This window comes from Drosophila navojoa, chromosome 2, assembly GCF_054131105.1.
Source record: "Drosophila navojoa isolate 15081-1374.11 chromosome 2, UAZ_NAV_1.0, whole genome shotgun sequence".
In the NCBI taxonomy this organism is placed as follows: Eukaryota; Metazoa; Arthropoda; class Insecta; order Diptera; family Drosophilidae; genus Drosophila; species Drosophila navojoa.
This window is the reverse complement of record NC_142890.1, coordinates 20,228,881-20,365,667: the sequence shown is the minus strand read 5'-3', so window position 1 is coordinate 20,365,667 and position 136,787 is coordinate 20,228,881. Positions and strand designations below refer to the sequence as shown.

At 41.0% G+C, this 136,787-nt stretch overlaps 2 protein-coding genes and 1 long non-coding RNA gene across 3 annotated transcripts; 2 read left to right on the top strand and 1 right to left on the bottom strand.

The window, feature by feature from the left end:
* The first annotated feature begins 33,238 nt into the window (after positions 1 to 33,238).
* LOC108659898 (uncharacterized) lies at positions 33,239 to 35,292 on the top strand. Its single transcript, XM_089256732.1, has 4 exons — positions 33,239 to 33,277; positions 33,509 to 34,232; positions 34,297 to 34,639; positions 34,689 to 35,292. Exons 1-4 carry the CDS (start codon positions 33,239 to 33,241, stop codon positions 35,050 to 35,052), a joined length of 1,470 nt encoding a protein of 489 aa, XP_089112858.1. The 3' UTR covers positions 35,053 to 35,292.
* Positions 35,293 to 53,195: 17,903 nt separating this feature from the next.
* Positions 53,196 to 53,616, bottom strand: LOC149092231 (uncharacterized). The gene is made up of 2 exons (XR_016196263.1): positions 53,494 to 53,616; positions 53,196 to 53,436 (listed from the first exon to the last, which is right to left on the bottom strand). It is a non-coding gene; the product is annotated as an uncharacterized LOC149092231 (long non-coding RNA).
* A 19,365-nt stretch (positions 53,617 to 72,981) lies between these two features.
* Positions 72,982 to 136,531, top strand: side-VI (sidestep VI transmembrane protein). Its single transcript, XM_018113644.3, has 16 exons — positions 72,982 to 73,351; positions 95,541 to 95,664; positions 95,728 to 95,851; positions 95,943 to 96,027; positions 97,105 to 97,215; positions 103,784 to 103,984; positions 109,693 to 109,844; positions 109,911 to 110,055; positions 113,758 to 113,888; positions 119,508 to 119,667; positions 123,036 to 123,244; positions 127,614 to 127,776; positions 131,589 to 131,810; positions 133,089 to 133,388; positions 134,176 to 134,339; positions 134,478 to 136,531. The coding sequence occupies exons 1-16, from the start codon at positions 73,243 to 73,245 to the stop codon at positions 135,321 to 135,323; spliced, it is 3,246 nt and encodes a 1,081-aa protein (XP_017969133.2). The 5' UTR covers positions 72,982 to 73,242; the 3' UTR covers positions 135,324 to 136,531.
* Positions 136,532 to 136,787: the final 256 nt, after the last annotated feature.

Below are 136,787 nucleotides of genomic sequence, written 5' to 3'. Positions count from 1 at the left end.
AGGCCGAATGGCCCAGAGAGTCGCGAGAGAGAGAGTGAGTGAGAGATGGGACATCGCCTTGGCCCGTCAGGCGCAAGCGGCTTATGAATTAATGCACAACAGATTGCCAGTCGCTTAAGGCGACACTTTGCACCTTTTTTCCAGTTGCTGTCTTGATGTTGTTGCCGGACTGCTTTTTGCGGCAGAGTCCCTTAAATATTTACCAACTGCAGGGCTAAGCGTATACAGGCAAAATGAAAAAAATAAGAATAAAAATAAAGTAAAGAAGAAAAACTACCTGCTTGCTATTTAAATTGCGTGGCCAGGCTCAAGGCAAATTTATAGCAGCTGACTGGCGATGGGACTTCCTCCTGAATGCTGCCCTCAAGGCAGCTGACGGTGATGAGGGTCGGCCCAAGAAGCATTTGAAACTGGGTACCGTTTATCTGGCTGCCGTGATCTGTGCGACTGACTTCTCGCTCGATTCCAACATTTTCATTTTCGTTTTCAATTTCAATTTTTATGCCTGTGCCAGGTAGCTTGTAAAAAGTAAATATCCTGATGGCGGCGTCCTTGCAATGTTTGTCGCTTTATTAGTTTATCACAATTTAAGCATCTCGACGAGCACTTTGCTGGCCAAGCGGATGTCAAGGCAGAAGTGAGGAAGCAGCAGCTGCTGCTGTTTTTCTGCACCTTCTTGATACTGTTCCAGCAGTGTGTCCTCTGCCCTAAGTCCTTCGTCAGAGATGTTTGTCTTACACTCTTTGTTTTCTCCTTTGACATTTTTTTTTTCTTTTGCAGCAGCTCGCATTTTCGCGTCGTCGCGCGCCGCGCGTCGCTTTCAATAAATTAATCAGCCGAAGTGCTTTAGTTTCGCGCCTGCAGAGCGCCAGGAGCAGCAGGACGAACTGCCTGGCAACTCAATCGCGATAAAGCCCCACAGGTAAATTATAGTTATTTGATTTTGTTGGGTGATTTGTTTGCCCCATCGTTTTTTAGCGCTGACATCAAATTGAATTGCATTCGCGTTAAGCTCTAAGACGGCATCTTTTTCCCTCTCCTTCTCCATCTCTCGTTCTCTCTTGTTCTGTCTCTCTCGCCAGTGGCCAACCGAAAAGTAATAGAGTCCAAAATTATGTAGCATGCATAAATTTTGGTTGCCAGGAAGCCGACGTCTCGTTTTCTGCTTCTTATCGTCACGAAAACTAAAACTTTGCATGTGTGTGTACCCGTGTGTGTGTGTGTGTGTGTGTGTATGTGTGTGTGTGTGTGTGCGTGTGGGAGAGGAAACTCCATTAGAGGCAGACACAGGAAGCAGAGCAATGAATGAAAAGTCCGAGGCGAATTGGTTAAACTCTAAACTTTTTTTTATAGCAAAGACAATTAAAGAAAAGTAGGAGCTTTGCAATGAATATAATATCTGAATTAAATGTCAATAAAATATATTTTTAAATTTTATTATTTTTAAATAATATTCGTAGATAATAATAATTTCTCAAATAATGGTATTTTATTGACGAATATATATACATATATAAATAAATATTTATTTCATTTAAATATAAACTTTATTTTTTAATTTTCCTGTCTAATAAATACTATTTTTTTTTTTAAAGAATATAAATTTATTTATTTTTTTTTGTCTGTTATAATATTAATAATTTTAAATATATTAAATTTACTTTCTAAGCCGAACTTTTAACATTGTATCAAGTATTTCGCTTGTATATAAATAAATTGTATAAATTCGTGCTGCAAGCGCATTCACATATAGGCAAGACTCTTTCAAAGAGCATGGCACAGTGTCTCTCTCTAAGACAAGGGGCTAGCAGAAGGCTCTGAGCTGGAGTGAAGACGCTTCCATGGCAGTTAAATCTGTGCATACAAGTTGGGGGGGATTGAAAGTGCATAAAGTTGAGTTTATTGTTGGCTAAAGTATATGCTTTATGCTTTATGGTGGTAATGGAGGCGTTTCTATATGCGCGCATTCCCACGCACACACACAGAGAGAAAGAAACAGGGAGTGAGAGAGGGAGGGAGAGAGACACAGACACAGACACACGCACACATGTGCGCCAATCTTTATCAGCCAGCCAAAGAAATTATGACGGAAATCTAAAAAGTTGTGCATTAAAACTTGTTTGTGGTCTGGTTGGGCTGGCTCCGACTTGGTTTTTAGATTCCGTGCGCAACTCGCAAATATGAAAAGCAACAAAGCAAAAGCAGCCGTTGCTTAAATGGGATAGCAATTATGTTGGGCCTTTGAAACTCAACTTCAGGCCTCACACACCCAAAAAATAAAGTATATATATATATATTTGAGGTTTAATATGAATATAGAATATACATATATACATTTATCAATGGGGAAATTCAAAAGTTTACACAATAAATTCTACCCGCAGGTGGCACAGTCCATCACTTTTTTGCTAACTGACTTTTCTGGCCACGAAATCGTGTGTTAAATATTTTGATAAAACTTTTAATTTCACGCTGATATGATATGTTTGATATACAATAAGACAGGAATGTCAATTAATAAAAATTTGCAGAAATATTTTATATGAATACTACATTATATAATTGTGAAATGCGTAATATTTATTTAACTCCTTAATCTGTATAAATTGACAATATTTTGGGCAAATATTTTGATAAGCCAACAAATTAAAAATAAAATAAAATTTGCAATTTTAATTATATTTTAAATAAATTTCAATAATATAGTAGCATAGTATATAACCCATTATTGACTGCAACTGGAACGAATTGTAGCACAGAAATTTTAATTGCAAGTTCTCGGTCAAGTTGTTTTATTAAAATTTGCACAGTTGAATGAAATTTCATTTAGTTTTGCCCTATGGAATTGCTTTTGTGAAATCTCTTTGAAATCTGAAGAATATTCACCGTTTATGGCACAGAGCTCCACACGTTCCCATGCACAGTTTCGTGGCGCATGACAGGATGCCGGCTGTCATTGGCCTGGCCAACAGGATTCTTATGCTCAATGGCCATAGAACGGAATGGCCAGATGACAGGTTAGGGCTCTGGGCTTAGGCTCCGCCTCGTCCTTGAGTCGGCCGCAGCCACAGAATTTAGCACAAAAATATTTTCAATTATGATCACAAAGTGAGGAACTCTAGAATTTTTCAATTAAGTTCCATGGGCGTTCAGCATGGCGCTGTCTTACCAAGCCTTGCAAAACCCGAACGGAATTTCTTTGTAAAAAAAGAGAGAGAAGGGAAATTCGAAAAAAAAAAAATAAGAAAATGCACTCGCTTTTGTGGCTGTATTTGTGGTGAAGGTAGTAAAAGTGCTAGACATAAAGGTAAAAGCATTAAAGTTATATGCGCTTAAACTAGCTATTGTTGTTGTAGTTGTTGCTGCTGCTGATGCTGTTGTGCTGTTGTTGCAGCAGTCGCTGCTGGCTGCCGGTCTTGTGCTACTTTTATGTGCCAAGGCAAAAGTTGTCGTAGTTTTAGTGGCCGTGGCCGCCCCTCAACGCCCACAACGTGTCCGCACGACATAAAAATTTGCAACAGCTGCACAGCCTGGGACTAAGACCGCAACTAGAACTGAGTCCGAGACTCAGCTCTACCTTGACAGTAGTCAGCCAAAAGGATTTTGCTTTTTGTTTTGGCTTTCAATACACTGCCCCAAATGCTTGGCTTGCTTGCCAAATTGAGCTAAATACCAACTACAGATGTTAGCTGGCATTTGGATTTACGCTCGAGCTTAGATTGTGATAGGCAGTGCCAAAAAGATTGGGATCAATGTTAGATATTCATTTAGTTAGTATAGAAATTGGAGCTGAGGTACCTAGAGTTTACAATTATCCTATATATAAATATATATAAGTATAATTACTGCATTTATATACCTAATGCTTGCCATGATTGTTCACGAGAGCATTATTTCTTTGACAAGGATAGTCAGTAAAGGAGAGAGCATTCGCTATTCGTTAGTCGAGTCGATTGCCAAGCGCTTTTTGTTTTTGCGGTTTGCCTGTGTCCAATAATTTGGTCTATCTAATGGCTGCACAAAATGCATTTTGCAACGTATCTGCAGCTTGGCAAATAGCCTTAGTCGCTTAGTTTGCTCTCTGCGCCAGTTAGCCCAAAATTCCACAGCTGCCGCCCCGCCCCCCACTGCTGGGCAGAGAGTCTGTGCATAAAATAACAATATAATGCCACGTCCCGAGTTGCAGAGAGTTCTTCCATATTTCTGGCAAAGCCAGGCGGGGGGTAGCGACTAGAAAGCGACTTATTATGCATTAGCAGATGTCAAATTTGTTTGCCAGTTTGGGCCAGTGAAAGCAAAAATACAAATATATATGACTTTATTTATTTTATTTTATTTTTTTCATGTACATCTTTATATATTTATGTACAAAGTTTAGCCGAGTTTCGGTTGCAGCCCGCTTTGATCTGGCTGCTTTGGCTCGTGTCTCGACAGATGACAGACGTCTGATATGTGTCTGATACAGTGTGGCATCAAAGTTATAAATCATTGTCCGTTTTCTATGCTTAGCTGCTTTGCATTTGGCTAATTAGTTTGCTGGCGCTTTAAAGCATATTATTCATAAGCCTTATGGAGAAGTTGACAATGCTGAATTCCAACAATCGGACTCATGGACAGGGCCAGCCGCCTACGAGAATTTCGGTATTCGGCCTTCGTCGTTCGTCCTTTGGCGGACGGGCCGGTTGCTCCAATTACGATAATTGTCGCGTTCATTTTTCATTTGACAACGTGAGACAGCTACACTTACAGCTGCAGCCTTGACAACTTGCGGACTGTGACAGTTGCGATGAAAAAGAGAAGAGAAATTATTTTATATATTAACTCAGAGAGAAGAAACCGCCCCCGCATACATACATGCAGGCCGAGTGCTGCAATAACGTTTGCAATAATTCAATAAGAGTTGGTTCATTTGTCATATTGATCATACGCCATGTGTAACGGCAACGGCAATGGCAGCGGCATTGGCAACGGAAACGGAAACAGTGGCGGGCAAGTGAAAGCTCTCAGAGCCCCCATACATTACCCCACTTCAGCTCGCATAGCCCATTATAATAAATATTTGATTATATTACATACTTTGCAAGGCTTTAAGTTGCAAGCTTCGGGAAAATTGAGCTGAATAGAGCTGCTGCCTTTACTGCCGCAGCGTTGACCCAGTTGCCCAGAAACTGAGCTCAGCTCGCAAGGTAGAGAAAAGCAAATTGAATGGCTTTGCCCTCAACTCCAGATAAGCAGCAGCAGTTCAATGCACTTTTCGTTTGCCTATATATCGAAGAGCCCGAGGGCGGTTCCGTGAGTTGTGAAAGCGCAAGTTGTGAAGATAATGTAAATACATATATCTGTGTGGAAGAAGTTTTGGTTAATTGGCTGATGAAAAGTTCATCTCTGCGCTGAAAAGGGATTGCCGATGTATATAAATATATGCTATTTGCCTTTTGGCATTATTTACAATAAATAAAATCTGTCTTTATTTTATGCTACATTGCAATGTATCTTAATAATAGATTAAATTTTATGTACTTGAATATATACATAAATACATAATACATAATTGCATTATACATAATTAAATCCCCATATCATGTATTGGCTGAGCAATGTTCTAATATTAAAATCTATTTAATGTACATGTATGCTATATATATATATTTTAAATACTCATTAATATTTTTATTTTTAATATTTATATATTTTATAAGTGGCTTTATTTATGTGCATTTATTATAAAAAAAAAAAAATAAAATTTTTTTTAAAATATTTTAAAAATTTGATTCATGTGCATTTATTATATATAAAAATAAATAAAATTTATTAAATATATTTAAAAAATTTTATTTAAGTGCATTTACTATATATAAAAATAAATTAAATTTATTAAATATATTTTAAATATTTTATTTATGTGCACTTACTATATATACAAAAATAAATGAAATTTATTAAATATATAAATATGACAAAATATTAAAAATATATAAATATATATCAAATATGTATTTTAATTTCAATTAATTTAAAAAACCAATTCATTTAGTATCCCATGCAAATGGTTTGCCCCTCGCCTCTTAACTCCTACTCAAAAATAAAAAAGTAGGGAAAAAACACGTTCATTCCATGTCAATGCATTATTAAGACAACAACCGTATGAACTCTGGCCAGCTGCTGGAGAGTTGCAGTGTTGCATGCAGCTGCCAGGTGGCTGACAGGCGAGCTGGCCAGAAGATGCAAAGTGCAACGTTTTGTGGCAAACTTAGCTCGGACTTTGTTGCATTTTGGGTGAGCTGCGGTACGTAGCGCGCGCCTAATCTCAATGCAATCACTCCCAGGAACAAGCTGCTCACCCAAAATAAAACCCTGCAGCTATAGTTGTGGTCAAAGTCGAGTTGAGTTGAGTTTAAGTGTTGAACGCTTTTAGGCTGACTTGTTGGTGTTGTTGTCAATCACTTTGCAATTTGCAAAATGCACTTGTGGCACCACCACAAAAATGTTAAAGTAGTAGAGCAGCCGGCAATTGCCCAACACTGCCTATTCATACGATGAATGAGCAGTTGCAACTTCATTGCAGGCAGCCCGGCCTGTTTCAGAAGCTGTCGCCGAGCAACTACTACGAGGCATACTTCATTTCACTATCACTTGAGCGCTGACAAGAGACGAGTGTCGAGCTGTCGTGTCGTGTTGCATGCCACTCGAAGTGTGGGCTGTTGCTGTTGCTTTTTCCAGCAATTGTCACCGGTCGACTGGGAGTGGCTGCCAAAGTCTAGACAAGCTCCAGCTCGGCTTCAGCCAGACACCTTTGTATCAGTCAAGTGGTTTTGGCTCGACGGAAGTGCTGTCAAAGCAAGCGCAGATCCCAGATTAGTTAAAGGCCCCATGTGTGTTTATATGGCCAAGTGTGGGGCTCGAAAAAATTAATGTGTCGACAGCACGCCCCAACTAGCTCCAGTCCCGACTATTACGCTGCCATAGCTGTACGCTCTGCCATGTGCTAGAAGTGAACAACAATTCATTTGGGGCGTTGGCGTGTAGTTTAAAGTTTGACGCGTTGCCTGACACTTAGACAGCAACAACTCATCAACGTCATGAGCAGGGGTGAAAAAAGCGCTGCAAAAACTGAAATAAAGTGAAAACTGTGAAACAATATTAGTCGTTACACAGTTGGGAGACGGCATCCATTCGGATGGGTTATTCCTGCATCCACACACACGCACACTCCCCCACACATGTCTGTGCATGAGAGTGTGCGAAATGCCTGTCAGTTACAGCTAGCGAGAACAACAATAGCGACACTCTCAAGTGGCATGCAAACATTGAGCGAGTGAAAAAACATGAAAAACTAGAAACAGCTGGCGACTTTTAGGCCCACAAAAAGGGTTCAACAAGTCAGGCGTCTCGGCTTATTAGTGTGGCTTTGCGCTGATCTGGGCCTATTGCTGCTAGTGACAAGGGGCTGGGCACATTCTTGTTAATGAATTGAACGGCCCACGCAATAAGAGAGACAGGAGCGAGTAAATGCTAAGCGCGCCTACGCGTTACTTAACATAATTAATAGTCATTGAATAACTGCGCTAATTCGACATGGATGATTTAATTCAAAATCTTTTGATTAGCTGTTGTCTTGACTAAGAAGGGGTTAGCAGGTGAATAAGAGCGAGAGAGAGAGAGAGAGGTAGAGCATAAATAGCTTTACAGACATAAATAGCTGTACATATATATATGTATATTTAGCACAGCCGTTGCCCTTGTTGCTGCCCAAACCTAAGAAGCTGTCTGGGAACTTATCAAATATATATGATATGCTCAGGCATTAGCCAAAAGGAAAAATAACAAGCAATTCTTGGCATTTTTTGAAACACCCCGCAAATAATTATTGTCAGTGGAGGTCCTGTCAGGGTGCGCAAGGACTGTTGACATTTGCGTCTCTGCTGGATTGTCAGCTTATTTGACTTGGGCTTGGGGAGTCGCCGGCTTGCATGTGGATGGGTGGGCTGGGCCGGTCGGCCCGCGTCGCTTAGCCTGCAATTTGAGCTGTGCCTTTTGACATCTACTGGGAGTTGTCTCAGTTCTTGTGCCTGCAATGGAGACACCAATTTCTTCTTTTTTTTTTGTTTTCTCTTGGTTGTTGTTGTTGTTGTCGTTGTAGTCTTTGCTTGTGCGCTGTCATTAAGTTTTATTTAATTCTGACTCTTGTTTGACTGTTTTTCTTAGCTGCGTTGGTAGTTCCTTTTTATTGTTGCGACAGTTTTTGCTAACAAATTGCTTAGCGCCAAGTGTCATGTAATTACGCTCATATACGAACACACACACACACATACACTCGCAGCAGCAGCAGCAGCGCACACACATGAGGTGAATAGTCAGTCAGTAGGGTGGGAGGCGTGGTACAACATGTTGTTATTAGATTGCTGCTAGCAAGTCGCCTGGGAAAGTTGCTTTTAATTTTCTTTGGCTCTGGCTGTTGCTTGTGCAATTGTTGCTTGTCATGTTGCCGGCTGCCGCAGTTGCTGTATCCGTTTTGTGGCCCATAAATTAATGCCATAATAATAGTTGGCCATTTCACTGTTGGCTAATGATGCTGAACTTGACTCCAGCTGTGCCCCGCCGCCAGCTGCTAATTATGCGTAGATTTCTGCTTTGACCTCAATGGGGAATCGGGCTAATGATAGTTCAATACAATACAAGCCGCACAGCAAGTGCCGGGCTCTTCGACTGCCCAGTTCATTTCATTAAAGTATTCTGCTTTTTGTTGATACTGAAAACCTTTTGAAACTATATTAAAGATATATTGTGAGTGTGTGTGTGTGTTATTATACGGTCTATTATATTTGAAATGATTTGCATTGTAGTTGCAAGAGCTTAACATATTAATCGAAGGTCGTGTATACTGTATAATAACAGTTAGATATTATTTTCGGCATTTTTCAATAAAAAATATATTTGTTAAAGTGTACATTTTTTTTTTTTTTTTTTTTTTTTTTTTTGTATTAAATTTAAAAAAAAATAATCATTAGCATTTTAAGCTCAATATGTTTACTTATATATATCTCTTATCAAGTGTTTATATATAGTATAATTGACAATCACTACTCACTTTTGTTATGCAGATTAGAAAAACAACACAAATACTAAATATTTATTCTTTTACAGCACAAAATTGTATATTTCTTTATTCAAATATATTTAAAAAGTTACATATATATTTATTTGTCAGACATAACATTTAATACAAAATTAAAACTAACTTATTAGAGCCTTCGACTAATTCATATGTAGATTTATATCGTACACGCTGTATGTCAATTTAACCAGATGTTAAAATTGAGAGTCAACGAGCACTTGTAATACTAAACGACAACTTTCTGCTTAAATGCCAACGCCCACCGCCAAATGCCGCATTAAAATGTCGCGCGGCTGGTCTGAATAGTGCAAGGGTCAAGGGGTATGGGACAGGAAGCGGCAAGCAGGGACGTGAGGCAGGTTGGCGATAGTCTAAACTGTTTGCGCGTCCCTGGCCACATAATTAGAGCTTTGCCGTTGCCGTGGCGCCATTTTAAAATTGGCGCATAAAATGTCAATTTGATGTCATTGGATCAACTTAAATGCGCTGCCCAGAATGACGATGGCTGCTGCTCTGCTGCTGGGGGACCCTTGCTCACGCCCGTGCCAGTGTCCGTGTGTCCGTGTGTCCTGGCTGGCAATTTACAATGCCCCGAAATGATTTCCCGGCCTCTGTTGCTGTTGCGGTTGTTGCACTTGCGGGTTAATTTTGGCATCACGTTACGCGATGACCTCACAACTTTTCCATATGGGGGCAGCGGCTCGGCCCGCCTGTGAGTGTCTGTGACTCTGTGATGTGTTGGTGCTTCATTTTGGAAAGCTGCCCTATGTTGTGGCCGTCTGTTGACATTCATGTTGTCGCTGTGCAGCGACTGCTGCTCTGTCATGTGCTGGGCGTGGTCGGTTGGCTACCTGTGCGAATACGTGTTTATGTTGTGCCTGTCGCAGCAGCAACACATCAGCAATGACAACAACAATGACAACAACAACAGCAACATCAACTGCTGCCGGCCTCGTCAGCAGATTAGTTTGCTTAAATTGATGGCAACTTAGCGCTAATAACAAGGACGCGATGTGTCGCTTGTTTCGCCTATGCTGGCTAAAATGTTTGCTCTGCATACCTTGAGGTGCCACCGAATGGACCGAATGGTGGGTCAGCGTCCACACACCACTTCAAAGTGCAAGCGATTGAGTGGCTCGCCATGCGCTCTGTGGCTTAATTAAACGATATGGCCAGTGCATGTATCAATGTTTTTTCTTGCTGAGCTCTGCGTCCTACTGCTTCCTCTATAAACTTTGTATATTTCCCACGTGTACTCTGTGCCACGCCCACCACACACACACACACACTCATCCATGCATAATTTACCATTCTTATGGCGTTTTTGGCATAACTTTTGCTTACTTTAAATAAATCAACGTTGGCCATGTGAGCGCCAGTGCACAGCGCGGCTTTGAATAACTTTTTTGATATATGAACAGCACTCCAGCGACAGAGTTTTTGGGGGGCATTACAACCTGGCAGCAGCAGCAATAGCAGCACCTGTAGGGAGTCTCGTAAAGTATGCAACAGTTAATAAAAAATGGATATCAAGATACACACACACACACACACACACACACATGCATACACAGCTGGACTAGGGGGGAATAGCTCTTGAAGCAGTTTTGTTTCAAAAAAAAATGCAAAGAAAAAGAAATTGATTGTTTCAGAATTGATTAAAGCGAGTAAATTCTGTTCTGACAAGTCTTTGCACCAAATAGTTTCAAGCTCTCTGCAATTTCGTATGCTAGACAAACGATGCTCAGCTATTATGTAGAATAAATGGCAGCAGATCTACATTATGTATACGCCATGTCAAATACTTGAGTTGTTACTTGGAATGGAATTCATTGATTGTTTAGATGTTAATGTATGAGAATTAATGTGAGTAAAGTCAATATCTTATTATAACCTTAAATTTCACAATTTCCATTTAATATTCACATTTATTTCTTAAATATTTTATTTATTAAAAATAATATGCCTTATTTATTAATCACTTTTTTTAAAATATTTTTTATTAAATTATTTTAATAAGTGTAGAGCCGGTACAACAACGAAAATAGGACCATAACATTAAATATATCTGAAACTTACATTTTTTAATACTAAAGTATAATCCAAGACTTTGAGTTATATCCTAGCGTCAATTTGCTAATGAGTAACTGATATTACTTAATATTAATCACTCAACTAATTAAATGTTAAAGCTGTTTTCTATTTTAAGCCCGCTTGCTTAAAGATCAAAGGGACGCGAATTTTAAAGACTCACTGCAGATTAAGCGAATCCTTTTGCTTCGCACTTATTAAGTCGCTGGCGTGACACGGGCAGCTTAATTAATTTGTGTAAAATTTATAGAAAATTGTAAAGGCTGAGTGATATTATTCATTGGGCAGTTTCTCTTGCTCATCAGAAATTTACAGCTTGTGCAATTTTGTTCGTCCAAAAATAAGCCCAGTGCGCCCGATAACTACGGCTATTTATAAAATGTAATTTTCGTATAGCCAGCCAAGATTTTGGCACCGACCCAAAACGTGGCCGATGGCCGTGCCACTACTTATCAGGACTCATCGGCCTTGTGATGGGTAACAGCATCGGTTGTGTGCCCTGCTTGCCATCATGCTTAATAGAAGCCCTATGTTTTACTCCGCCATCCCGCCCGGCCGCCTCCATGGCTCTCGGCGAGTGTCTGCCCTTTGTGTCCGCCTGGGGTGGGTAACTTTTCATTTGTGTCTCGGGCTCACAGGTTGACACTCGGTGTCAAATGATGTGTCAAAATGTGCACAATTTACCGAATGCTCGGACTCAGCTCGTATACAATGCACAGTTAGGGCCCGACTCGGACCAGGACCCGACCTCGAGCACGGCTCTGGTGTTAAATGTGTGCGGGATTAATAGCCGCCACACGCTGTCGAGCGGGTCGATGGGTGGTACCCAGAAGAAGTGTGGCACGTGGCAGCCTTATTCTTAAGCAAGTGGGTCGACTGGCAATACAAAAGACGAGCTAATGTGTTACCCTTTAGATATAATACAGAATTAATTTAGTCTAAATAATATATATTTTATTTAATTTAAATAATATATATTATAGTGAGAAAAACAAAAACAACAGTAACAGTAACAGTAACAGTAACAGTAACAGTAACAGTAACAGTAACAGTAACAGTAACAGTAACAGTAACAGTAACAGTAACAGTAACAGTAACAGTAACAGTAACAGTAACAGTAACAGTAACAGTAACAGTAACAGTAACAGTAACAGTAACAGTAACAGTAACAGTAACAGTAACAGTAACAGTAACAGTAACAGTAACAGTAACAGTAACAGTAACAGTAACAGTAACAGTAACAGTAACAGTAACAGTAACAGTAACAGTAACAGTAACAGTAACAGTAACAGTAACAGTAACAGTAACAGTAACAGTAACAGTAACAGTAACAGTAACAGTAACAGTAACAGTAACAGTAACAGTAACAGTAACAGTAACAGTAACAGTAACAGTAACAGTAACAGTAACAGTAACAGTAACAGTAACAGTAACAGTAACAGTAACAGTAACAGTAACAGTAACAGTAACAGTAACAGTAACAGTAACAGTAACAGTAACAGTAACAGTAACAGTAACAGTAACAGTAACAGTAACAGTAACAGTAACAGTAACAGTAACAGTAACAGTAACAGTAACAGTAACAGTAACAGTAACAGTAACAGTAACAGTAACAGTAACAGTAACAGTAACAGTAACAGTAACAGTAACAGTAACAGTAACAGTAACAGTAACAGTAACAGTAACAGTAACAGTAACAGTAACAGTAACAGTAACAGTAACAGTAACAGTAACAGTAACAGTAACAGTAACAGTAACAGTAACAGTAACAGTAACAGTAACAGTAACAGTAACAGTAACAGTAACAGGAACAGTAACAGTAACAGTAACAGTAACAGTAACAGTAACAGTAACAGTAACAGTTACAGTAACAGTAAGTAACAGCCAGGGGCAGCACTTTTCAACCGAAAAGTCTCATATGGTCTGATGCCATCATGACACCCCAAAAGGTCATAAATGTTTTGTTAGCTGTAATGGGGCATAATTTCAGGGTGAGAGCATTTCGCACGGCACGTGTAATTGCCCCCAGCACCTATGCTTGTGTGCCCCACTCTGGGTACATCTCTATTAGCATATTTCGCTCTCTGCTTTTGACTGACAGAAGTATGTTTTATAAATTATGCTCAGCTATTTGGGGAAAATTAAAAAGCACACGGCACATGGCACATTTTTAAATGCATGCACGTGCATGTTGTCGACACCTTTCAGTCGTCGGCCTGCACTCTTTGGCAACCCCTTGCCAGACATTCATCTGCTTGTGCTGCTTCTGCTGCTGCTGCTGCTGCTGCTTTGTAACCGGCGTCAATTTTTCACATAAAGTTTGGCAAACGCTTGACTTGCATATAAATGACTTGGCCGTATTTGTAAGCTGCTTTTGGGGGAGCTGATGAAGCCTGGGAACTCTAGTGCTTTAGGGAGCAGCATTCGAGTTGTCAACTCTTTCAACGTGTTTTACATTTAAAGCGGCAGAAAGAAAAATGCGAAGGTAGAGCTAAAAAAAAAAAAAATAATTTCCTCTTTGCGTAACGTGTATGTGCGTGTGTATGTATGCGCCTGTGTGCTGTAAGCGTATGTCAGGCAGCTGTTTTTGTTGTTCTGAGAAGCGCATAGGGAGGCGCACGATGAGGCCTTGATACGCTGCTTTTCCTAGTATTCCGGTTATATGGTTTCTAGGACGGTATGCGTTTGCAATGAGAGATGCCGCAGCGAAAGAGAAACTCAGTTAAGCTTTTCCCAAAAACTCTAAAAAAAGCCTTGGTTCTTTATCTTTAAGGTATATAATTATTTTTGGAAACGAATTTATTTTATTTTGGTTCAGTTGAATGTCATAGAACTAAGAGCTCAACGCACATTTTTGTTTTTACTGTAGGGCAGCGCAAAGTGCGCTAAAAGCGGCGTCTAAAGTGAATAATATTTTCGCGACGTGCTGCCATTTGCAACTAAAATAAATAGATAAATAAACATGTATTTACGTCTGCTCTTCCGGTACATTTTTCATAAATATCAAGGGTAAGAGGTGGGTGGGAATTTGTGTAAGTGAGGCTGACTCACACATCGCTAGGCATGAGATATCTGGTATTTGTTAGCGATCAAGTGGGACGTGCACTTAGAAGAAAATTGGCATATGTATGGCTCATGCTCTATATATGTATAAATGTGCAGCTTTCTATGCAAAAATATGTTTTTAAAATTTATTAGATTACATTTACGCACATTACGCATACGTCACGTCGTACGCAGCACAGATATCAAGCAAATGCGTGGGAGTACTGGAGGACGCTAGTTGCAAGTAGGACAGAACTTAATCAAACAAAAAATTTCATTAAATGCAATGAATAAACGCTTTCGCTTCTTTTTCCCAAACGCCATTTTCTTTGATAGACAAATTTTCGTTCAGACCGTGCGTGTGTGGGGGGCGAGGGGGCCGAGGGGCGTGGCTGCTGTGAGAGCGGCATCTGCCTGTGTCAGCATTATCAGGCTGATCAAAAGGCAGCCTCGCATTTGTCATCCATCAAAGTTAAATCACACTTTTTATTATTTCTGCCACTCGATGGCATCAAATATGCCAATCGACCAACAACAACAAATCCGCAGATGAAACCCCAAAGCGCCTAAATACGCGTAAAAATTGTTTGTGGCGCTCATGCTTGGATATAAAATATGTTCAATTTCTGCTTGTGTGACTGTGCCTGCCTCTCTCTGTATTTGTGTGTGAGTGTGTGGGTGTGTGTGTGTGTGAGTGTGACTGCGTCTGACAGAGCTGCAAATTATCAATAAATAAATAAAATTACGCGCACTTTGGCTTAGTGTTTGGATTTCATTTTGATGTCTGGCATATGATTGCTTTTAATTTGTGATATACTTTTCTTCTTTTTAAGGAGCCAACAAAATAGATGGGTCGATGGGTTGGTAGACTTACGATTGTGGGTGTGCAGAAATATGTTGAAAAATATTTGATATATTCATATTTTTGTTTATTAAGAGAGCAGAGTTTACGGCTCAGTGAAGCGCAACTTGCATGGAAGCAAATCGAAATTGCAATCATTTCTGATTGAGCTCTCCTGATGATGCTCGGCTGGTGCCAACTATTGTTGTGCACCCATGCGGGGGTCAACATACTTCAAGCTAATATTGAATCCTTCTTTGCTTTTTACATCTGTAAATTATGGTAACGTAAAAGTCTAATTAATTACTTCTAGCAATTGACTTCTATGCCTAATTCCATCAATGGCCAGCCCTGTGCTAAAGGAATTAGTTAATTCAAAGTGAAACTCTCTCGGCGATATGAATTTATGAAATCAGTTATTAATTTACGAAAGTGGTTTGCTCAGTAGTAAACGAATTAATTACGCTCGAAATCCCCCGATAATTATGCCTGGGAAATTGCATTTGGACAGGATGAACTATCATTAGGCCATAATTGATGGCTGTGTGCTTGGCCTTGGCTAAGTCGCGTTGTCCACCGCTGGCTGCATTCAATAGCCTGACATTCATTATGCTCGGCATTGTTTACTGGCCGAACTCAAGGCAAGCATATTAATTGCTCATAAACAAAACGATGGCGCCGCTGTCAGAGCTCTTCAGATGGCTTGTTTATTATTCAATGGCATTTGCCGCTAAGCAATTACGCGTTGTTGTGCGCTATAAACACCTAAAGGCTTAGAGTACAAAATCAAATCACACACACATGCACACACACATGCACACACACATGCACACACACATGCACACACACGTAGTCAATCGAACTGAATTTAGCTGAGCTGAGCTGTCAGCAACTTTCAGCTTTGTGTGAAACTTTGTTTTGCTTTTTTATGTTCCTCGTGTCTCTCTCTAGCGGGCATGTGTATCTGTATCTCTGTGTGTGTGTGTGTGTGTGTGTGTGTGTGTGTGTGTGTGTGTGTGTGTGCGGGCTACTGTGATTCCTGACTTTTTTCCTTGCCTTTTCAATTCCTTGGTGGCGCCGACTCTTTTAGCAGCGTTATCAAAATTTATTGAGCGCTGTCATGAAGCTGTCAAAGTCGATATCAAAAACATTTGATTCTTGACTTTATTTTGGCAGCCAGCAGCAACAAGCGCCCATCCCTAGCCGCAGCGCAGCGCAGCACCGCCCAACCCCCCTCTCCCCCAATTCCAAGTCGGTGCGGGCCTAGGGCATTTGCAATCCACGCACATTATAACCACGACACGTATGTGATTTTTGTTTTTGCCCAAAAGCGAAAAGAAAGAAATAATCATAATAAAAAAGCACATAAAAAAAGTCGTGAGCGCGGCAGCTAAAAATTTTCATGCGCTCCCAAAGCGCTCGCAGATTGATAAATTAATGATTGCCAAGTCGAGGACAAAGTCGTCAAAAGGCGAAACAGCGAAGCGTGTAAAGCTTCAAAGGTGCCGTTGAGCGCTGCAATGTGCGCGGGGAAGTTGGGCGGGGCCCGCAAGTCCGCCCACACCTACGATTCAACCAGTTTATGGGAAATCAATTTATGGGAACAGGTTGCCTAAAACAATCTCTCAAGAATTTCGCCAAGTTTTCATATGGAAATTTCAATTATTTGCGCTGGTGTTAGCGAAAATTCGCATGTGACTGAGATGAGTCGAAAAAGAAAAAGGAGAAACGGGAAAAAAGGAGTGAAAATGTAGGAATATTTAATTTGTTGCAAAATACAAATATTATCTTCAAAGATTTCACTTTATTCTCCGAAAAATATTAAACTCTATCGAAGTTAAAAGTTCTAAAAATAGATTTTTAGATTAATTAATCTTCCCTGAATCGTTAGTCATGTATATTTAATTTTTGTATACATATATATATATATATTTTTTGTGTTTTTAAGCAACTTTTCGAAATGGTAGAGAAATAACTTTTGAGAATTTCTGTGGCACACATGATTTGCAGCTATTGTAAGCTCCTGGGCGCATATGAATTTCCAAGCAGCGCCCCCTAATGAATATTAATGACTGAATTGGCCAAGAGACTGACTGCTTGGCATACCTGTGCCTACATGCTAAAGCGCCAAAGCCACTTGTCTTATCAGCTGTGCAGACTTGTGAGTCGGACTATTAACGAAACAAATACAAATACAGGGGGCGCAGGAAACGACAGCATAATAGGCCCGAGGCTAGCTGCGGCCAGTCTGGCTAGCCGAGGGCTTTTGCCCACTCGAATCAGTGAACATGGCGGATTAATGTCATTTATCACGCGCGTGCGGCGGTCGTCTTCGAAATGTGCAAAATAAATAAAGGACTCCATGCACCAGCCCCTTGTGGGTGGGCGGTTACATACAAAGCCAGCGCCACCACCACCGCAATCGCCTCCGCCCCCTCATCCGCAGTGCGCATGGCATGCTCAACTTTAATGCGGAGATTAGGGCACAGTTGTTGCTGCGGTCTGTACACAAAAGGATAATGACAAATAATCAAGGATAAACGCTTTTGATTGATCTTTAATGGCAGTTGTTATTCGTGGTCGTTTGACAGCACGACCAATTGTAAATGTAAATCATATTAACTTCAATGTACCATATAAAATTGTTTCCCCCCAGCCGTCAGCCGTCAGCCGCCAGCCGGAGGATTGGTTAGCCGGATACATGCATAGACACATTTATATATAAATAATCACGTATATAGGCATGTATGTATGTATGTCTGTACATCTCAGCGTTAAGCCTACACACACGCATCTGCTGGCACAGCTCTTCCCAATTGTGCTGCGTAGCGGCAAATGCTTTTAAATATATCAAACACAGGCAGCAAATAAATAACAAGACTGATGAAGTTAAATAGCATCAACAGCGACAAGCAGTTGCTCTAGCGCAAAGATATATATCATAGATTTGTAAAATAAATATACTTAAAATATATTTTAGTTTAGTTTCATTTGCATTAAATCTTTTTCTCTTTGCAGTCAATCTTTATTGATCATTCTAATAATACTCAGAAATTCCTGAAATGTGCAACGCTTGCTCGCCTCACGCGAATCGCATGGCATAGCAGATATGCCCAATTGTATTTGCAGCACATCAGCTCACATTGGCCAAAAGTTCGTCCAATTCCTTTGTAACGTGTATGCCGTTTGATAAAATAGTATTAGTACAGAAATTCATGGAACTGGCAGATGGAGGACGAATGCCGCTGGGGGACTGGAGCAGCAGGCTGCGAGGCAGTCAAAGGCAAGGAATGGCAGCGAAATAAAGCAATTAAGCGGCTTACAAATGTCGGCAACTGACAATGAGATGAGAGAACGTCACAGCATCGGCCCCCAAATAAGCCTGACAAGCAAAAAGAAATTAAGAAAGCGGCAGCAAATTAATTTACATGTGCGATTCATCAATCAAGAGCGGCATGAACGGGCTGGGGGGGACGGACGCATTACCAAATGGAGTCCAGCATAGAGTCCAGTCTCAAAGCGAAGCGATTCAAGACTGAAGATGCGCAGCCGTTCAACGTCAGCAAAAGTCATAAATAGCCACGTGTGTGTGTGTGTGGGTGTAGCAGGCCGTGTGTTGATTGATGATAAATACTCGATGCCCTTACAATGGCTACTTAAGATAAAGCGTTTAAATGCGCCGCATATGAAATGATGCAACATGAAAAGTGAGAAGGATCTGCTCATATCCATAGCAACCCTCGGTGCCCAGCCGAGCGACCGACCGACCGCCCGTCTGCCTAAGGGTTTCATTTCGCTTCTTTTTTTTATTGTGCTCTAGTTTATTATTATGTAACGCCCGGTCAAAGTCTACGGACAATCATTATAAATGACCCTTGGCGCGGATTGTTGCCTTTGGCTAGTTGCGTCGCCCTCGTTGTCCTTGTCGGCTTTGCTGCATTGTCTGCCAGCGATAACATTTATGCTATTACATAAATATATAAATAAATCAGTATTAGTGGAGACCCACATGGTTGCTACGTATTTAACTGTTTAATATTTCATTTAGGTGTGACTCATAAAAAATGCCCATGAGCCCAGTCTGATGTTGGGCCAAAGGCCCTCAAAGGGTTTTTATAAATGCAAAGTTCTTGAACTGCGTAGCAACGCCAAAGCAAAGGCCGTAGAGGAATTCTTTATTTTTTGTTATATTTGGAATTGGGAATTAATGAAATAAATGGCTGGTAGTTCGAAGTCTCTTTTGAAAATTGTTAAAAATTTTGAGAGCCTACCTGAGTATTAAGTATTTCTTCAATTCATTTCTTAAATGTATTTCTTCAATGTATTCGAAGTATTTCATACAAAGATTTTGTGTAAGTATTTCTTCAAAATATTTCCTCTAAGTAATTTGTCTAAGTTTTTGCTCTAAAATTCCTTCAAGTTATTAATGCTTAGCTGAGCGATCACACACTCCAATTCACTTCACTTCTTTTCACTTCACTTCACTTTAGTTCACTGCACGAGTGACCCCCACCAGGCCTGGGCGACTGAATAAATGCTGTAGCTGCTGCTCTTATATAGGGGCACTCTCACTCAAACACTAGGTCACGACGAGAGGTAGACATCGTTTCTGACGATCTCTAAATGACAAATGGGAACAGCCTCTGCTGCGCCAAGCAGTCCAACTTCGTTGGCTTCGTAGTGTCGATCTTTTAGTAGCCAATGGGAACGCTCTCTGCTGCTGCATCTTCTACTTAAATTTAAATGTGACATGAATACTTCTGCATATATATAGAAAACTTTAATGATGTCTTCTTCGTCCTTTGCTTTTGTTGGGCAGACAGAAAGAGAGAGGGACGATTGTATTCTAGCATATTCTACGAATCATAATTGTTATTGAATTGTGTTTTTGCATTGTCTTTGAATTGTCCTCGAATTGTATTTGTATTTTCAGCAACTGCTTTAGTATTTTGTCTGGTGTGTGGCGTTATTTCATGTTCACTTCTACTTACCTCAAGCAGAGCAATAACGCCGCTGTCTGATCCGATTTAAGCCAAGTTAGAGCTACCCGCACAATTCAATTCTTGGACGTTTCGCTTTGCACCTTTTTGTATGCATTGTATTCTCATATATACATAATTCTTGCTGACAATTGTCTTAATAAGGTCTGCAGCAAAGGAATGAGGTTTACTCCACACATATATTGTTAATCCGTATAATGCGTCTGGTTGCAAATAATTGGTGATGGAACTCTCTGGGGAGTCTGCGAGGCAGCTACACGCACGGCAGTTGCACCTTTCAAGCTTAGTTGGTCACGAAGTCGGGGAGGCAAGGCGGCCAGGAGTCGACCTCCGCGTTGGCCCAGCCAAAGGTCACAGACATTTCAAGCATTTCATTGTCGTTTAATTCTGTTGTTGTTTACAAGGCTCTCCAGTGCTGTTGCTGGCCAGGACTCACGTGCAGGCGAGTGCAAGTCAGCTCGGTCGGGGCTGGCACTCGGGCGCAGCGAGGGTCGCATCAGATCCTGTTAGGCTGCGTCGCTGCTCGCCAGACGATGCCTTTTGACGTCGCTTTGTCAACGCCTGTTGGCGCATTTCACTCACATTCGGGGTGACATTCACAGTCGCACACACACTCAGTCAATCGCATTCACATTCACATTCGCATTCATGATTTCTATTCACATGACTCTCACATTTGTGCCAATAGGCCCCGCTGCTATTCACAGTGCGCAAATTAAAAATGGCCCCCGCTCGTGACCTGGCAACGTTGCTGTCCCGTTTCTCGAATTTGCATAACATTGCCGGGCTCCCACGTGCTCCATTCATAAATTAAAATGGGAAATTTCTGTAGTTTCCTTTGTGCTAGGAGGGAACAGCGGGCCAGCAGCCCTAGGGCTGGCGGCTACCAATAATAGCTGTGCCTGATGCTAAATACCTAACTACCAGTGTGCATGTGTGTGCGTGTGTGTGTGTGTGTGTGTGGGTGGGTGTAGCAGGCGAGGAGTACAACAAGTTAATTATGGATGCATGCAGGTTGTAGTCGCGGGACCGTGTTGCCATAAATTCTGTGGGCTTCTGCGGGGGCCCCGACGACATTTAATGAGTGTGCAAATATTGCCTGCACCTGTATGCACCTCGGTGTATGTGTGTGCGCTTACACTTTGAAGTTTTGCAGGTAAATGCTGGGCAACTATTTGCGTATGAAACTTTCCTCAGCTTGTTGTTGAAGTTGTCAATTAAATTCAGTTCCAGCTCGCACGCGAACGAACTTGGCCCAGCACCGTTCATCAATGAGCAGAACTCTCAAGTGCAGAGCTCTAAGCACCTTGCATTTGCTCTGATTTTGTGGAATATTGTTTTAAATAGGCTCAAACATTTTGGCATCAATGGCTCTTTAAATGAACTTTTATTGTGCTGCGCATTGATTGTTGATTGAATATCTTCGGCAGACTTTTTTAACATAACAAATATTGGTCTGTGTGCATAGACTTATGGCCATTGACATCGAGTCTTTGCTTGCTTTAACTTGTTGCATAGCAACTGATTGCTGCAGTTACATGAGGAAGCATTTAGCATGTAGCTCCTCAAGTGATGCTGCATCCATTTAATTTAGTATTATTTTGCAAGTTTCTATATTCGACATGGAAATGCAGCTCCATCGAGAGCCAATTAGACTCTGAGGCCAGACAGTTTTTGTGTGATTTGATGCGAAAGTTCTGAGTGGCAGGCGGATGTTGCCGGCCAGAGCTTGACTGGCTGCTATGAGAGTATATTGCTTCTAAATCAAATTAAAATATGATGCACTTGCATACCACGAGAGCTGTAGCTGAGGCATGGACAAGCGTGGGCGAAGTTGTTCCCAGCTGCAGAAGAAATTAGCGTAAATTACAAGAAAATCAGGCACACGGCAAAAACGCATTCAAACACAAGCAAACAACAAGGCAGAGCAGCTGTGGTGTGGTGCATTCATTGTGCCCCGCCCGCATGTTGCATGTAGTTACAGCTACGGCGCTGAGTGGTACAAAAAACTTGTGAGTGTTTGTCATATGCCAACACTTTGAGCGCAGCAAAGTATGCTATGCTTTTTGCAGCCCTCTTTGTTGTGTGAGTGAGCGCATGTGTGTGTGTGTGTGTGTGTGAGAGACTAATTTGCGCATAATTAAATATAAATTGTATACGGCGACTGTTTGTTTTTGCCGACTCGTGCGCTGCACTTGCCGGCAACAAGCAATGGGCGTAAATATATTAAACAAATTGCAGGGCGATTCGCGTTACGTATACGCCATGCATGCCGCGATTGTAGTCGCTGCTGTTGTTGAGCTTTGGCAACTGACACAGCGTCGACAACTTGTCGAGAGGGTGCAACAAAAAAGAGAAAATTAGAGAAAAAGAGAGAGAGAGATTGAGAGAGGGAGTAGAAGAGAGAGAGGAGGAGCAAGCCAAGAGCAATTGCAACTGTTTTGGCAACAGCACAAAGAAAAAGTAATTATTTACGCTCTTCAGCAGACGACGATGGCGGCGGCGACAACAACTTCCGCTCTTGTTGTTCTAGCTGCTGTTGCTGTTGCTGCTGCTGCTGCTTCTGCTGCTGTTGTTGTCGTTGTCAGCGTTGGCGTCGCGTCAACAGCAATTTATTTGAGTGTGAAAAAGATGAATTAATTTTACAGCATTGTGCAGCACAATTAAAAATTATTTGCTCTGCTCAGCTCGTCCGAGCACTCGTCCAGACCATAGCTTAATTGCTGTAAAGTTGTTGTGGCTTAGCGAGGTCCTTGTATCACAGAATTGCCTATGCTGCTGTCGTTGTTGTTGCTGTTGTTGTTGCTGCTGTTGCTGCTGGTGCTGGTGCTGCTGCTGCTGCTGTTGCCCTGCAGCAATTTATGTTTGCCAACTGGCCCAAGGGCCGCTTTTAGACTTCACTTGGAGGCATGGTTTTCGGTTTTTTCATCTTTTCCTCATCTGCTTCGTTTTTTCTTTCTCATTGTCGACCGGCTGCTGCCGCTGCTGTTGCTGTTGTTGTTGTTGTTGCTATCCCTTCGCCTTCTATTGTTGGCTTTTGTTTGTGGTTGATGATGAGAAAAGTTTTTGCCTGCTGGCAGCTGAAGTGTTGGCGACGTTGACGTTGACGTCGACGCCGGCATGTTTTATGCATTTTCTTATGACTTTACTTTTGGCGGAGATTTGTGCGTTTGCCCTTTCCCCATAAGCCCCACTCGCCACGCCCTCTGGCCAGCCGGGCGGCAGAAGAGCGTGTGAATTATTATGTACATTTGAAATGTGTGCAGCACGCCAAAAAAATAACAGCAGCAACAACAACAGCAACAGTATCTAAAACAATAACAACAGTAACGAGAACAACTAAAAGCAATGCCGTAAATTTGTTTTGCTGCCAAGCGAACGGAGAAGGGTGGGGCGCGCGCTGGCGTGTCTAGGGACAGACGAGCGGGGGCGGGTATGGCGGTGCGTTAGGCAAAGTGAATCCCCAAATAAAAACTATGACCTGTTCTGTTCGCCATGTTGTAAACTTTTCTCAACTTTTTTGTTGGTAGGCGGTTGCCCGGACATTTGTCATTCTGGACCAGCAGAGGCAGAGGCAGCGCCAGTCAAGCCGGCACATAACTTAATTAAAGTAAATGTGTCCGGGGACATAAGAAGTTGTAATTAGTTGGGCGGCACCGGAATGTATATTATAAACTCGAGTTTCACATTGCAAAAGGCGACGCCGCTTTGATTCCAATTGAATTGAGGGCGTAATATCGCATAACCTTAATTAATGAAAAGCTGGCTGAAATTCATCAAAGCAGAATATGAGTGGAATGTAATTGATAAACACTCAAAGCAATTCAATTTGACTGGAGTTTGGATTATTGAAATGCAGGCGATATTTGTAGACCTCAAGGATGTTTGAGAATTAGTGCTTATATACTCTCCTGGTGTCATCTTGCTAGCCTCAGCTCAACTCGCGAATACCAAATATATCACATTGTCATGTCTATGGCCCAAAATGGAGCTGCGCAAGCAGAAACCGGCTAAATGTGTACTTGGCTAGTTAATTGTTGGTCGACTTGGTTATTGGTTCATTAACTACATTGTCGCCATTTCCTTAATAACTTATGCATTATGTCTGCAGCTCGCTGGAGATGGGGCGAGGAGCGAGGGAGCGGCTTTATAAGAAGCGCTGCACACTTCCGTCCAGGCAGGACCCGGCCTCGGTCTGTTGGCCTGTGCTGAGTCGTCAGGTCATCACATAATTGTTTCTGTCGTTGGCTGGCTATTGTTTGTCAGTTTATAGATGAAATTTTGTAGCAGGAGCCACTAAAGTTCGCAAGTCGAGCTGCAAATTTCAGCGGAACGAGGCGCCCACACAATGTCCTGCAGCTGCTCAGTGCTCGTTTCCTGGAGGAGGCGGCTTCAGTGTGATGAGAGGTAAAGTTATTTATTTCATTTCATAGCGCGTCATATTTTTATTTCATTTTTTTTTTTTTTGGTTTTTTGTTTTTTGTTTGGTTCAAGTTTTATTTCTTGATTTCTTTTGATCGTTTCTTTCTGCTCCTGCTACTGTTTGCTTGTTGCGCTCAAGTTGACTTCCTTTGCACTTTGGAAACAAGTTTTGAAAAACAGGATTTAACAACGGAAAATTACATTTAGCAGCAGGACTTGCTGCGACAGCAACAGCGAGGCGAAGCGAAGAGCGAAGCACGAAGTACGGGGGACAGACGCCGGCCGTCAGGATGGTCTAAGAAAACATGAATAAATCAAATGCGCTAACTTTGCTGGCCTCAAACAAAGGAAAACTAAATGCGGGTATAAACGCCTAGTTGCAGTGGGACCAGACTCAACCACTGCTGAAGTGAGTGAGTGAGCGAGAGAGAGGGAGAGAGCGAATAAAAAGGGTGGTAACTTCAGTACGCTTCCGTTTCCGGTTAGCGTTGATTGAGCTCTTTAATAATGCATTTCAGCAGCGTGCAAAAAAGTTAATTGAAGGGCAAGAAAATGAGTTGGACTTTGACAAGGCGACACCCTCACACACACGCACACACACAGCAGTACAAGAAATCTGGCAAGCACAATGAGAGATTGTTGCGCCTGCATAGTTCTGAAAACTACTTAAAATTAATGAATGGACCGTGACACATTAAAAACGCTTTGCTGACAACATAAAAACAAAGCGCGGCCAAGGCAAAAACCCGTTAAGCATGTGTGTAAGAGCTTTAATTGTGTGTGTGCGTGTTTGTGCGCGTGGGGACTCGTATTGAGCGCATTAAAAATTAGAGCATTGTAAAACATGAAAATGTTATCATTATAAAGTAGACAAAGGGCGCAACGACGCATTGACTAGAGCCGAGGGAGCCAAAGGGCTGACAGCGCCTGGCTGCTGCCTATTTTTTCGCTTGCCGGGGCCTGTCATGAATTAGCAGAAATTCCGTCAGACAATTCACTCCGTCGCACAATGAAGTTGTTAGCATGTGCGTGTGCGCCGCATAAATGCTCTGAATATTATTTTTATATATATTAAGCTGCAGACACATGGCGCATACAAATTGTGTATACGACGTGTGTACGCACACCGAGACACGCAAAAAAGTGTCAAGTCATTAAGTTTATATTATTCATAATATTTATTTATATATGCCATATACATAGTTAAAGTACAAATAAGCATAACCCACATGAATGCCGTTGCACAGCCACATGCTCAAATTTCACTGCACCACTCTCGGCCGAAGCTGCCAAAGGGCCAGTGGAAAATGTGCTGCGAGCGAATGAAGGGCGTAAAAGTGAGTAAGGGACAACAACAGCAACAACAACAAGTTAAAGCTGATTAATGATGTATTTAAAAAAAAAAAAAGTGATTTATGATATCCTCTTGACAGTTATGTTTGAGTCGAGTTAAAAACAGAATTTAGCTATTGCGATATATTTATTAATAAAAAAAAAGTAAAATTAATTTGATATATTTTAGTAACATCATCAAAAGATATAGATATAAATGCCATTTCCAAGCTGCATATATATTTTCTGTATTATTTCACATAAATTCGAAACATTCAACTTCGAACGTGACTTTCACATGCTGCAGCCAATTGGCTAGCGGGTCGCACGACCACATTCACATCATGTGCGTCGCTGTTTGTGGAGAGCAGCACGTCAAGCTAAACGTTATTTCACACGCCTCTTGTTTTAAAGCAGCCCAGCCCTCACTACCCAATGCGAGCACTTACTCTGCTGCCCCGCCCCCTGCGCCCGTTCAGCGCCTGTCTAGTGAGAGGCGCTCGCTTTGGCTTTGGCAGCTGCTTGGCACTGGCTGCTGCCGCTGTGTTAAGCAAAACAAATGAGTTAAAGGGTTTTTACTTGCTCTGTGCTGGCAGCTAACTGGTTACGCCCCCCTGCGACCCTCCCCTCCCATCGCCTTGCTGGGTCCACAACCAAGTTATTGTGCATGGTCTGGTGGGCAAGTGCTGTGTGGCATCGCCGTCAACCGACATTCCCCTCGCACCCCACGCACATCTAGCAATCCTTAGCCTTTGGCTTCGGTAACGGCAGCTCGCATAATGTGTGCCTCAACATAATGTGCACATTAGTGTTCACACATTTATAGATGTGTGTCTATGTGTGTGTGTGTGTGTGTGTGAGTGAGCGAGTTGCATGTTTATGGGCGTCTCCTTGTGAGCGTAGAGCAAGCAGCAGCAGCCGCAGCAGAGCCGAATGAAAAAAAATCACATACAATATATGTGGCAGGGAATCATGGCACATGTGCAACAGCAATGACAGCAGCAACAGCAACAACAACAACAACAACAACAACAACAACAACAGCAGCAACAGCATCCGCCGCATTTGTGAGCTAATGACATTATAAACATGAAAACTCCATTAATATTTTTTGCTGATTATGATGTTACTATTTGTTGTTGTTGTTGTAGCTGTTGCTACTTTTTATGATGTTGCTGTTACAGTGCTTCGGTTGCTGCGGTTGCTTCTCGTTCGTTTTTCTTTTCAGAGCAACGCATATGAATAGGCCAGCAGTTAGAGCCAAGCGACGAATGTCGTTTCTCTCGCTTTAGCTTACCTTTTAGGGTTTCATAATTTATTTCATTTATTTGCACGCACAGCACGCGAATTCTGGCAGCGACCTGGCGGGCTTTGACTACGATTTCAACTCCTTGGACGCCTTGCGAGCATGTCCTGGCCGCCAGCCTGCCAAGCTCTAAAAGTATTTTGATGCTTGACAATTTTTTCAAATTAAAAGAAAACAAGTAAGAAAGCTCTAGTCGAGACAGCTCGACTACGAGATCCCCTGAACCCTACAAGCAACTGATATTTCAATAATAATTAGCAAACACACACGCACACACACACACACGCATACAAACAAACACACACACACACACGCATACAAACAAACACACGCACACACACACACACACACACACACACACACACGCACACACACACACACACACACGCAGGCGATTGCGCTTAGGTTGCACTGCTGTGTTGGCGATATTATGAGAATTTATTTGTTGAATAATTTAATTTCTAGAAGTACGATCGTTTTGAAACTTTCAGAACGTAATCATAATGTTAAAATGTATGTGTATACCGAATCACAAGTCTCTAGTATTTGATATACGACTTTTACAAAGATGAGGGTGAGGGGGTGGATTTAGGGGTGGGGGGTAAATTTTAACAAAAACCGAAATTGTATAAAATACATCTTTATATACATTTTAAATTTGGAGACTCTAGCTTGAAAGATATATATATATATATATATATATATATATATATATATATATATATATATATATATATATAATTTTTTAAGTGATCTTCGATAAGGTTTTTTATCGATAAAAAAGTATCGGAATGAGTTATCGTTTTTTAGTGATAAACTCGATGTGCGCGTGATATATACGGACATTTTAAAAAAAAGTTGAAGTCTCTAGCTCTTATATCTTCTGAAATCGACGCGTTCATACATACGGACGGACGGACGGACGGACGGACAGACAGACGGACAGGGCCAAATCGACTCAGCTTGTCGTCCTGATCAAGAATATATATACTTTGTGGGGTCTGCCACGCCTCCTTCTGCCTGTTACATACTTTTAACAAAACCATTATACCCTGATTTCCCATTTTCAATGGGTTCAGGGTATAAAAACCCTAGCAAGTACTCTTTTCTTCTTCATGCTCTTTCTCAAGACACGTCGTGGGCGGCTTAACTCATTTTCGCCTGAATTTGTGTTTAATTTTGTTACGCCTAGGTTCAGTTCTTAAGAGTTAAGTGTGGTGCCGAACAGTGCTCCACATATGCGCTGAAACGAACGCTGAAAAATTTCAACTGGAGATTTAGAAATTAGATTTAAAATATGTTTTTTGTATGGTTACTTTTTGTTGATAATGAAAATTATTTTTGTTAGTTTACTGAGAACATTTTGTGTTCATGGACATCAGCTGAAACGGAAGACGAATTGATGTATTTATTTATTAAACTATAAGAAAGGCAAAGAGCTGGGTTTTTAAATGATTTTTTACAGTAGATTGACAAAAGAGTTTCTTAATTTAAGGGAAATTTTTATGTGTTTATTGAAGGAAAGAAAATGAATAGAAGAGCAAAAAGAAAACATTTGAATTCGATTGAAGAGTGATAAATAATATATTATATTAACTTGAATTCATAAGGAATTCCATATTAATGATAATAATTAGTACAGTGCATCAATTTGGAGCAACACAATAAAAAAAATGTGTTCTCTGAAAAATAATAAAGAATTATTAAAAATAATTTAAAAAAAAAAAAATTGTTTTTGCATTTAATTTCATTTTTTATAAATTTTTTCTTTAGCTTATACAAAAAATGTGAGTGATTATAGTTAATATTAATTCAAAATAAAAATTTATTTTAAGCTCTAAAAATTTATTTTAAGCTCTAAATATTTAAGGAAATTTTCTACATATATTGTGTGCTCAATTGAACCACCTATCAGATTTTAACACTATGATATAACATAACTATGGGTTATTTAATAACTGTAAGTTATTTAAAAAGAAACCATCGACTGAGTACATTAAATATTTCATCGAAAATGCACCGTTAGATGTAATAGCAGCTATGAGCCTTGCCACATTTGGAAGCAGGGAAGACAACCAGCCGTAGGGGGCTGGCACCTAAATTGCGTGAACTGGCAACTCCCACTGGGCTGATGTTTCGAGCCGGGTGCGTGGATTGCAACACGGATTGGTCGCCGAATTTTGCGGGTTTCGCTCCGGGCTGAAATCTCTGGCTAATAGCTTTGTGCAGTGCTAAGCGAGGGGAGCGCGGGGAAAGCGTGCAACGTGCAGCCTATTGATGTTTGAGCTGAAGCCGTCCGTCGTCTCTTGCTTTTGAAATCAATGAGTATTTAGGCACAGAGCTCTGGCTATGGCTATGGCTATGGCAATGGCAATGCCATGAACGTTTCATTGGCGTTTTCATTACATTTTCATTGCATTTCCGCAGATTTGCACACACAAAGCGACAGGGCAGCTGTGGGCGGCGAAGCCGGGTAAACTTCAAATGCACAGGCAATAAGTTGCACTCCATTACGCGGTTTTTAATATAAAAAGTAAGACTGAACAGAAGCAGTGAGAAAGGGAGAGAGCGGGTAAGAGGGAGGATGCTGTTGGAGCTTTGCTCAGGGTTTTACTGCATTTCCTTAAGGAAAAGGGCAATTTACTGTTTTGAAAAGTCGGCAGCTGCTATTGTTGTTGCCCTGTGCGTTTTCGATAATAGCAATTGAGTGTTGCATTCGCTTTGATTTGCTTTGCTTTTGGCTTGCTCGCGTTTCGCATTTGCCATTTTCTCTACGTGTGTGTGTGTGTGCGTGCTTTTTTCGTTATTGTATTGCTCCTGTTGCAAAGCTTTTGTTTGCATTGCTCTGCTTGGCTTGGCTCGACTTGGCTTGTGGCTGTTAGCGGCTTATGCGGCTTGCCCTTGCCCACGCCTCGCCTCGCCTTGCCACGCCACGCATCGCATCGCATTGCATCGCCTAGCTTTCTATGGCAATGTTTGAGAAATGTTATAGAGGCTTGGGGATTTGCGGTTTGTGTTATTGCCGTTGCCACCGAATGCGATTGCCGCCCGCCTCCTGCCGCTTGCCGCCTGCCTGCCGATATGTTGAGTGCTGCGCAGCTTTTGTCAATTTACTTGAGCTAAAGCCACATTAAGTATACGCACTGCTGCCGCACCACAAAATTCACAAAATTCACGAATTTCATCTGCAACAAATTGGGGCTTTTCGTCGAACACATGGAAACTGTTTTAGCAGCTTTGATTTGATTTTAATTCATTTGCCAAAAATACAAACGAAAGCAGTTTAACTGGAATAGCTGAGAACAAAGTTAAAATAAAAGTATAGTATGATGATGTAATGCTTAGGAGAATATTCACTCAAGTTGATGGCTAAAATTTAGGATTTTATCTAAATTAGTTATTGTGTCTTGTTATTGACTTGGTCAACTGACGCTGCAGTGGTCACATATTTCTTAATAAGCATACGCCCTGTTGGCTCAGTGCACATTAAGCATATAGTTGCCACAATGCATTGGCACTTTCATTGGCATTGGCATCGGCGCTGACAGCGACTGCTAAATACCACTTTTCACGCTCAGTGCCAGTCCTCATGCCTGACAGCTGTTGCCTTTGGCGACGCTGCACCGCAGACACGCCCATAATAACTAAGACGCATTGCGTCAGCCACAAGCATTAATGCAGTTTGAGCTGTGGTGTGCTGGCTATGCGCTGCAGTCGATGTGACCATTACTGCTGCCGTTGCATTTGCGAGTGCGGTCAGGGCGTGCCAGCTGCAGCAGTCGGTGCAATAATTGTTATCGCTGCACCAAGCTGAAGTTATGTCTTGGCTTTGCTTTTTATATGTTGCCAGCTCTGCTCGAAAATGCAGCACAATTTGTATTGGCATTGGCTTTCACGCTTCTTATGCGTGCATGCGTGTGTGTGAGTGTGTGTGCGTGTGTGTGCTGGGAGTTAAGCATGCGAGTGCAGCATTGATGTGGCACCTATTGAAAATCGCTTTTCTGAGCCATATGCGAGTCGCATGATAAATCAGCGCAGAGCTGCAGAGCATTGAAAACGTGTAAGTCTTGCGAATATCGGATTAGATAAATTGAAAATTCCCAAATGCATAAAACAAGAGATTACTGAGTTGTGGTAGTAGCATATAAATGAATTGTTTATTTGTATATATAGTATTTTGATGGCGTTATTCATTGAAAGTTCAATACCAATTTGTGAATTTGCTCCACGAATCTGCTAACTTGTTGCCCTTGGGGCGACGAGCAGCGCAGCTTAGATGGCTACAGCTCACTCATTTCTCATCCCAGTGCAGCATAAATCTCAGCAGCTCTCACTTACCTTGATTTTATATAAATTATATTAGCCACATGTTCCAGGAGCACCTTTAACATTATTTTAATATGAAAAGACAAAGTAGTGGGCGTGCTGCTATCATCTTTGGCTACATCGACTAACAGTATTTGTTGAAATTAGCAACTCTGCAGTGTGAGTATTCAAATGTTTATGGCACAATTCACAAGTATCTGTATACTAATTACCCCCAGCCGGGTATTTGTTGTGCGAACTTGAACTTGTCAGTTAATTGAGCAGCAATTAGCTTTTGCTTTGAGCTCACATAACGGCCTGCATTTGAAATATGAAACACTGCCACAAATGGCTTTTATGTGCTTTGTGTGGAGGCGGCCGCAGTGGCCAGATATCGCCCACTAAAATGCTGAGGCATGAAAACGGAATCTAAATCAAAAGGAGCTCCATAAAGAGGCCAAGTGAGCGAGTCATCTGCACCTACAACAACGTCCTGCAGCAGGTCAATTGAGCCTGGCTGTTCCACTTTCTTTGCCCGCCCCCCCAGCTCGAGTCGAGCGCAGCGGGTCGCCTTTTTTTCTCTCTTTATATATATATACATATATATATGTATGTGTGTGTGTGTGTGTGTATAGCAGGACTAAATGCTGGACAACACAATTCATTGTGTGGCATGTCCCGCTGGTAGCGGCTGCCAGCCTTTGCACAATATCATGCACAACCATCAGCACCCCAGCACCACCCCCAGCAACGAATATTTTTTATTTTTGGTCATAGTATTTTGTATATGTGTGTGTGTGCGCATGTGAATCTGTATGCTCCGCTTTCTTTTTTTTTTTTTTTGGCCGCCTTTCTGGCTTTGGCCATTTTTGATCGGCTGTAGTAGCTGCTTGAGCTGCGGTTCGCTTTGGTTTGCAGCTATTTTGGTTTTATTGCGCGCTTTTTGTTGTTATTTTTGAAGTTTTATTTTTCGCCTTTTTTATATATATGTATATACATACATATATATATTTACACAGCTTATCTTTGACCACACGTATGTTGGCAGAGCAAAATTGTTTTTGAAATTGAAAAATTGCAATACAAGCTGAGCTCGGGGGTCAGCCATAGAGTCGCTGTAATACAAAATAATGCTAGGACTACCCTGACCAGTGTAGCCCCCTGCCGCCTCCCACTCCATCTCCCTCTCCCTCTCTCTCTCACTCACCATCTCTCACACGCCCACTCTTTTCTCTCAGTCAGTGCAGCGGCATATTTCTTTTTAGTTTCTCTTCTTTTGTTTTTTTGTTTTTTTCATGCCTTGCGCTCGGTTTTTTCGTGGCGGCGTTTGCTTTTATTTTCTTTGTTTAGCATTTTCATTTTTCTGGAAGCGAGCGCTTATTTTTATTTTTATTTTTATTTTTTCATGATAGAGTATGGCATGCTACATATATTTATATACATACATATACGTACATGTATATGTGTGTGTGTGCAGTTTGTCGGCCATATAGAGGGCTGTACGGAGAATGCTTTGTGCGCTGCGCTGGCGCTTTCAAGGATCCGCTGCAGGTGCTTAAAAAGCTGCTTGCCTTTCTTGACTGCAAGTTATGCACATATTTAAATGAAGTGTACTAAAATATATACATACACATGCATACACACAGACACTCATAGATACGTATACAAACGTCGGAAAATATACATTCGGATAAGCCAGGAGCATAAATAAATAATGGCTACATAGCTACAAGCGCAACACTGAAGTGCTATTAGCCGTTTAGTGGAAATAAGCACCCATTATGCTCATAAACTTCACATTGCGGTCATCATTGTGGCAGGTGAGCGCATAAGAAAAAAGTTGCACTATTAAGTTCACATCTTGTTCCCGGAAGGCCAAGCTATTAAAAATGCTGATGAAGAACTGGATTTATTTATGGAAATACTTTGATGACTGACATTTAAGATTTCAGTTCCACTCAAGCTGTCATACTACGAAAAAATAATATCAAATTCGGTAATGAAAAATATCAAAATAGAATCAATTTGTGCAGAATGGGCAAGTTGCATAGCCAAAGTATTTTATAGAAGTGGCATTACTAAATAATATTTACTATTTAGATTCTCAATCCGAAGTCAGCCCAAGCTCTGGCTCCGAGCGAGTTCTGCGCTCACGTGTGAGGCTCGAACAGCAGGAAACTTCAGGAAGTATTGCAGTAGCAGAAGCATCTGTCCTGCTGATCTATCTGGACCTCGGTCAGCCAATAGCCATTGTACGCAGTGAGCCAGCAGCAGCTGAGGCAGTCGATGCTGATGTTGAGCTGAAGCGGCGCCTGGACTGTTTTCTGGGACGCTGCCCAGCACGGCGTACGCTCTATAATCCTAGCGGCACATTTGAGGACATACCAGAGAGTGAGCATGTACCTGAGGAGTCAGTGAGGCCAGAGCCAGCGAAATGGGAGCGGCTACAATTGCCTCGCATGGAGGCACTCAAGTCATTCCCTTTACTCAGGCAGAAGCTATTTGTGGAGAATGTGCAGCGCCTCAATGCGGCGTCCTTTGAGCAGCAAACGCCGCGGCAGCTCAAGGAGCCCATCGACCTGACCCACCTGCCCGACGAGAAGCAACGCACCCACAACTGCCGCGAGCACAAGGCGCTGGTACAGCAAATCCAAGAGCAGGAGCTAGACTACAAGGCGCTGGTACAGCGAATCCAGGAGCAGGAGAGCTGCACAGCAGAGCTGCTGGAGCAGGAGCAGCACTTGCTCTGCTATGACTTTCTCAGCTCCCTGAGCCGTGAGTATGAACATAAATGAACTCATTCATCCCTCATTCATTCGAGCTGAGCTCGTTTCTGCAGCGGACACGCCCCTTGTCATGTGCCACCCCCTTGCGCTCGGCTATCGCCAGCAGAGCTTCGACGACTGCAAGGCAGAGCTGGCCAAGTCGCTGTTCGGGCTGGTCAACCACGTGGTCTTCTACTGTGGCCTGCGCCAGTGCATCGACTGGCTGCCGCCCAGAAAGCTGCATGGCAGCTGTGCCCTGAGCCTTGGAAGCGATCTGCAGCGCCAAGCACGAGTCCAGCTCCCCTCGCACATACGGAAAGCCGGAGAGCTGATCGAGCTGCTGCTGCACGAGATGTGCCATGCAGCCGCCTTCGTCTACAATGGGGAGATGGCGCACGGCCTCAACACGCGCAAGTGGTAGGTGGACTCCGATTATGTTATTAGCTGGTATTTGCATTATCTATAGTCGCCATTCGTTCAGGGCCTATCGCGCCAAGTCCTTGCTGCCGCAGCTGCCGCTCGTCGCCGACTGCGCTGCCAGCTGCAGGTACACCTGCCGCCTGTGCCGGCGCAGCGCCTGTGGCGACATTCGTTTCCGGGGCAAGCAGCAGCTCCTCTTGCGCTGCTTTCACTGCCAGTTCGAGCTGATCGTTGACGAATGCAGCGGGGACAGCGCGCACGAGCCGAGGCCTGCGGCTCAGTCTGACACGTCCTATATGATCTACATACGCGCTCGCTACGCGCAGTGTGACCAGAGCGGACACAGCTCCAAAATGCGGGCACTCAATGCACAGTATTCCCGCACGCAGATGGGTTCAAAAAATACTTGAGTCACATAGAGCTAAACGAAGCAAATCAGTTTCCTCAAACAACATTTTCATATCTCCATTGACGAAATTCAACGAAATGGATTTCGAATGCCAATTGCAAGTATCTCACATATTTGTTTGGTTTTGGTTTATTACAGCCGCATTTGCAGTAAATTATTTCTGGCCAAATGTCAAACATTTTCTATTCAAATATAATTGCCTATTAGAAGTTCAGCATGAAAATATAAAAAAAAAAAACAACGGAAAATCAATTTGGATTGGATTTGGCATGCTTTTGTAATGCCAAATGATTTAAGGCCGGTTTAATCGTATCACGTACACACACACACGCACACAGATGCATATATGCAGATGATGTGCATATTAACCCTATCAAATATATACCAGAAATGTGAAACCACATGCATTTTGGCTTTAGTGTAAACATGAAAATGCAGAGCACAATTTTTTGGGAAATCAATTCAGCTAACGAACACTAACACTGACAATTTGTTGATGGCTTTTCGGGTATGTCGACTACAGCTGCAAATGAATTTCCAATGTTATGTCAACGATGCGAGTTCAAATGCTGCTCTCATTGTGTGTGTGTGTGTCAGTGTGTGTGTATTTGTTTAAATTAAAAATAATTTTAATTACGGCTGCGCATGCTAATTGCAAATTGCAACATTCGCGGCAAGCAACATGCATGTTATATGCATGCAGCATGCAGTGCTCGGTGTCCATAATTATGCAATGATTATTCGATACGCACATCCGGTCGGCCGGGTTTGGGGGCCGACCAGATTTCGCATTATATCCTAAGCTCCGGTATTTTAGCAAATTGCTACACTATGCACTTTTTCAATGAGTGTGTGTGTGCGAGTGTGAGTGTGTGTGTGTGTGTGTGTGTGCGAGTGTGTGTGTGTGTGATAACCAGCAACGTGTCAAAGGCGACAAAGCATAACGAAATTAATTGTGCGCATTAAAAGGGATTGCGCAAACATTAAAAGGGATTGCCTATAAAAAAATCTAAAAATAAAATCATAGGAGAGTAAAAAAGTAATTCGAACAGCCACAACCGACTAACCAAATGCGATAATCAGCATTTCAATTTTACACTAGTTTTAAGCCGCCTTTTTGTATTTGTAGTCTCGCTGCGAATTTACAATATTATGCTACATGCAATGGATTAGACCTGTCCACAGCCTTGTAATCGATAATTTATTTAAATACATTGAAATGATACTTTAAATTAATAATTTACTTAGTTTTTCAATTGAATTAAAAAAAAAAAAAAACAAATACATTACTATATTGGAGCTTAAAAGTTTGGATATTATATATTCCATGCGTTAATACCAAATAATTTGAGCTACTGACAAGATATTAGCTAATAATAATTTTGATAATTATTATTAAATTATTTGTGGAGCTTAACAGGGCTAAGGGCTCGATCATGATAATCCCCTATGAATTTAGTGAACCAAATTATTATGTTGAAATTATTCTTTTTTTTTATGGTTTGCCAAGTGTCTCGCAAAGAATGCCTTCATGGCTTTTAAGTTCTTTGTCCAAACAGATAAGTTTTTTTATTTGTTAAGCTTAATTGTTACTTTCTAATGCAATTTTTTATTCTAGCCTCAAATTGATATAGGTATGTATTTATATATAGTATATAAATTTATTGAATATCAATTCGATTTTTGATTGTTTAGTCAGCTTGTTCTTCACTTTCTACTAAACTTGTTCCATTTATGCTTCTGTTTCAACTTAGCTCCAAATATTGCACTACAAAATTTGCAATAAGACATATATATATATATATATATATATATATATATATATATATATATATATTCATGACACAATTCTATATACTGCTCAGCGTCTCAATTGTCTGTGTATTGTGAACTTATTGCAAAGGAGAATATACATATTTACAGGCGTCCAGCTCACGTCGGTTTTGTATTGAAAATCGAGCGATTGTAAGCGGATATGCAGCTTGTCACTGCTGAGCACTGAGCACTGCTGAGGGCGTCTATATGAATGCGGCGGCTGCTGTTGGCCGTGTTGGTTGTGTGCAACAGATGCGGCTATTTATTTGCACAAGTGTGGGGCGATGCGCCACGACCGTTGCGTATCACGGCCATTGAGGAGGATAAGAGTGCCAACTATAAATGTGAATGGCAGTTGAAACAATAAAAACGTCGACATTGCAAGACAGCGGCCTGTGGCGCATTCTGCGCTGTTCGCTCCTCGAGAGAGAGAGAGAGAGAGAGAGAGAGAGAGAGAGAGAGAGAGCCTTCTTCTACTCGCATTGGGGCGTGGCCACCAATTAACGCATTGCGCTGGCTGCATAATGTGCAAACGTCTCAGTGTGTCTCCGAGTGTGGATATTAACTGCATTGCTGTGTGCATGCCACTGCATTTGACTGTGTGTATGGGCGTGTGTGTGTGTGGGCGTGTGCGCTTGTGTGTAGATGCCACGCATTGTCTGTTTTCACAAGAGAATGCAATTTAAATTGCATTAAAATTGATTGAATTCATGGAACGCAGCTACCACGCATCCTACCAGTCTCTCTATGTGTATGTGAATGAGTGTGGGTGTATATATATATGTGTGTGTCTGTGTGCTGCTTGGGTTCCCATTCGTGGCGCATGTTTGTTTTGTGCACCGTTAAGTGGGCAACTGATTTTAAAAGGTTGTATATACACAAACATCTTTGACGGGTCACAGCACAGAAGCGTTGCCAATGAAATGCCAAAGGATTTAATTATAATTAAGTAAACGCTGGCTTTTCTTAGAAAAACTGTTGAATGGCTTATTAGCGCATGCTTGAAAGTTTAAGTGACTATTAAGTGAATTGCACTTGCTTTAAAACTTTTAAATTTTACACAGAATATTAAATAAAGTTAAAGAATATTAATTATAAGTTATAAAAACATCGCATGAATGAGGCTGCGGCTGAACGAGCTGTTGGGTCGTGCGTAAAAACAACAGTAATAATAAAAACACCACAAAAACAATATTTCTTACAATTATGCATGCACACATATGTATATACAGAGAAATACAAAGATTATATATGCAAGAGCTTGTGTAATGCGACACCTTTGCGATTTTTTAAGTTTTTGATTCGGTTTTATCATCTAGCCTATTTAAATAAAGGCAGTATGGAATAAGACCGAAGCTATGTATATCTGAGCTAAGTCTATTTATTGTAAATATTCTGTATATTGTGAGTGCAGCTACGCATATCTCTAGTCTAGAAGATAACTTACGACCATCCCAAACTCCAAAGCAATCGGACTATACGAAAATCAATCTTGCAGTTGTGTTCCAATTCCACTCTGAGAGCGGCCATTGCAATGGGCGTAAACTCAGAGATACGAGAAGCGATGAGCTGTGCAGTATATATCGCCGTAACTCCCCTTCGGAGTGTGGAGCACAGTCCTGTAGTTCATTTAATAAAGGTAAGCTGAACTTGCTGTCTGTAGATGAGTGTTTGTGTTTTTTTTGCAGCTTTATTCGCTAATTAAATGATTATGTTGCATCGTGTGCAATTATAACTAACAATATTTTTATTTCTAATTATTTCTAATTGTATTTATTCTCCAGTAAGGGCAAAGTAAGAAATCAATAGCTTATTTATTTGATTTTATTCAAGCAATCGGGTTATGTTTAAATTTATTTTAATAAAACAAGAAAACATCTTATTTAATAATTAATTTTAAGCCAAGTAAGCTTATTTACAAATATTTATTTTATTTTATTTTTCGATTTACATTTACTCACATTATTTAATGTACATCTATCTGGTATATAGTAAATTGATATAAATTATAATAAAAATTAAATCTAGATCATCATATTCCGCATATTTCTCTTGAAAAAATTAAAATGTTTCTCGTAAATAAAAAAAATTAATAAAGAGACGACAATCGATGGCCGCTAGCTGATGGCGGAGCGCCGCAAAGTTTACATTTAAAGTTAAGCAAACACATTCAGAGCAACATAAAAAGCATGTTTAAATATTTATTTACTTTACATATATTATGCTCACACTTAAATATGTACATTAATTTCAGCGCTGACAAAAAAAAATCAATTGCCATAAATATTAAGGGAGCTCGCATAAATTTGCTGCTTTAAGTCTTTCAGCCATATTAATACTTTTTTTTTTTTTTTTGGCTAGCCAACTCAACAAAGGCTGCAATTAATTTGCAAGCCTTTCGCTGGATTACAGGTTGGTTAAAATGAGTAGGCAGAGGCGTGGCAGGCAGGGGCGTTTGCGATTGGGTGTCAGCCATTGAGCCAATAAGCATATGGCATTTATTTGCAGCTATTTGTTGCGGGTTTTTGATTTTGCTGTTGCTGTTGTTGCTGGTGTTGCTGTTGCTGTTGTTGCTGCTGCAGCACACGACAATTAATGCGCATTAATGAATTATTAATTTGTATGTGGGATTGCAGCGGCGCCCGAAAGTATGCAATTAAATTCTATTTGTTAATTTATGGTTGTCGCCAAATATGCATTGATTATGCAAATGGAATTGGGGCCGCGTTGCTTGTCGCGTGCGGCCCTGGTCTTAATCAGGCCTTATCGCACAATCGCACTTGCCCACTCACACGCAGACACGATTGTTTTAAGCCTTTGGATAACCTGTTAATAGTCAATTCTATCTATAGATATATACAGCTTCTATAAATACATACATATATGTTGCACTCGAGCTGAATTTCATCTGCCTCAATGGCCAAAGTGACGTCGCATTTAATTCATTATAATTAGAGTTAATCTCGCGCTTAATTACATTTGATTGGCTCTGCTGCCTTTGTTGCTGCATCAGTTGCACTTCGACAGCAGCGAGCTAATGAGGCCTAATGAATAAATAGCCAGTTGATTGTGTGACAATGCGATAACGGCTAGAAAACATGACAACACTTAATCAATCAATTGGACAATATAGTGAACTATTATTAACTCGACTCAATATAGAATCAAGAATAAAGCCTCTTACTCTTTGATTCTTTGTTTGGGACTTGAGATGAATGTTGAGATGAAAGACGAATTCTTTACATACTTTTGCTAGCATTAAATATTCATAAAATCTTTTCATTTTTTGTTTGCTTCAAATAATACTGACAAAACTCACAAAGCTGTTAATTTTCAAAACATTTTCCTTTTTTTATTTTTGCAGGAAATAAATAAATATAAAGTTAACATTTATTGATAAGCTGACATTTTATTTCGCTTTTAGATGAGCATCTACAAGTTTTTTACATTAATTCCTCTTTTACTGCTTTGCTCTTTATTATTTTATATGCTGACGAAAGTTGATTTCCATCTACAAATAAATCGTAATAAAATGTGTGCAGTGAATACCTTATGGAATTATTTTCGATTTCAATTTTCTGGCCTGGAAATGAAAAGCAGACTTATAATCTGTATGAAGGCGTATAGAGGAATGCTTTTGCAGTCGAGTGCATAATATTGGGGCTCAAGGTTGAACTCGCCTGAGCATTGACCAGCTGGCAGTTAGACCATTAGCTTTTAACGCTATTTCGTAATCTTTTCGCAAATAGAAGTAAGCAGAAGTTGGAAAGTTTTGCAGCTTGTATCGCCGGTGGGTGGCTGTAAGCCGACACTCTAAAGTGCAACATCGATAACTTTTGGCCTGAGTTTTTCGTAGCTGCTTCCTTTGTCGTCAACGTGGCGACCATAAAACTCCACCAGCTGTACTGGCCAACTAAAAAGTTGCTCGGTGCTAAAACATTTGTAGGTGTAGCCGGCGTGTCCAATGCTTCTTCCGATTCTCTTTCCTCTGTAAATGCTCCTGCTGCTGCTGCTGCTCCTGCTGCTGCTGTTGCTGTTTACGGCTAAGTTACATGTGGTCGTATGTATGTACGTATCTCTTATTCACATGGCCACATTGAAATTGTAAATTCGTTGTTGCTGCTATTCGAGGCAAAACGAAAAACGAGCAGAAAAATCAACAAACATAAGGCAGGGTGCGAATGTGCTCTTCATGTTGTTGTTTTTCTTGTTTTGCGTGTGTTTTGTTGGCCGTCGCCGTTGCTTCTGCTGCTGCTGCTGCTGCTGCTGCTTCTGCTTCTTGTTTTCATTGTTAGCTCAACAAAACTGTTACTTGTTTTTTCAGGCATCCATTTTGCTTACTTTAGTCTGAGCATATACCTCCACACACACACACACACACACAAACACACACGCAAAGACTCATTCAAACACATCTAGCTATAAGGTAAGAAAGAAGAGGCAAAGAATAACACAGCATGACAGTGCCTTCAACTATCTCTCTCTCTCCGTCTCTCTTTATCGCTCGCGAGTCGCTGACTCGCTCTGTAAAATATATGCCATTTGTATTTGTTTATACAAATTTAATGAATATACATTCCATTACATATAGATGGCTCTATATTTGTGCCCACGTCTGTGCGGGACTACGATTACGAGTTCGAGTGCACGAAGTGAGCAAGATGCGAATGCCTCGCAGTGAAGAGTCACATTTTATGGTAGTTAACTCGAGAGATGAATATTTTCAAGCTATCAGAGCACATGAAACCATCATAGTATTTGCGATATTTATGCAGACACAAGCATTTACATTTATTATCTCATAATATGCTAGTGCACTCAAAGAGAGTTTATACATTTTTTTGTATGCGAATAATGCGTTGCATAAGTATTTCATTTTATTTTTCCTAATCTCATCTCAATTGTATATTTATTATATATGTAATTCAAGCATATAATTTGTATATATAAATTATATCTATACTTTGTATTTATCTTTAGTTGATCATTTCTATTTCTATCGTTTCAACTGCTTCATTTGTGATTAACTTTCATGATCTCTTTATCTCTTTCTTATTTTACCATACATTTATTTCCACAAATTTCGAGTTATTTTACATTAATGCTTTCATACTGTCTTTCGCAATATTTATTGCTTTTACAATTTTCCTGTCTGCTCTCGTCTCTTCTCTCGTTTCTAGCTAAACATTTTCAGAATTTGTTGTAGGGTTTTCAGGTTATCGTTGTTAATTTGACTATTCATAATTAATTTGCTCTGAATATACGGTTTAGTTTTGAAGAGCATAACTAATTTAAGAGCTTACAAAACATTTAATTATGATTTTATTAAGCAAACAAATATTATAGCATAAATAGTTTACTGCTAAATGGCCTCGGAAAGCAGTTTTGGTTAGTCGCAAAAATGTGCCAGAGCGAAGGAATTTTTTGTTAATTTTCCAAACACGTTTTGTGGCAAGGGAAAAAGACCCGGAAAAAAAGAAACTGTTGCAAGCAAAAACAAATAGAAAGTCGTGGCAGTCGTGCAAAAAAATGGAAAAAAAAGAATGTGTAGTAACTAAGAGTGTAGTTTGTTTATGTTAAATGCGCGACGCAGCTCACTCTGTGTGGGTGTTGCAAAAGTTTCGCCTAGCTTAACGCGTGTCCTTGTGGCGCATGGAGTTGTTGTTGTTTTCGTTTTGTTGCAGTTTTTGTTACTTTAAACAAAGACCGCAAGCGAGGCGAGCGAGTTGACTGACAGCCAACTGCCAACTGCCAACTGTGTGCTGTGCGCACTGTGGTGCAACTCGCGCGTTGCAAGCCACCATTTACCAGTTACCAGTTACCACTTGCCGCTTGCCGCTTGCCACTCGCGCGCAGAGAGCTGAAACTTTGCGTTTTGCTTAAGTGACGACGTGCGACAAGGGGCAAGCCTTGTCAACTATATTCGATTTTTATTTTCTTTTAGTTTTGCCAGGACTTTTAATATCTAAGCAAGCCAGCCAACGTACAGTGGTTGCAACACCAACAAGCTGAATAGCATCGACTGCGCCTCTTTAAAAGTTTCTCAAGCTGATGCCCCATTAAGCCGCCGCTTAGGCTGCCATTGGCTAAAGGTTGCAGCGTTTTATATGGAGAAATCAAGAAAATCAGGTTTCTGTCTAATACGAATGCTGCTTCTTTTTTAATATTCCATTTTCATAACCTCTCTCTTTTCGTTTTTCCTTCCTTTGTCTAACTCCTTCCAGCTCTCAGCCTCTCTATCTATGTCTTCATTACTTCCACTTTATTTCTGTTTTTGTCTGTTTTCTGTATAAAGAAATCTTTACTACGATTATCTTACCCTTTCACACTATCTTATCCCTTCTCTCTTGACATCTGTTTGTCTCCCTCTACTCATTCAACTTCTTAATATCGGCTCAGATCTATACATTTCTGTCTAGTTTACTGTCTTACATGCTCTCTTTTTACCCCTTGTGCTATCTATTTAATATCGCATTTCATGATTTGAATAATTAAAATGAGCAAAGTGAAAACAAGTTTTCAGTTCTGCAAGCGACTTAATATTAATTAAATTAAATGAAAACTTAAAGTTTCGAGCGCAAATACCGAACATGTAATATAATTTTCATATTAAAAGCTGATTGCTTACACCTCCAAGAACAAGTATCACAACAGAAGCAAAGGATATGCTTCCGCTGTGCTGACCAAGCGTGTATCCTTTCACTGGACGAACTCTTCTCTGTATGTGTGTGTGTGTGTTTTTGTTGTTGAAGTTGGTTATTTGCTGAGTTGTACATAAATAACTTTCAATAGATGCTTAATAATTAAATTATAACTTTCTAATAGAGCTTCAGTTGAGGTCCTCGGAGTCCTCGCCCGTAAAACTATGCAGAGGTATTTTTGTGGGCGGTTGGGCGGCTGTGCATGGGCGTGGTTCGACCAATGTCTTGGCCAGTTTGATGTGTTGCGGTGGTCATTTGTAGTGTGATTTATTAGTAAAATGGTTATTCGAAAGGGACCGTATCTACCTGTAATATGTAATGCCAGATCCATTAGCACTTCAACACTGGGTTCAAGGCACTTTCGAGCTGTTTTAAAGCCGATTGTTACAAGGATAGCTGCCTGCTTTAATTGAGTGTTTGATTTAATTACGAATCATTTGCCGTTGCCTCATTAAGCATTGATTACGCAACCAGAGTAATTAGCTGACAGGCACTCATACACCCACACGCCTACACATATACGTGCACTTGTGTAATTGCACACTCTTCTCCGATAATGCTGCATAAGTGCGTATAATTATGTGATTGTAAGTTTGATGCTCAACTATAGGCATCAATGAGATAAGGTATGTGCGACTGCAAGTTACCTTGTAGCTATTTACAATCAGTGGCAGTCAGGGGCAACATAAGGTTTGTCAGATGAGAGTTAATTCTTTTTCAATATTAAATTTTCTAACTAGAATGTGAAGACCTGAAGGCATGATTTATAAGGGATTAGTTGTCAGTTCTTACTCAAATTGGAATAGAGATTAGCTTAACCTTTACAACATGATATAAAGCTTACTTTCATGAATATGTTTAGCAAACAACTTTACAGTTCAACCATAAACGGCATGAGAAGATATTTAATCAGGCTTCATTCTGACATAATATTTTCCATGCCCCTACTAATTAATGTTTAACTCAGTATACTCCTGTAGCTGGGTATCAAAAACTGCGTATTTAAATGCAGCGTTTGAGCTGAGTCAACTTTTAATGACAACATGTTTAACAGCGCTTAGCCGTTAGCTTTCGCAGCTATTCAGCCCGGCAGCCAGGCAGTCAGTCAGTTAACCAGACAGTACGTCAGTCAGTCAGTCAGTCAGTCAGTCACGCTGTCACGCTGTCATGCTGTCATGTTGTCATTCTGTCAGTGATTCTGTTTATCACTCTGTGTATGCGTCAGCCGCTGGCCACAAAAACCGCCGCCTCATGATTTAAATTTAATGTAACTTTTGCTTTGCAGCCAAACTGTCGTAACAGCAACAATAACAGCAACAACAAAAGCAAGAGCTAACGTAAAAGCTATAAAGTCATGTGCAACAGCGGCGCCACATCCGGCGGTACTGGATCAGTGCTGAGGACTTTTGCCAGCTATTTGGTCACTGCACTTAGTGCACTTCCTTTGCTCACACCAGCAGCAGGAGTAGCAGCAGCAGCAGCAGCAGCAGGAGTAGCACGAGTAACGACAATAACAACAACAACTCATCGCATTGCTGGTGTTTCGAAAGGGCATTGGGTGCGTATGTGTGGAAGGTGAGTCTGGTTTTTTGCCTCCCCCGCAGCTGCGGGCTTCACTTTGTGCTCGGGCTGATGAAATGCCATGCTTAGCGGTTGAGCACTGAGATTTTCCAACAGATGAAGCCCCTGGACTCATCAGTCGCTACACACACACACACACACACACGCATAGAACCCAACTGTGTGTATGTGTGTGTGGAATTTCGGTTAGTTATATATACTCCATTTTCAATGCATTTTTCGACGAATACTTTGGCAAGTTTTAGCTGCAAATTGTTGATTTTTATTTATTTTTTATTTTTTATTTTTTTTGGTTCGGTTGCTATTAATTTGAAGTGACCTCTTCAATGATAGTGCCTGCAGGCTGAGTGTGTAAAGGTTAAAGGCCAACCAAACACAAACAAACGCAATCACTTCACACACTCACTCAATATGCCCACGCAGCTGAGCTTTGTTTGAGTGGTATAAGAGTTAAACCGTTACGCACTGCTCCGGCATACTTGTTCAAAATGAATGCGATCCACAAAACAATGTTCCACAGAGACGCTGCGGCGCATGCGTGAGTTCGAAAAGGAGAGCCGAGAGAGCTCGGCTCGGCCTCTCTGTGTTCGGCTTGCCTCTTGTAATGCGTTACACGCACCCAGTGCCGTAATGGGGGCCAATCGTAAATACATAGTACGATAGTTTTTCAGTTTATGCCCTTTTTGATGCATATTTCGAAAAAGCATAAAGACAATTTCATTAATGAATGAGAGGCTTAGCACAATGCGAATGGGAGCAGCTAAACACAATGAAAAGAGCAGATAGCGAGATGAGATGAGAGACGAGACTTAGGAGAATCTCTAAAAACAAGTTTATTTTTGATGCATTATTCAAATAATAATAATGATAATAATACTATAATTGTTGCCGTGGCTTGTTTTATTTTACTTTTATATTTTGTTTGTATTTTTTGTATATCTTAATATACCGTATATAACGCCACTGTAGGCGCCGTTCTTGGGAAAGGTCGTGTTATTGGGTGCACGCAATGTTAAGGGCCCGCTTCGATGTCACTTTTGGTGCAGCATACAATATAATTTTCGACTTGTGGACGAACAAGTTGCAGCTGACGAGTGATTTGTGCCTCTCTTCGCGAAAAAGTTAGAGAGTGTCAGATTAGCGCGTCTCAATCGTGTGCGTGGCCATAGATTCCACAAGACTGCATGGTGGATGTTGTTTAAGATGTAGTATAAGAAGTAATTTTGAATTGAGGTAGGTTTCAGTTTCAGTTTCTTAAGTCGAATAGTTCACAATGTTAAATGTAAGAAATAAAAATGGGGAAAATTGTTAAAAAATTCTCTATATATTTCCATTATATGAAAATAGAAAAATTTAGTTGATGGCATTCATTTCTTAAAGTAAATAGATTCCTTTTTATGCATTTTCTTTTGCTCATCAGTCAATGCTGTCAAAATTACTACAGCTGAAGCTTACGATCCACAAACAGCGCTCGCTGCCCACACGATTTAGAGAATACTGGTTAAAGCGCTTCGGGTCGCAGTATTTAAAGCTTTGACAATTCGCAGCGCAGAGCGTGGCACAGTTACAAGTCGTACTCCATGCCCATGCCCGCTCCAAGCCGAGGCCGTCCCACACACCCGCACACACTCGCACACGCTCGCTCTCTCCCACTCAACGATGCGATTCGCAGCTTCGTTACGCCGCTTCGTGCTTTTCGAACTGGCGCGAGCGAGCCGAAAGCCAAGACGAAAGCGAGTCGAAGCGAGCGCCGTCTGGCAGCGCCATAGCCAGTGCCAGAGCCAAAGACAAAGCCGCAGCCGCGCGTCGTCCGTTCGAATTGCACGAATGGCAATGAATGAAAGTCGCTTTAGTACTGAAAAGGTCGTGGATTCGTGTAGTTGTCGTATGCGCTGCGCTGCGCTCAGTTCGGTCGTGCCGTGTTCTAACGCTCACCAAATCACACACAGAGATTCCCGTGTTCACAAGTGAACGTCGCGTCATTTTACCGTTACGGCGTTTTAAGCGTTCAATGCGGTGCTCTGGCATCCAAAGGCCGAGAACTCACTGAATCGAATGGGTGAAATCAGTGTTGCAAAATCATTAATAACGATTGTGATTAATTGTTGCACGTGTGCGTAACCGAGTCTGTGAGAGTGCTTGAGTGGCCATCTCTGTGACGGTGTGGTGACGCTGTGGTACGGCGTGTTGACGGTGTGGCAAGTGCACATGCTAAAGCTAAACATTTATTTTCTTACACTTTTTCTCGGTGTTGTTATGCAAATTGCGTCCGTCGCTCGCCTCCGGCAACAACAACAATAACTGCCTCTGTACGTGAGTGTGCGTGTGTGTGTGTGTGTGTACGGTATTCGTGTGTACGTGTGTGCCCGTGTGTGTGTGTGTGTGTGAGGCACACCCACAACGCATAAATCAAAATACACATTATTGAGTCATAAATAAAGTTCGCATCGCTCGCGCTTCGCTACTTTAAATAAAGCCGAGGGCAACAAACGCCACGCCGCCCACTCCGCCAGCTCCTGCTGGCAGCCGCCAAATACTTTGCCATATTTTTTGCTCAATTGTTTGCTATTGATCCTTGTTGGCTCGTCGCTTCCGTTGCCCCCGCTCGGCAGACATTTGCCTCGTTTGCTACGCCTGCCCAATTGATGATGCGTGCGTCTCGTTTGTTGCATAAAACTTGCTCAATGCTTACACGCCCTCAAAAGCAGCAGCAGCAACAACAGCAGCAGCAGCAACTGCAAAAACAACAACAACAATCGCAGCCACATCGACAGCAGCATCAAGCATAAAAGCAACAACAATAACAACAACAACAACAACAACTGCGAGTAGCACAAGAGTCCCTCGGGCTGGTTTTATTACAAAGGCCGTAAAAAGCGCCCAAAAAAGAGAAGAAGAGGAAGAACCCAAACAAAAAGTAAGCGAAGTAACGCCACTGAAAAGGATATAACGCGGCGTCCAATGTAAGTGCATGCACAGAGCATACAATATACATGTTATGTATATACACACACATATATGTATGTATGTGCGTATATTTATTATTTATAATATATTCATAGTATATTTGATCCTGTTTACATATTCCAAATTATACTGTCCGTGGAATATCGCTAAAAAGAATGTAGCACACACACTAAGACGATGCCTAAGGACAAAAATACTGAAGCGAAAAGTTGACTAGAAGAGATTAGCTGCAAATTGAGTGTTGGAAAGTGCTCCCTATGAGGGGAGTGCTGGAAAATGCGTTAATTCCGTTGTTAAACACTTTTTTGTCAGCGTGTTTTCGATTTATTTCGCGATTAGTTCTTGAGATTATGGAAACCTTTTTCAACAGACTTTAAATGAAGGATTTTACTCATAGTAGTTGTTTTTTCATGTTGGGTGATTTCTTATAGCCGCGATAAATAATTAATTTCAAAGAATTTCTTTATTTTCGCTTTTAGATATATGATATTTGAATGAATTATGTTTATTTTATTTTATATATCATACAGAAATTTGCGTAAAATGAAAAAATAGATTCCAGATTTTAGGACTGCTTTTTTGCTAAACATGAACATACGGAATTCAATTTGAAAGATATGCAATATTTATATTATGTTTTTGCATTGAGTGCAAGTTTTCAATGCAATATATACAATAAAAACCTAACAAATATATTGCAATTCCTTCAAGAATATATTATAAAATTTCCTTATGTATTTAAATTTAAATTTCGAACACGAAATGAAAATTGTCTTTTGTACTCAATGCACCAAGCTTCACTTCATCTTAAAATTGACTACGCAGTGAAGCACACCAGAGTCTATTTCCGATAGGGCTTTTGCATTTGCTGGCATGATTTTAATCATCTTTGTGATTGCGCATACTTGGCGTATGCGCTATTTGTGCGGGTTTCTGTGTCAGTCTGTCACTGCATCGAATTGAGTCGACGCGTGCAAATTTGTGGCAGCTATTTTTTTCTGCTCTTATTTTTGTTTTCTTTCTTTTTTTTTTTTTTTTAATGCGTGAGTCGTGAGCTGTGAGCCCGTGAGTCGCCGGCGTCTGGATGAAAAAGTAAGCCATGAAAATCATATTAAAATGCTGTCTGTGCAGTGCCCCAGTTTTTTATGGCTGCTGCATGAAAGTTTTGCTCTGACTGTGGCTGTGGCGCTCCATATATTGTTGCTATTTCACTTTTGCTGAGCACACACGCACACACACAAACCCACTCACACACACGCGAGGACACAGCGACAGACACACTGGGTGTGTGTTTGCATTGCTGCAGGCGCTTGCCAAATGCGCTTTGTGTTGGCGCTATTGTCAACATGCTGGGCATTTTTTTTCCTCTTTTTTTTTGCATTTTTTCGGCTCCGTCAGCGCAACGTGGCTTGGCAGGAGGCCAGCTTCAGTGGCAGCGTCAGTAAAAGGATGTGCAGGACAAGCGCTGCGTCGTCGTCTCTGATTTTGTTGCTTAAATTATTAAAATACCGCTGAAACTTGCACATAAATCACATAACTGGCCAACGGGACGACCTGGCGTATGCGCAACTTTAATGCAAAGCTGCGCCCGAATTCCGGGCATGGGTGCTTGGGGGCCGAAACTTTGTGCCAAAGCGGGCCCATAACTTGAGAGCAAGTTTAATGCAGCATGTAAATATTGTCGTGGCACACGAAAACTTTCACTTTGCTTTCCTTTTGTTGACAAGCCTCGAGAACGGGGACGAGCCCCGGCCAAGGAGGCAAGGAGACACTGGGGCGCTAGAGTCTAGGAAGAGCAAGGGCATGGTAGATTTATGTGCGTGGGGATATGTTGACACGTGTGCTGACCGAAACTGAAAAGTTTTACAATTAATTTGAATAGCTGATGAGCCATGCGAGCGTTCGCCTCTAAAATCAATAGCCAAACAAAACAGTTGATGAATATCCCGCTCAGACCAACTTGGCACTTGACTGCCTGCTTAGCTGCCAAACTTACCCGGCCATAAACAGCTCGCTGAGCCGCGCACTTGCGAACGCTTCAAAAGTCAATTGTTTCCCCTGACTATCACGTTACAGCCAGCGCCAGCTCACAAACAGCAAAGGCAAGCCAAGGTGGAAAGCAACTGAAAACTCTGACTGCTAAAATACCCTAGAGCAATACGAGGCAAAGGGTAGAGGCGGAAACGAAACTTGTCGAGTTTTGATTAATTAATAAAGAAAAATATTTGTTCTACAAAGTACTGCATTGAATAGGTATTCATTATCATATATTTGTGTGTGTTGCCCGATAATAAATATTATTGTAAGGGGTTGATTAGATTATTACATTTTTGTTATTTATTTTCATATTTTGTTTACAATGTATTACAATATACGTATATATTCTTTTCATTAATATCGTTGTTGTAGAACTGTTCAAAAACTATTTACAAATTTAATTATACCCATATGAGCTTCATCAGCTATATAGATGACTGCAGGTATACTTGCTGATATCAGCTTGAATAACTCTATTTGTAATGTACACTAGTTACACCCTCCTTTAGTCATCGCGTGTGCACAGGGTATTAAAAAAAACAAACAAAAAAGCAACGCAATGTCGGAAAATACAGTAAAAGCAACAGCGAAATCGAAAAAAAAGAAAGAAAAAAGCAAAGCGGCTACAGAAATCAAAGTGGTAGATATAAGCAAATAATCCATCAAGTGGCATTAGCTTGAAACAATAAATTTCACACAGTTGCCGAGCGCTCAGCTTGCATGTGGGCGTGGCGATTGGCTTACTCAATTGGTATAAGCCCGAGCTGCTGTTCAACCTCAACCAGGACAGCACTTGAAGTGCTTTCCTAATCAGGTTTCAAATGCCTAAGCACACACACACACACACATATGTATATACACACACATGTATACGATTCTTGACTTGTGATTGCGCTTGAACAGTTAAGTAGCAGGTGCGGCGAGCAGGTGCTTCGGGTAGTGCTTTCGTCGGATTGGTAATCAAAGCTGCTTGGGGCTTAAAATCTGCACTTTGATTGTAGTTTCGCTTATAATGCGAGCAACTCATTGTTATTGGCTTCCCCGGCGACATTTCTCACTGCTGCGTACCGTTCTTTCCTTTGTCTAGACATCGACCGTGTTCTTAATGTTTAACAAAAAAAAAAGAAAAATTATATTTATTTTCTTCTTTTGTAGTCAACTCAAGTTTCCGTTTAATACAAGTATTCATTGATTTGTCTGCTTTGCAAAAGTTCATGAAGTAAAGAAAAAAGTTCTGATTGCCTTTAATGCAGTTGAGATTGTATAGAAATGCGTAATAAATTCTTTACTTTGAAATGTTCTTATTCAGCTACATATTTGTTTTATTTCCTACAGCAAAAGTGAATAATGTACAAATATTCATAAAGCTGTTGAATTTTTGATAAATATTGTAAATATCTTTTTATTTTTGTCTGCAAAATTGGTAGGCATCAGCTATGTGCCATGTGCCATTTAGCATCAGCTATGTGAACTTATCTCAATTATTTGATACAAATATTGCAGCTTGCCACCTAAAAATGAACAGCAAGATAATTGGCATTATTTTTTGGGCCTTACGCAATTTAATTTTTATTTACTATGAATAACTTTCTCGATAATTTTTCATTTATCGTAATTAACTTTTGAATATTTATTAGAATATGGAATATATCCAGAGATATCCCAGAGAGCTTCCACAAATTGCTTCAATGATTTTATTTGCATCGAAATCTTTTCATTTCACAATAAATAAATAGTTTCTATATTATCATTATCGTACACGGAACTAAATGAAAATAATTTAATAACGAAAATGTAGACTGAAATTATTTTTACCCTTTTTACATAGTCATTTGGTAATAAATTGTTTCTCTAACTTTTCAACTAAAAAAAAGGGGCATTTGCCAATTTCTGTTTATTGGCCTTTTAAACCTATCAGGGCGGGCAGTACTCGACCCGAGTTGCTGGTGTTGCTGTCATTTTCGGAATGGTTGTACTCATTTCACACACAGACACACCCACACTCAAATGGGTCGCTTGAATTGTTGTGATTGGATTTCATATGGATTAGGAGGAATAGCTTGTCATTGCCTTAAATTGGGAATGCGAGAAGCAAGCCTTGCTCCCGGCTGCTCGATGGCCGTTCGAATTCTTCTTTCACTCGCCAATCGAGAATCAACAGCATTGCGAAGCCTTGGAAATTAACTCGGCTCGCCAGTAGCCCGCAAAAAAGTCTGTGATACTCTTAATGTTGACCCAGGCGCAGCGAAGGAGAATAGGAGGAACAACAGGAGCAACAGGAAAATGAAAATAAGTAGAAATAATACGAATGAGAAAGCGCAAAACACCGACGGCACCAGTTAACAACAGCCAGCCGTGGGAGTGCAGATGCCAGCTGCAAGTCTAAACTGTGAACTCATTCAGATACTCGACCCAAATCAGCGCCCAACAAACAACAGCAGCAGCAGCAGCCGCTGCAGAAAAATTCCAAGAAATGCAACAGCAGAAAAACATAGCTCAACCAGCAGCTCTCTCTATCTCTCTCTCTCTCTCTCTCTCTCTCTCTCTCACATCTTATTCTCTCTCGCCCACACTCTTAACCAACTTTCAGTCCAAGTTTGCTAACCAACTTTGCTGGTCAGCCGCATTCAAATATACATATATACGTTGGTACCTGGTATAATGGGTATATATGTTGAATTAGTAAGGAAAAGGCCTGTGAAGGAGTTATAGAAAATATAAAAATAAAAGTATTACGTTCAAGGGAAAGCAAGGCAACAGAAGACATTTAGTTTGAGAACTTTTTAATGCCACGAAATAGTGAAAGCTTTGCAATAAGATTTAAGGATTATAAAGCAGATAAAATTAAATTGCTGAAGCACTTGCTGAATGCTTTACAATGCATTAATTATATAATTAAATGCCAAAATTTATTTAATTAAATTATTTGTGGCATTTCCATTATTGCTTATTGGCATCTGAAAGCGTAGATATATTTATATATATATATATATATATATATATATATATATATATAAATTAGCTTTATTTCAGATATATAACATATTTATGGCACTGCCAACTGCATATATAGTTGCAATACAGGGTATTCGCTTAGCTAGCACTTTTTTTCAAGCTACAAAATCTTCGGCACGCTTTAGTGACTTTTCCTTTTTGCGGTCTGTTTCCCTGCTCGCTTTCAGCGTGCTTCTTCTTCGGCTGCTGCTGGCCGCTGCTTTCTGCATTTACCGCTGGCATTGTGGGCGCATAATAGCCTGAAATTAAATCAGCTAGCGCGTGGGCAACTTAAAATAATAGCCATTGCTTATGTTTAAGTAGGAAAAACCAAGTGAAATATGTACATTGCTCGTATAAACGAAACAGCTGCTCCTGCTCCTGCTGCTGATACTGGGAGTCCTGCTGCAGTGGCAACTGCAACTCCAGTTCTTTATAATTCTTATTTTGTTCTTTTGTTTGCTGTTTTTATTCACCCGACCCGCTGCATTTTTTATGAGCATGAAACTGACTTATTCCCTGTTGGCCCTTCCCCTGGTCTGCAGCTCTATCAGTCCGAGATCTTGGCTCAATATTCCCTCGTAGCTTGAGCTGCCCATAATTTGTATCCGTTCTTCCTCCTCACCCTCTTCTCCGTGTAATTCGATGTATGCTCGCATGTAAACGATATTCTTTTCAACTGGCTGCCAGTTGTCTGACACCTGCTGTCATATACTAATAATAACAATTAACAAATCGAACAGCAATGCGTGTGTGTGTGTGTGTGAGTGTGTAAAATTCTGTCCCTGAATCTGAGCTCATGTTACTATTGATTAATGGCTTTGGCTGTTCCTGGAATCGCTACTTAATCTAATTGTTTGTATGCCTTTACAGTTGACATGGCGTGTGTTTGATTATCCTGCGATGAAACACACACACACAAAGAGCAGATGATGTATATGGGATTAGCATGCATGAAAAATTCGCTGGCTCCTGCCTTGGATATATTATTTATTAATTTGTTAATGAATCGTACTATTGTACTGTGTCAAGACATTGGCAGTTTTTATGGAGATATATGTGAAATACTTGGGATATTTGGAATTCAGTAAACTCTACTTAATTTATAGATTACTTAGCTACACTCTGTATCAATATCCAAGTCAAAAGTATTTGGTCTCAAGTAAATTAACTGATTATCATTCTAATTTAAGCAAAGCTAACCGTGGTGCTTTTTGTAAATATTATTAGTCGAATTATAAATTCCAAAATATCTTTATCTCCATATTTAAACACGACAAGCATGGCCGAGGGTAAACAAATTAAATCAATTGAATTTATGAACAAAATCCTTTCCTTAAATTGTAATTAAATTAAACGTTTGCAGCTAATTTGATATGGATCGATAAGAAGAAGATATAAATAAGATAATTATACGGCTTCAATGAGAAGCATATTATTAGTAAAAACTTCGAGCACAACCGTCTGTCCACTGGGTCAAGCCTGTTTCATTTCACATTCACATTCACATAAGTTTATGCTTTACAAACCGTTTGAAATATTGATTGATTTTGTGAAAATGCAATCGAGTGCCGCGAGGGCAAATGCTCCACTTATATGTTGAACGAACAAATAATAACAAATGCGAGTCAATTATCTAAAAGGCAAAGCCGAAATGCCATGAAAATTAATTTGACATCTTTGACATTTTGGCCAAACACAAATATCAAAATCAAAGGCATAACAACAACAACAACAGCCAATAGGACATAGTCCGATGAGTTGACAAAGTAACAGTGTTTGCTAGAATCTATATATATGTATATGTATATATATACTTGCATGTGTGTGTGTGGCACATGAAGCAAACCAAGCAAACATTTGGCTGCTGAGTAAATATTGGATGTGTATACACTACAATATGTAGACGGGGCATGTTTCGGGAAGTGGCGTGACAGTCGCTTAACTCTTTAATCAGCATTGCTTTATATACTTGCGCCGATTCTGCCTTTCAGTTATTCACTTTCAAGGCGAACGTGCATATATATTTTGTTGTTTCTTTTTCGTTTGAGATTCTTTTTTTTGGTTTTTTTTTTTTTTTTTTTTTGGCATAATTTGCGCAACAGTCACGCAAACTTGTGCGTCTTAAGTGTGTTTGGTTATATGTTAGTTTATGTGTGTGTGTGTGTATGTGTGTGTGTGAGTGTTGCTGTGTGTTTGTTTGTCACGCATAAAACGCTGACAGCAAGGCAAACAGATGGCTATTAAAAGCAAACACACGTAAAAAACTAAAACCGTCGAGTCGAGCCTAAAAGTATGCAGCAGCAAAGTCGTGCAAGGACGCAGGACGCACACATTCACACGCACACACACACACACACACACACACACACATGGGCCAGCAGTCGGGCATGTGTGCGGAAAATAAAAAGAAAAGGATTTACGCAAGGCAAACAGCAGAAGCCACAAATGATAATCAGCATTGCATAAGGTTCATCGCGACGACGATAATGACGATGATGATGATGACGTATACAAAGCGAGTAAAGAAAGAAGAGCTCATAATGAGCTTTCGACTGCCGCACAGTAAATACTCTTCAAGCGAGATTACGAGAGTTTAACGATTAGATTCAGCTATGTTGGATTTTGTACATCATTACATTTCGATAATTAATCGATATCTATCGAGGAATTCCTAACTATTTCTTAATTATGTTTTATTGTCTTTTTATCTATGACTTGTCGTGATTCATGTGGCATATATACTACCCGCTGTTAGAGTATATTCCTGACAGTAACAGATATTTCCTGTCTGCGCTTTAAGATTTCCTAGACACACACGCACACGCACGCAAGCACGCCACACATACACACACACGCATGCTGAAATTGAAATCGCGCGTTGCATGTCAGCGACCCTGTGCCACGCCCCCAGCTTGGGCTATGCTTATGTGACGAGCATACAAAAAGTTTGCGCCTCATATGAAAATGATGCCAACACACGCAGCATAGGTGTGCGTGTGCGTGTGTCTGTGTGTGTGTGTGTGTGTGTGAGCCATCATTTTGGCCTGCTGCTGCCTTTTGATATTCCTTTTTAGATTTTTTTGCGCAATTTAGCGCGCCATCAAATTGAAATAGAATTTGACTGTGGCTCGCTTGCCTGTGGCAAATGTTATATATACTTTCATATATAGTATGCATATGTGTATGTGTGTGTGCTTATGTGCAAACTAAATTATTTGCCCAGCCATTTGGCTGCCTTACCTCTCAGACAGTAGCTTAACTATTATATAAAAAATAATTTCAAACTTTTATTTTTTTTTGCAGCATACTTTGACTTTTTAGCTCATTTTTAGTTTTTGTGGCTGGCTTTCATTCAAGCCATAATTAACAGCTAAAATATTGTCTAGACAGGCAAAAATTTGCAGTTTGTAATTTATGACACGAGCACTTAAAATTTCAAAGCGAACTTTGCATAAAAACGGAGTGTTGAACCCTTTTTTTTCTGATGAGTGGATGCCTAGCTAAAAGCAGATTAGGCACATAAATTAGGTCTGGGCTTAATATATGGATATATATATATAAATATATTGAGGTAAATAATAGTTCGGTTGCTCGGGCAACTTTTGATATGGCACATAAATAAAGTAATTTGCGCTGTAATACCAATGAATAGCATACCGAACTATACATATTATATATAGATAGGTGTGTGTATAAGGCCAAACTCAAGGAACGAAAAAGTTGGCTAAACTTTTCTTGGTACTGGCGAAAAATCGAAGCGTAATCAAAGCGCTCAAATGCAAACAAATGCCTAACTAAATAAGTGCGTGGGCCTGTGTGCTATATAGTTTCCCCTGTGAGTGTGTGTGTGTGTGTGTGTGTGTGTAGAGGGGGCGTGTGCGGCGTAACCGGAAACGACAACCAGTTACGTGACTTTTATATTTTGAACGCATTTTTGCCAAGTCTTTGATAGGATTTGCATGAAGTGCGATGGCAGTGGAGAGTGGCCAGAGTGCGAGCGAGAGACAGAGAATGGGCGGAAGGAGACAAAGAGAGAGATGAAAAGGTGCGGCTCGGCTACTGCTGTGCTGCAGCCGAAGGTCAAGATTACGTCGTCTGCAACGCATGCAGAGACACGGCCGTTGTCGTTAGGGTATCCAATTATTCGACTAATTAAAAAAATGGCCCTGAACAGCAACTCAATTAGGCCAAATTGGCGTGTCATTAATGTCAATTGGCAGCGGTGTGGGGGTGGAAGTGGGTGAAGGGCGCTCAGTGCGCACAGTGTGGCAAATGACAATGAATAGGCGAATTGCGAATGGCAAACAAGAAAATTAGCGCATGACTTTCACGCGTAAAATTGAAAATCATTGCAGCAACACCTGCCACTTCAAGCAAGTGGCTCAAGCACACACACACACACAGGCACACACAGACTCGTACACTCATACAAAGGCATTACGTGATTTTCGTTTATGATTTCTGCTTACAGCTTAAGCACTTCCGTTTCCGCCACAATGAACGCAGCAAGCTGCCGCCATTTTGACTGCATAACGCACACACACACACAGACAGAGTATCGCACACGCACACAGACAGACTTATACACTTACACAGTGAGCGTTGCCCTTGTCTTTGCCATAAAAATGAATATTTATGCTTCACATTTAGGCGACATAAACATGCTGATATATAAGTATTATATATGCATGGCCATGATCTGTAGATGTGTGTGTGTGTGTGTGAGTGTATGTATTATACAGTTGGCTTGCATCAAATCGCATCGATTATTGTATACGTGGCATGCGAAGCCAAATGCTTTAGTATGCAGCATCTCAGGGGCCTCAGCACGTGGCGCTGCGTCATTTGTCATGGCCAACAGCAGCTGCCTGTGGAGGGTGGGCTGATTTATCATATTTACTCTAGATATATTCAGCAATGGAGTATAGAGAAATAGAGAGAGAGAGAGCGATAGAGAAAGAGAGAGGGAGATACATAGTCAGATGTAGGTTGAAGCCCAGGTGCACGAGTTCAGCTTCGTAACGCAATTTGTTGCTTAGCTGTCGAGGAGCGTTTCATGACAGCACTAGCAATAAGGGCCAACAGCAGGACAACGCAGCCAGCTGGACAGTCGAGGGCGACTGCAAGCACTTGAGAGTGTGCACGTGTGTGTGTGTGTGGGTTACAGCTGACTGAGTGCACTCGTGTGTGCGTGTGCTCGTCTGTGTGAGTGCTAACTCTCATTTAAGTGCTTTGCATAATATTGAAAAGTTGTAAAAACATACGTAAAGTAAAGCTCAAGCTTATGCAGCTCATCATATCATTTTATCTTTGAAGTGAAAGACAACATAAAAGTACGTCAATGCCCGTGACAGACTTTAAGCTATTCCATCTATATTAATAACTATATGAAAGGGAATAAGAGAAGAAAACCCTCGTATTACTCAATATAGAATCTCTTAAATTTGTTCAATTCAAAGGTTCATTGTTGCGATAATTAAAGAGTGTTATTTTTAAGCCGATTGAAAAGTGAAATCAGAATTTACTTTTTAATATACAAAGCTGGAATTAAATCCGTATTAATTATAGCGTTCATTTGCAGCTGGGGAGCTTTTCCCGTTAAGGCCGCACATTTAATTGAAAATCCTTTTTGAATTTGGACTGCTTCTCATCTCTCATGTTTAGCTCAAAAGCTTTTAACTCGGACTTGCACGAATAATCAGCACTAATCACTACCCAGACACGTTCACATTCACATTCACACTCACATTCACACTCACATTCACAGAGCGAGCTGATTTCATATGCCACATGATAATGTGGCTGTCAGTTGAGAATCTAGATTTGCTAATGGAATGCAATTTGAAAATTGATTTAAAATCTCAGCTGAAACTATAAATTAAATCAACTCTCTCTCACACACACACACACAGAAAAAGAGACGCACACATTGATTGATGCATTAACATTAATAAAAATCAGCAAACAAATCGCATAAATTATTTATGAAAGATATTAGGTTGCCTCGGGGCTGTCGCTGCTCCTGCTCCTGCTCCTGCTGCTGCTCCTGCTCCTGCCGTCGCCACCTAATTTTCAAACGAAAAGCGCACATCAAACGCTTAATTGCGCACACAAAATGGCGTCGAGCACATGGAACCATTTCCTGCAATGCCAATGCCCACAGCTATTTAAACAAGCTGCACAACCAGGAAAGAAATTCCACATTGAGGCACAGCGAAGCGTGCTAAGCCCTTTAAAACTGGCTCCATAATTGTAAGGATTATAAATGTATTCAAAGTGATTTCAAACAGTATAGTAAATTGTGTTGATTATATTAAATTAAATATTGAAAAAATATATACAAATTTAATTTTTAATTTTGACTTGATTTAAAATCTTCTATACATAATTTGTTTTTTATTTATAATTTTATATTCTTATCAACATTTAAATTTTTTTACTTACATCTATATGTCTATTAAAATTATATTTGGACAATGGACAGCTACATAAATACCTTGCCGAAGCTGTAGAGTATAGCAAAATCAGTTATGGCATAAATCAATATAGAAGAAGCAAAAAAAAAAAATATATGACTGTAGAAAAAAAAAGAAACATAAACATAAATAAGTGTGTATAATCAATGGATGGAAGGGAGAATAAGCTCCAATGCTGCGCTACAGTTGATTGCTTTATGTGTGTGCGTATGAAATAATATAGACGATTAAGCGCTACTCGAGGCACATGCGACACACACGCACACCCACACGCCCCCACACACACACACACACGCACGCTGATGGAATTGGCAGTGAATGGCAATGTGTTTGCATATTGAGTGCTTGAGACGATTTGTGGCCTTTAATGTGCCAGCGTGGCGCTACATAAGTAAACGGTAAATGTAACTGTAATGCTGATGTATATGTACGTTTTGCGTGTGTCAAATTGAGAGTGTGTGCGTGTGTGTGTGTGTGTGTGTAATTTGATCGTCAGGCACGCTAATATGGCACGAGCTATGCGAATCCCGCATACTGAGCCAGGCGTCCTCGACTCGCCGCTGCTTATTTATTTATTTGCTGCTAAGAGTTGCCTGTGTGTGTGTGTGTGTTGAGTGTGGGTGTGTTGAGGTACGCTTTAATCGAATCAATAATTCAATTTGCGGCATAATTTTCGACGCTGATTTTGATTGATTTACATTCATTGCAGTTGGGGCGCGGCACAGGCGGCATAGGCGGCACAGGCGGCGTATGCGCAATGCGCCAAAACGGCATCCAAAGTATCGTGTGGCACTTTTTGTTGTCGTCTTGAATCGTTTTCTAAAGCGGCCCTCAACAAAAAAGCAAATTTGTTTGCCTAATGTGATCGATGTCTTTGTGGTTGTTGTGGCACAGCAGCACAAAAAGTAAAATACAAAATACAAAAAAATAAAACAGAATAGAGAAGAAAATGTAGGCAATGCTTTTTGTACGTACGATTCGGGCGCTTGTTAGCCTGAGTCGCTGGCAGCAGCTACATCAAAGCACATTAGTTTGTATGGGCGCACAAATTGGTTAGGCAGGCACTTTACACACCAGCAACTCACACACACACACACACACACAGATATACACACACTCTCACACATACACCTGCATGCATATCAGCATCTAAATCTGCCGTGTGCTCCATTTTTCGTTTGGCAAAAACAAAAGCTGACGAATATAACAGCGCTAAAGTGGGCTAACGTTGAGTGCAAAAGCCCCGCCCCTCGTCGCCTGTCGCCGCGAGCCATTGATGGAGTGTAGGGCAGGGGGTGTGGGGGCAGATAGCGCCTGATATGTTACGCTGGTTTTGATGGCGGCACTTTTTGCCTATGCCCAATAAAGGCTGAAGTCCATGTCACTCCGGGCCAGGCAGCCTTTGCTGGTGCTCGGCGTGTCGCGACTCCTATCATGTGCCGCATTCAACCGGCGGCCATTTTGTTAGCTTTGACATATGACAAAAGCAACAATTTGCACCGTTTCGCCACCCACCTGGGACTGGGCCGAGTGCTAAGCTCATTTGGCTTAGGCACTTGCAGCACTTGCTTAATTACAAATACCGGGAATATCTAAGACCGTTGGCTCAAAGTTGCCAACGCAACGAGACGATGTGCCATGTTGCTGCCACGTTCCCAATCTCAGGCAAAATTATTGAAATTTTATGGTTAAAAGTTTGGAGCTACGCCTCTCATAATTGCAAAATCAATGAAATGAAACGCGAAACAAATTTGCTATGCACTAATTACAGAAAGTTATCTGAACAGCTGCTAATTATTATCCAAGTCTAAATATAGATTTAGCTGTAATCGAGTCTGATGGCAGCTACACGAAATTTGTAGTTCAATCGAACATCGCTCTGAAGAGCCTTTCAATCAGTCAAGAGTCGATGCTGCTAAACCAAACGATTTAATATCTCTGACAACAAAAGCGACAAACAAACTGAGAGCTTGCTGCTGCTTGACAAATAAAAATCGATTTTGTTTTGTCGCTGGCAGCAGTCGGATGAGCGAGGGAGATAGAGAGAGAGAGTGAGGGAGTGAGGGTGAGAGGCGGGCACAAATAAAATAAAGGACACGTAACATGGAGCGAGACAGATTGAAAGACAAAGCTAATAAAAAAAGGCAGCGATAGCACAAGATGCCAGCAACAGCAGAGGCAGACAGCCAGTTCCTACTCCTGCCACTCCTGCTCCTGCTCCTGGTCCTGCAGCTGCTGCGGGTTGTTGTAGTGGAGACAACATTCAATGTTTCCATGCTATTTGATGTTGTGTTAAAGCTTTACCAGGCTCCCATTTGCCAGACAGCAAATACATACACAAATAGACACAGCCACAGCCGCAGCCGCAGCCACAGAGCTAGAGCTAGAGCCATATCCACTTGAGCAGCTGCAAAGTGGCAAAGGTCATGGAATTTATTTATTAGCGATTGCAGATAAAACTGCGCACAAATGTGTTAGCTAATTGACAGTGACCATTGAGTGCTGCACCGTGGGGTAAAAAATGAATATAATTCAGATTTATTTTTAGGCAGCGAATAGAAATGATCAAAGCACTTTGATTTTCAATTTATGTTATATTTGCAATCTTTTTATCTTTATTAAATAAAATAATATATATAATATATAAAATATTAAATATTAAATATAAAATATGAAATATAAAATATGAAATATAATATATGAAATATAAAATATAAAATATAAAATGTAAAATATAAAATATAAAATATAAAATATAAAATATAAAATATAAAATATAAAATATAAAATATAAAATATAAAATATAAAATATAAAATATAAAATATAAAATATAAAATATAAAATATAAAATATAAAATATAAAATATAAAATATAAAATATAAAATATAGAATATGAATAGTAGTTTTATATTTTATGTATTGCAGCAAAATGCTAAAATTATTTCACTTAAAGTGGGCTGAAAATTATATTAGTTTTCTGTAATTTATCATTATACTTTTTTTTTTATATATTAAAAATAAAAAATATCAACTAAATTAATAAAAATAAATTAATGCTTAACTTCGTAATGTTTTCTTCGTACAAATGTATTTTTTAATAAAAAAATCTCGGCAATCGCTTTAGGTTGAACTTTTGTGTTTAAGGCACAGTGCTGCCCGGTCCATGTCCTGCAATTTAGACCACTTAGCCGATCAATAAATGTCAAAGGTTAGTCAGTCTGACAATTCAGACAGTTCATTATCCGCTGGGGTCATGTCTATAGATCCACTGCATCGAGATAAATGAACAATTTGTGAAAGTCGCAATGGCCCGCATAGCTCATGAGCTCCTGAGTCTCGCTAGCATTTACATATCGATTCTGTTTACATGCAGACAGCGCTAGAGTGATTACAGAGAGCGCCATGCCTCGGTGACACCTCACTTACTAAACGTAATTAATGACAAAGTCAATTTTGTGTTCGATTTGCTGTTCGCCATTGCAAATAGTAGCAAGCATATCCATTATCCCACAAAGCTTGGGGCTACTCTAATGGCGACTGCATTGGCAATTGCACAACTATATCGGAGTGTGAATTTTGCGTCTCACAAGGCGTAACCTCTGACAGCTGGGAGTCAGCTGGCCAGCTTTGCAAGCAAGCCTTGAGAACAATCATCAAAGTGTAGCGACACATTGAGACTTGACAAACGGTATGCAGATGGGCAGCATAAAGGGTGCAGGAATGGGTGTTGGGGGTGGGTGCTGCAGAATGTGAGCCTAAAAGCGCGTGCCTAGTTTCAAAGGCTTTGTGAAGGCGCCATAGCCATGGCGAGGCTGCCTGTCAACGCGCACCAACAATGCTGGCAGGATGCCGTGTGTGCGTGGGTGTGGCCAGGGCTGAGACAGCCTCGCTGGCGATTATAAATCAAAGCCAAGCACGGGCGTTTGCAGCTATTTTGCCTATGCGAAATTAGTTGCGTAAATCCCAACACGAGAACGCACTTGACTCAACCGTCTAAACGTGCAGCAGCCGCAGCGACAAATTAGCCAAAAACCAGAAGCTAAAAGTAAAAAGTTGTATCTAGCCAAAAGAAAGAGATAGAAAACGAGTGTGTGAGAGAGAGAGAGAGCGCAGTGAGAAATGAAAATGAAAGGAGCTTAAACGACAGGCGGCTGCTCAACTATGCGCTTAACACGAGGCGTATGTGTAATAAAGCAGCACTAACACATGTTAGAGCTCCACTGCGCATACACATACACACACACACACACACATGTGCGCACACACACACACACTCGGGCGCACGTAGACATATGTGTCGGCTTGCCATTTGGGAAATTAAAGCGTGTGGGGTAAAAAGTGCCAGGCTTCATGTTAATTTTCATTAAAATTATATTAACTTGTAACGTGGCTGCTTCTGCTGCCTTAGCACATTGCACACAGGACGCAGGGCGCAGGGCGCAGGACACAGGGCAGAGCATACAGCGCAGAGCACACAGCACAGAGGACGCTGCTTGGCTCAGGCTGGCGACAAATTTTTTAGTGCCCTTGCAAGTTTCTCATGTGTGTCTGTGTGTGTGTATGTGTGTGTGTGCGCAAATCCTGCGGGACACTTAAAATATTTAAATGCGCAAAATAATAAATTAGCAATTTTCCAAACTAAACGACAAACACAAAAAGTTCGCCATTGCCCCAAATGTTTGGAGTAAGCCATATCACATGTCCTTTGCGGTCCTGGATTGTGGCCTGCTTGCCCCATGCTCGCTCCGGTCATGTCCTTGCCCAAAGCTGTCTGACACATTACATGACAGCCCAGGATCTAGGTCATCTGCACAATTATTCCCCAGGTAATTAGTAAATAATAAAGTCATTAGTTTAATAATGAAACTGAGCTCGCTTGACTTATGTATATTTAAATAAGATTAAAGAAACAGCGGCGAGTGAGTTAGGGCGTACCTCGGCACTTTGGGAATTGATAAAAGGAACTGAAGTAATTCCAGGACAAAATTTATGAGTATAAACAGATTTTGAAAATAGCTCAATAGCTCAGATCCTGTCTAACTCATTCGCTTTGCCATATTAAGTGCCATATATATTATAAATGAATGGCTATAGACTGGCGACTGTCCTGTAAATAAACTTGGTTGTTTTTTATACCCTGAACCCATTGAAAATGGGAAATCAGGGTATAATGGTTTTGTTAAAATGTATGTAACAGGCAGAAGGAGGCGTGGCAGACCCCACAAAGTATATATATTCTTGATCAGGGCGACGAGCTGAGTCGATTTAGCCCTGTCCGTCTGTCTGTCCGTCCGTCCGTCCGTCCGTCCGTCCGTCCGTCCGTCCGTCTGTCCGTATGTTTGAACGCGTCGATTTCAGAAGATACAAGAGCTAGAGACTTCAACTTTTTTTTAAAATGTCCGTATATATCACGCGGATATCGAGTTTATCACTAAAAAACGATAACTCATTCCGATACTTTTTTATCGATAAAAAACCTTATCGAAGATCAGTTTAAAAATTATATCTCCTACATCTTTCAAGCTAGAGTCTCCAAATTTAAAATGTATATTAAGACGCATGTCATACAATTTCGGTTTTTGTTAAAATTTACCCCCCACCCCCAAATCCACCCCCTCATCCTAATCTTTGTAAAAGTCGTATATCAAATACTAGAGACTTGTGCTTCGGTATACACATACATTTAAACAATATGAATACGTTCTGAAAGTTTCATTACGATCGTACGTCTAGAAATTAAATTATTCAACAAATAAGTTCTCCTAATATTGCCAACACTGCAGCGCAACCCAAGCGCAATCGCCTGTATATGTGAGTGTGTGTGTGTGCGTGTATTTGTTTGCATGAGTGCGTGTGTGGGTGCTAATTATTATTGAAATATCAGTTGCTTGTAGGGTTCAGGGGATCTCGTAGTCGAGCAGTCTCGACTAGAGCTTTCTTACTTGTTTTATAGTGAACTCTTTGCTCACATTTCGGCAAAATATTGTCAGCCATAAATGTATACAACTGTTGGGAGCTCAGCTCAGCGCATCTGTCATGGTTGTTACGGTCTAAGGCACAGAGCGAGCGCAAAACTGTATAGGCGGGCAGCCCGGAGCAGGAGTTGGCCAGCATGGCTTTAATAATGTCCTAGGTGTTTGTTTGATGGCAATGACTAACGTGCGCTTTATGAGTCCTTCGCTGGCAATGGCCATTTATTATGTTGGCATATAAACAATATTTTATTTAACATCATTGTCAGCCTGCCGCTGCATGTGGCTCTGAGTGTGTTTGTTCGCATTGTAGAAGACTATAAAAATTGTCAGCTTCGCTGCTCTGGGCCACTGTGCGGACCCTGAGACTCTCTGTGCTGTGAATTATTTCACGCTTTGCTTTTTTATAAAACACTTTTATGTTTATGTCTTCATATAACCCAAGCATTTTGAGTGTCGCTGCACACACTCGCTCTCTCTGTCACACACACACACACACACGCAGACGCATAGCTGCCTTACACACACTGATGCGCACCGCAGCTTCCGTTTCCGTTGCGACATTCGGCATTGTTTCTGGTTTGCGCCTTGACTTTGCTCTTGCTCTCTTTCGTGCTCGTGCTTGTGCTCCTGCTCCTGCTCATGCTGTTTGGCTGGCTTTTCGTGGCGGCTGCTACTTGCGCTGTAAACATAAATTTGATGCGGCCAGCACATGAAGCATTTTGTGGCAGCCACTGCGTGACAATAAAGCGCATCATAATAATAACCGGGACACACAAACCTATCAAAATCAATGGGCGCGTCAGCCTGGCTAGAAGAGCAAAACGCTTAAGTGAACGGCAGCCCAGACGTTCTGCTGCTCTACGCAGATACATATATAGTGATATATAGTAGAGTGCAGCTAGAGTGTGGGAGTGTGCGAGAAGTGTGTATCAACTGACTAAAGGGCAGATGGCAGCACATAAAAACGCGCGTCAGTTAATTAAAACAAAACATTTTCAATTATAAGCGGGTGGGTGCAACACACAGGCACTCACACCCACACATACACACAGAGATTTTAACAAAACAAGCGGCGTTCACGTTTCAGTGCGCAAGTTTTGCTTGTTATTGAAAAATGAAAAAATTGTAGCATACTTATGTGGGCCCCGACAACGACGAGAGCAACAGCTGCTGTTTGCATAGGTATGCGAATGGCTGTGTGTGTGAGTGTATGTGGGTGTGTGTGGCTGTGCGTGCATGCAATGGCAAGAGTTATTGTCATTGCAGCTGTTGCTCCTGCTGATGTTATTGTTTTTATTGCAATTGTTTTCACAGCACGATGTCAACAGGCAACAGACAACAGCCCCATGAATATATTTAAATAAAACTTAATGCGTTCGCTAACAAACTTAAAGCGCACTTAAGGTGCGCAAGCTAAAGTACGTAAATTGAATAGCATATAATCGAAAGAGATAGAGTGAACATCTTCAGTTGTGTAGAATTTTTAGTTAGACATTAAATTAAATCTCAAAATCAAGCAAATATATGTATAGATTTAAAGCTTCTCTCATTGCTGCTAATAATTGCTTCAGCTGTGATACAAGTCAATTAGTGGGAATTTCGCTCGCTCTGTGAGCAAACAATTATAATTACTTGGCCCATTCAGCTGGCCCCACATATTTTCAATTTATATTCCGAACACATAATCGATTTACAAATGAAGTTAGCTGGCCTGACGTTTGCACCGGAATACATACGATTTTCAAGCAAAACAAGATGGAGCACAATACGGTTTCAGTTTGCATGGGCAGCTAGCTCTAGCTGTAGCTGTAACTGTGGCTGTAACAATCAATCAATCAGTGAAAACAATCAACATGATTAGCTCGTGTTCATTTTAATTAGTTGCACACACACACACACACACACACACACCCGCACCCGCACGATGGCATGTGTGAAAAAGTTGTTAGCACGTTGTCCGCATGCCGCATTCAATTGTTTTCTTTTTGGTCATGTGTGCTGCTTAGATTAATGGCTCCAGTCAGCCACAATGCTAAACCACATCCATGTGCCTGACGCTTATCGACCCGAATTGTCGGCTGCCTGCATACATGTATACATTTAAATATGTGTATGTGTATTCTAGTTTAACTTTGTCATAGACGCATAATTTTTAACGTACGCTCTTGGCTTAATCACAGAAAAGCCATCGAATAATCCCCAAAGAGCCCACAAGTTGCGCTCAGTTGCATATTACAAAAATAAAAAGACATAAATAGCGTCTAAGTGCGCCATAGATAAACTCTGAGACACAGACAGTCCCCAATACAAACAAGCCAACCAACTACTCCCCGTGTCTCTCTGTCTCACTCTCTCCCACTCGCTCGTTGCCTGCACTGCTTGTCTGTGTCTGTGTGTGTGTGTGGAAGACGCAGACAAATTATGGACAAATTACGTCGACCTGGAAATGAGCAACGGCCATGTCGCGACCGTGGAGCGCCCGCTTCATTATATGCGCCGCAATAGATGCGCCCTTATTGTCGCACACCTTCCGCCCCTAGCACCGCCCGCACCCTGCAGCAACCAGCTCACCCGGCGCTTCCCTTAGCACCGCTTTGTTGGTGTGCCTTCGTCGACTGTTTGGCTTTGGCTTTGGCTTTGGCCTGGCTATATTTAAACCCTAGGATGTCAGCGCCAGGACTTTGCTCAGTCGGCTGGTTAGTTCTACTTTTTTCTCCAGCTCATATGTGCATTGTGTGTGTGCGTGTGCGTGCGGGTGTGGGGTTGCGTATGCCTGTGTGTGTGTGTGTGTTGCGGTCGCCTTTTTTGCCGCAACCATTTCCGTTCGTTTGTCGCCATTTTTATTAAACGAGTCTTTGCTGCTGTCAAGTTGTTGATTCCATTGCGTTTCCGTACTTCTTTTTTTCCGCTGCTCAATAGCGGCGCCCACGCCCACGCCGCCCCATTCACTGTTACCATTTTAATTTAACAACATGACAAATATTTAGGTCGCTGCCACGCCACGCCCCCCGGCACTGCGCTTAATATTAAAAATGCAATTTAACATACATTTCTTCAGTGCAGCCAGTACACTGGAAAAAAAAAGGAGAACAAAGTTTCTGTAAAATTTCGAACGCAACGATTTTTTGGTATTTTCGCGCATATTCAGGACTTTTTTTTGAGCTGCGTCCGGGCACATTTTATATTATTTAGTGAAATTCACTTGAGCGTACAGCCAAAATGGGCAGGCGGGGGCGTGGCCGGCCGGCAGGCCGAGCAGCTCGCGGCAACGGATAAGCCTTGTCGGCCTTTTGCCGGAAATTGAGGCAGCAGCAGCGCGAAAAGCGGGAAAAGCGAGAAAAGCGAGAGGGGGGGAAATTATTTCAGCTGCAGCAGCTGCAGGTGCAACATTTGCAGCTGAGTTCTCGGATTTTTTTCTTCATCATCATTTTCGTTGGCTCCATTTCGGACAAACTGCTCAAGTTGAGGCCATGGCACGAGGGCGTTGTAAATATAAAACATGAAATATTCACGAGACAGGCTTTTAAAATATTGCTTAAAATTGTATGCTGCCGGCCATGGGCAGACCAGGGCCAGACCAGTGCAGAAAAGAAGCAGGAGAAGGCACTGAATGCTGAGAATAAGGCCATACGGGCTGAATTTAATTGAAGTAGCCCATCCGCTGGGCAGACACACACACACACACACGCATACATTTATGCACACTCCTGGAGCAGTCCTAACGAAGAAATTATTGGCCAGTGCATCAATCTTCATTAAGCCTTGCGTATAGTTTTTGATGCATTTATCAAATTAAATGCAAACTCTGTGGAAATTGGTTTAATTCGCTTTCAGATATCTCAGCATTATTTTAAATATAGCACTTCAATGAAAACTATATTTGTCAGCCGAACAGAAGACGTTGCCTCAGCTCGAGTGCTCGGAGTGAGCTGCCAAAAAATGCAAATATTGCATGCGAATGTGGAGAAAAGTAGCAAAGTGAAATGCGAAATGCGAAGAGGAAAACCTCAACAAGTCAACATAACGAGCACGAAAAACCAATGACAAATCGCAGTATTTGTCAGTTTGAGAAGCATGTCAAGCGACTAAATTACCGTTGTATTCCCGTTGCTCTACACACACACACACATACTTTATCTCGCTCTCTCTCTCTCTTTCTGTCTGGCTCCTGTGTATTGATTTCGTTATTTTTCAAAAAAGTTTCCTTGCTGCTTCTATGCTCCACATAGTGGCTTTTCGCATTGCCATGTCGCCAACTTTGCTTTGCTATAAAACTCAACCGCAATTCATTTGAATTCAATTGTAACAACAAAGTGTGTACGAGTGTGTGTGTGTGTATTGCACTTCCGGCATTGCTGCTGGCACACACAAAAAGCCATAGCAGCTGTGTCAACTGTCGGCGCTCCAGCTAAAGGTCTTGCATTATGCATTTAGCTAGCAAAATTTAATGTGATTTAAGCATTCCGAGTGCCAGGACTGAGCCGCACATCGAGGGGCACAGCACGAGATGCCCGCATATCAGAGCCAAAATGCTCGAGGGGTCATGAGCTAAGTTTATTGTGCACATTTAAATGAAATTGCTGCGCTCAATTTATGCGCTAAGCGCCGCAAGGCATTCACACACACACACACACACAGCCATTCACAGAGACACTCACAGCTATACACTGGCAAAAAAAAACGTTGCAGCAGGTTACACATACCACTGCACCGCTGCTCATTCATTTCAATTCGTCGCTTATTCTATTCTATATTTTTTTCTTCTTTTATTTGCTTTGCTTTTTTGTTAGGCGCAATAGTTTTATGAATATCGTTTTGCCTTTTCAGTTTCAGTTGTTATTATCTGTGGTGTTGTTTTTGCTGTTGTTGCCTTTGCCAGTCTGTTTGGCTTCAATGTGCGCATATTGTTGGCATAATTGAATGCTTTTTGCCACAGCCAAGTTGGCCACGTTTTTCGCTCGTTCGCTGTTTGCGCCTGCCTGTGCTAAAGTCTAATGTGATTTTTGTTGACTCTTTAGCAGGCGAGGGGCTAGCGGGCAAACGAGTTCCATTCAGCTAATATGAATAAATGACAAAGAGCCAATACTTGATGTTAAATTAGTTTTGGTTTTATAATAAATAAATAAATATATAATTCTGGGACAAATATAATCAGTTATGATTGTTCTTCATAATACTTCTGTATTAATATAGGTAATAAATAAATAAAAATTAAATTAAAATTAATTAAAGCAAATATTGTATTATATTTTATTTTATTTATATATTATTATTATTATTATTAATATTATAATAATAATAATAATTATTATTATTATTATTATTATTATTATTATTATTATAATTATTATTATTATTATTGCTATTATTATTATTATTATTATTATTATTATTATTATTATTATTATTATTATTATTATTATTATTATTATTATTTTTATTATTATTTTTGATATTTATTTATTAATTTATTTTTTTCGACTAGCCTAATTTGAGAGAATATTTATGCTTATGTAATAAGTATGATATATTAAGTATTAAATAAATTTTATTAACATTCAAATGCCGCTTAAAGAGTGAAAATAAACACAACTTAATTAGCTCCTTGCTGAGAATTGAAAAGCAGCTGCTGCAGCGCGACAGTGCTCGAGCTTATCTTTTTAATCATTATATTTTGTGGCTTTGGCTGAACTTTTGCCCTCGAGGCTCTTGCTAGTTGCAAATAAGTAGCGCTAGTTTGACACTAGTTAGCAACTAACAACTACTTAGCCGCAAGTTCGCAGCTCCTCGCAATCTCTCTCAATAAACACTTGCACAGCTCTTAATAACCCAATGCAAACTTAGTCAAGGAAGCCCAACTTGGCTAATGGGAAAAATAGGTGAATGTGTGTGTGTGTGTGCGTGTGATGCTTGATGCCAGCTGAATGTTGGGGATGTGAACTTGGGGCTGCGACGTGGCAGTCACCGGAATGTCATGCAAGTTTATCAGCTTGTTCGAGCTGCGTGTTAAACAAAAAACGTGGCGAAACTTTCAAGTCAAAGTTTTCATGACTCCTTTGTCAATTACCTGTAGTTGGCAAGTCGAGCCTGTCAGCCGAAGAGGCCCCGTGTAAACATTGAGAGAGAGAGAGTGAGAGAGAGAGAGAGCTGGATATACAGACTTGTATATGAGAGAGCGAGCGAGACAGTGCAATGGAACACATGAGCATGTGCCTGAGTACCTGAGCACAATTTGAACCTATTGACATTTCGATTGCGTATAACTGGGATAACTTCATCTGGCATGTTTACATGGCACGTGCGACCACACAGCCCGGCCCACGCGTCCTTCCCAATTAATGCGCTGTGCGAAAAGTTTCCTTTCCAGTTTTTTTTTTTTTTCTCTTTTTCTGACCTATTCATTTGTTTTGGGCTAGACCAGGCTGGCATATAATTTACGAGCCTTGTGTGTGATGGCCGGACGGGGCTAATCTATCATTATTGATTGGCATCCAGCTCTCCCGCTCGACGTTCCCCGGCGTTACGTAATGGCTGGCGAATGCTTGTGCATTTATTAATAGCGGAATTCCCGAATGAGTTTTTCTGACATTTCTATGCTAACCACATGAAACAATTTTATTCTAATTGCAGTTGTGGATTGTTGTACAATATTTGCGGGCACTGTGGCGCACATGATACGCATGCCGGCATATTATACGTACGGACTTCAAATATAATTTCAAGCTTCAAAGATCGACGGACAGATACTGAGAGACAGCGAGAGAGAGAGTGAGAGCGAGAGAGAGAGAGAGAGCTCAAAATGTGCAACACGTGCGCGTTTTAATTTTAAATATTTATAAACGCACTCTCACACACATACACACACCAGGCTTGACTCTGCCAGTGTGTATGTGTGTGGATGTAGGCGTGGCAGGAGGCGTGCCACTAAAGTTGCTTCGTCGCCTCGTCAAATTCTATTAAAAATTCATCTTAACGGTTATGTGTTTTGACAAAAACACAGCAACAGTAGCAGCAGCACCAACAACAACAACAACAATCAAATTAACAACAACAACAACAACAGCAGTGGGAGCAAAAGGCAAACAGAGTATAAAGAACAAACAACAACATCAGCTGAAAAAGGACGACTGTTTGTAAATATTTAAATGAATTTATGTGCAGCGCAAAAGTTTTTAATTAAGTGAAAAAATTAAAGCAACAACAAAAAGGATTGAAGCACAAGAAAAAATATATAAATATACCAAAAAATACACATACATATACATATATATAGGCATACATATGTATATGTGAATAAAAACATCACACAGCCAACAATAACAACGAGCTGGGAAAGTGTCACAAACACCCACACACACACACACACACACACGCTTAAAGCCAGCAAATCATTTGTGTGTGTGTGTTCTTGTGCATGTGTGAGCGTGCCTGTGTGTGTGTGCATATTTGAAATTATGTTTGCATAAAGCGAAGCAAATTTATTTGCATTTTTTATGCCCATGTAGCCGCTCTCCACCTGTACAGCACCACATACCACTCACACACACACACACAGAGAGAGAGAATTTACGTGTTACATTTACATTTGCCACTTGGCACAGTGAGTGAAGAACAAAAGCGGAAGAGCAACCGACACAAAATGGAGTCCAGCCCAATGAAATGCACACCGCTCATCTTGTGCCTCATCATTGGCATCCTGCATCTCCAGGGAATCGAGGCGCACGAGCACAGCGACGGCTACAGACCAGGTGAGCAAACGTGTTGGTTATGATGCCTTAAATATATATTATAATATGATGAATGAAGATATTAACTGGATCTATTCATATATGATATATGATATAGTAGGTGAATCCAATGAATAGATTATTAATCCAGTAAGCTCTGCCACTATACAAGTACATCAGACAAGGCTGCAGCATATATTGCAGGGCATCTGCTGATCAGTTATGCCCCATTCGTTTCAGTCAGACCACATTTTAATTAAAATTATTTATTCAAACTGTTCTACTTTTGATTGTTTTTAAATATTTGTGTGCACTATTTGTGTGCACAATAATTTATTGATTTTTACAATAATAATTTAAGCTTAGCTCTCACGCTGCTGGAATTGATGTGTGAGCATGTTATCTGACAGTTTCGACTGACAGTAAAAGCCGTAAGCATTTAGCATATTAAGCTTAAGTATCGTGCAGGAAGATAAAATTTTAATTGCTCATTTCAAACTTTGTTTTGGGGCTTTATTGTTGCCTGACGGCGGCGGGGCTTGCCAAGCTGTTGGAGCAGCAGAGTTCGGAATTGCATAAGTAGGCGTCATGCGTTTAAAAGACCGTAAAAAGCAAACTTTTTAAATTATCACGAAATAAAACACAAATCTGACATCAGAATTTTGAATTTTTTGAAAGGCTTACGGGAGTTGAGGGTTTCCATGGAACTACAGCTGGAGTGGGCAACAAAAATTACCAATTTGAGACTAGATTTGCCAAGTTTTTGTACAAAGATTACAATTTTATTTATTCTTTAATTGGTCTTAATATGATTGTTTGATAAAACATATATCCTGCTCTGATATGTGTACACACCACTCATAGTTATTTTCGTTGCAATTATTTGAATATCTTTTCTTTTCATTTAAATTTCATGAGCGATTCCTCAGAAAAAAACGCGTTGAAAAAAATGTGCATTATTTATATATGAATAAAATACGAAAATATTTAAATATATTCGCTTATATGTATATGCATATATTTATTATTAAAATGCGCGAAATTATTGTTGGCTTTTGTTAAACGCAGCATTTAACTGCGTTTTGCAGCGTAGTGAAACAGAACGCAGTTTTTATGGCCAGTGTTGCAAAGCGGGCTATAATTTCACTCCATATACATAAATGCGTGAGTGTTTGTGTGTGTGTGATTGAACAAAAGCTATGCTGAACGAAAATGTTAAATTAATATACATATATAAATATATATGTATATGTATGTGTGTATATATAAAATTATTCAATTTATACAGCTTCATTATGAACTTTTTCCATAGCCAAGCGGCGGCATGTGCGGCCGGCTTGTTTATGGCTCTTGTTGTTATTGTTTAATTTAATTTAATTTGTTATTTTTATTTATAAAGGTAAGGTTATGCCTGTTGTTTCATAGTCGCAAATGCAAACCGTCACCTGCGTCACCTGGCTCATTGAGCGCCCACTGCGACGGGCCGGCCCACGTCTGGCTCCCTCCCTGCGGTGGCTACTTTGCCAGCGTTGCATAAATTCTCATTTTTATGTGTCTGCTGTTGGACTTTACATTAGCTTCTGCTATGGCCCGTTGTTGTTGCTGCTGATTATCCCCAGAGTGCTATATAAAAATTTGTGCGCTCGCATTTTGCTGTTGATCTCTTATTTTCGTTGCATGTATAAATTTATTGCGCTGTTCACATTGTCGGGCGCCCGGGGAGTTTATAAAATGAAATGAAGTAAAGTAAAATTGAGTTAAGCAAATAATTTTATAGAGACCGCATGCATAAATAAACCGTATTCGGAACTGGGCTTTAAGCCCAGCTAGCTCTGCTTTAAGCATTTGTGTGCATTTGACAGTTCTTCGGAGGGAAACGCTTTAATTTCATTACACAATGCCCGTCGCTGGAGCGCTTACATAATAATTAGTAAAATAAATTTCACCTAAACACACAGAAGCGAAGCGAGGCGGAGCGCAGCCTCCAGCAGGAGGGGGAAACAGAGAGCTTAGGGGGGACAATGGCAAAGAGTAAACACAAGCAATGCTGTAACCAGGTAACCAACGTCGAGGGCTTCGCTGGGCAAAAAAGGTGCAGCAAATGGCCACGTCAAACGCACGTTCGGGCTTCAGTTAGAGTTTGGTGGAAGTCCTCAGCGCTTGCAAATTATTTTCCATCATTTTTCACGCAAAAAGCGCACAAATTTTTCCGTTTGAGGATACCGGAACTGGCACGGCGGGAACGCCGCGAGAGCAAGACGTAAATGTCGACAGAGACAGAGGGACGGAGAGACAGAGGGACAGAGGGACAGAGCGCTCTCTTGTCAACAGGCCACGTTCGTGCTCGTTTCCTTGTCGGTGTCGGTATCAGTGTTCACATTGCTGGCAGGAGGCAGGAGGCAGACGGCAAGCAGCCGCCAGCTGGCCAGGACAGCAGCAGCTTCGCAGGAGTGCCAGCGCCAAGGAGACAGGCTCTAAATGAAATCTAATTAAAGCACTAAACGTGCAGCCGACAATGCAGTTGAAATTGCAATATCTTGCAAATGCAAAGCGTTTCCCTGGAAACTGAAGATACTCCACACATACTTTTGTCTTTTTAAAGACTTTGTTAAAGCCAAAGCTAAACTAAATAAGCAATGCTACTATCGATTGTTGTGAACGGCACTGGAACTGGGCATCCTTGCTCCTACTGGCATAAGCTATTTTGGGAACTTGTTTGGGAGCAGCCAGAGAAAGTTTGAAAATAGATGTGGCACAATGTGGTTATTGCGACAGGGATATAAATAACATCGTCCAATGTTTGCCGAACAATCAGAAATAAAACGATTTCAAGTTGTTTCCCTCATTTACAGACAGTCATGAGCTGAAGAGTGTTCTACACTGAGTGTGTGGCTACATGCAGTGACCACATCAATAGCAAATGCTTCAGAGCTTAATAAAACAAATCCAAGCACACAAAAGAGAGCACAGCGGATATCTGCAGCTGGGAATAGAGATAGATGGAGAGAAAGAGAGAGACAGAGAGAGAGCTATGGATAAATAGAGACTACCTGGGGCAGCTGGCATAACATGCGATTTCTAATTCAATTTCGGTGACAGCACATAAATAAAAGAAACATTTGGAGTTGAAGCAGCAGCAGGAGCAGCAGCAGGAGCAGCAGCAGGAGCAGCCAAAAGCAGAGCAAACGAACCAAAAACTGTAAAAGCAATTCCTTGACAAAATAAAAGGCGCACAAATGTCACATTTCCCAGGCCAAATAGAACCACAACTGTAGAGCTGAATTCCGTACAGCGAAGAGGGGCGGGCGGTGGAACAGGCAGAGCATTGCGACGAATCGTTTACCAATTTTCTGACTGCTGCAAATCAAACAAAAAACCAGAAACGAATTGAAAATACAAGAAAGCAAGAAACAGAATCAGCAGCAGCAGCAGCAGCAGAAGCAGCCGAAAAACTTTTTAAATTAACTAAAAACACACACACACACACAGGCATATACAGTGTGAGCAAAAGAGAGTGGAAGACATATATACACAGTGAGAGAGAGAGAGAGCGCGACACGTTGTCGCTGGTGTTGGCATTTGGTTTGAGTATTTTAGAGGAAAGTGGAAAACTTTTAGTGGCATGTTTACAAAATAAACTTCAACTTGCAAAACGACCAACACAGAACGAAAGCGAACAGACAGAAAACTTAAATAAAAATGAACACGAAGCGAACAAGAAGAGAATGAAGAAGAAGATGATTATATTCAGGCCTCGTTGCCCATGTAGTCGAGTCAGTTCGCATTATTATTGTATATGACATAACGACTATGACGGCCATCAGCTGACACATATTTCCATTGCAAGGTAAGACACACACATATACACATACACCGACTAGCTTACCTCGACGTTTCCCAAAAAAAAGAAAGTTTTTTTTTTGGCAACTTTTCGTTTTGTTTGTTGTCATTGTGGGCCAAAAAGTATTTTTTTTGTTTTGTTGCGCTGTCGCTGCTGCTTTTTGTGCTGACAGTTGGCAAACAAAGCATAATTTTTAATCTGAATCTGGCCACGCAAACATTGTTACATATGCCATACACGCACACACACACACAGAGCGAGACACCCCATGCACCCACACATAAATAAGCAAGCATACAGTGAGTGGCACACCTGCGCCTAGCTTTTAGCCTGATTGTTGATAGCCAGCAAGAGGAAAAAAAAATTATGTTCGCCTGGCATTGGACTCGATGCGCCAAAACATTTTTGCAGCTCTCTGCAAATTGCGCATACGCAGCGTGTGGCACCTGCACGCGTCGCGCCTTTCATCCGCCTGAGCTAGGCACTTTGCCATTTGCATTTTTTCGCTTTTCCGTTTTTCCTGTTTTGGCCAACTGAAACGTGACAATATCATCAAGTGTTGTTTGTTGATTTTGCATTTCGTAGTTTCCGCGGCACCCGCACGTATTTCAACAGCCTGATACTTGTCACACATCATCAGACATGGGCCATAAATCCAGCTGAGCCCAACAATTGCCATTACTTACTCTCCCGGGCGTGACTATTTATGGCGTTTAGTGTTGCTAAAGAATATCAAAATAAATCTTGCATGATTTAAGAGAGCCTAAATGTGCTTTAAATATGTAGTGCAATTATTATGTGTCTAGGAATATAGAGTGAGGGCGATAAGGAAGTATAGAGTCAAGAATAGAAATTAGATCTGTGGTGCTATATTTCAGCTTTGTAAAATACATGGGATATATCCATATTATATCAGTAAACAATAGCTAACTGTATTTAAGATTTGATAATGAATTTTAAGTTCTAAAACATTTTTCATGATGCTCATAGAACTGACTTAAATCTATTCACAGATTAAATATTTATTCCTCAGTGTTTACTGAAGAGCATAAGTTATTAACAATTTGCATATGCATAAGATATAAGAAACCTACACTTTCAATAGATATTTTCTTCTCATGGCAATCCTTTAGAAGATATCATATTCAAAACCATTTCAACATAAAAAATAGTACAAAGATTTAAAAAACAATATGGATCCGTTGCATATGGGCAGCTTTATGGGGTTGCCACATAGTTCCGTCGAATACGAACAGCCCTAACCTACATCTCTTTCTTACAATCCAATCATTCAATGTGAAATTCAGTTAATAATTCAGCCAGTGCAATGCACTCCAAGCGAAAAACTTTTACTAAGGAATATTCCGACATTGGGGATTTCAATTGAAATGAGCCTTCAAATTCGCTGCTCAACTCTGACAGTTAAGGGCCGTGGGGCAGTCGTCAAACTGACAGTTATGGGGTTGCGCTCGCTCGCATCGAGCCGGCCTGTGGGTATATTAATATGTAGTTTGTGTTTGCTCGGGGCGAGCGGGCATTGTTTTTGTTTAACTGACATTTAATGACCACATACATCATGCTATTTGCGGTGCGGCAGCATTTAAAATTCAAGTTCATCGTATGATGGGGGCTGCATATTTAAATTGACAACAGCTGCTGCTGACAGCCAGCCAGACACAGAGGGGCCCAAGCCCTGCAGAGCAGAGCAGAAAACAGCAGCGCCCCAAAAGCGAACCCCGGCTAGACATTAGAAAGCATTCAGGCGCATATCCGATATATATATCCGGCTGTGTGGCATTAATCAGACAACAACGTGCTGGATAGACGTTGTCAAAGCTTTTGGTATTTGCAAATTTCTTAACACGAAATTAGTCGCAATAAACAAGGCTAACAAACAAGCTCTGTGTGGCAGGTGGCAGCTAGCAGGAGGCAGCTAGCAGGAGGCAGCTGGCGTCTAATCGAAAGCAAATAAAATGCATTGCATACCTGCATGCCATAAACTGTCACTTGCATTGTGTGGCAGACCCAGAGCCGGTAGACGGTATGCGGCATGCGGCATGCAATCCAGACGACACGCCTCCAGACCTACGCCCAATCAACCAATGTCTACCCGTCCGTCTGTCTGTCTGCATGTCTGCTTGTTGTCTGCCTTACCCTGACAAGCTATAGCTCAGTGTGTTTGACTATCTGTATCTGTGTATGTAAGTGTGTCGGTGTGTGTGGCATGCCAAGCCCTCGTTTTGTATGCACCATCGCCTACCAATGCCAGCTGCAGCCGGGCGAGAAGCCGGGGCACGGCTATTAGCCAGCGTCGCTGTATGTTTTACCATAATTTGCCAGCAGTTGCATTTGCAGTCGCTGTTGGAGGCAACTGACACTGGCATGCGCCATCGTTTGTCGTCTCTTATCGAACGGCATACAGCTGAGTGTGGTTTGCATGTCACACTCGACTGCAGCCCCCACTGTGGGCCCCCTCCCGCTGTCTGCGGCAATTATAAATGCAGAACTCGGTGTCCCCGAGCTGCATATAGAAATTAAAATTGTTTACCCAAGACATTAATGTGCCACCTATTTACACGTACATATTGTTAAATGCGCCTTCAAATATTGTAGTTACAGCGAATTGCTTTTAGGCGACAACAGCCGCACTTTTCATGTAATTGTCAGCGAGCAGACAGCGAATAGTATGGATTGCAAAATACGACTGGGAATAAGGGCAGCAGAAATAAATTGCTTTTACTTTCATTTCTTTCCATTTTTACGGCCAAACAACTCACGAAGTGTGATTGCAATCAGCTTTTAAGTGAAAGCTGCTTTGACATGGATTTCAAATATTTTCAAAAATAAAATGGGAGGTTTATACACTGCAAGCCACGAGAGAAGAGTTGCGGAAAATAATAAATAAATATATATATATGTATATGTAAAGATATAATACTCTTTCGATCAGCACTTGAATTGTGGACGAACAGCTATGCCCATTCCTTGATATCTTCTATAAATCAGAATCTGATGGTCTTCAAAGTTTAGGGAGAGACGAACTAAATGTAAATTGTCTCCAGACAGCTTATGATATATATTATCCAGTGATAAAGCAACATAAAACGAGATCATGAAATATTGGTCTATGGTCAAAAAACCCAATTATTGACCATAAAGTCTAATTATCAAGTTAAAATCTTCAAATTTCACATATATATTTGGTAAATTATTATAGAATTTAGGTTTTATTTTTATATATTTTGGGTTTTACCATAGAGACATTTTATAAAATATATTAAACTAATATCGATTTATAATCCCTTTATAATAATATTAAAATTTTATAATATATTAAAGACAGGAAATATATATTGTAATACATTATATTATTTTATTTCATATTATATTATATATTTATATTATTTTCAAATATTATAGACTCAAAGGATTCTCGCAAATATTGAAAAGATATATGATTACCTGTTTTGAAATTTTCGCGTTTATTGCCAACTTTCGTTGCACACAGACCGTGTTACAGGTCGACCGAGTGGATTGCCCTCGAGTTGCCATGTGCACACATGGTGCTATATAAAGAGGAAACGAATACAATGGAAGTTGGGTGCAAAACAAGCGCACAAAACGAAAAAAAAGAAGAAGAAAATCTAAAGAACGCCAACAAAAATAATTGAAAAGGTTTCATTGTGCGCACATTTCCACGTGTGCTGCTGTTTGGCTAGGGTCGGGTTCTGCAGCAGTTTCATTTACTCTACACACAGACACACACATGCACAGCTATAACACATAAATAACAAGGATCAGGCGCTAATCCAATGGCAGCGCCAAAGAGCACTGTCAAAGGGGTACGCGTTGTCATAGCCAGCTTTCGGTGTCAGCGAATGTGGTGCTTTAAATGCTTTGATTTCATTTTTCATTTCAGCTAAGAGACACACCCATATACACACATATTCATGTATGTATATAACAACAATTGTCAGTTGTGTATGCCAGCCAAATGAGATGTTGCCAGCTGGATTGGCTGCTGGCTCTTTGCTCAATTCAATCACGAGCTACTTACAGACAAAACCATTACTCGACTTTGCTTGGGTAATGAATCTGGGTATGTGTGTGTGACTGTGTGTGTGTGTGTTGCATACCTTTTTTTTGGGGGTTCGAGTGACAGCTTAGCAATGCGTGCACGCTTCAGCTCACCTCTGGACCCTTTTGCCATCGCGTATTTGGTGTTGCGGTAGAAATAAGCAGGATTAAGCGAGCTTAAGACCAACTCTATGAGATTTTCATACGCAACGAGATATGAGTGCATTGCAGAGAGGAGCAGAGCTCAGAGGCAAAGTCAACATGGGGAATCATGGCCACATGTCATTGTCCTGGCTGAGGCATGTGGCATACTGCATAACGCATACGCCATGTGGCATATAAAAAGTCGCCATTAAAGCCAAGTAAACGAATAAAATTCGTTTATATATTTATAAATTGAAGGGGTTCTCTTGAAGGTGCCAAAAAGCAATCTCGAAAATTGGCTAACAAAGAGTTCACATGCAACGCCTTGGCTGGGCATTGCTTGGCTTACGAGGAGATTAACTGAGTTCTGAATCAAAATAAATTATTCCTAAGAAACTGTCTGCACATATAATCGACATTTGAAATAAATTGTAATTTCTATACGAAAATAAAACATTCCAAAGAATTATGGCAGCAAGATGTAGATATAATATATTTATATATGTGTATATATTTATTTATATACATTGCTATATATATTTATAGATATTTCATTGATCTTGAGGAAAATAAGAGCAACGTTAGGCTCGGCTTGCTTTGCTGCTTTGCCAGACAACGCATCTAGTTGCTCCATAAATAGGTATTTAGCTATTCAGTCGTGCTGCCCGGGCTGCTCCGGCACGTTTGGCACCCACAATGGATTCTCAGATTTGGCGTTGGCTGCTTAGCGGCGCTAATGCGTGCGGTGGCCTGCGGTGGTCGTGCGGCGCTGGCAAACAGCAGCAGCGGGCACAAATTGCCGTTACGCGCTTCAGTTGAGCAGCTTAAAGCTTAAGTCAACATAACCAGGATGGGCCGAGCACAAATTCCTTGAAGCCTTTGTGCAAAGCCCAAACGAACAGAAATACGAAAAAAAAGAGCGAAGAAAATAAACGAAAAAGTTGTGTACATTTTTTTCGTACTTGGACTTGTCGGCATCTTGAGTATTTTTCAGCTGCCTCTTAAAGGTGCTTTTTAGGTGTGCGTTTATGCGTGTGTATGTGTGCGTTTATACGTTTTTATGTGTGTGTGTGTGTGTGTGTGTGCATGCCTACGAAAATTGCTTTCTGCCGCAATTGCTGCTGCTTTATTTTATTTATTTACTTTCCACACATACACACACACACCCACATACAGATACTTAGGCACTGCGAAGCTTTAAGTGTGGGCGGCTTTTGGGTGGGCGCAAGGTGAGCTTTGCTTTTGTTGTGGCGGGCTGCTGCCCGTTTGCTGATTGAATTTTCCAAGCGAATAATTTTTAAATTGTGCCTTGGTCAAAAGATAATTCAATTTTAGTTTACAATTTCTATTACCCAGCAGCAGCTGAGCCGTCGCCACAGGTAACAATATATTATAAATACATATGAATACAAACTTTTCTTTTTTGCGGTGGCTAACTGACTGAAGAGTCTATTTATGCGCATATTTATACCGCAGGCTGCTCAATTATCAGTCTGATTTATGAGCTCAAAATGAATGCCAATTGTTGCGCCGAAAGTTGGCCAACTGTCTGCCTGGCCTTGGGCGGCAGCATATTGAAGTGCTGCAAGGATTTTCAGCTATACAGCGTAAGCTTTTTAAATATACCTCCTGTATATCCATGAACATTATCTTTCCTATACCTGACTCTGGCTGGCTGGAGTCCCAGCTGACTCAGCTTGCAGCATTTGCAGTTACATAATCTGGCACTGCAGCAACATGCCCTTATCAATGACAATCGTTAAATGTCATGTTCAATGCTTGAAAGCAGACCCAGAGACACAAAATACCACAATTTGTATGCATTATGCTTGCCTGAAGATAGAGCCCGAGGCAATACCAGCAGCAGCAGCAGCAGCAGGAGCAGCAGGACAGATACTCTGGCAGTTGCGAGCGTCAGCCAAGAGCTGCAAACTAAGCCAAAAATGCCACAAAACATTTACCATATATCATGCATTTTTACGTACACTTTTAGCCACTTTCGGAGCGTGTATCTGGGTGTGGATCTGCTGCTGCTGCTGGGGCAACTGCTTGACTGCCATTCTGGGCGCTGTCCTTGCTCAATGCTTCTGTTGTTGCAACTTTTATGCGAAACTCGTAATTTACACATGTACTTGGCGCCACGACAGCACCACCAGCAGCAGCACCACCACCAGCAGCAGCATCTAGAGCTGAGCAGCAACAACAACTGTTTTATCTCGCTAAAGCTGTGTGAGCTGGGCTTGGCCCTGAACTCGGTCTGTCTGCTTGGCCACGCGGCGTATGCGTAATATGCACCTTCATGCAGCAGTCCTTCATGCAGCAGTCCTCCAGTTGCCGTTGTCCGCTTTCTGGCTCGAATATCATTCATGCGTTTACCTATTGCCGGCTGCTTTAACAACAGATTTAAGCATAATCGATTTCTTCGACAGCCTCAACAGCAGCTTCCTCCGACTCTCAGACGCTTTTATTCGCTATCCCAAGCAACTTTTCGTTTTAATATGTCTGTGTGCTTGTGTGCGTATATATGTGTGTGTTAAGTTGTATGCTTGTATTAGTTAAGCTGTTTATAGTCTTGCGATTGCTGTTGCTGCTGCTGTTGCTGTTCCTGCTGCTGTGCTGTATTCTCCAAACAATTTACTTCTAAATTGATGAAATAAATTTTCCAACACACTTATTTCTGTGTACTACATTGGTTTGTGTGTGCGTGTGTCTCTGTGTTTTTCGTGGAAAAATTCTCATTCTCTCTGCTATGCCTCAATTTAATTTTTTTAAGGCTGGTTCCTCCTCAGCTGCGCTTTTTTGCTTGACGATTATTATTATTATTTTTATTTTTTGTTGTTGAGGCACTTATCCCAGTCGAATCATTGAGCAGCTATTTTTTCTAGTCTCAATTGTATTTCCAGCTAAGTGACAGCTTTAATTGATGGTCAAGCGAAAACGCGGAACTGTTTGAATTTATAGTTAGTCAACAGAATTTTCTGCCCAGAAATATTTTTAGAGTTTTAAGAAAGTCCTTCAAGTGCTTAAGCTGAAGAGCAAAAACAACCTTATATGTATGTATATATGATTAAGTGTATATATAAATATTAACTACCATAGCACTTATCGTTCTACTATATTTAATATACATGGAAATTCCGAGGAAGTAGTTTAAGATTTTTTTATCATAATTTATATATATTTTTGGCCCAGCTCAGCTCAGCTTTTCTTTACTTTAATATTATCAGACAAGCGCCTGTTGATTTGTACGAGTTTTGTTCTTTAAAACATCAAATTAAAATCACTTGTGCTGTGGCTTTACCCACTGCAGCTGTTGCATCACGATGCGCTGCTCTGCTGGCAACAAATGGCACTTGAGAATTTTGAATGGCTGTCAGTGTATGTGTATGTATGCAGTGCACTGCCATATTATATAGATATAAATTGGCCTTGGTACACTTCATTAGCATGATGGCAACAGTTTCGAGCGCTTCAGCCACTTCAGCTTTGTTCATTGCCATTGCGGCTGCATCCTTGGCTGCTTGCAGTTTTTGTAGTGCTTGTAAATTACACTCGAGTGACATAAGTCGTCGTCATCATCATCATCAGCATCATCATCATCGTCGTCATCATCAGGTAACGGCAAGTGCCTTACCTCTGCAAATTGTTGGCTAGGAATATAAGGTCGTCTTATTCTCTCGCATTTCCGTCGCATCTTCAGTTTATGGCACGATATTTTTTGCAGCTTCCTTGCTCCTGACGACTCGCGGCATTCATCTTGACCAGATGCTGGCTGTCTGCTCTGGCTCCGTCAGGCTCTCAGACTGTGCATCTGCAGACATGTGCATTTGACCTGTACTAAATACCTCGACATGTGCATAGTCTGGCATTCACCCTACCCTTCTATGTATGTATGTGTGTATGTCCATTCCGACATTATCTGCAGAATTTTTAATGATTTCTCTCGCAGTTGGCCTGGACGTCTTTTGTTGTCAGCTTCTTCTTTGGTGGCAAACATTTTTCTTGTCCTACACTTTAAGCTGGCCATTATTAAAATACGAGCTGATAACAATTTAGCCGCAAGCTGAAAGTCAAACACAGGACAGCTCACACACACACACACACACAAGTATACGCCCGCACATACAGATTTACTTATATGCTGGCATTTGCTTAGCTTTTGCCTGTCTGGTCGTGTCCTTTTGGTGCGTTGAACTTGTCCTCTTTCTATGCATAAGTTTTCGGGTCTACATTTGCCGCGTTGGCAAATTTCAACTGCCTTTGGATATCTGTCTGAGTGCCTTTTGCAAGGTCAGCAAAAAAAGCCCTCGTTTCAGTTCATTGTCCCCCCTTTCTCCTTCCTTTTCCTCCTTGATTTTGTGCTCTTTTGGGAAGCATTTAAATTGGTTTTTGGACAGCCGCAGAACGTGATTAAGTCAATAACTAAACCAATTCGGGCAATTTCTTATATACAAATATTTATGCATGTACATATGAAATCGAATTCCTTATTGACCGTATAACAGCCATAAACAAAACGCAAAATTGTCAATTAAAATGCTAGGATGACGGAGAGTCACGAGCTGCCAATGCCGCACTGCGTATGCGAAATCGCAGTCGGTTTTTTTTTCTGTATTTGTATTAATTTTTAATCAACTTGCGGCACGGCACAAAGTTTTATGCGTGGCATGACCACAACAAAGTGTTAGACAGGTTAATTGATACGTACTCACCGCGAACAAACTCCTAACCGCGCGAACAACCCTCGGCTGACCCCTCATACATATGCATGCATGTGTGTGTGCCAGGCGAACCTTTTGAAATATTAATGAAATCAATTTCGGGGCTAGAGCTAGAAGCTGCCACAGATTGCCGGAGGGCATTGCCACCGAATGTGTGAGAATATTCGTGAGTGGGTGAGAGTGTGGCCGAGTGTGGGTGAGTGTGGGTGAGTGTGTGAGTGCGATTACATCAAAATACGATATGGCCATGGTTACGGCAGTCTCTATGGCTTAACTTGGGCAGCGGTCATACGTCGATCAATGATTATGGCAGACCCAAAGGGTATACGGCATTTAAGTTCCATATGCTATTGAGTTTCATATTTGAGCAAGACACGCAATAGAAGTGATGTTGAACAAGTTGCTTATCGTATTACAGAATCCGCTCTTAATAAATATTATTTCAGACAAACAAACCAAAAAGTTACTTAGATTGAGCCATGCATGCAAAACATATATATTTATATATATGTAGATATATATATTTATATGCCAAGGTTGCAGAGAAAATGTTTTGAACTGAAAAGCTTTAAAATAAAGCACAACAGTTCAACAGAAATGCTATCTTCTATCTTCTCGATTCACTTTTGCTAATTCCGAACTAAAAGAAGATTATTTTCTTTCCATAAGAAAGATATTAAAGAAAGTCGATGTGCTCCACAGCTGCAGAGCATGAAGTTCAAAATCAAAAGAACATTTTAGCTTCACATATACAAATACATATACATACATATATGTATATATGTATATTAAGCTGCTTTAGTTGCGAGCGTATAATAAACTATATGCTTTAAGTATGGCCTGGTCCATTGTTAACCTTGGCTCCGGCTCCTTCTCGGTCTGTGTGCGCAGCCAGGGCACAGCTGTTGCCTGTCAGATTTGTGCTACTTTTGTGTGCTGTCACCTGACTGCTGCAGGCAGCCTTATGTGCAGCTAAGAGGCTATTGGGGCTGTCTGCGTGAATGGGTGTGACATAGATTCGCAGAGGCTGACCGAAGTTCAAGCACCTTAAAGAGGTGCGATTTATTGCGAAAAGTCACACAGATGATTGCCCCGAAAATTTCATTTAAAAATAGTCATCAGCTGTTCCCAAATTGGCCTCGGTAGAGTAGAGCGGGAAGAGGCAGAAGGAGTGGGAGTTGAGCCAGAGAGAATGTGCGGCTAGCGAGGACCTTGATGAAAGCCTTTCACATTGAAATTGAAAAGGGGCTGCCGGTTGTGGTAAAGTGGCCACCAACACAGCTGCTGCCACCGCAAGCCCTGCCCCTGCCTTAGCCTGTGCTGCTGATACTGTTGCTGCTGCTGCTGCTGCTTCTGCTGCTGCTGTGGCTAAGCGCAAAATTAAGCAAATTAAAAGCCGCACACAGAGCGCCAGCTGCATAAATCATGGGTGTGTGTGTGTGTGTGTGTGTGTGCTCTATCTGACCTACGCATGTGCAAGTGTTAGTAAGCCCCTTAACAATATATGAGCAAAGCCTTTCTGTGTGTGTGTTGGTGTGCAAGAACCACAGCCCAGGGTCACCTATGGCTCACATAACGGAGCGCACACAAAAAAATGCCATTGAAAAATGTTCGCTTTGTTGGCCATTTTCAGATTTTTATCAAGCCTCTCAACTCGTGTTCGTCCCCGTCCACGAAATTCCGCTCAAAATCAGCGCTTAAAAGCCGTTGACGTGCAACGTTTTTCTTCTTCTTCTTTTATTTTTTGTGTGTGCGGTTTTATTTTTGTTTTGAAAGCAGCCAGAAGGCTGCCAAAAACATTTAAATTAAAATTCAGCGCAACATAAAATCGTGCACAAGAACAACAACAAATGGGAAAAGTGCCGCTGATAGCTAAACGAAGCTTAAATGCTCTTAAGCATGAGATGAATAACTAAGATTGATTACATAATGAGAGGCGGGAGAGAATGAGAGTGGGAGAGAGAGAGGGAGAGACTGACAGCAGCATAGCTCGTATATATTAATATTCTTTTTTACACCAGATTATTGAAAAAAAAAAATATGTTTGTATTTTGAATATATTTTAAATTCATTAGGATCTATATACTATATACTTTATCTTCAATTGAAACTCTTTCAATCAGTCAAAAGAGCCAAGCCGCATTGATTTATGGCCAGCGTTACAAGCAGCTTAAAGTCAGAGGCTTGACCCGCTGCCCGAATAGGGTATATTAAAATGTTACACAAAGTGAGTAGAGAATTTCGACTGGCCTCGGATGTGGCAGCAGGAGCAGCAGCAGCAGGAGCAACAGCAGCATTAACTGTTATTGTCGCGCGTGGGCGTGGGCGGGCGGGCAGGAGTGAGGCAGTGGGGCATTTGGCCATCGGTTGTGGGTTTTAGGCCCAAAATATGCGCAAAGTGTAAGCCGTTTAGCGCTCTTTGATGGCCTGCCAGCTGCAGTTGAAAATTTATAGCACGCTCTTAGGCTGGCTGTTTAGCGGGCGCTGGCAATAGCCAACAATTGGGCAATTTCAAAAGGCAGCCGCCTAACAAATGACAGTTTAAAGTGCGTGACACAAACAAACGAACGAACACACGCACACATACACACGCACACACACCAACACACGCACAAGTCTCCTGTTGATAGTCACGCTGGCTGCAGGCAAAGCACTTTGGGTGCATGTTTAATGGCATTTGTTGCTAATCAATGAATAATTTATGGGCCAAGGCTTTGCTGCCTTCTGGCAGTAAGCCAACAACAACAACAACAGCAACAATCGATACGCACACCAGTGCAACCCTGGCGTACTCTGGCTGCGTGCTGTGCGCTGTGTAAAATCATGTTTTAAACTATTTGCCAGGACTTTTGAATATTTGTTGTTGTAGTTGTTGTTGTTGTTGTTGCTGCTGTTGTGGTTTACTAGTGTTGCATTGCCCAATGCTGTTCGTGTTAGTGTTTGGCGCCAGCTAACACATTCCCATCGCTTGTTTCCGCTAATGCCTCCAGGCTATTGTTTCTGTTGTTTTTGTTGCTGTTGCGTTTGTTGTGTCGCATTTAATATGCAATTTTTAATAGCGCAATTATAATTTGCATGTTGTAATAGTTTTTTTTTTTTCTCTCTATTTTTCCATAGCATAGCATAGCACTTTAAAGCATTTACATAAGCGTCAGGGCATTTGAAGTGCACCAGATTTTGAATGGAAGAGGTCGATGTCGATAGGCATGCAAGGCTGGCAGAGCACCTGGATTGATGTTGATATTACTTAATATGCATTAGCAATATTAACATTTATTACTTTGCCATAAATCAAATAAATATATATATATACATTTTTATTTAATAATAATGGGACACACAAAGAGGTTTTTTATAAGTTCATATGTTAAACAAAAAAAATATATTGGTTTGCTATTAAATGCGAATAATCACAATAAAAAATATTTTATATAATTTTCCAATAAAATTTAATTTTTTCTCTGATTTACCTATTTTAATTACACTTTTTACACATATAACAGAATTTTCATGTATGCCCAATATTTAATTACAAGTTCAACTTTTCGATATTTGCCTAACGTGTATCTATATATCTATGTGTATTTTCCTGCCCATGGAAGAGCTCTGGGTTTTTTAATTCGTCTCATTTCGTTTAATATTTGATGAGGCGATAAAAAATGCAAATGGCTTTCCGCTGTGTGTGTGACATTTTGCTAAAGGCACTCGATTTCGATTTGAATAATGTAAACGGATTCGATCGATCCCCAACTATGCCGAGTGCCACAAATTTCGAGGGCTTGGCCACAAATCGTATTTGGCCATAAGCGATGACATTGCCAATTGGCAATTGGCAGGGCCCGAAAAGTGTCACTTGTGGTGCGCATAAAAATTTTCCGCCAATTAATCGTGATAAGGGCTTTTCAGCAATCGCAATAAACACGGCAATAATCATAACTAACACAAAAGACAACAACTGCCTGGCCAACTGCAAAGCGCAAATAATTCGGCCAAGTCGAAAACAAAAAAGTTTTACTGGCATTTTCATGGCGGAGTTGGGCGGAGAGTAGAGAACATATTCACACACATATAGGGCATTTAACCGTTAGATAAATGTTGACGAGGTCAATGGGCGTAAAGCGGAAGTTATGGTCGGGAATCAGTCGGGGCCCAGCGACACGTACAAATAAAGTAGAAGCCAGAGGCAAGTTTTGGGCCATTAGCCGAGCTCAAAGGGGAGCCTGAAGGATAAGGAGAGCCACAGATACAGAAAGACAAAGCGCGCAAGAGACAGAGAGAGAGAGAGAGAGAGAGAGAGAGAGAGAGAGAGTTTGGTACACGGACATTACGTGCCCAGCCAATAATCTCTGTCAACATCAATTTGGTTGGGGCCTGAGCAACAGAAACTAATTAAATGGTGTCCCATAAATTGCACATTAAACCAAATTTATTGCATGCCCGAAATCGAAATTATTGCCAAAGTCGCGAGACGTTTAATAAACTTGGCCAACAATTTGGCCCGCAAGTTGGCAAACGTGTCGCGATCGTAGCATACTTTACAGCGCAACCAAATTGTGATTTATACGCTGGCTTATCAGCCAAGAGTCGGAGTTGGCGCTGCCAGCCTTAAAGTCAACATATTGCCAAATAAAAAATAAAAAATACAAAAAAAAAAAGAAAAGTAAAAGCTAACGAAAAAGAAAACCAAATGCGGGCTAGTTAGCAAGCTTTTCACTTTGCTTGCTTTCGTCTTGCTTCACCTTTTTGCTTTGATTTGTTGAAGTTTTCTTTTCGTCATTTGGCATTAGCACAGCTCTTGTTAACTCAACAACAATTTGTGCTAACGATGTCCGTAAGCTACGAAAAAAAAAAAGAGAAGAACAAATGCCACGGAACATGGCACGTGGCCGCAGTGATCCGTAACTGTGTGTGGTCGGTCGATAGTGGCTAAGCCCTTGGATTGGCCACGTGTCATGCCTGCGCGATTGATTTTTGCTTCAGCTCGGCTTGTTTTCCCTTTGTGTTTTATTGCTGGCATTAGTTTAATGATTTGAGTTGTTCCCTGCCTCTTCTCCCTCTGCTCTTTCTTGCAATCATAACTGGTTTGTTGTGCTGCATTCAAGCTGACTTTTAGTTAGAGACACTTTGCTTAGCTCCTAAAGCGAAACGCTTGACGTTATCATTGGAGTGCAGACCTTCGTTGCTGCTGCTGCATATATCCCTACTGGAATTCTGCAACTGTCAATTGCTGGGAGCTGACAGACTGCCCTGACTGCCGGCACTTGCGACAGTCCGATAGTGTAGCTGCAAAAGTTCGACTGCCGCAGCAGCAGCAATCGCAGCAGAATAAAACAATGGCTGCGTTATCGTCTTAAAGCACAACAAGCAATTGCAGTCCTGCCTTGAAGTGTCTCTTGTTTTTATCAATAAAGTTGCTCTCTGAACAACTGAAATTACTTGCAGCCATTTAAAGTCAGAGTAATTGAGCAATCAAAAAACATTTTATTTTATTACGTCTTAAACTTTAATTTATTTTAAGCGATTGCTTGGCTTTAAATCTAGCTTTTATTATTTATTTATTATTTTGTCTTTGCTGCAGACGTGCGCCCGCTTGCTCTCTCTGGCAACCTTAAAGCATTTGGACTTTTGGCAAAGCCAACTTATCACGCATTCGTCCAGTTATCCAATGTCTGCTGCTCGTTTGGCCTGTATTTATTTCTCTTTCTCGTTCTTTTTTTTTCTCTCCGTGCTCAGCAGCCGAGCACAACTCGATGCAGGCCAATGCGGTTTTCATGCTGCCATGTGGCAAATGCGACACAAACTGGCTGCAAGCTGCTGCTGGCTTGCGTGCGACACCCGATAGACCAGAGACATGGCAGCCGTGCTCGTTATTCTCGTTTTTCTCCTCTTTTGCCTGGCAGAGTCCTGCTCGCGTTGCTGCTGCTCTAAAAACATTGTCACGTGGTTTTTGTATTTAGTTGCATCGTCCATTCAGCGGGGACCCCAGGCTGTGTGTGTGTCTGTGTGTGTGTGTGTGTGAGTGAGAGGCTGCCATGGCCAGATTGCTTACCTGGCTGCCAGTCGCTGCTGTCGCCGTACGCGGGCGAAGCTCTTGCCTTCACCTTGCCTTGGCTGCAGCATTGCAGAGTGGGCGGAGCGTCTCGCCCCTTGCAGCGCCCCTCGCCGAGCCAATGCAATAAATTCAACTCTACGTTTCGTGTTTCGCATTGTCAGACGGAGCCATTGTGCTACAACTTTATTTTGCTTGTATTTGTATGCGTGTTGGCAATCGCTGCTGTTGTTGTTGTTGTTGTTGATGTCCCTGATATTCCTGCTGCTGTTGCTGTTGCTGTTGCTGTTGCCTTTGTTGTTAGGGAAATTGAAATAAATGTGTGTGTAAATGCGTCAAAATGAAGTTCTGAAAATGTTCTTGCCAGTGACAAGTGTCAATTAGAAAATGTTCAATTACATTAAAGCAGACAACAACTGCCACAACAACAATGACAACAAGAACAGTGCCCAGCTATAATAACAAACTACAACGGCAGCAACTCCAACAATAGGCAGATCAAGTGGTTCTTTGGAGCGGGCAGCCACTACTTGAAGCCATTGTCATTGGAATTTTCATTGTTGTTTCTCGCACAGCATGAAGATAAAGCACAGCAAACAGAGACAGAGACAGAGACAGTAAGAGAGAGAGAGAGAGGGCGACTGATGGAGGTACAGATACAAAGCACAACATGACCAAGTTGCCAGATAAATGTAATTAGTCGCACTTAGAGTTGGCTCGAGCTCAGCTGGGGCCTGGGGAATATCGGAGAGTTGGCATGAAGTCCTGTGACGTGTAATTAGCATGGACTATTAACTAACAAAATTAAAAAAGACCTTACTAACTTACAGTGAAGAAAACAAAACGGAGAACTTGTCGAAAATGCGGAAATTAAACGAAAGAAGGAAAGCTCTTGTGGAAGAATACACTGATTACAAAAACTAAGCAAAGTAAATTATAAACTTTGTTAATTGACGTGAGCGCCTATTGGAATAATGTGTAAGCTCTTGCAGCGATTTATATGTGTGGAAAGAGAGCAGAGTTATTCGTACGGCTATCTCTCTTTTCTTTCAGCATTCATTCGTTTTCATGAAGCATTAGCTTGACCCCGTTAAGCCCACGATCGTGGCTGTAAAATATTACAAAGTAAATATAGAAGCGATATTTGGAGAGTGCATTTGGAACAGCGGCGATGGGAGTTTCTATTTGAAACATTGATGTGCCCTAGCTGCCCTTGTTCGCGCTCTATCTCTATATTTCCCTCTGTTCCATTCTATTATGAAAATACTTGAAAGACCGATATTTAGACAGTTCATTTAGAATAGCGGCAATGTGAGTTTGCATTTGAAACGCTGTGCTCTTTAGTCTGTGTTCTCGCTAACCTCGCTTACACACACACACTTAAATATACTTTGGCTCCCTCTCACTCCTTCTACGCTCTTTGTAGCTGATTAGTTTTCTGAATAGAAAGCCCGCTGTGAAATATAAAGTGAAAGCAAGTAATTGTGAGACAACTCAAGTTGCTGACGAACTTTTTGGAAGTATTCATTATAGCTATAAGTATAAATATATATCATATATATATATACATCAATATATATAAATACATAACTTTTATATATATACATATATATTAAGATATGGCAATTCTTCAATTTTAATTGGTTTTTTGGCAGCATTTAGTTATTTGGCATTATTAATATTATCTTGTCAAACCATAATCAGTTCTTTAAGCCGCCCAAACAGCGCTCTTGATGAAATACATTTCTTTTTTGTTGCGGCTAACATGGCGTATGCTTAATATGTCGTCGCTCAATATGCCGCATGCTTAATAAACGTTCAGCTAATTAATTAAGTTAAATATTAATTAATAAATTTTGTTGTCTGCTTGCCGAGGTGAAACCAACAACAGCAGCAACAACAGCAGCAACAACAGCAGCAACAACAGCAACTGCCTTAAAGCTGACACGGTCCGCTTACCGTTGCAAGTCATGCAATTAAGCAAATGATAAATCTATCATTATGTAGCCAATATGTGAGTGTGTGTGTGTGTGTTGGTGTGGGGTCGAGTGAAGGGGCAAATGTAATTGTTGCGTGTGGTCAGTGGGCCACAAGTTGTTTGCTGTTGTCGTTCGCAGTGCGCTCGTCTGGCGTCCGGCGTCCGCGTCAAGTGTTTGTCCAGCTCCGTTCAACATGACGAATGCGCGATAATTCCATTTGCGCTCCCCGCGCTCTATTGTGCTGTCGTGTTGGCAACAGGACTGCAGCATATTTGCTGGTATTTATAATCTGCTCATTATTTGTATTTAAATAGGCACCCACCCGCCCGCCGTCACGCTCCCCGAATGCCACAACAATTCTATCTAATGCACATCTGTTATGTGTTTGGCCATCGTAGCTGTTGTTGCCCTTGTTGTTGTTGTGCCTCGCTGCCTGGCTGTGTGGCTGGCTAACAACAAATTGAAGGGAAATGATTCCATTTCATGCTAGATTAAACATGTGTCCACATAATTTATCGATTATTTATCATGTGGTCGCCCGTTTGTTTGTCGACAAACTGACGCACCGCCTGCCGGGCCCGGCCGAAAGTACTATAAGTGTGTGCGAGGGCCTGTGTCTCGGTGTGGGCGTGCGCGTGGGCGTGGGCCTAGGCCTTTGCCATGATATTGCGCACACAAGTGCAAAATTAGAAACAAAAGCTCAGCCCAAGGCGCTCTCTGGCCATTCGCTTCATGCGATTCCCAGCGCAGTTGCCTCGCACTCACTCGTAGCAAACATTTCGCAGTTCGCAGTTCGCAGTTCGCTGTGGCTAGCATTTTTTTTCTACGCTCTACGCACTGCATTTTTAACGTGCACACATACACTAACACACTGCAAAAAAAAAACTACACAGCAAATGGCAGCCATTTTGTAATCCGCATGCGGCTGGCTGGGTAATCACCTCATCCTCGTCCAGCTTCCCTCACGTGCAGCGGCTTTTGGCCGGGCTTTTGCGGCACATTGGCGCATTATGTGGCCGGCTCTATGGATGTTGTGATTTTGTTTCCCTTTTTTGTTTTTCCCATTTTCCGTCTTTATTATTTTGCGCTGGTCAGTCGATCGATATTTTAAAGCTTAGCCAAATGGCGTGGCTGTGCTAAGCGCATAAAACTATTCCAGCGAGAGCACCACAATTGCCAGCTTTGGCTGCTCCAAACGCATTATGGCACAGCCAGAGCCGCAGCTGTCATGGTTTTATCTAATTTGCCAAAAATGGCTGCGCATTGACGGAACTGTGGCTTCCCATTGATTGTTTCATCTATGGCTTTATATATAAGTATAGATAAATTGATAAAAATAAATTGAAATATTTATAAAATTGATATCTACTCTAACTGTGAATGCCTTCTCTTTCCACAGATGGTGACATTCTGCGCGTTCTGGTCAACAACTCGGCGCAAATCAAGTGCGATGTCAGCTCCAACTTGCCGGACGACAAGGTGCTGCTCGTCGTTTGGTACAAGAACAATTTGCCCATCTACAGGTAGGTTCACCTAAGCACCGTCTTGATGTAGAGCTGCGCTCGTACAACTATTGCACTCCACAGCTATGACACCCGGGGCGCCCACGCGGGCACGCCCTCGCACTGGAGAGATGAGGAGGTACTCGAGGATCGCGCCGTCTTTCGCACGCACAAGGAGCCCGCGGAACTGATTATAAGTCCGGTCAAGGTAAGCATTAGCCCAAAACTGAAAGAGCCCAAAGGGTCAGCTGTACGGCATTCCCTAATTGAATTCCCCATTGTGCCGCACCACTCGACAGGAAAAGGATGCGGGCAACTTTCGCTGTCGCGTGGACTTCAAGCTGTCGCAAACCAGGAACAGCAACGTCAACTTGGAAGTCGTGGGTGCGTATTCAATGAATTGATTGGGGTTAAGAAAAGATTATATAATTGATATACATACATAAAATGTATAAGCATATTAATATATATGCAAATATTCAAATATATATATATATATATATATATATATATATATATTTGAATTTTTTCTTTTGCTTCAAGTTTGTTATTGTTTTATGATTATAATTTTGTGCTTGTTGTGAATTTATAATTAATTATTTTGCACAACTTATGAATTATATTCAATTTAATATTGATTTTTAGAAATAATTATTTTTATTATAAATAATTAAAATAAATGGGTATACTTAGACACAAGTCAGACTTCATTTTAATTATATATTATTTCTGTAAATAAAATGGAATTCTTAAAATCCATACAGCTTATATATTTCAATTAATTTAAATATATATTATTAATTTTAAATAGAAAAATTTTAATAAAATCGCTACAAAATTAATTATTTCTTTGGCAAAGAGAAAATTCTGTTTTTATTGTAACTAAAATATTAATAAATCTAATGAAATTCCAAAAATAGCAACCTGATTGAAAATCCACATATATTTTATATAATTTTCTAAAATAAATAACTTTACAGTGACGCGTGAAAATGTGCTAAAAATGGAATGTAGAAAAATGGCAAATTTAAATTCTGTCAATTTGATTTATCATATTTAATTTATGCAAATTATTTGTGTGTTGGCACGTCAAGATGCACATACAAAAAATGTAATTAACAATTATTAGCCTTTTCTTTTGCATTGCTGCGGACTGCACACATAAATTAGCTGAAATGATTTTTCGGTTAGCCGCAAAGCAAACAATTTAATATGCAAATCTACATGCGTGTGTAAACATGGCATATTCAGTGCGTATGCGCATATATGCATGCATGTTCATATGTAAATATTTACTGCAGCTGAATTCCCTTTGATGTTGCGCCATGCACAAATTGTATGTGATTTGTGGCTGGCGAATGCTTTCAATATGTCAATTTGGGTCTTTGGCTTAGCCGGAATTGATTGGGCAAATGGATGTGCCGCACAACTAATTGGTCGACTCTCATTCCCTATTTATAGTGCCCCCGCATCAGCCGAACATTTACAATGAGCGTCGCATGCGCATCGATTCCCGAGCAGGACCCTACGAGGAGGGCGGCAGCCTGGAGGTAACCTGCGTTGTCTATGGCGGTAAGTACCCGAGCTTTTTTGGCATTCAGATCCACGTAGAACCTGGCCCGGGGCAGATGCTATGGATTGCAAGAAGCAATTAAAGTTTACAAGCTTCGTTAAAACATAAATTTTCGTGCACGAAACTTATCAGAAATTAAAATCGCGCTTAAGAAATGAAAAACAATTCGCAGAAGGTGGGGCCGGCTGTCCTGGCCGGTGGGCCAGACAATGGGCCGTCGCATAAACAACAAATAATAAATAAGGTAAACAGCATTGTAATTGTTGAGAGAGAACGCCACAAAAGTCAACGAACATAAAAACTCAATTGAAAGCGAACGGCGAATGGAAATGAGGAAGGGAACCGCCACAGTCAATTTCTCAAATATATATATATATATATATACGTATACAACAAGCACAAAAGGATTAAAAATTATCGACTAGACACACAGCTAGCGAGAGAGAGCGAGAGCGAGCGAGAGGGTGAGCTAGAGACAGTGTGAGCGAGGCAGGAGGAGAGGCAAACAAAGTCAAAAGAAAGAAAAAGCTGCTTTTCAGCATAGCCAAACAATTGTTAAGTACACACAAAAAAAGAGGAAGAAGAGGAGGAGGAGGAGGAGGAGGAGGAGCAGGAAGAGGAGGAGGCGGCAGTCAACTGGCATTTTCCAGCATTGAAAGCATAAGCGACAGGCTGACAACTGCTACTACAAACAATCACACACTCACACGCACACACACACACATACATATGTGCCATACAACACTTAAGTCAATTGTTGATAACGCAAACCAACAGAAAAATAAAAAAAGGAAAGAAAGAAAATAAGGCGAAAATGCCAATAGTGAAAAAAGAAAACTCGACACTGGGCATTGTGGGCCTTGTGTTTCAAGCCGGGGCCAAATAACAATGGGCAACACTCGCAATAAGTATGTCACACTCAACACTAACAACAGCAGCAACAGCAGCAACAACAACAACAACAATGACGAGAGCAAGAACAACAGCAATCGCGTGCTTTATCGCTGCGGACTGCGAACCACGAACTGGCGAAACTCTCTGGGCAAAACGGAAGCGAAACCACTTTGAATGGTTTGACATGTCAACGTTGACATAAAATAAATCACTAGCAAGAAAACTGCACTCCAGACTACCAACTGCCAACTTCCAGCTGGCAGCCGGGCCTAGCCGAACGGGTTGGCCCAAAACCCCATTTTAGCCACACACAAAAAATTGGGCACTCTAACTGTTCTGAGTGTGTGTGTGTGTGCCAATTAAGCGGAGCCAAGAAATTGTTGCTAAACGCACCACCATATAAAAGTACAAATGTGAATATATATCTATATATGCACACACATATATATACATATATAAGCTGGAAGAGCTTAGAGTGGGCGGCTGGCTGGTGGGAGGGGTAGGTTGCCTGATTAAAAGTTCTTTGAAAGTTGGCAGGAGCAGCACTTGGTCAGGCCTGTTGACAGCCGAGCGAAAGCGTTTTTGAAAGTGAATAAGAAATGAACGGCAAATGGAACATTGTAAATATTAATGAATAGAAATTTTAGCTTTTTTTTTAATGGAATATGAGAAATAATTAGTTGTGATTAATAAAATATAAGAAAGCTAATTTATAATAGAGCTCAGTGTGAGTGTGAGTGTGAGAGGGGGACAAATAAATGTCACTCAACTCAAATTAAATGATTGCAGTCAATGGAATTTTTAATGCATAAATAAAGAGCTTTGCTCTTGTAGAGTAAAATATAGTACTTATTGTACTCTTATTAAAGGTATATTCAGATGATAACTCAATGCTATCTAGCTGCATGCTGACCCCACCCATTGCTAATAGTCCGATCAGATTCACATTAGACCAAAAACTGCCGTGAATTCCAGCTATGTGTCAATTTGAAAATCTATGCAATTAAACGCTGAACAGAAGCCGGATATAAATTACGGGCAATGTGCTCAGCCGGCAATCAGGAAGGACAGCACAAAGAGAACAAATTCGAAGTCTACGCTCGACATGCAAAGTCCATTACAAAAATTGCAATTGTGTGGAAAAGTTAGAGTAAAAAAGAAGAAATAATAATAATATAAAGGGGAAGAGACAGAGAAAGAGAGAGAGAGAGGGAGAAAGAAAGAGCGGCGGCACTTAAAGAAGTGCAATCAGCAGAAGTAAGTCAAAGCGAAGCAGTGGGTCGATGGGGCTGGCAATGAGCGCGCGCCTATGCCAAGTAATTTGGACTCTTTGGGTGGCTTGAGGGTGTGCGAATCGAGTAAGTGGCACTAAATTTTATTGCACTCAGTGCTGGGGCGGGATGGGGCCATCGAATAGAGCTCTGGAGCAGACCCGGCGCTGCCAACAGTTGCAAATGAGTGCGACACGCCAACGGGCTGCAAATGCTGCGGCAGAAATAAAGTTATAAAGCCGCACAGTCTGTGGGGGTTGTAAAAATTGCGCTCCTTAAACGCCCCACACCCACGCCCACGCCCACACCCACACCCACACCCACTCCACAACAGGCATTAGGGATCATAGAGCATACATCCGCGGCTGCTATGGGGGCCCAGCTGCTAATGCATAATATTTCGCGTTGCCTACTTTTTGGCACGTCATGAATTTAACACACGGCGCCTTTTGCCGTTGCCACACACACACACACAATGTCAGCGTGTGTGTGTGGCAAACGGAAGTGCAGGCGTTTTCCGCTTTTGCCAAAGTGCGCCGCTGACATAGTAAAAATATTCTTTTCTTCTTTGTTGTTATGTTGGCCACACTCCTCCTCCTCCACCTCCTCTTCCTTCTCCTGCTGCTGCTGCTGCTGCTGCAGCTGCTGCTGGCACTATTTGCAGGTGTTGTTACTGTGGCCAGGCTGTTGGCTACAAAATTGTGTGCATTTCTATTAAATTTTTCTTCTATTTCTCCATATTTTGTGCACGGAAATGTAACAATACGGCGAACCTGGCAAGAAATTGTTTACCACAGAGCAAAGGGAACTGTTCAAAAGAGAGTGTGAGAGAGTAAGAGAGAGAGAGAGAGAGAGAGAGAGAGAGTGAGACTAAAAGAGTTCGCTGTGAAATGCATGCCACAAATTTTTGCAACTGTTTTGCATAATATTTTATACATTTTGCACTTATTGTGCCGGACTCTATTTTGTGGCTCTAACCGCACGTCAGTTGCATTACTTGAAGTGGGCGTGGCACTGTTTTAGTGGGCAAATTTATATACCTCTTCTATAAAAGTCTATAAATTGACTGTTGCAATGGATCATCTGAATTCATATTTAGTACTCGAAAGTGAAATGAAGACGAAGATTCTCAATTTAAGCTTCTTGGGGCATCATTTGCATACTCCAGCAGCCTGTCAACGTAGTACTTTAAGGAGATCAGCTCTGCTTTCAGCTTTTCTGATAGTTCGCTAGTCTCAGTTAGCGGGAAATTCGCATTTAAATTCAGGCGCGCACAGCCAGCAAAGTTTTCGACCCCATGCAGATGTCTGTTATTGTTCCAACTAAATGCGGTAACACTCACTGAACAACGGGAGTGAAACTTGCCACAGCCACGCCCCTTTTTTTGACCAACTCTGTTGAACAAATGACAACTTAGCAATTCAAGAAGAGATTGAGTGCGAGTTGCTTCCTGTTTTTGTTTGCTGTTCGGCTGGCAGCTCTTAAAGCGGGAGCAGGAGTCTTTAAATTTATTTTACAGCTTCCTCAATGGCCGTTGGCTGGGCGCAAAAAGCCAAATGCCAAGCAGCAGACACACAAAACACAAATACAAACACACACACACACACACACAGACAGGCAGACTGAAAGAACTGAAAGTGGAGAAAAGACAACAGCATAAAAAGTATTTATGTGGCAGTGCACTTTTGTTACTATCAGCAGCAGCAGCAGGAGCAGGAGCAGGAGAAGGAGCAGTAGCAGGAGAAGGAGCAGCAGCAGGAGCAGCAGTTGTTTCTGTTGTAGTTTCACTCGCTCTTCCATCTGTGGGACATTCACACACACGACTGTTTCGTGCCTTCTGCTGCTTGTATCACCCGCACAGCAGATGCAAAAGATGCAAAGATATGCAAAGCTAAACAAGCAAATATTTCAGAATTGCATAACTAACACAAGTCCACACATGCACGCACACAGCAGATCTCTGCATGACTCTCCCTTTTTTTCTCGCTTCCCCCCCTACCTTCCCACTCTCATGACCCCCGCACCGGCAAATAGCACAATGAGCAGACGGCTGCATTAGCGGCTGTGCCTTGCGCACAAAAGTATGCAACGACTTTAAGTTCGCATGAGCAAATACAAAAAATATATAAAATGCGAGAAAAAAAACAAATAAAACTGGCGCCCATTTGAATAGTGGCGCTCATTAGGGCCGTAAGGCGGGGGCGGCTCGGCAATGGAGTTTGCACTGGGCGTGACAAAGCAATGTTAAAATGTCGCTGCTGGCACAAAAACCCGCTTTAGCTTGCTCTAAAAATACCGCTGCACTTGCATGAAAAATATATACTTATATACATATGTATGAAAAAATGAAACAGAAATTAAGGCAAGAATAATGAAAATACATGACTTTAAGATACGCTGTAAATATTAAAAATATAATTGAGGAAGAATGGGAATAGTAAATGCTGCTTAGATAAACATAAAAGAATCTCTATATAATATTCCATATACAATCATAGTGTAGCTGAGTATGCTCTCAATGGAAATCGGTCTACTTATAGGGTATGTGTGCAAGAAACGTAAAGCTGCAAACATTCCACACATGAGTGTGTGTGTGTGTGTGTGTGTGTTCATTGCAATGCAAGTCAGCTTTTCTGCCAGCCAGAAAAGGCACATATAGAGCACATATTTGCAGACCCACACACACACACATGTGCATGGGTGTATGTGTGCTTGTGTGTGCTGGCACCTTGTGTTGATGCTAGACAAGCTGCAAACAGCTGGCACGACTTTAAAATGAAAGCGCAAGTTGAGCCAAGCGATAAACACGACAAATGCTGCCCATAAAAGACAATGGCCAAGGGGTTGAGCTGTGGGCGGAGCAAAACAAACGTCTGGACGCTAATTAAATTTGTCCTCCTCGCCGAGCGGCTCTCAAGTAAAAGCGAATGCGAGGCAAATTAGTTGAATTTATGTGCGAACTGCACGCACATTGCCCCAGTCAGGAGAGCAGCACGTGGCCGGCCTGCAGCACTCACAGCAATTGCTTTGAGCTAGCAAAAAAAAAAGAGAGAGAGGGAGAGAAAAACTGCATTGCTAAATCAAATTTGGTCGTATGCCATTTTTGTTTTGTTTTATTGCTTTCTCTCTATACTATATCTCTCTCACTCACCCTCGTTCAGTCTCCCTTTTCTATGTATCGAGTGCTCTTTTTCTTTGTTGCTGTTTCTGGGAGGCTAATAAATCACAGGCGACCATTAAGCCGCATACTACATATGCGCTAATCTACTAACACACACACATGCGCAGACAAATGCTGCGACCTCAAAACACACACACACACACACAGACACCCACACCCATGTATGGCTGTGTGTGCATTGAGCGCTATTTGTTTGAGTGTGTGAAATATTTTCATAAACAACATAAAACTCGACCAAATGGCAGTTATTAATCAAAGTAATGTGCGTTTATTTGTGTGTGTGTGTGTGTGTGGGAGTGTCTCTGTGTGCGTTGGGTATTTTTCATAGGTATCAAGTGCAGTTAGTTTTGCTCAATTTGCAGGTGGATTTAATGGCACTTGGCAGCACAGGACAACAACAAAACACTTTGCTCGTAATATTTGTGTAGACTAAATAAGTATACTCGAATCATATATAAAATATAATGATGGCCCCCACAGCCTAGCCTAATATATGATCTAAACACTGCAAAATAATGTTAAGCAAAAAGAAAACAATGGAATCTCATAATAATGAAGCATGGAAATCCCTCTAGAGTGAATAAATTCATCAAAATTCTGGCTTAGCTAATTATGGATTTATTACCACACACAACAAGTGCTCAGTGGGGCTCTTTGGTGGTTTCACTAACAAATTCCTGACTCGCTTACCTTTTGTATATTACAGTGTAGAGTTCCTTTGTAGATATGCCTTGACCGTGGCCATTAAATTAATGTGCGCTCATATACGCACACAAAAGCTAATTTCAGTGCTTGATTAAGTTGAAGTCGTTAAGAGCGCCCAAGTGCCACACGCTGCGTATGAGTAATGTGAGTTGATTCAAGTGCCACGACAGCGACAATGTTGATGGCGTCTAGCCTGCCAGCCAGCTAGCTAGCTAGCGAAGCACTCTACTAAATCAGAGACACTAATCAATGAGTAATTACAGCCAAACCTGTAAACAGAAATTCCAGCAATGATCATTCATATTTTATGCTGGGCTTAAGATTATTTTTCGTTTTTTTTTTTAAAATCAATGCATATGCTTTCATCTTTACATTATACAGTTCAAGCAAAAGTGCTTTAGCCCTGAATTAATCATATTTGTCAGGCCGTTGCCCACCTTAAGTATGGCACATCCACCCAATGTTCCGACCATTTGAAACTTTTCTCATTCGCATTCGCTTTGGCTACCCCCACAGGCTCGCCGCCGCCGACTGTCACCTGGCTGATGAATGGACAGCTGCAGAATAGCGTCGTCGATTACACATACGACGGCACCATCAACAGCAAATTGGTGGTGCGGAACTTGTCACGCATCCACCAGCATGCGGTCTACACGTGCCAGGCGAGCAATTTCCACAAGAAGCATGTGGCCACCAATATAACGATTGAGCTCTATTGTAAGTACTGTCCAGCTATCCATGACATTACATTATGTTTATATTATATACAAATTATATACATATGTATATAGCTATACCAATTCGGCCTGGTTGCCGTTGTTGACTTCGTGTTGGGTCACTTAAATTGAAAAATTTTAAATTGAGTTTCAAGTGTTTGCAGACGTCAGCAACAACAACAACAACAACGCGAGTAAATGTACGAAATATGGTGCTAAAAACGGTTGGCCAAACAGTTTATTTATTTATTTTTCTTCTTTTTTTTTTGGGCCAACCTGCAGCACGGTTTTAAGCGTTGCGATAAAACTTTTAACAAATAGCTGTGCAGATAAAACCCATTCACGGCCAACGCAAAAAAAAAAAAGAAAATGGCAGTAGTCGAATGGCACAAAAAATATAATAGATAATAAAATGGCTTATGTAAATATTACAAATAAAAACCAACAGCAACAGCAACAACAACAACAACAACAAATTCTATTTTGAACGTCTGTTCGATTGTCCTGAACTGTGGCACCCACATATTGTATGTAGCTGCAGCTGTTTTTAGTTTGGACATATTTGCTGCATTTAACACACGCGGAGAGAGAGGGAGAGAGAAAGAGAGAGAGATGGACACGCAGAGGCATGCATAAATTTGTTTTATCCAAATGCATTTCCAAACGGATTTATTATTTCGTGAGCATTTTTTTTTTTTTTTTTTAATTGCCCTTTCGCACGACACTGAATTGCATAGTAAATTTAAAAATTGTTTTAAATTGCTGCCAATTTGTGTGCGTGTGCGTGTGTGAAAGGGAAAAGTTCTGCGCTTGATCCTGTAAGCCTTATTAGTATTTACTCTCTTTGATGCAATCAGAGCCGTGTAAAATGCTGATGTCGAATTTGCTTTTATGCAATTTGCAAATGCGATTTTCCATTTTCTTACAACCGAACTTTGTGTGTGTGCGTGTGTGTTTGCATTTTCCCACTGGATTCAGTTTTACAGAGAGCAATTCGATTTTCCCCTTTTTTAAGTCTACATTTTTAAATAATATTTATTTTTAATTAAGCTAATGGAAACTAAAAGCGAGAATTATTGCAAGTGCTGATCGGCTCTATATGTTGGTTACTTGCTTCAAGAAATTTTCTCAAGAATTTACACAAATCGATTCTGTTTAGTTTTACTGATTTCCAATAATTCTAAGAAAAGAAAACCTTAGTGAAATTATCTCTAAAATAAAAGCCAAGCATGTTTTTAACTAAATGCAGGTTAAACATATTCATTTCAAGACAATATCAGACCGGAGTCTCTTCGTAATTCGTATTCACCCCCTCGCAGCTTTATTGCGCTTGTGCAACTTTCAGTGCTTGGCATTATTTAGTCATTAACTTGGCTAACAGCCAACAAATGGCGTTTCTATATTTTTGAATAGCTCGCTATTAATAATACTTTCATGTAAAGTGCCAAATAAATAAAGAAACTTTTGCCAAACAATACCCAAAGCCCGGGCACAGCTCCTGTTGCATTGCGCCAGCCCCCAACTCCGACCGTTGCCGTTGCCGTTGCCATTGCCAAATATTATGCCCCAGGCATTGCGCTAACAGCTAAAGATTGCCCATTGAATTTTATGGCACTTCGGAGTCGCGCTCACTCTACTCTATCGCTGTCTCTCTCACTCTGTCGCTGTCTGTCCCACTCTGTGGAGCGGCCAGAAAAGCAATTGCTGTCAATTTTTACTTAGGCCTGGGCTAATAAAAGTAAAAATGTTTTGCGACAACAGATGGTGATGCGCATATTTGATATTATTGTGCCGTACACACACACACACACACACACACACTCACATGCACGTGTACGTGCGACAAGAGTGTCGCACTTAGACAGCATAAAATTTAACACGTCAATAATAAAAGCGCTGAAATTATTGGCCAAATGCGTTCGAGAATGTGGACAACAACAACAACAACGACTGAAATGTCATTGGCTACCCGAATCGTGTTAATTAATATGGCAGACAAGTAGCCATATAAGAAGCATTGATATCAACGTCCCTACACTGCCAAGCATATTAGTTTTATGGCCCAGCACTTGACCTTGGCTAACTGGCTTTGGCTAGAAGGGAAAAGTGTGTGTGCCTTGGCTTGTTGCGTGGCCACGGAAATTCGTGAGGCTCTTGGCTCTTAGCGTTTGGCTGTGTGCGTGTCGCAGGCAGGCAAAAAGTTTTGAATAATAAGTATGACCTTAATTAGGTAATTTTATGGCCACTAACAATTAGATTACTAATGTCACGACTCTCGCACGCGCATCAGGCACCAAACATCAGCGGCATATCCAGCTCATTAGCGCACATGTTAAGTAGTTCACATTTAAAATAGAAAAACCTCTAAGTAGCAGCCACTGATGAACTGTAAATTGCCTTGTTTATAGTTTGAATTGATAAATGAGTTGAAATATTTCTAGATTTCATTTTATAGTAATTTCGGTCGATTTCAAGATGCCACTGAAGTTGCGAAGAGGGAATGAGGCTTGGCAGGGCCTATAGGATATATAGAGAGCTGCATGAATGCCCAAAACAATAATTAATAATTAAAAATGCCCCATAATTAATTTATTGGAATTATCAAGTCGCGAAATTCGTTAGAGCTAATCCGATAACCATTTGAGTGAAAGATTGCGCTTCTATATGACTCGGAGGCGGAAAGTTCAATCGAGCAAAAAAGAGTCGAAGGAGTGGGAGTGCGAGTGCGAGCTAATGAGTTGAGTAAATGAGTTGCTGAGGTCGCATACAAGCACAAAAATGTTGTAGAATATATATATTTAAGTAGCAAGGGGCCTTTAAGTGTGGGCTCTCGCCGTTTTCATCAAACAATTTTCATGGGCAGGGCAGACATTTGTACGATTTCTGTACACTCTTCACTCAGAAGCGAAGAGATGGATATCATAAGAGTGAGATTGAGAGAGAGAGAGAGAGAAAGAGAGAGAGAGAAAGAAAGAGAGTGAGAGAGAGTGAGAGAGCATAGCAACTGAAAAAGTGATCATTCCGTTTGAGTGCCGCTCACAGCGCACTGATTCTGCCGTGTCTTAGTTTCACTGCTAGGGCAACAAGCTACCGAGCCGAGAAAACACGAAATAGTAATACGAAGTAGTTTATGCATGCATAAGCTCGACGGACTCAACGCCTTTACTCTCTGGCAACTTTTGGGTAAAGCCTCATTAGTTATCTCTCTCAACTCAAACTCACTCAAGACGCTTTTTCATAACGAATGGACCCTATGCATATCATGCCATAGATTTCTCATCAGATTCGTTAATCTCGCTGCGAGCTAGTTATATAGGTCTGTCCATCCGTCTGTCCCTCCATCTGTCCGTCTGTTAGAGTTGAGCACGTATTCTCGATAGAGTTCGCTCGACGTTTAGCAACTATTCTATTCATTTAATTTGTTGACAATTTGAACAATTTAAATGTCTAATTATTAAAAAAAGGCTCGTTTGCATAATTAATCAAGCTCAGCCAGTGGAGATGCCTCTCGTTGCCTGTTTAATTAAACATTTTAATGGTTGTCCAATGCAAATGTACATAATTAATTTAATTACAATCAAGTGTTACAGAAAATTAAAGGCAGAAAAAAAATACTATGAACCACACAAACACACACACACGCATGCACATACTCTGGGGTCCAACCACATAGGTACACGTGTTGTTTCAATAAAAACATAATAATAAGAATATAACCAATACACACACACACACACACACACACACACATATCAATGCGGTCGCATTCAACATTTTTTATTTCATTTGATATTTTTATTGCATTTTGGCTTAACTGAAATGTCATGCCTTTAAATTAATGCATAAAATACGCGGCCAACCGCTGTAAATGGAAAAACAACAGCAATTCCAATAAAAAAAAACTATATATTGGTTTGTTCGCATGAAAATGCATAGTTTATATGGCATATAATGCAAATAGAAAACTGAAAGCGATTCGTTTGGTTGGCCACAGATTAAATACGCTTACGCGCGATAGTAGGTTAAGAAAAAAAAAAAAAATCATAAATGAAGTCTGTGCGAGTTATTTATACCTGATTTTAAATACGACTGAGCGAAAGGATAATATTTTGGGAATGAAAATCGAACTGCTATTGATTGTGATATGGCGAACTATGTGATATGTCAACTCATGTTTCATTCAATAAATATTTACGTAATTAATTTCGTAAAGCATCGCATCAGACGCAACATTCTTATGCGAATTGCTCCCTTTCCATGGAAACCAATATGAAATACCTGCGAAAAGGGTATTAAATATTCTCGGTAAATAGTAATATTTATTTAAATTACGCTCAGAATTTCACAATTTCGTTATATATAATTTAAATTGCATTTGCTAAAGCATTTAACAAGAAAAAAAAAAGAGTAAATAAACTTGTTTTCTAGGTAATATTATGGTAACAATGTGCAAACGCGATAATGAACCTGGCCGCATTACGTGACCATGTTTACATTCTTTTCATGAACGATTTTAGCAAATATGTCTATACACACACACACACACAATTGAAGTTTAAGTGCGCTTTTTAATTTAGCATGTAAACATTTTTCAACCGCAATAAATACAAACAACATTTCACATTTTGCATCAAACAAGCAAATGATCGAAATGTAAATAATTAATATATTATATAATATATATATGCATGCTTATAGATAAACAAATATTATTTGATTTGAGTTTTAAATAATGCTGACAGATAAATTATGAAACGCCATTTGATAGTAGTGCAAAATTAATTAAATTTATTTCCATAAAATTGCAGTTACCAAATCATTGTTTGACTTTTCCCTTCGATTGGCGCAATTGATTGAGTTGCTTTGATAGAGCAATTCAGGCATACTAGACCACAGCCACAAATCAAATAAAAATTTCTTTGATTTGACATTTATACCATCTATTTTTTCACCTGATCACGACAGTCAATTATCATGTCTATTACCCAGCCGAAAGCAACAAAATACTGAAGTTTATTCAAAAAGCTTTTTGAAGCTTGTCCTTGCTGTATAATCAGTAGAAATTGAGTCTGACTTCTGCCTAATCATCGGAATCTATTTGGGACTGTGACTCTTTGATATAAATATAGGCCAGTATCTATTATTATTAGTTTGCAGTCATTCCCAACAATGAGAGAGTATTACTTATCAGTAAATCAAGGCATATAGCATTTATATATAATTTAGTTATATATATGTATATTGCATTTATATACAGGGAAAGAAAGGAAACGTGGCTGTGCTATAAAATACTTATACTTTTATATTCCACAATTATTGAAGCGTATGTATGTGCATACCTTGACATACATATATACATACATATATGTTTATTTGCTATTGTTACGCGTGTGATAGTGTTTCTGTTGTTGTTGTTGTTGTAGTTGTATACGAGTATACAGTTGTTGAATAAGCGTTGGAATCGTAATTCACCGCAATTAATTTTAATTGCGTTGCTTGTCGATTTTCATTGCGTTTTCGATTTTTCACACACAATTTGAATAAATAAACATAAATGGCAAAAAGGGAAAAGCGAAAAGAATTAAAATATGCACACATGTATATAAAAACTGCTTAAACGCCATTTAAACACATAAATTAACTATAAATATTAATGGATGCAAATACACACACACACACACACACGTATATACATTTGTGTATTTGCAGTGCGTCCACTTCTGGTAGAAATCAGCTTCAACAATCAGCCCATGTCAGCTGACCGTAAATACGAGATTGAGTGCCAGGCAATCGGATCAAGGCCGCCGGCAAAAATTACCTGGTGGATGGGCAATTTGGAGATGCACGGCCACAGCCAGAAGGTGAGTTACACCAAGTGACCCACATAAAATGTTTTCAAATTGTAACCCGCTGCGACCCCTCTAAAGGTCACCGAGGATGGCAATGCCAGCACCTCCATTCTCTCCATCACCCCAACGCGGGAGGACCACGGCAAAGCGTTGTCATGTCGCGCCACCAACGAGCTGGTGCGCAACGGCATACGAGAGACGGCCATGAAACTGAATGTCTTCTGTGAGTACTCCCAGAATTTGAGATAAATAATCAAAGCGAATATTCGATGTCAACATCATTCATATATATATTGAGTATTAGTATTATTTTATTCATTTTTTTTTTTTTTTTATAATACCCCATATAACTCTTATATGCATATATATGCATATCAACTTCAATAAATATTTATTAATAATTATTATTATTTTATTCATTTGATTTTCATAAATAATTTTTAATATTCAGCCCTAGATAACTCTTCAAAGACTACCTTAACAGTATTTTTCTGCCCCTGCCCTCAGCTTGAGCCTGTTATCAGTGCAGCTAATCAGCTTGTCAAATGGTGAACAGTCGATGCAAATGTTTCGGCTGTCTGACCCACTTCGAGTCACATATTATTCAATTCAAACAAATGGGATAGACCGGCCCCAGTTCAGCGCAATGTCAATAAAGCTTGAGGTCTGCCGCAGAGGCGGGCTCGGGCACGGGCACAGCTATCCCTGTCAAATAATTACACGCATGTTGAACACGCGCTTTATTTTATGGCCGTAAGTGGCACGTAAACTAGCCGAGGTGGGGCTTCGGGTGGCAGCACAGTCGGCAGGCGGCGGTGTCATAAAGTGTGCCGAGCGCTTATCACCCGTGTCCTCGGAATCAATACTGATTTGCATATAAATTTCATAGACATGAGGTTATTTCCATTCGGCTTTCTCGCGTTTTATTTTTTCTTTGTCTCTCGCGGCTTTCAGCCCGAATGTCAAGCGCTTGTTTTATGGGCCAAGTCAACAATATGCGCTCAAAGTTTGTTAATAAAATTTCTATGTCAAGATATTAAAAAGGCAACTTGTGCCCTACCAGCTGGCTCTATACGAGTGCTCTTCGCATAGTGTCAGCTCAAAGACTTTGACCCAGGCAGGAGCCCACACACATACATATATGTACATAAAGTATATGTAAGAGCACTTTCCTTTATGTTTCAATAGTCTCGAGAATTTCGCCAACGTTGTCGCTGTCGTTGTCGTTAGGCAAACAGTTGCCACGTCTATTATCTAAGAGTTTTTGCGCATCGTTCCCCATTGCCAGGGAAACTTTACTCCTTTCAGCAGCAGCAGCAGCAGCAGCAGCCGAAGGAGCAGCAGTAGCTGAAGGAGCAGCCTTTGCTGCCGCAGGAGCATTTCACGATGTCTGCGTGGGCGCCGTGAAGCAGACTCTCAATTTTACGCGCGTCGCTTGCTGATATAAAAAATTAGATAACAATTTCAATTTCCATGCTCATTTACATGTTTATAGCGTGCTTAAAATATTTTGGAAGCTCTTCTCTCTCTCTCTCTCTTCCTTTTCGCTTCTGCATCCTGTGATTTCCTCTCGCTTGCAAAGATTTTTGTGTCTTCTTTAAGCGCGCCGCTTGTTTGCACCGAGGGGTAAATTGAAAAGTTCCCCTGCACTTCGCTGCAAATGAGCAGCCAATAATTGTGCCATTATTCCACCTAATATGAGAATTGTCATAAAACGAAGTTATCTCAAATTTTATGAAATCTCTGCGCTGTACCTTGACCTAAATATACAGAGAAATACAGAAAAGTACAAGCAAACCGAAATGCCAGCGAGTAGCTGAGCAAAAGATTTAATTTTCCGCACAATCAACTTGAATTAAAAATGAAAATTAAATGAAACGGAAACCACTAAAAATTAAAGTCATATCCGCAATAAAAATAATGACGCAGCAGCTACCCGAAAAAGAAGAAAAAAAAAAAATGAGTAAGCTGGCGAAATATGGACAATGTCCATGCCAGAACTAAGTATGCTCAAGCAGTGGGAAGTTCCGCCAAAGCTGACTGTAAACATGTGCTGACAGGGTGAAAATTGTGAAAGCTCTGCCAGGGCCAGGGTGGGTATTGATGCTATAAATAAACCATCCATTCGAGCTTACAGCTGAGGAGGAACTTTTGAAGAGCCAAATATATTTATCAATTTGATTTTTGGCTGCATTGCCAAATCGATTGGCATATCAATGAGGGACTACTACTCGGAGCAGATGATATTGTAGTATAGGCCTTAAAAAAGATTTTCTAAGAATACAACAATTCTAATGGAAATCAGGGAACTATGTATATTCAAGCAGCCCAAGCAGAAGTTCCACATGGATTCCGGCTTATAGGATTTATTTAATTGAATACCCAGAACTAATGTTTTCCAGCCAAAGTTGAGTGTTGTCTTATGCTTGAATAAAACGATTATTCACTTAGCAACTGGAGTGGTTTAATTTAGTATTTCAGTACTTTTGTCTGTCATAATACATAACACTCACCGCCAAAAGTTTGCAGCTAGTGCAGATGCACACTATTTTCAAAAACTATACACACTGCACATCTGCCATTCGCAATTAATTTAGCTCTAAGCCAATTTTTCTCAGTTTCAGTCGGTCGGGCCGGGACAGAAGTACTTTTAAGTTAATGTAATTTATATGGCCAGTGTCGGGAGAAGAAGAGAACGGAGAAGGAGAAGCAGGAGCCAGTGGAATCAATTTAAGGGCTGCTAACGAGCAGTTGTTCAACTTTTTACGCAACAGACAATGACAGGCCTCACACACTAGAAGCAGCAGGAGCAGCAGCACGAGCAGTACGAGCAGCAAGACTAGCCGAAGGAGTCGGAGGCGGCAGCACATTGCGAATGTCTGCTACAAACTGTGGCAGCGGCATTCAAAAGTCGTTAGGTTAAGCTGCAGTTACGGGTTTCGGGTTTCGGGTTTGCTTTGCTTTTGTGCTGCTGCAGTTGGACTGTGAGCCATAAAATGCATTAGCCAAGTAAAGTTGGCCAGTTTGGGCTGCTGCTGCCACTGCTGCCACTGACCAGCTTGGCCAGTGACAGTTATTACCACTTAAGCCCATCTAACCGCAACAGTGTGGCCAGCTAGCCGGCCAACCAGCCAGCCAGCCAGCCCCCTAAGCCAGTGCTCGAAGCGAGTACTGTGCTGCCCTATTCGGACGGCCATTCGCTACAAACTGGGCTTAAAGTCAACGTTAATGAACTTGTTGAGCAGCAGGCAAAAAGGTCTTTAAATTATGCAAACAACTTTTGCCTTTGTCTCTGGCCCATTCTCTCTGTCTCTGTCTCAGCCTTTGTCACTGTTTTTGCTCAAATTCTTTAGCTGGCTGTCATTCGCTGGGCTTAGGCGAGCGATTTTCATTTTCATTAACAAGTCTTTCCAAAGAGCGAAATCGGCTTAAAGAAACTTGTTTATAAAACGTGGCAAAAGAAAACAGTAAGCACAACCCAAGACCAAACTACAACAACAATGCGCCAAATAATAAGAAACCATTGCCAAGAGGAAAGGTAATGGCGCTGGGCGGGTGGCAAGGGGGCGGGGCGGTGTGCACGTACTCCTACGAAGCGACACTAATCACAGATAAGCGCAGATTAACCCCATTTCCCTTTTTTGTTGACCGTTTCTGAGTGTTTCTTTTGCGCATTTCTTTCTCCTCTTTCCTTTGTTTATTTGCCCATATATTTTTTTGACTGTGCTAAACTTGGCTCAAAGTAAAACAACAGCAAATTGCAGTTGATAGGCTCTGCCTAGACCAAGACTAAGACTACACACCCACACACACACAGACATTGACTCACACACATAAGCAACATGCAAATGTGGCCATAAATATGTGTATATATGCATTAGAATCAGCTGGTCATGTTCTCTTTTTTTTTCTCGCTCTGTTGCAGTTATACCCACCTTGCAGCTGGACCTGGGCTCGAACCTAAATCCGGAGGATATCGAGGAAGGCGATGATGTTTATTTCGAGTGTAAAGTGCATGCAAATCCCGCCGCTTATAAAGTTGTCTGGAAGCATAATGTAAGTAGCAAAAACACTTTTCAAATCCAAAGATTTATCAAGACTTATCGACTGAAACAGAGAAGAAAAGATAGAGAGTGTATGTGTGTATGAGAAAGAAAGAAAGAGAGAGAAAGACAGAGTGAGGCAAACGAGTATCTTTAGAGAGCACGAGGAGCTACTATTTGTAAATGCAGCTCATTGAAATATATATGTATATACGTATGCATGTATATGACTATATTTATATATATTTAAATCAAGAGCTATTCAGCCGCATTATGTACGCGTGACCTTCTCTAAGCACTCATTATCTGTACATGCAGAAGTGTGCAACTCGTTTGGAGCAGCACAAAATATGGCCTAAGTAGATTGACCTTCAAGTGCTCTTCAAATAGCTCAAGACAATTGTGGATACGGAAGCGAGGCTTGTACTTCCGGCAATTCCCCTGGCATTGGCGTGCAATCAATGTGTGCGTGCGTGTGTGTGTGTGTGTGGGTGTATTTGTATAGCCTGTAATAGGCAAACCGCCAGTGAATTATAATAAAACCAAAATGAAGTGGTCATTTTTACTGAATTATTGGCCAATTATTTTAAGGCAATCGAGTCAAGCGGCCCCCTCGAGTGCGGCTCAAGTCCCACTTCAGTGGGGCCCCCCAAATGTGCAAACTTTGCGTTGCAAATCATTTGTTTATTAGTTTTACAAGTAGTAAACAAAAACTTGAGCTGGCTGGCATAAGCAAAAACAATAGATAGTGAACAAGTTCAGAGGAGCAGCTCGAACAACAAGCGAATAAATAATATTCAATGTGCTCGAGCCGCAGCCAGTGAATCAAGTGTATGAATAATATGAATGCTAATTGAATTCATTAGTTGGCGCAGCAGCAGCAACAGCAGTCAAAGACCAACATGGCTGAGCACAGGGCAAACAACATCGAAGGCAACAACGACAATCAGGCATAACTTTGGCAAATGCTCATAATAAATAAACAAGAACACGGCCAGAAACTTTTCACAAAGGCAGCCAACACAAATGTGCCATGAACTTAAAGTTCGGCTATCGAAAAGAGACGGCAGATGAATAATGAAACGAGATGGCAGAGCAGAGTACGACAATGCCACAAACAGCAGAGTTGTCAGAGCACAAATCGAAAAATGCCAAATAGAAGTACATACATATATATATAGATATATACATATATATACATATTCCTTTATGGCTGTCAATCAATTTGTAGACAAATTACAATGCTAAATACAAATGGACGTTACGTGTTATATGCGCATACTAAGCGAAACGAATGTTGAAGAACAGTTACTGTGGTGACACACTGTATTTATAGAGCCAAGTTTGATTAAACTAAAACAAATTAATGGCTAATGCATCACCTGGATGACAATTCGCAGCTAAACTTACAGTTACTTATAGACAAAATCTAGCCAAGTTTGCATATATTCATAATTGGATATTTCGAGTGCTGCCACAACATAAATTGCATTCTTATTAGTTGTCACCATAACAAAAGGCTTACAAGCAATAAGTGCGAGACAGACAGATGGCTGGATGGATGGTGTGTGAGCGAGCGATTTACACGCACATGCAAATTGCAGCTCATGTCGCTGTTGACAGGGCTAACAAGAGGACTAAACAGTTAGTTAGTTGCTTGCCAGCCAATTGACTTGCTCAACGTCATAACAATAAAAGCTGAGTGCGAAGCAAAAAGCGCTAACGGAAATGAAATGGAAATGGGGGAGAGAGAAGGACCACAAAACAGAGGGAAACAGACACAGAGCGATAGCAATGGGGAAGCAGTGGCTAAATACAATTGGCTATGTATTCAGTTTCTTTATGTGCTGTCTGAATTGTGTCGAGCTCACATGGCGTATGCGTAATTAGTCCGGGCCAAGCCTTACGCTCAGTGCGTACTTACAGCAGGCAAAAGGAGAAGCAACGACAAGGGCTAAGCGAAAGTCAAATGCAAGTCAAGTGCAAAGCAGTCCATTGTCAAATTGGAAACAGCAATTTGTGGGCAATTTCAATTGGAATTAAATTAAATAAACTTGTGTGTGTGTGTGTGTGTGTGTGGCAACTTTTGTTTTCGCAGACGGACAGCCGTCAGACTTGGCTCAATAATGAACTAGATTGATTATGGCATTGTGTATCTCGTTTCGCATTCAATGCAATTTACTTAATCAAAAGCTGAGTCTTCACTCGTCAAGCGCAAGTGGTTTTGGCCACGTTACGGCTTCAAGTCCACGCACGTAATATATGGAGATATATATTTATAGCTGTAATACGTGCGTGTGTGTATGTGTGTGTGTTTGTGTAAACAATGACAGAGGACAACTGTGTTAAATTGTTGTTGGCGTCGCTTTGTCTTTGTCAGTTATTATTCAATTATGCATGCCAACAATTAACGACGAGCTGGCAAATTAAATTAACAATTAGTTTTATTAAACTTGAAGCAAAACTTTTACCTCTTTGAGTGTGCGTGTGCGTGTGCGTGAGCGTGTGTGTCGATGTGTAAGTGTTTGTGTGTGTGTGTGTGTGTGGTAAACTTTTGCATGCTCATTAAGAAGCTGGCAACAACTTTGATGGAAGACGTTGCCAGCGCAACCGACCAGCAATCGTTGTGCAGAGGGTAAAAACGCAAAGACCGATTTCTGCATGCTTCTGGCAGCAAAAGTTATTTAACACATGCGCATGTATGAAAGCGTCTCTTTGTATATATATATATGTGTGTGTGTGTGTGAGTGCACTTATTTGTCTTAATGGAAGTGCTGAAATAGCAAACATAAACGGAAAATTTGATTAGAACTGAAACGAGCAATAACACAAAGCAATTTTAGCTACAATTTATTAAAGTCTGAATGAGAATTGCTTTTGTGATACGGCATAGACAGAAGAAGAGATCAAATATAAATATTTGTAATATTAATAATAATATTAATGCAAAGTAATAAACACACAATTTGATTGAGGAAGAAGCTAAATGCATTTATATTCTAGTTTTCTATATTTTTAAAAATAGTTACATATTATATATATACAAAGTTAATCGACTTTCGATAACCAGAAAAATAAATAGACTTGAACGGGAATCATTTCCATGGAATATAGCTCTCGCTCTAGCTTAACTAAGCATTCGATTCCAAGAAAACAGTTTTAAAGTGCAAAGCGGCTTTCAAGTTGCTCAGATTATTCTGTCAGATGTGTAGGAAACTCAATTTGCCGTGCTCAAAGGCGAATTGATAGTCAATGCGTATGTCGGAAAGTTTTTGGTGACTTTTGAATGGCACGAAATGAGGCATAAATCTAGTTAAAATACCAAGAAATGTGTAGTTGATGCGAGGGCAAGGAAAATGTTGTTCAACTCGTAGAGGGCAGCCCAATCAGACTGTCCATTAAGCAAATGGTCAACACTAATTGGGTATTTATTGTAGCCGTAGCCGTCGAAGCAGTGGGTCTGGTGGCGGGGGCGTGGCGCCAGGCAAACACAAACATGTCAAGGCGCTTGTCTCTGCAGACAGACAAATAAAATGGCAGCGCATAAAATGCGCCATTAGCACTGTGGGGGGGTCTGGCGAGGGGCGGGCGGTAGGCAGCTGGCAAAAGGGTTGTGCGAACGGCAGCAAGCTGAGCAGAACGGAAAAGCCAGTGCGGAAAAGCTGCTGCGGATGTGCCTTCAACTATTGAAATAATCCTCAACTGAGACGGAACGCAGTGGAACCCACCTTATTTATTTTTTTATTTGTTTACTTATTCACTTTTACTTTAGTTGTGTGTGTGTGTGTGCGTATTTTTTCTATTGCTCCTTGTTTGCTGTTTGTGTGACAACCTTGAACTTTATTTACTTTTGTGTGCCTGGCGACATTTTTATTTGTTTTATGACAAGAGCAACAACAGCGGTCGCTGATAAGGGCGCTGGCAAGCGGCAGCCAACATCTTGGGGGTTATTTAAGTGAGGCCCGCGGGAGCAGTGCGAATAGGGGTCAAGCGAAGTGCGAGTGGGAGTGGGAGTGGGAGTGGGAGTGGTCGTGGCCTCAGCGGGCTTTAAGGCTGTGTGCTCGCTGCTCGCTGTGTGCGCCAGGAGTTTAAAGTGCGCGCTATATACATAAATATTAAGCATACGCCGTGTTGGCCTTAGAGAATAGATAAGATCAAGCAACAAAATATCGATATATATGGAATATGTGTCTGTATGTTTATATATTTGTGCAAACATTCTGTTGTTGACCGACGGGCCGAACTATCTGGCTGATCCACAATGGTGGATTGTGGCTCCACTGCCAATGCCACACACACACACACATACACTAACACAGTGGAATCAAAGCTGTGGCCCAGTTCTCGGCAAAGCAGGCAGCACTATTATTAAAGTGTTGCCACATTGCATTGTTTGTCCGCGTTTATTGTATACTATTTGCACATATTCTCAACTGTATTTGCGCCACATTCTACTTATGCATACACATACCTATGTCTATGTGTGTGTGTGTGTGTGTGTGTGCTAAGGTCATGCTGGCTTTGTTCGCCTTGCCGTTTGTTGTTTTGCCATTTCGACTTTTGTCGACAATTTATACACACATTTTTATTTATTTCACTGTTGTTGCTGCTTTTGTTGCCATTGTTCGTGGTTTGGTTGTTCTTGTTCTTGTTGTTGTTGCTGTTGTTGTTGTGCAAGCCAAAGTGCGAATTTGTTTTGCTGCTAAATGGCACAAGGCTCTGGGGAAATGCGTCAAAATCTTGTCGAGTGCCAGCGCATTGGGAGCGCCAAACCTCCAGCTACGATAGGCGTGGCCAGCCCACAGCTGCCAGCGTGTGTTGAGTCTATACTTATAACGCGAACGTGCTGCTCGTACAGGTCAAGTGACTGTGTGTGTATGTGTGTGTGTGTGTGTGTGTGGGTGAAATTTAAGTAAATATTGGTCGATTTTGAGCTCTTTGCTAATGCCAAACACGTTTCACACACTCACGCCCAGTGCTCTAATGAAGCGCCTCGCGTATGACTGCGCGTTTATGAGCGACCAAATTTTTAGAGGGTTAGCCTCTATAATAAATGAATGCTCCACTGACCTTCCGCCCGAGAGGCAAGCTCGCCTGGAATAGCAATGCCATTACATTTAAATTGGCGAGATTCGAAAGGCATTGATAATTTATATGGCACTGCTTGATAAATCGATTTCAAATTTATCGCAACACAATAAAAATGAAATTAGAAACTGTGATTTATAAGAAATGCGAACTTTTCGTATAATATTGTAATACACTTTAAAGGCAGATCTTAGAAATAAAATGAATGATATAATGAAATTCAATATTCAGTAATTTATTTTATTTAATATATTTTATTTTAATAGTGTTTAATTGGCTTCGCTTGAGAGTTTGCATTGATCGAAGGACTGGGAGCAAAGCTTATAAATGCTCCGCAATGAATTGCGTATGCGGCGTATACGTAATTGCATTAATTGATGCAGCTTTTCTTGCTTGATAATCGTCTCAATGCCATTGCGAGTGCTTTAGGTATAGAATGAAAGAAAAGAAAGTTCTGATAAGTAGAAGTATGACCTAAATAGTTAAGGCACTTAACTTGATGATGACTTACGACTAATGATCATTTGGTATTTGTAATTCGCAGAATCAAATCATCCAGCATAATCAGCGGGCCGGCGTCATTGTGAGCAGCGGAGATCTGGCGCTGCAGGGCGTGACCCGTCACCAGGCTGGGAACTACACGTGCACCGCCTCCAATGTGGAAGGAGACGGCGACTCGAACATAGTCGAGCTGAAAGTGATGTGTAAGTAGAAGGACTCAACAGACTTGCTCGACTTTAAGCTATGCTAGTGCGAGGGGTGGGGCCGCGCATTGTGCTCCAACTGCGTTTCATTTATTTAGGATTTCGTTGAATTGATTGCGAGTATATAAAACGTTGTTCTTGCTCTCGACAATCGCATGTCAAGTTTTATGGGGCACGTGTTGAGTTTTATTTAGCACTTTACAAAGGGGGGAGAAAAGAAAACATACATTGCGATGAGAGGAAAACCATGCCGAAAGTTATAGCGCTGTGCAACGCTGCGTATGCGCAACATTTTAAGCGTGGCCCACATTTGACATGTGTGCGCGTCGATTTGCATGGCTCCCGCGACATTGTTATTGTGGCTGTGCTCATAAAAAACACACTGAATGGCTGCGCGGGGCTATCATTCTTTCAGCACATGGCTAAACGTACGGCTTGAGCCATTAACAAACATTCGCAGCTCTTAAATGCGAGCTGGCTATTAAATCGAATCCCGTTTGGCTGCTGCTGCTGCGGGTGGTGCTGGTGGTGCTGATGGTGCTGGTGGTGCTGATGCTGTGCCCACAGCATTGATAGAGTTCCGTCGCAGCAGCAGCGGGTGCTGCACTATTTAGGCTTTCGCCAAGAACCTTTGACACACAAAAAGGCAGCATTATTGAGTAGTCGAGTGCCTGGATGGCTGAGCGTGTTAGCGAGTAGGCGGGCGGGTGGTGAACCCTGTGCCCATGCGGAGCTGTTGCGGCCTTATTGCGTATACGCCCCCGTTATTGTGTCGCACTCGAATGGCTTTTATATTGTTGGGCTTTTGTGTGCGGGTGCAACTGCAGCCGAAACTGAAGCTGATTCGAGCTGGGCTTTGCTTTTAGCTTAGCCATCTTGGCCTAGCCCGTGCGCACTTTTGCGGTTGCCAACTTTGATTTCTTTTAACTGGAGCACAATAAGTAAAACTTGGCCTGGACCAGCCCAGCCAGCCAGTCAGCCAGCCAGCTAGGCTGTGCTCGCCAGGCACGCTCTTTAGTCAACAAAAAGCCCTTTGCTCGGCTTCCTGCCTCTTTGTTCACATTCAGTTATTTTCTCATTGAATGGCCGCATTTCCTTTTCCTTTCTATCAGTCAGCTCACAATACGGAAACCCTTTACACGAACTAACAAATGTTTGTCCATTTTTGTATTTTATTTTCCAACACACAATGGTTTCCACTGAATTTCAGAATTTAATATTGAAATATTGAATATGCTGATGTTTTCCAAACTAAATGCATTCTAGCTTCTCTTTTCTATATTTGTGGCTAATCTGAAATCACTTTTAGTTCGGTCTATTATTTCTACTTTGCCTTGCCAGCTTAAGTTTATAGTAGAGTATGTTTAATAATAGCTTCAGAATCGAAACAAATGAAATTCGTAATGTTGCCAGCGCTTTGACCACACAACAACCTTTTTAAACTAATTACACAGCTTTTTGGTTGCCCTCAATCATCAGATTTAATCCACAGCTCGAGTTTTCTGCTCAATTTGATTGTGAAAAGTGTTGAACTTGCAATTAAAAAACGGAAAGACCGTTCCTGTTAATTATTTTTGCCTCTTTTTTAGCAATTTAGCACACAGATCCTTGTTCCCTGCTCAATTTTGTTATTGTTGTGTTTTGTTGGTCGGTTTGTTGTTGCCTTATGCTTTGCTTTTGCTTTTGCTTCTGTTTCCTGCTCCATTTCCTCTTATTATGTTTCTACAGTGGCGCTTTTTTATATACAAGCTTTATTTCTATACCCTTTCTCTGAGTAGGTTTGCAAAAAGTGTCTGTATAGATTATTATAACACGTTTTTAAAAAAATAATGAATGTGTAGTTGAATACAGAAGAAAACAAGAAAATGTTAGCAAAGGTATTTATTTATTTATTAATTATTAATTTTGTTTTAATTTTTAAATAATTTATTTTTCTAGTATTTCTATTATTTAATTATTTATTTATTTGCTTATGAATTAATTTATTTAAATACTTTTATTAACTTAGTTTTTAAATATTTATTTATTTATTTATATATTTATTTATTAACTTATTAATTTATTAACTTATTAATATATTTATTTATTAATTATTAATTCATTTATTGAATGATATATGAATAAATGTATTTATATATTTAGTTATTTATATATTTAAATTTTTTTATTTATTCATTTATATTTATTGTTTTCTTTTTTAGCATATTTTTATTTATTTACTTATTTTGTATACATTATTATGGAATTAAATTATTGGGGCTCTCCAGATTGGGCAAGAGTATCTACTTTTCTTAAACATGCGATACATTTCGTTTTTGCTCTAATTTAGCAGTTTTCACAGCTTTTGTTATTTTTTCTGCTCTTGCTTTTGTTCCAACCTAAACGCCGCTCATCCTCTGTTCAGCTGTTGTAGCTGTTGTAGCTGGTGGTGCAACGTTACCCAAGTTGAGGCTGTGCCGCACTCGGCTGCATTGTGAATGGGAATAGCCACAGCCGAAAACCCAATGCCTGTCGCTCGGACTTCTGCTTGACACTGCTCAATGGAAATTTGTTTACAGCTTGCTTTTAGCTTTAGCTCTAGCTTTAGCTTTAACGGCAGCAGCAACAGCAACAGCAGCAGGAGAGGCAACAACACCTCGAACAGTACTGCGAGCTGTCAAATTGTACTATAAATTGTGCAATCGCAGTGTTCAATGCAGCTGCAGTTGAAGCTTGGCTTGGTTTTGTTTGCCCAAGGATTAGAAGAAATTGAATTTTCCTAGCTGTTTCGTTGAGGGCTCAAAACTTTCGTTACGGCCAAGTTTTTCTTTCAGTTAACGTTTGCACATCTTGTTTTTTCTTTCTTTTTTTTCGCTTCACTTTGCTTTGTTTCTGTTGCTGCTTTTGTTGCTGCTGCTGTTGCTGTTGGTCTTGCTGTAGCTGTTTCGGACTCTGTTTAGTTTGCTTTAATGGGCAACATGGCAGCTCAGTGCGAATGCACAGGCTGCATGCAGGGATGGGATGCAAAAGGGAATCTCTATCCTTGCTGCTTTTTGTGCTGGCAAACTTTTCTACTTAGGATTTGAGTGCGGTTTTCGGGAATGGCCAGCGGAGCTAGCGGGGCTAGCGGGACCAGTGAGGGCGAGCTGCCTGGGCCGTAGCATGTAAAAACAAAAAGCCCAGTCAAGCTCTCCAACTGGAGGAGAATGTGCACTCGAACTGCTCAGGCATTATTGCATTAACTTTGGCCAAGCAATGCGATTATTGATTTGCAGCAGTTGCCGCCGACGAACAGCAAAATGCACTTGACAAACATCAAAGTTTCTAACTTTTCTCTCTCTCTCTCTCTCTCTCTCTCCCACTCTTTCTTTCGTTCTCTTGCTCTGTAGATAAACCAATTTGCCGGCCCGATCAAAAGAAAATCTATGGCGTAGCCCGCAGCGAGTCGGCCGAAATCGTTTGCGAAGTGGACGCCTTTCCGCCACCCGAGAACTTCAAGTGGTCCTTCAACAACACCGCGGAGACCTTCGATATGCCGCAAAGCGGCTTCCGGCCCCACTCAGCCCAGGGCTCCACGCTTACCTACACTCCAGTCAAGGTAAGTGCGCATTGATAAGCATGAATGCCAACGATACTGTTGTCTATGTCTAACCGAAGGCGAGCCCCAATGAAAATGAGAAACTACATCGCATTAAAATATGGTATTTGAAACATGGGAACAGCCAACTGTGTGCGGGGGGAGGAGAAAAGCGCGCTAAGTGCTCCAATCGATAGATGTCTTTGAGTTTTTGGCTTTGAAGTAATTTTACAATTGAATTTTGTGTTTTCTGTATGAAAATGTTATTGACACATTTCAAATTTGGCCAAATGATTGACGAGAAGGCCAACGCGCGACGTGCACTTAAATGCCAAAATTTTAATTAATAGGCAGCAGTCTCTCTTCCATTATTGTTGTTGTTGCTGTGGCTTGTGTGCGTGTCACGTTGTCAAACAAAATGTAAAACCAACACGAGCAAACAACAAGCAAACTGCGCGCATGGCGTTAGCTGGGGGGCTCTGGCATTTCGCTAGAACATTTTTTAATTAAAAATTCTATTAGTGCTGCTTTCTAATTAAAATCGATGCCAAGAGCAGCAGCAGCAGCAGCAGCGGCAGCGGCAGCATTTGCTAGGGTCTCAGATTAGTTCATAGCATTAAAGCCATTGCCATTTTGGCTTTAATGGCCATCAGCAATATAGTTGGGAGACAACAGAAGCCAAACACAATCGACTCGCCGGCATGCGAGTCGCTTGTGGCCCCGCACATGACTGACAATTGGCCAACATTTCCGCTGGGAATGGCCAATGGTTATCGTCATCGATATGGCCCATTGCGACGGCGATTGCCGATTGCCGATTGCTGATTGTCGATTGCCAATTTCGATTGCATTTTGACGTTTTGCACTTGGCTGCCACCCTGCCAATTGAGCAGCCAAATTGGCTATCAATGAGCCCGGGCTGCCTTCCCATCAATGGCAACAAATTGTAACTGGAAGCGCCTGCTACCCGAACCTGCGCCAAGTGCTTTTTTGCTGCTTGCATCTGAGTCTGCAGTTGCTGGTTTCACTCTCCTGCTTTTGTTCACTTTGATGGGCTGCCAAGGCGAAACGAAATCTGTATTGCAATCAGAGCTCAGACAATTAGGTTAGCTCGAGGCTATTCCGAAATCAGAGTAAAGCACATCGCTGGCTGCCCGAGCTCATGCTGAGCGGGATCGAACCGAATGTGCGTCAAGTGACAATGATTTTTGATCTTAAGAGAGTTGATTTTAGTTATCTCCTTCTAGTTGCATTGCAGAGCGAAATGATAATCATTAGGTGAACACAAAGCCAACTTACTGGAGCATTTAGAAACGAATTAGTTGTCGAGAAAATGGAAATTATAGGAAAGTAACTGTAATTGCTAAGCCTTTTGGTGCCTGGCTGCTTGGCTGTCAGGCTGACCCACTTTATAGTGGTGCAGTAGCCAGCGTGGCTCACATTAAACTCTCTGATTACAAGGGAGTGCATGGAAATGCAAATTGAGATTACAGCTCGACTCGTTGCTCACATTTTTAGTTGTCAAAAGAAATGTTCCGCCAGTCAAACGTTATTCAAATGAGTTCCGCTCACAGACAGTTGTCCGGCGTTGATTGCACCAAAAACAGACACATAGACACAGGGAAGTCACTCAAAGGCGCACACATACACTGACATAAATCATTTAGCTCAATTGAATATGAAAAATCCCTTCCGTTCTGTTGTCATATATGCTGTTTCCGGTTTCCGCAACCGCAGCTCAAGCGCCGTCGCTGTCCTTGTCGTCCTTTGGGCTGATTTTCTTTTATTTGCTTTTTTCTTCCACATATATACGTTTCCTTTTTTGCTGTGTGTGATTTGCTCAAAGGCAGGCAACAGCCAACAGCTCATTAATTTTTCGCCATGCTCCGGCATTTCTCACTCCATCACTCAGCCCAAGCTTGACTCTTGCAGTCTCCCTCTCTCGCTCTCTCGCGCTTACTTTTCCCCACTAGCTTTGTCTGTTTTGCATGTGCCTGGGTCTTCGTAGACATTTTTCGTTGCACAAACACACACACACACACACACACTCGCATACCCTGTATGAAAATAGCTCACAAAATTTGTCGAAAATTTCGCACACAGCATGGTTGGCCAGAAAACTCATTAAAATGTCACTGAAATGTTCAAATTTTAATTAAAATACATAAACAATAACATTTATTTTTCGGGCTGTCAGCACTAGGCAAGAATGCAATAAAAATGCAGGCAGGAGCCGGGCCGAAGATGGGCGAAAAATCACAGACTCTGCCTTGAAGCTAAATTGAACAGGCTTGTGTGTGTGTGTGTGTGTGTGTTTGTGTGTGTGTGTGTGTGTGCATGCAAGTATGTGCATATATGTAATTTAGATAGGCTGTGTTTGCTGGCTGCTGCTGCGCTCTACAACTGTAATAATATTTACGCTTAGTTGCGGCAGCATTAAAATAATATAAACAGCCGAGCTTAATGATAATAAAATAATATATTCACATAGTTGGGCATAAATAGTTGTGCAATATACACACGCATTCGGAAATATGCTAGTCACTGTCTGGCAACTGCAAATGTATCAAGAAACATCTTCTTGGCTAACAATTGCCACAGCCCCAAAAAGTATGCTACGCTTTTTAGCATGCTTTATTTTCCTACAATTTGTGCTGGCAATTTGTATATTGCGAATTTATGAATGCTTAGCATATGGTATATATATATGTATATGTGTTGCCTGTGGCTACACACACACACACACACACACACACAGACACACATGTATTCAGTGTTGTGCAGGTGTTGAAGCGCAGTGTTGGCAGCTGCCTAGTTGCCGCCTTTGTGACAACACTTTCATTAAATTCAACACTAGAGCTTGTCATATAAATTCCATAGCTATGTATATGTGCTCGGTTATGCTTATTTTCATTTATCATAAATTTGCATAAACACTCCGCATGCAGCTGACACAAGCACAGTGTCCACATGAGGCGATGCAGCAGCATTCAACACCTTCTCTCTTTCATTTTCAAACACAACATTGTTTAATAACAAATTAATGTTCTCACATATTTAAATTGAGTGAAATGTTGCCTTCAATTAATAAGCTCTACTTGCTTTGAGCTAAATTGTTTGACGTTTTCATATTTAAGTTTTCCCACAGTCCATTTAGGAATTTTTACTCTTGACCGCTATCAAGGAATCTCGTTTAAGTTTCTCATAATTCTCAGCCAAGTTTCTCGTTAAGCCTTTCCCTTCCATTTGCTGTGTTGAAATTAAAGAAAACTTTCAGTTTTTCTTCTTTTTTTGTTATTAATCAGCTTGCCACTTTTTTGCCCCAATTAAAATGACAAGAGCGCCCGGTTCTGACTTCTCCGGAGACTTTCGAGCCGGGGCATAGAGAAATATAAATGCACGCTCCGAGTGATAAATCAGCTGCAATTTGCGTTGACATTTTGAAGCGTGCTGCGTGCCAAGGAAAGTGATTTTAATTTTTAATGAGTTCAAGACGCCCGGCGCTGATTAAGTGCGTTTATTTTTCCAGCTAACAATTCCCAAGGTAAATAGACACACACAGCCAAGGCAGGGTGCTATCTGTGCACGAGTCTCTCTCTCTGTCTGTGTCTGTGTGTGTGTGTGTATGTCTTGTCTTGACGGTCTGTTTCTGTGCAAACAAATCAATCGTCTTGAATGTTGTTGTTCATTTGACCGTAATATAGTTGGAGGATTTCATTAGCACAACATTTGACACAACACAAACACACGCAAGGAATCAACAATGGGCCCGCAGGGCGTGGCCACTTATCAGGTTCAACATGGCCAAACACATGGCATACATTATAGCCATGTTAACATAGTTTCCTTGCGGGCCCCGCCAATCACAGACCCGGAGAAATATGTACCCAAATAGCCCAGCCACAACATGCTTCATTTGTTTTTACTGCCAAACTGGGAAAACTTTCTCTAGCTCTCGTCTGCTTCTTCGTCGCGGCTAGTATATACAGCCAGTGTATACTGTCTATATATATGTGTGTGTGTGTGTGTGCTTTTATTGACATGAAATTATATTAATGAAAGACTTATTGACAGCTGCGATCAATCAGGCGGCTTGACAAGCACATTACGCATACGCCACCGACTCACAGTGCAGAACGGGACGCAACTTTAATGACTTTGTTGTGTACTTTATTTATTATATAATGCGTGTTTATATTACAGTTGCATAATGCAACATCAGCCCGCATAGCACTTAACTGCACAGCGCTGCGCGCAATAAGTTGATTAATTAACTAACAATAATGAAGGCGGAGCGTAATCATTTAATTAATTGCCTTAAAACCATATTATAAATCCCCCTGAATGTGCTGCAACAATTTGTTCTCATTTTTTTAATTGTTTCCTGCAGGAAATGGACTTTGGCACCATCATGTGCTGGGCGGACAACAATGTAGGCCAACAAAAGGAGCCCTGTGTGTTCCATTTGATAGCGGCGGGCAAGCCGGAAGCGCCCACCAATTGTACCGTGGTCAATCAAACGTCCGACTCATTGGAGGTCTACTGTCTCGAAGGTGAGTCCGCAGCCGCAGCTGAAAGGCAGCCGGCGAATGCCAGCTCCAGTAATTGCTGATGAGCCAATCAATAGTCGAAAAAAGAGAAATAAAATATATATATTTCCTTTATACATATGTATAAATATTTATATACATATGTATCTGTGGTAAAAATACGTTAGCCACTACTCAAGCAGTGTGCTGCATGGCCAGTTAAATGACCAGAAGAAGAGAGTTTCGGTAGAGTGTGCATGTGTATGGGCATGTTGTTGTTGTTGTTGTTGCTGATGTTGCTGTTGTTGTTGTGTTTTCTGCAGCGCTTTTTAGACTCATTTAAAATACATGAGCAACTTAAGTGCACTTTGGCAGCAGCCAATGCGAATGAGAATGCGACTATGTGCCTCTGGGCGTATGTGTGTGTGAACAACTTCCTTCGAGATAGAACAGAATAATAAAAATGCAATGAAAGCATAAAACTAGAAAAGGCAACACGCTGAGAGATAGTCCATACACAAAATGCTTCAGAATAGGAGCAGATTGCAGTGGAACGAAGAATGCCTGGGAAATGTTGCTCAGTTCAAGCAGCCAAAACGGCTGAAATATATACATATGTATGCATGTATGTATACGCGCATGGCATGAAATGATGAAGTGGTGGCACACAGCACAGCCACTGCACTGCCAGCGGATCCAGAAACAGAGACTGACTTGGGGTAAGCACAAATTTGTACATACAAAATGTTTTGGCTTGTTATGCAACTTGCTGGCAGTAAGCGTAAAAGTAAGAGTAAAAGTAGAAGTAGAAGTAGAAGCAAAAGTAAAAGGCGAGGCAAAAGCAGCAGCGCAGTGGCAGTGGCGAATGCAAAAGGCGAAAACTTTAAATACAAATTCAATTCGCATATTTTATGCGCTACGGAAATGCAAAACTGAGAGATAGATAGTAAGAGAGTGGGAGAGAGAGAGAGAGAGAGATGGAGAGATGATAACTGCCAGCACAGCGCAAAATAAGCAGCACAAATTGTTGCTGTCGAGTTTAAAGTTCAGTTCCATAGCGCTGCATATTAGCAGACTGAAGACGACGAACGGCGAGCAGTGAACAGCGAACGGCAGACGTCGGAAGTCAAATGCCGGACGTCGGACGTCGGACAGAAGACGAGAAATGTCCTCACAAATTGCGACTGTAAGAGTTGAGTTTATGATGCATTTATGCGGCCCTAGAAACGCTCTCAACTGCAAAGCAAGGCGAATACCAGAAGCAGCGACAGAAAACAACAACAGCAGAAGCAGTGGCAGTGGCAGTGGCAGGAGTCGGAGCAGGAGCAGCAGCATACCGATGCGACTGCTGAAAGTGCAACAAAAAGCGCATAATAACTGCATACTTGATGGCGCATTCCACGTTGCTGTTAGCCATCTTGACAATCCTACTGCTTGGCCTGGCCAACTCCTGCGCGCTCTCAACAACATGCCTGCCACAAATGTCAAATGCTTCATGTCTCAGCTCGGCTTGTAGGATTCAATTACTATGACTACTCTCGTACAAATTTGATTTTTCGTCATTCAATAGTATATATATATTTTTTTTTTGTAATTTATTATTAAAAGTATATGAAATATTTCTTAAGTTAAGTATATTTATCTTTAAGTTTTATATAATTTAATGGTGCTATTTAGTTTATTGCTCAGCCCTAGCTCGTACACATAGCTTGGGGCTTTAAGCTGGCCTCTTTAAGCATTTTATGTACATTTCGCAGTCGCTTGGACCCCGCAGCCCTGCTAATTTAGTGGCTGCACATTATTATCATAGTCATCAGCATCATTAAAACTTTAACGCAACTTGGTAAGCAGCAAGAGCAACACAAGCAACAGCAACACAAGCAGCAGCAGCAGCAGCAACAAAACACGATACTTTTTATATTGCACTTTACATTAAAGCAAATGACGTGGTGCCCCAGTCCAAACAAGGGCGAACCCGGGGCCCCTACGCTGGCTTGTTTCTTTTTTATAATAACTCAACTTAAGCTGCGGTCGCTGCACGTTTCGACTTTAATAAGCCAGCACGCAAGTTGGCCAACTTGCCGCAGCAGGAGGCGGGGCGACGAGGAAGCGAACTTGCCTCGAATTCAATTCAATGCGCGCTGCTGCGGCTCACAGACAACTTGAGGGCAAGTTGCCTGCCCCAGGGCGCTTCTTAGCCAACTCTCCCCCCGTCTCTCTCTCTCTCACACTCCCGCGCTTGCTCTCTTTGTCTGCTTTTTTCATGTGCTCTCTGAGCGAAACAAAGCAGCGAGGCAACTAACCAAACTCATCAAGCGTCGGTTTAATATAATAAAATTTCAGTTTATAACATTTCGCTCGCTCCCGCTGCTGCTGCTGCTGCTGCCGTGGCTGCCGTTGCTTTATTATTTTTACTCGACTTGGGCAATTTTCATTGTAGATGGCTCCAAGTAAATAAAATTAACCCATTACAATGAAGTTTTTTGTTGCTGTTGTTGGCGCTGTGTTGTGTTGTGTTGTGTAGGGCTGGCCTGGCTCGGGCTGGTTCGGCCCGATGCTGCGGCAAATTTCATTAGCTAAACGTTTTAAAGTGCGCACAAAATGCTTTGGGTATGGCCGTGGCCAGGCAACGAGCGACCCCTGGCCACAAACAATGATGCCGCACAAAGGCCTTTGAAGCAAAGGCGAAGCACATTCTTTTGACTCTATTTTCGTGCAGCCTTTGTGCTCAGAGCCACCATCAAGAGCGCCCAGCAGCACCACCACGACCTCTGCACGAACCAGCGGGCGGCCATAATAAGTACAACAATGCTGGCTAAATTCATAGCAACATATAAAACATTTTATACAACAATTTATCCTTGAGTTGCCACGCCCCTTTTGCCGAAGTCTCTCCTTCTCTGTCTTCGTATTGCGCACTGACCAACTCAAGTTGTAGTTGATGTGGGAGTGGCTGCAACCTTTTCAAACGCCGCCTTTATTACCAAATATTTTAACATTTTTCGCAAGTGTTTTAAGCCGACTTTTGTGTCTAGAGCAAAGTACCATTTGAGCGGTAGCAACGACAACGACAACAACAACAACAAAGACAGCAACAGCAACAACTTTAGCCGCTTATTTTTCGGCAAAGGGTGCCACACTTACGAATGGTGGGCGGGGCACACAATTCCCATTCAAGTGGGCGGCCAGTTCTTTTGTGGTGTTATTAAATGGCATTCAAAATGAAGCTTTAGATTACTTCTAACATTTTTGTTAACTTCACTTGTGTCCCAAAGGGGCGGTGGGCGTAAGGGCGCGACAAAATGTTTGCGCAGATAATACCCGAAATTAAATTGACATATTTTCAAGTTTTAATCATTTCATTAGGCTGCTGCAGCATTACCTTAACAATTAGTAAGCTATAATAATTATACCAAAAGAGAATGAAATATGCAATAAATATAAGAGGGAGTATTCTGAGCTTCCCAATCGATTGACGTATGGTGTTGCAGTAGTATGGGTGCGCAGCTGAGTGTATCCGTGTGTCGGAATGAGTCTTAGCTTTGCCTTGTCTTGTGTCTTCTTTCTCTCTCACTCTGCCTTTGTCTCTCGCTCTCTTTACCTCATTCTCTTTATGGATCAGACGTAAAGTTTAAATGGACTATCATATTCAAATTCAAATGATATATTCGCTGTATTAAGGATTCTTATCATATTGGCATTGTTTCCAGATATTTATATATATGTACATTTATACATTTATTTATATAAATATATACTTTTTTAAATATTATCTAAAAATAAATTAATACTATATAATAATAATAATAATCATTTATTTTTTATTTATTCTCCAGGCTTTGATGGTGGCATGCGTCAATGGTTCATGATGGAAATCTATGATCAACACAATGGCATGCTGCAGGCCAACATCAGCGCCAAGTTCGCCGTGTTCAGTGTGAGCGGCCTGGATGCGGGTCGTCTCTTTCGAATCTATATCTACGCTGCCAATGGACGCGGCCGCAGTGAAGCCGTGCCCTTGGATGGCTACACTCTGAAGGCTGCCGAGAAGCAAACTGGTAAGTGCATGGGCAGCGGCTAAGGGGCAAGAGAGAATGCATTTTTATGTGGGGCGTGTATTTGGCATTTATGAATGTTTTATGTTAATCTCTCTCGTGCCAGCAAGTGCTTATCGACACGCAGTCCGTCAGTCGGGGCAGTTGCATAATTTTGCATGAGATTTAGCTCGTATAGAGGAGTAAATTGAAGTCGAGCAGGAGACTTCGTTCCGCTTTCATTCTCAGGCCGTCTTGCAATTTAATTACGCTAAACTGCTCAATGAATTGTAAATTCCGCAGTGGTACAGAAAAACTTTTCCCTTGCATTTGGTCCACCCTAAAAATATGAGAGGCAATGTAACAGAACCCAAATTATGCAGGCGCCTGAGTACCGAAAAAATATGAAGAAAAATTATATAAAATGATTAACATTAATGAATTGTCTTTAGGAGGCTTGCGCCTGGCATGAAATGAAAGCAAAAGCAAATTGTAATACTAATTAGCTGAAGCAAAATGCCGTAAAGCAAAGTTTAGAAGAGCTTTTTCCACTGGCTGGGCCAAATGAGCTCGGGCTGTGTAGCCATTCCATAGTACTTGGCAAAGACAGAGTGTTATTTTTTTATTTATTTATTTATTTTTTTTTTTTTTTTTTTTTTTTTGGTAAACAACTTGAGACGTCGTTTTAATTTTTCATAAAGTCACAACAAAAGTGTAAAAGAAAAATGGGGAAATATGATGAGGGCGCTTGAAATGCTAGCAGTTAGCATTTAAAAAAACTGAATACCCTTTCAGAGTATTCAGAATGCTAAAAATATTACAAATAAAATAAATAATTAATAATAAAAATAATTTGACATTGAGGAAATTTGGGCCGGGATTCAAAGCTACAATTATATAAAAAATATTTTCAAAATTAAATTTAATCAATTACAATTTTATTTTTGTTTTTATAATATTCTTGGCCATTTGTACTATTTATTCATTTTATTTTTATTTTTTATGTTTTATTATTATTAATTTTTTTGTTTATCATTTCTTTATGTTTTATTACTATAGAACTATTTTGCTTATATAAGTAAAGCCGTGACAGGCCGTAGATTGAAACAGAGATACCCGTTTGGCTGTAGTGTAGAGTAAAAATTAGCATTTAGCCGTCTTATTAATGGGCTACTGTTTGGGGATGTTGCTTAGCGACGCTTTGTCTAATTGGACATTAAAACGATTCCGAATTAAACATGATTTCAATTTAATATTTTTTCATCTTGTGTGCTAACTCGGTCTTTTTCCCACTCTTTGCAGTTGCATTGACCTCGTACAAGGGCAGCGCCCAGGGCCCCAACAGCTTCGAGCTGACGCCCATCCTATCCATTGGCATATTTGTGGGCATTCTGGTGGCTCTGGTCTGCATTGGAATCGGCACCGTCGCCGCGCTGAAGCTGCGCTCGCACAAGCATCAGCAGCAGCAGAAGTTCGCACACTCGAATGCGAAATTCTCACGTCCGGGCAATTTGCAAATTAAGGATAAGATCTCATTGCCATTGAGCCACTCCGAGGAGATGTACGACGAGAAGAATCCCGATGTCGTGCCCTACAACGAGGGTAAGTGCAATTGCAATCCCGGCCAATCTTCCGTTTGCCTCAAGATAAATGCGACCGGGTGCTCTGGCTCCGTAATTTATGAGCGTTAGCAAAATAAAAAGGGGCTTAAGTACAGCCCGGCTGCCTGCCCTCCAGCCCGCTGGCCGAGCCAAGCAAACACGCTCGAGAGCATGCGAGTGAGTGGGAGTATGTGTGCGTGCGTGTGTGAGGGGCGGGGCTGGATTTTTGTGCCAGTGTTGAAATATTTAAATGACAGCTAATTGCTCCCAGGCTGGTCTAAGCTGCCTTTTCCATGTGTTTGTTTGCTCATATGTCTGCAGTCAAGTGCCAGTCCAACTCTTTGTCACTCGACTTCCCTCCCGCTCTGGCACTCTCTCGCTCTCTCCCTCTCTCTCTCTCTCGCTTGCTCGCTTTAGTGGTGTGCCCTCTGCTGTGCAGTAGTACTTTAAGTTCGCAGAGATTTCGGCCAGTGCACACGTCCTTAGCTTGATTAATGGCAATCAAGAAATCAGCGGCAGCTTTACCAGCTCAACAATTTAATCAATTTTCCTAACGTACAGCAATTTGATGGCAAATGCCGAAAAGAAAATTGAACGTTGCTTCAGCGAAAATCACCAACAGATTTCCTCAAAAAAGGGGAGGCACCCGGCCAGCCAGTTGGCCAGCCAAAAACTTTTGCCTTTTGCGCAACTTAACAACAACACCAACAAGCCGAAACTTTTCACTAAGCCAACGTTTTCTCTCTCTCTCTCCCTCTTCCTCTATCGCTCTCTTTCTTCCAATTTAGTTGATGGCGAATATAAACAAAAATCAGCAACACAAACGCCATCGGGACATCTTTCAACAACCAGCGAGGTGGAAATCAGCTGCAAGCCAGGCGCCACAGCCGGCGTGAGCGCCAGCGTCGCCGCCTCCTGCTCGACGGACAGCGGCGCCTATCAGAGCAGCAAGGTAAGTTAGCTGGCGCACATTGTGGTTAGATTATAGGCATACAAAAACTCTGCCAAGTTTATGGTTTATAATTTCAATGAATGTTAAATACTAAATCTTAAATTTACCCAAATACGTATACACATTGTGCCTTTAAAGGACGACGAGCTGCACTATGCGGAACTTGCGCTGAACACCGCCAGCACCTCCAAGAAGAACCAGCCCGCTTTGACAACCCAGCAGCAGCAGCAACCGCCACAGCAATCGCAGTCACAGTCACAGTCGCAGTCGCAGCCAGTCGTGGGTGGCACCTTGCCACATGGCTCCAGTATGCGCAAGCTGTTGCCCAACATACCGGCCACGGCCACGCTGCAGCGCCACAAGCCGAATGCGGGCGGGCTGCAGCATCCGCACCAGCATGCACCGGCGCACTCGTACGACTATTTCGAGGAGCCCACGATATATGCACAGATAGATGCATATAAGACGCGGGCCGGGGCAATGGCGGTCATGCAGGTGGACACGGCGGCCGGGTCGGCGTTTGGGCAGTGCGTCTCATCGCCAGGATCGCAGGGGACGCCCTCGACCGTGTCTCCGGGCACGGTGCAAATGTATACGCTGCCCTCGCATCCCGGCGGCTATCACACCCTGCCGCACAATCACCAGCAGCAGCAGCAGCCGCCGCACAGCTCCTCCTCCATGATGCAAATGATGCATCAACAGTTGCATCATCATCCAGCTGGCAACATGCCCATGCCGCCCTCCTACCAGCAACACCAACAGCAGCAACAGCAGCAGCAGCAACAACAACAACAGCAGCAACAGCAACTGGCACATGGCCAAATGCTCGTCTCGAGCAATAGCAGCGGACTGGCCTCCACGGCAGCCATCGCCAGTCCCAGCAGCTCCCTCTCCGGGCTGTCCGGCGTGGGCAAGTCCTACTCACGCGAAATTGTTACGGTGCGGACACCGTTGATGTTCTCGCAGCAGGAGAGCTGCGTCTAAGTGCAGATGTCCCGTGCAATTGAGAGCTCCTTGAGGTTTGTGTCTAGGCTAAGTGTTGCCAAATGAACGAATTGAAAGCAAAATATTTAACTGTATAATAAATACATCCACAAGCACTGCAACAATTAAACACAATTGAACAAAATTAACAGGCGAACCGCCATTTGCCATTTTCAACCATTTCCGACTACAAATAAGTCCAATAAATCCATGTAATTAAACACGTAAAATATGCAAGAGCAAGCCGTAAATTTGATTATGAAACCATATCGATACCGGCGAATCTCCAATGCACCGATTAATCAGATTTGCTTGCCATCATAGGGAATACTGAAAAGTAAATTGAAATACATGTTAGCGTAATTTACAACATAAAATCATAAAAAATAGAAAAAAAAAAACGATGAAAATACAAAAATAAACGAAAATATTCAAGAGTTTATAATTACCTTGCTGGCAGTGCAAAGTATTTCCTCAACTAATACTGACTGAGCTACGCAGCTTTTCCATTGTTTTCTCTTTACTTTTGTTCCGTCTTGAATATAAGCTCTGCAGCAGCAGCAGCAGCAGCAGCAAACACAATGAATTCCAATTGAATGTGCATCAAAAGGTTCCTTCCTTACAGTAAGTACTCACACAAAACAGCCACAGACAAGAGCAGAAAACGCAGAAAAATAAAAGCCAAAAAATAAATTAAAAATAAATTAAAAATTAAAACCTATTTTGTCTAAGAATAAATAATGCAAATGCAAAAATATTTCCACAATGACTTTGTAAATGTATGTAAATGTTTTACGAAATATATATATATATATATAAATATCCACTTATAAAGTACGCAGAACAATTTATATAGAAACTAAGCTCAATATGCATAAACATTTTAGCATTAATTATTATATAATCAAACTTGAAGCTCACGAAACACAGCGGAAATAGCAAAAACTTTTGGCAATTAAATAAGTATAAAATTGATTATAAATTAAATATATAAGAAAATTAAAAACACGCATAGAAAATGCACACACACACACACACATACACAAAAGTTAGTTGCAATTAGATTAGCATAAATTTGTAGCTCATAATGACTGTAAATGGCGAAAAGTTATAAGAATCTGATTGTTTTAATCAATGTCTCATAAGTGTATGTAAAAATTAGTTGCATATTCCAATTTCAAAACTCAAAAGACTAAAAACTTGAAAAACATTTCGTTAAGAGCTCTAAGAACAATGTGTAAATTGCATTTTTGAATATACATATACTAATTCTTAATTTAAATACTATATAAATAAATATATTTACATTAATAAGTGTATATATACATATGTATATCAGTGTATTTCAAGCACCCTGTACATTTATTGTTGCAACTCTAAATTGATGTTAAAAAAATAAAATAATTTAAAAAGCGAAAAAAAATCTTTACACTCTTTAGGATAATTTGTAAAAAAATGAAAAAC

Bases quoted from the DNA above. Each gene is read 5' to 3' on its own strand.
- side-VI (XM_018113644.3), top strand. From the start codon at position 73,243: ATGGAGTCCAGCCCAATGAAATGCACACCGCTCATCTTGTGCCTCATC. The intron at 97,216-103,783 runs GTAAGTACCCGA...CTACCCCCACAG, and splicing joins AACCTGCGTTGTCTATGGCG to GCTCGCCGCCGCCGACTGTC. The intron at 133,389-134,175 runs GTAAGTGCAATT...CTTCCAATTTAG, and splicing joins TGTCGTGCCCTACAACGAGG to TTGATGGCGAATATAAACAA.
- LOC108659898 (XM_089256732.1), top strand. From the start codon at position 33,239: ATGCTCATAAACTTCACATTGCGGTCATCATTGTGGCAG. The intron at 34,233-34,296 runs GTGAGTATGAAC...TCGTTTCTGCAG, and splicing joins CTTTCTCAGCTCCCTGAGCC to CGGACACGCCCCTTGTCATG. The intron at 34,640-34,688 runs GTAGGTGGACTC...CATTATCTATAG, and splicing joins GGCCTCAACACGCGCAAGTG to TCGCCATTCGTTCAGGGCCT.